The 122,216-nt window shown below is 30.9% G+C and overlaps 14 protein-coding genes and 5 non-coding genes across 25 annotated transcripts; 5 read left to right on the top strand and 14 right to left on the bottom strand.

Moving 5' to 3' along the window:
- Positions 1–4,292: 4,292 nt before the first annotated feature.
- Positions 4,293–6,713, bottom strand: LOC108329878 (probable receptor-like protein kinase At5g61350). Its single transcript, XM_017564246.1, has one exon. The coding sequence runs from the start codon at positions 6,711–6,713 to the stop codon at positions 4,293–4,295; it is 2,421 nt and encodes an 806-aa protein (XP_017419735.1).
- A 2,928-nt stretch (positions 6,714–9,641) lies between these two features.
- Positions 9,642–11,462, top strand: LOC108336331 (uncharacterized). Of its 2 annotated transcripts, none has more exons than XM_017572765.2 (3): positions 9,642–10,136; positions 10,841–10,940; positions 11,146–11,462. In XM_017572765.2, exons 1-2 carry the CDS (start codon positions 9,753–9,755, stop codon positions 10,925–10,927), a joined length of 471 nt encoding a protein of 156 aa, XP_017428254.1. In that variant the 5' UTR covers positions 9,642–9,752; the 3' UTR covers positions 10,928–10,940; positions 11,146–11,462. The 2 variants fall into 2 exon arrangements, with proteins under 2 accessions (XP_017428254.1, XP_017428246.1); XM_017572757.2 differs by having other exon boundaries at positions 9,643–10,136; positions 10,841–10,952.
- Positions 11,463–13,334: 1,872 nt separating this feature from the next.
- LOC108323801 (probable xyloglucan 6-xylosyltransferase 5) lies at positions 13,335–15,164 on the bottom strand. The gene has a single exon (XM_017556552.2). It carries the CDS (start codon positions 14,955–14,957, stop codon positions 13,620–13,622), a length of 1,338 nt encoding a protein of 445 aa, XP_017412041.1. The 5' UTR covers positions 14,958–15,164; the 3' UTR covers positions 13,335–13,619.
- Positions 15,165–20,309: 5,145 nt separating this feature from the next.
- On the bottom strand, positions 20,310–24,973 carry LOC108323791 (pentatricopeptide repeat-containing protein At5g61370, mitochondrial). Of its 2 annotated transcripts, none has more exons than XR_008245766.1 (2): positions 24,636–24,973; positions 20,310–21,841 (listed from the first exon to the last, which is right to left on the bottom strand). XR_008245766.1 is itself a non-coding variant. In XM_052869782.1 (2 exons), exon 2 carries the CDS (start codon positions 23,793–23,795, stop codon positions 22,305–22,307), a length of 1,491 nt encoding a protein of 496 aa, XP_052725742.1. In that variant the 5' UTR covers positions 23,796–24,011; positions 24,636–24,881; the 3' UTR covers positions 22,284–22,304. The 2 variants fall into 2 exon arrangements, 1 of the variants encoding a protein (XP_052725742.1); XM_052869782.1 differs by lacking the exon at positions 20,310–21,841 and adding an exon at positions 22,284–24,011 and having other exon boundaries at positions 24,636–24,881.
- A 401-nt stretch (positions 24,974–25,374) lies between these two features.
- LOC108319708 (two-component response regulator-like APRR1) lies at positions 25,375–30,841 on the bottom strand. Of its 4 annotated transcripts, XM_017550936.2 has the most exons (8): positions 30,239–30,841; positions 29,682–29,843; positions 29,432–29,565; positions 28,481–28,648; positions 27,525–27,572; positions 27,259–27,358; positions 26,956–26,997; positions 25,375–26,798 (listed from the first exon to the last, which is right to left on the bottom strand). In XM_017550936.2, the coding sequence occupies exons 1-8, from the start codon at positions 30,423–30,425 to the stop codon at positions 25,879–25,881; spliced, it is 1,761 nt and encodes a 586-aa protein (XP_017406425.1). In that variant the 5' UTR covers positions 30,426–30,841; the 3' UTR covers positions 25,375–25,878. The 4 variants fall into 4 exon arrangements, with proteins under 4 accessions (XP_017406425.1, XP_017406434.1, XP_017406442.1 ...); XM_017550945.2 differs by lacking the exon at positions 26,956–26,997 and having other exon boundaries at positions 30,239–30,840; XM_017550953.2 differs by lacking the exon at positions 27,525–27,572 and having other exon boundaries at positions 30,239–30,839.
- Positions 30,842–36,449: 5,608 nt separating this feature from the next.
- Positions 36,450–40,515, bottom strand: LOC108331505 (protein NEN1). Its single transcript, XM_017566223.2, has 6 exons — positions 39,933–40,515; positions 39,674–39,831; positions 39,469–39,515; positions 39,318–39,381; positions 37,404–38,131; positions 36,450–36,844 (listed from the first exon to the last, which is right to left on the bottom strand). Exons 1-6 carry the CDS (start codon positions 40,213–40,215, stop codon positions 36,610–36,612), a joined length of 1,515 nt encoding a protein of 504 aa, XP_017421712.1. The 5' UTR covers positions 40,216–40,515; the 3' UTR covers positions 36,450–36,609.
- Positions 40,516–48,463: 7,948 nt separating this feature from the next.
- LOC108337817 (pentatricopeptide repeat-containing protein At4g21065) lies at positions 48,464–49,594 on the bottom strand. Its single transcript, XM_017574419.2, has one exon. The coding sequence runs from the start codon at positions 49,592–49,594 to the stop codon at positions 48,464–48,466; it is 1,131 nt and encodes a 376-aa protein (XP_017429908.2).
- A 6,275-nt stretch (positions 49,595–55,869) lies between these two features.
- On the top strand, positions 55,870–59,457 carry LOC108344934 (NEP1-interacting protein-like 2). 2 transcript variants are annotated; one of them, XM_017583482.2, is made up of 5 exons: positions 55,870–56,226; positions 56,836–57,014; positions 57,217–57,300; positions 58,797–58,949; positions 59,164–59,457. In XM_017583482.2, exons 1-5 carry the CDS (start codon positions 56,127–56,129, stop codon positions 59,284–59,286), a joined length of 639 nt encoding a protein of 212 aa, XP_017438971.1. In that variant the 5' UTR covers positions 55,870–56,126; the 3' UTR covers positions 59,287–59,457. The 2 variants fall into 2 exon arrangements, with proteins under 2 accessions (XP_017438971.1, XP_017438963.1); XM_017583474.2 differs by having other exon boundaries at positions 55,871–56,226; positions 58,788–58,949.
- A 580-nt stretch (positions 59,458–60,037) lies between these two features.
- On the bottom strand, positions 60,038–65,167 carry LOC108344923 (ribulose-phosphate 3-epimerase, chloroplastic). Its single transcript, XM_017583466.2, has 10 exons — positions 64,888–65,167; positions 64,086–64,200; positions 63,735–63,875; positions 63,534–63,647; positions 62,424–62,502; positions 61,460–61,569; positions 61,304–61,360; positions 60,831–60,900; positions 60,658–60,733; positions 60,038–60,339 (listed from the first exon to the last, which is right to left on the bottom strand). Exons 1-9 carry the CDS (start codon positions 64,992–64,994, stop codon positions 60,684–60,686), a joined length of 843 nt encoding a protein of 280 aa, XP_017438955.1. The 5' UTR covers positions 64,995–65,167; the 3' UTR covers positions 60,038–60,339; positions 60,658–60,683.
- A 5,806-nt stretch (positions 65,168–70,973) lies between these two features.
- Positions 70,974–73,111, top strand: LOC108332025 (galactoside 2-alpha-L-fucosyltransferase). Its single transcript, XM_017567118.2, has 2 exons — positions 70,974–71,370; positions 71,478–73,111. Exons 1-2 carry the CDS (start codon positions 71,166–71,168, stop codon positions 72,932–72,934), a joined length of 1,662 nt encoding a protein of 553 aa, XP_017422607.1. The 5' UTR covers positions 70,974–71,165; the 3' UTR covers positions 72,935–73,111.
- Positions 73,112–79,637: 6,526 nt separating this feature from the next.
- Positions 79,638–81,361, bottom strand: LOC108331584 (NAC domain-containing protein 100). Its single transcript, XM_052869762.1, has 4 exons — positions 81,244–81,361; positions 80,966–81,152; positions 80,619–80,896; positions 79,638–80,523 (listed from the first exon to the last, which is right to left on the bottom strand). Exons 2-4 carry the CDS (start codon positions 81,150–81,152, stop codon positions 79,930–79,932), a joined length of 1,059 nt encoding a protein of 352 aa, XP_052725722.1. The 5' UTR covers positions 81,244–81,361; the 3' UTR covers positions 79,638–79,929.
- Positions 81,362–98,214: 16,853 nt separating this feature from the next.
- TRNAI-AAU (transfer RNA isoleucine (anticodon AAU)) lies at positions 98,215–98,288 on the bottom strand. Its single transcript has one exon. It is a non-coding gene; the product is annotated as a tRNA-Ile (tRNA).
- A 2,455-nt stretch (positions 98,289–100,743) lies between these two features.
- LOC128195085 (small nucleolar RNA R44/J54/Z268 family) lies at positions 100,744–100,828 on the bottom strand. The gene has a single exon (XR_008246658.1). It is a non-coding gene; the product is annotated as a small nucleolar RNA R44/J54/Z268 family (small nucleolar RNA).
- Positions 100,829–100,894: 66 nt separating this feature from the next.
- On the bottom strand, positions 100,895–100,981 carry LOC128195084 (small nucleolar RNA R44/J54/Z268 family). The gene has a single exon (XR_008246657.1). It is a non-coding gene; the product is annotated as a small nucleolar RNA R44/J54/Z268 family (small nucleolar RNA).
- Positions 100,982–101,237: 256 nt separating this feature from the next.
- LOC128195081 (small nucleolar RNA Z267) lies at positions 101,238–101,306 on the bottom strand. The gene has a single exon (XR_008246654.1). It is a non-coding gene; the product is annotated as a small nucleolar RNA Z267 (small nucleolar RNA).
- A 2,388-nt stretch (positions 101,307–103,694) lies between these two features.
- Positions 103,695–105,299, bottom strand: LOC108329871 (uncharacterized). Its single transcript, XM_052871569.1, has 3 exons — positions 105,036–105,299; positions 104,046–104,975; positions 103,695–103,928 (listed from the first exon to the last, which is right to left on the bottom strand). The coding sequence occupies exons 1-3, from the start codon at positions 105,297–105,299 to the stop codon at positions 103,695–103,697; spliced, it is 1,428 nt and encodes a 475-aa protein (XP_052727529.1).
- A 4,775-nt stretch (positions 105,300–110,074) lies between these two features.
- TRNAA-AGC (transfer RNA alanine (anticodon AGC)) lies at positions 110,075–110,147 on the top strand. Its single transcript has one exon. It is a non-coding gene; the product is annotated as a tRNA-Ala (tRNA).
- A 1,854-nt stretch (positions 110,148–112,001) lies between these two features.
- LOC108341774 (agamous-like MADS-box protein AGL65) lies at positions 112,002–116,465 on the bottom strand. The gene is made up of 11 exons (XM_017579426.2): positions 116,202–116,465; positions 115,697–115,882; positions 114,414–114,473; positions 114,302–114,320; positions 114,112–114,176; positions 114,011–114,026; positions 113,855–113,916; positions 112,895–112,991; positions 112,713–112,760; positions 112,502–112,629; positions 112,002–112,408 (listed from the first exon to the last, which is right to left on the bottom strand). The coding sequence occupies exons 2-11, from the start codon at positions 115,879–115,881 to the stop codon at positions 112,009–112,011; spliced, it is 1,080 nt and encodes a 359-aa protein (XP_017434915.2). The 5' UTR covers position 115,882; positions 116,202–116,465; the 3' UTR covers positions 112,002–112,008.
- Positions 116,466–117,371: 906 nt separating this feature from the next.
- On the top strand, positions 117,372–119,429 carry LOC108334268 (uncharacterized). Its single transcript, XM_017570025.2, has 4 exons — positions 117,372–117,790; positions 118,308–118,346; positions 119,038–119,122; positions 119,199–119,429. Exons 1-4 carry the CDS (start codon positions 117,410–117,412, stop codon positions 119,279–119,281), a joined length of 588 nt encoding a protein of 195 aa, XP_017425514.1. The 5' UTR covers positions 117,372–117,409; the 3' UTR covers positions 119,282–119,429.
- The last annotated feature ends 2,787 nt before the right edge of the window (positions 119,430–122,216 follow it).

Raw genomic sequence — 122,216 nt, 5'->3', positions numbered from 1 at the left:
GACCAATACGTAGCTTGAAAGCCATACCATAATATTAATTAACAAAAAAGAAAAATATGAATATCAATTATACTAGTAAGATATATAGAAATGGTTCCATTTCCCTCAACAATTATTAGAGGAAAGGGACCCCTTAGCAATATGATACGTCTATAAATCTATAAATCTATAAATCTAAACGAACAATTTAACGTCAAATCACATGCATTATCACAGATAACCAATGATTCATGAGAAATTAAAATGCCACAGAAATTGGATGTGAGAGGAAGGCTATAGAATTAGGATATGATCGATGTGGGGTAGGGTTGGGTTAAACTTTTGTATCATCGTTGAGGCCATTGATGACAAATGAAAAGAATGAATAGTGAAAATGGAGTGAGTAAGAACAATTTAGTTGGTGACCCAAACTAGTTTGACCTTAATTTTGGGTACAAGTTGTTCAATGGAGTAATATATGTTATTGGGCCAAAGGAATATTATCTCATTAAACCGGATTAAGTATTTTAGTTATACTTTCTTTCCTTGTTAAGATGTCAACATATTTGTTGACATTTCAACTGAAATTTAATTGCAATTAGGTGGTTGAATATAAAATAATTGACATTTGGCTAGGGACCTCTCTCTCTTATTATGTAGAGGAAAAAGAAAAGGGAAACGTTAAGAAGACAAAAAATATTTTAGACTAAATTAGCATCATAATAATACCACTATATTTACACTAAACAAAGTGTCGGTTCCTTTTATTTATAGTTCAAAATTAATTTAATCAGTCTATTTTATATATCATGTTTGTCTAAAAACCAATCTAAAAAATAATGACAAACATAAAGGGTCGAAGTTGACATAATTCGCCAACCTTTTCCGATGCTATTTTTTTTAAAGAATTTATGTTCTATTATGTAGTAATATAGTAATGTATTCCTTGGTTGGTTCCTGTGGCTTTTCTATGCTCATCTTTTCAATTTTAGACCTACTGATCACACTGAACAATGCTTGAAATGTAAAATCTAGCAAGTTTTCGTGATGGTGAAGAAAAATATATAATTAGCATTTTGAGATGGAGATATTTGAATGTGTTTGGGACATTTTAACATATATTTAAGTGGTGTTAATATATGTATGGTGGAAAAAGAAGTGATGCGTAACGGCACTGGAATGTACCATTTATTGCAGATACTCAACTAGTTGCATAAAGAGTGTCATATTCAACTCTTGCCAATTTTTTAATTGAGGCTCATTGACAAATTCATTCATTAACCTATTGTTGATTCAGCACAAACATTAAGCTAGAATATATGGTTAATTTCTGTTTCATATTTTAATTATTTATTATTTATTATTTATTATTATTAATCGTTATAGAAATTTATTTAAGAATCATATAACATTCGTAGGATAAAAAAATTAATATTAAAAGTTCATATTCTAGTAATGATGACCAAAGTGATTTAAATTTAACACTTTGCACTGTAAAAGCAATTTGTGAAGTGAGGAGTATTTTATTTAAATACTGTGTTTTAACACTATCAATAGCTTTGACTACTGTATTTGTTTCTGGGAGGGCACTGTTACTGTGAACACGAAGGTCAGTGATTCTCCAGTTAGTATGATCGAATATGCAAAGATTTGATCATCTTAAATGGAAGATAATATTATAATCTTTTACATGAGTTTTGATTATTGATATTAAATCTTTTTAGTATATCTCCCTAGAAAATGTTCCTTTGTAGCAATTACTTCTCCAGAAAAGTGTATTTTGCAAGATGTAAAGCTCATTTCTCAATTATTTTTTAATAGATTTTTTGTGAATGTAAATTGTTTATTAAAAGTAACCACAAAATATGTTGGATGCAAAATGAAATAAGTCTTAACATCAAGATATGTTAAACAGTTTTAAGTGCAAATATTTTTGGCTATTGCTTCCTATATCCCATCAAGGAGAAAATTGTTTTCCAAAAAAAAAAATAATAATCCAGTGTTTATTGTATTTATGAAAATAATTTTCAGAAATGATAGGGTGGCGAAAGCAATCTGATGAGGTGCAGGAAGTAATAGCAATATTCTTACCACGTGCAAAATGAAAGACTGTTCTGTCCTACGGCCTCATGGGTCTACAAGACTTTGGATGGTTATTTTTTCAATGAAATATTAATTCGGACTAGAATATTTTTAGAGTTCCTTAACTCAAGTGAAAATATGGGATACAAGTGGTAATGTTAAGAGGTCAAATTCATTTGTAAGAATAGTTTGAAGTATTATACAATAAATTATGTTGTGGGTAAGGAATTTAAGAAATAATTAGAATTCAAAAAGTTATTAAATTAATTAGATTAATTAAAAATAGGGAATTTCAAATTTTACTTAAAAATAGAAATTGAGAACGTTCATATCAAGTATTAATTATTGTCTAATTAGAACGTTAATATATTGGTGCATATTGCAATATTTTGTGTTGTTTATCTTTATTTTACTTTTTTAATTTTTAGTTTATTAGTTTCTAATATGTCTATTTAAAACGTTGTATCATTATGAATGAATGAAAAAAAGATAAAGAAATATAGAAAAAGAGAGAAAATATTTTAGTCCTGGTATAAAAACAAGATTTTGTAATAGGGACAAGTAAAACATTCTTTGTGTGACCAAAATTCTTTGTTTTGATGGTTAGTATGATCATTCTGTATGTTGATGAAAGATTTACTAAGGTCCAAGGTACTAAGGTACTAGCAAGTAATTAAACATAATGTACCAAAAAAGATGAAGTGTTCAAACAAAATGAATTAGATGCAATAATGTTTGAAAAAAAATTATTTGTTTCAAGTCAATCTATTATGAAAATAATTATAAATAAAGAAACATATAAGGATATTTGAGATTTAAAAAAGAAGTATCATGGATTTGAAAGAGTAGAGGTAGCAATTTCAAGTTTTTTTGGTGAGTATAATTTTTTTTTCTAGAGAATCAATTATCAACAACTTTGAAAGTGTGAAGATATTTGTTAACAAGATGTGCACACATTGTAACATAAGCGAACAAATGAATGTTCTTGAAAAAAATGCTCTAATGTATCTTATGCAATTAGGCTAGGCTTAATGTGTTTTGTGAGTGTGATTAGTAGGTACATGAAAAATGCTACTAACAATCAAATTGTCAAAAAAATCTAGTCTTACATCATGAAAGAAGAAAACATGTTGATGTAAAATTTTATTTGTTAAGAAGTCTTTGCAAACAAAAAATTATTGATTAAATTGTTTGCAAGAGTGAAGATTATAAGTCGCTAATCTATTTATCAAAAAGTTTAAAAATACTTGAACTTTAAATTAAAATAACTATATATCAATTTTAGGGAGGGATTATCCCTATAATAATTTGTTAGATTTTATATAATTGAATCGGTTACTAGTAGTACAATGAAAAAGATTATTATAATGCACATTGCAGTTTTTTTTTTGTGTGTAACTTATCTTTATTTTTCAGTAGATATATATGTGTATTCAAAAGGCTAAAAGCCATATCATCATAGAAAAGCAGAGAAAATTTTATATAATCCCTAGGTTATTTTGATTTGGTAGTCGTCAACGTAAGACTCAAACATGATAAGGGTGGCTATTATTATTCTAATTATTTTTTATTTATTTTGTAAAGCACTATATTAACTAGGATTTTATCTGACAATACGGATGCTATTTTTTTAAGAATGGAAACTAGATTTATTTTATTGACTTTTAATATCTTAGGTGATTATTTTTATTATTATTGATACTAATATTATTATCGTCATTAGTTTGTTTAAAGTTTTTTTCTTTTTTTAAATATTGCCTTCAATTAACATTAACTATGATTATTTGATATTTAAATAATTTTATACATTAATAATTGAATATTCTATCCAAATTAAAAAATTAAAATTCAATAAGTTTAAATTAATTTATTGAAACAAAATATTTAGAATGAAACAATATGAAATGATATGGATTCAAATTAAATATATTTGATGTGTTCAAAGTTAAAAAATTCTTTATCTAAATATAAGATACTTTTTTAATATAAAGTGAAAGTGATAAGGGTATATACTTTTGTTAACGTTTTGCTATATTATGCGCCTAGCAAAAATCACAATGGAGATACAAAATTTTTCATATTGTTGATTTTTTTTGCACCACGATCAATTAAGAAAGTAGGGAGAAAATAAAAGAGTAGGCTATCTCAGAATGACTCCAAATGACTTTGAACCTCTTTCTAATTCCTATGTATTTAACTCTATCTCAGAAAATACAGATCCTGGTTTGTGCCTATATTGCCCTTTTATCTTCAGCTTCATCAATCCGTGAGGCAGGTTCTTGTAGGCGCAACGCGTATTCCAAATGCCACAACACATCCCCCATGCTAGGCCTATCAACACCACAGTCTGCTAAACATCTCTCAGCAATTTCAACAAAAACACTGAGTGATTGAGGATTCATAGTAACACCAATACGTGGATCAATTATTTCATTCACCAATCCTCTTCTATTCTGTTTCTTTGCCCATTCAGCCAAGTTAATCTCTTCTGTTGGACGTGTTGGGCAAATAACTGGCCTAGCACATAATACCTCAAATAGGACTACCCCAAAAGAGTATATATCAGATTTCTGAGTTAGTTGTTGACTCCTATAGTACTCAGGGTCAAGGTACCCAAAACTACCCTTCACTGCTGTGCTAACTTGAGCTTCATCTGGGACAACCTTTGACAAACCAAAGTCAGAAACCTTGGCCACGTAATTCTCATCTAGGAGTATGTTTGTTGTCTTCACATCACGGTGTGTGATGCTTTGAGCTGCGCCAGTGTGGAGATAGTACAACCCACGAGCTGCACCAATGCATATTTCAAGCCTCTTTTGCCATGACAAACAAGGCAGGTCGAACCCGTAGATGTGAGAACGAAAAGGGCCATTAGCCATGTACTCATACACAAGAACCATCTCTGAGTTTTCATCACAGAAACCTATCAATGAGACAAGGTGGCGATGGCGTAGCTTTGACAGCATTTCCAGTTCTGTTCTGAATTCATTGATGCCTTGCTCTGAATTACCACTTCCTCGTTTTATGGCAACCTTTGTCCCATCTTTCAACGTTCCAAGATACACTTTCCCGAAGCCTCCAACACCAATTACTCTTTTCTCTTCGAAATTATTGGTGGCTTGTCGCATTTCACTAAAGGGGAAGAACCTTTTGGGCCCTTGTGGGGTGACACGATGATCGTGTTTATTGCTCTTGCGGGAACTGGATGCTGTTGACCCTCGACAACTGCTTTTGCTTGAACACGATATAGGGGAATGGACAGGAAGGGGGCTTGATGAGAACCTGTTATGATTTTCCCTACCTTGAGGCCTCTTTTTCCACCTTATGCAAGTTATTACTAGCAACAGAATTGTTGTCACAGCCAATGCAATTCCAACATAAGCCAAAATTTTCATTTCCATGGTTGTTGAACATGGCCCTTTGTATTTCCCATCAACAGAGTATAAACCGTCCAAGCTGTCTGCGATGTTGCTAATCTTCATCACCTCAAATCCATTCAGAATTGCATCGGTCGGTCCCACCTGAACCAAAATGGAACCGTTTGTGACATCCCGTGAATTTAACACAAAGTCCTGGTAAAAAGCAGTGGCTAGAGCTTTGGTTTGCGATGATAGATTCAAAGCTGATACACCCTCAATCCCGTTGATGTACACATTAAAGTATAACTGATTAAGACTCCTGCTCAAAATGTCACAGAAATGCATTCTTATCAAATAAGAGTAGCTCCTATCCACGTTCACCATCCAACTGAGATTGAAATTCGGTAGCATGAATGTAGCGTTCTTCACGTGTATAGCACTTGCATAAACCAAGTTGGGAGCAATCGTAGGTGTAACCCCAGTATCAGGATACTTTATGCCTTTTTTGGAGACAGAAATAGTCTCAGAACCCTGTGGGAAGATGTTGTATGAACCATCAGTTTCCCATGTTCTTGCCAAAGTGTCGTCGTCAGGAGTTATGGTGGGACCACCAACGTTTATTCTGTAGGATACTTCAAGAGCAGAATTGAACAAGCCTTTGAATTCACCAAGTGGGGAAAGTGCAGTTGCTGAATCCGAAATAAGAGCGTCAGGGACTGAGACAACCTCAATTGCATTGATGAACGCAAAGGAGCTTTTCTTGGGCTTGAATTTGAGGGAAAATCTACTATCAGAAACGTTAACAAGGTATTCCTTGAAAACAGGTGAGTCATTGTTCCTGGCGGAGAACTCGTGCAGGAGCACGTGGTGATTAGTTTGGACAGAGAAAACAGCAGTTGTTAGGTTATAGGAAGGGTTAGAGAGAGGGAAGAAGTAAAGGCGAATCCAAAGTCTACCAGTTTTGGATATGTAAAAGGAGTAGGTGGATTCCTCTTGAAAAACCCTTGCAGTTTGATACAAAGGAAGCAATGAAGAAGGAACAGAAGGGGAGAGATTTGAGTAAAGTGATATTTGCACATATTCAGCTGTGGCTAGGAGAGAAGTGGTTTCACGATCAGATTTGAAGGTTCTTCCATCTGTGAGCTGAGTGGGGTGGGAGGAGCCACAATCAAGGAGATAGTTAACATGAGGTGTGAAAGAAGATTTGGCTAGGGTGGAAAAGAAAAGGTGAAGAATGACAAGGAATAATAGAAACGTAGGTTTGAGTCTGGTTCCTTTGTTCTCTACGTCCATTGCTGAGGTTGGACAATGAGGGTGGTGGAAGGGTGAAGATAAAGCATGAAAAAGAGGAAGAAATAGAAGATGGTTTTATGTATGGAGAGGGTGCATGCAGCAGTTGGAGGAACAGAAGAGAGGTGTTTTGTTTGTAGTGAGAGAGAGAGAGAGAGGGAGAAGAAGAAAGTATGGTTGCATGTTAGAAAGGTTGTTAGAATCGGTAGAACGTTGGACCTAACCATGGTCGTTTCTCCTAAAATACTTTCAGATTTCATCAATCAGCAAGTACAAACCGAGTAACATCCAAACTAGAATCTGTTTACAAACAAAAAATAATGTTTTCGCATGATGTTATATATGCATCCAGACATATATGATCATTGCTCTTAAGATATACTATTATTTAGATTATACATTCCACAACATGGATATTAAAATTTATAGTAAAATCATATTTTTAAATATATAATATTATGATTCGAATTTATGATAAATAAGTATTTTTAATATACAAATTATATTTTATATTCAATAATAAAAATTTGATCTATGGCCTAGTTTGTTTTGTCATCCTGGTCACAAGCTTATTTACCTTCTCACGTGTTAAGAATGCTTCAATGTTGAAGGGTTCTAAATTTTCTAAAGACTTGTTTACCCTGCATTTTTTATCATTTCATCCTCCAGCTCCAAAATTTTTTAAAATTTAAAAATTATTCTCTGCAATTCAAAATATCATACATCCCACCTTTTTACTTTATAGGATTTTGAAATTTGATGTAAGATTTTTCATTTTCTTCATCAAATATTGAGATCCTATCAATTTTTTAAAAAGAATTTTATCGGATTTTGAAATTCGATGAAAAAAATGTAACCCTAAACTATTTTTGAAAATTAGAAGTGTATATTGAAATGTTTGAAGGTGAAGAATAAAAGAGTCTTTCAAACTTTTTGGGACCTTGGTTTTTGATGGTCTATTTAGGTAAATTACTCCAGAGCGTTTTATCCTGCACCTTCAAAATTTTCTAAAATATGTGTAATATCTTTCATTAAAACAGTGATTAATTTTTAATAAAAGTAAAAAAATCTTTTAACCAGATTCTTTCACCTAGAATTCTCAATCTTCATTAAAATATCTTGTTTTTATAATTTTAAGATATATAATTATTTTAATGAAATATTTAGATTTTATAAATATATAAATATTTGAATTAATTATGAATTAAATAATTTTGTTTGTAAATATTAATATTTATTTTAAATTATTTTAATAAATTAATAATACTTAACACTACCTAAAAGATATTTTAAATTTTTCATATCATTTTTAAATAAATTTATCAATTTTAAATAAATTTATTTTTTATAAATTAAATTAATTCATACAAATTACCTAATTAAACATTTAAAAATAATATAATAAAACGTTTTAAATTAATCTAATAAATATTTATAAATAATATAATTAAAAATAACTGTATCAGAAAAACATTGAATCTCGAAATCTGATTTAAGAAAAATCGGATTTCGAGATCGGATACTTATTCTTGTTTCTCATAATAATAACTTTTATATATAAGCACACGTTTTATTAATTTCATTTGTCATTAAATTTTTTAACTTTTCAGCATAAATTAAAATTAAAAGCACAATACAAATGTTATTTTTTTTAATATATGATAATAAGATTATAAATAAATAATAATAATTAATAATACCGTTATCATTATAATATTCATGAAACATCATTAATTAGAGGAGAAATTGGAATTTGAAAATGCAGGTGAAATCCTTGAAGCTGTAGGGTGAAACACCCATTATTGGATAATAGTCCGTTCTCTGGAGTTTCTTCGTGTACCGATTGTTTTGTTTTGCTTTCTGCACCCAAAAGTTTTCTATAGCTCCTACTTTACCCCTATAAAATATATATTAAATAAATAAATTATTATTATGTGTGATATGAGGTATATGAAATCCGGGTCATACACCATATTCTGAAATCTAGTTGAGGACTCCATCTCATTATGAAATTCGATTAAAAAATATATAAATTCACATAATTAGGTTTCAAAATGGAAATAATTTACATAATTCGATCAGATTATATAATATGACTCAGTTTTGTTTGTTTTCATTACATTTGGGTTGTAATAAACAACACAGGTTTCAAAAAGGAAATAATTTTAATTTGATACAAACTTGAATGTAACCAAATATTATTTAAAATTTGAATGCACCAATTTAAATAAATTTGTATTATTATGATTGAATAATCAAATACCACCAATTTATTATAAATAAATTTTGTGGCATTAAAGATACGAAGAAGAAAAATGAGATGAGTTAAACATGTTTTTTTTCTTAATTTATTAAAATTAATTCATTTTTAAAATTTTAACTAACTCACTTTTCTATTTTTAGAAATAAGTATATTTAATCATCTTAAATAAATGTTATTAAATTTATTTAACGTTTTATTATAATATTTTAATTACGACATATTTTCATTTAAATATTATATGTATTAAATTGAATAAATAATTCAAATATTATTATAAATTGTGTTTAAAATATTAATTAAATTTAGTAAAAACTATTTAAAAGATTAAATCTATATACTTCTAAATATAAAAAAATTAATTGAATCAAATTTAAAAAATGTATTAATTTCAATTTTTAGGAATCCATACAACTATTTAATCCAATAAAATTTACGTGGAAATTAAAGAATCATTGTCTGTTTTGTTTGAAAAGTAAAATATTTTTTTTAAGAAAAAAAGTATAATGTTGAAATCATCGATAATCCGTAAAAGTACTTATAATTATCTGAATCTGAATTATATATGGAATAATATAATATTTAGGGTAACTTACGTTTATCTATAATTTAATTAGCATAAATTGTGCATCTTCAATTGAGTGAGAAATTATTTATAGGTATGTTGACATTTAAAATTTTGCAAAGAACCTTACAATGGAGTGCAGCGAGAACTCATGAAATGAATTAAAGAAAATGAGAAAGTAAGAAATTGTGATTGCTTCGTTGAATGAAGAAGAAGCATGATGGGGAATGTGGATCCTCAACTTCCACCACTTCCAAATCCAAATGATTGGTCAATCCACGATAACAAGGACGATTTGGTATTTCCCCCAATTCACCACGAAAACCTCCAAATTCTCTCACCACATTCAGACAACCACACCCCCCAATCACCTCCTTCTTCCTCACCCTTCCATTCTCGGATTCGCGGCTGGACCAGTATCGCCCTCCAGATCATTCGTTCCAAGCTTTCCTCTTTCAGGAACAAAGGGCTAATTTGGTCAATTGGGGTTCCCGCTGCGGCGCTGTTAATGTTCTGCTGGATCATCATCGCCACGAAGAAGCAGAGAACCCTCACACCCAATGAAGCTCGTCTCATCTCCATCGTCAAGCAAAAGGAACAGGTTCGTTAATTTTATTTTTTTCTTTCATAAAATTTCCCCATTTTATGGGTTTTAGCTCATGTTAGCTCTTTTGGGTGTATTAGTTAACCATAGGACAGTTAAGCCTATAAAAAACGGAAGGAGACAACAATCGCCTATTGTTGTGTGGCATGGGATTTATATTGCATTAATCATGTGATTGCTTTGTTTCATTCCACTAAAAAGCCTCAAATTGGTTAAGAATCAAGGTTAAAATATAAATTTGTGAACACCTTTATCTTCCTTCTAATGAATAAAACAATGAAAATCCATGGGAGTTAAAACTAACAATATTTGGATTGAAGTGAACCTAACATTGTTAAGAAATTTAAGGTCAGAACAATTTTTTACAGTGGCAAGGTAAGAAAGGTTCAGGAGTCATATAGCAAATGGAATGGAGAAAATTTACAATAAAGAATGACCTGACCTAGTTTGCCCAAACGAGGAGAGGGGGTTAAACCAATTTTGATTTTGTGATCAAGGTCTTTCCTTCGGCTTGACTGCATTCAAAAATTGGATGTGTATGTAGGCATGAATGATTGATTTTCTATGCAAATGTATTTATGTTTTCTTTCTCTCATTTCTTTTGATTCATGCTCTTGAATATGTACACTTTTTAATACTCGGTTAGCTAGTCCTCCTTTGTTTTGGCTTCGTTTGTAACTGCTGGTTACCTCTGTTTACAGAAAATTGCCCAACTATTGAACCAGATTGCACAAATGAACGAAATACTAATCGATCGTCATAAAGCTGTGGCTGCTAAAGTGGAGTAGTGATTGCCTACAGGTTGTGAATATGGTTGGTAGCTCACATTCAGAAGGAACAGTGAACAAGAGCGTCACCCTACAGTGATGCCGCTTTAATCTTTCTATTTTGAAATATCACTGCTTACGTGTGCATGTCTTCAATTTGCTTGTATTCTGCATGTGAGAGTTAGGTTGTAATTGACAGATGAACTAATCATGATTCTTCGCACATGTTCCTGCTACAGCTGAGTGACTGAACATCTGCAAAGCAAATGGCTGATGAATTGAAGTCCCAACTTTGAAGAAGGAAGTTCTCCACTTCTCATGATTCGTCAATGACTAGATCAGCATGGAAATGGCTGAATTCTCTTAACTGTACTAATGGTTACTCAACCAAGTTCTTTGTTCAGCGCATGTTTAATTTGTTCAGGTCCTTGATGTCAACTAAATGACACCATATTTGGTGAGCTTTTTGGAAAATCCCATTTTTTTATTTAATTTATTTGAGATGCAAGCCATAGAACTTGTCATTCTACATAGTTTAATATATTTTCAGGCTGAATTACGGTTTTTCATTTGACTTCCTATACTTTTATTCAAAATAAAAGCCATGCAATAAAAAAATTGAACTGTTAATCACATGTAGAAAATTTTGCAGCGCATCCTCCTAGTTAACAATGATGAAATATACAGAACATAAGGAAAAAGCTGAGGTCACTTGGGTGTGTTTCATTCGGAGAAAATAATGAAGAAATAAGTTGAAAAAAAGAGTAAGAAATAAAATTAAATGTGTAGTTGTTTGTTGGAGTATAAATAACTGAGATAAATAGGAAATGGTTAGAAAGATAAGTAATTTAATTGAAAATATATAGTGATATATGAAGATGTGAAATAGTAGATTTGCATGTAACATCTTTCTCATCCCTTCACCCCAACATCAAACAACCTTCTTTCCTCTCCTGATAAGTAAATCCAAATCCATTGGTATCGAGTATTAATGGAAATATCCAATGTTGACTAAAATATTCGGATGGAACATGTGTATGAATAATACTTGAATTTTTATAGTTGTCATCATTTTTAATTATTAAAATATTTTTAGTTAATTTGATACTTTGTTTTAAAATGTACCTAATTATAACTTTTAAATTTTTATTTATTATTTAAGACAAAAAAGTTTATATCTTTTTTAAAATTAAAATGTTCTTAATATTCTATTTTATTTGTTTCAGTTTTCATTTATTTTAAAATTATTTAATAAAAATTAAGACAGATACACGTCAGAATAAATACATGATTTGATTAAAAATAATAATAAGTATAATTTTTTATTTAAAAAATGGGACAAATATAATAAAAAAACCTACGCGTCTCATTGCAATCTCTACTCTACCAAAGAAGGAGTTGAATTTTAATCAAACCACAACTGTGCAATTATTTGTTAGGACAATGAAGGCGACACCAATAATGAATTGACTCAATTTGCAATTATAACTTGCAAGAGAAAACGATAGGGATACAGAGATAAGTCATGTGGTGTTAGGAATCTCTTAAAAAAATCCAACTAAATTCAGATTGTTGAGTTACCATCACCGTCAGACCAGCAAGAGTACTTTCATACTCTTTTTGATGCTGTATTGTTAAGTGAAAATTTATGTAAATCTCATTAACCCTCTATATTATTGGAGTAAGCATATAATTTTCACAAATGACAATGAGGTTGTAAAAAAAAATAGTACCAAAGAATGAGGCAATAGCCTAATACTAGAACTTCTGTATCATATTATAAGTAATAGTATGTTCCTATTCTTTGCTCATCAGCCATAAATGATAACCTGTCCAAAGTATTTGTTTTCTTCAGGTCTGTGTTACTCGCAAATGGGAAGAGAAAAAATTTATCGGAAGGTGAAAACAACTCGTCAAGAAAATACAATGTTTTATCTCTGTACCTACAGCAGCAGAGTGCGCAGAATGTATAATCGGAACGAAAGCTGTAGCATCTGACAAAGAAATACGATAACATTAACGTGCAAGAAAGCAGCGCCTCGTGAGATACGATAATCACCTATCAAGCCGCTCTATTGGTCACTATGAATGATACCTTTTTGGCTCCAAGACAAAACATTTTTGCAGTTAAAAGATGTTGGTGCGTCGGGGATATGATATTTATCCTGTTGTTACATGTCACTCCTCACATTCTGGATTCTCTGTTACCATTAAGGTTACGAATCCAAAACATTGTCCAAATATATCATAAAAATTTACTTCGAATCATAATTCAGACAAATTATCACAAACTTCCATTGTTGAAGATCATACCCTTATTTCCTTTGCTTTCTCTTCGAATTTGGAAACACACATTTGAGATCTGCAGATCAAATATATCAGAAACAGAAAGTGGTGGTTACCTCATGTTATACAAATCACAACGATATCAAGAGGACATGGAAGTATATTAAGTTCGTGAATTGATTTAATGTCACATAAGCCCAAATACAAAGGTAGCTCAGTATACAGCAGATGAGTAAATAAAATTTGTTTGCTGATTGCTCAAACTGATAAGAAAGAAGATAAATTACGAAAGAATTCTATCCTAACATTCTCAAAAGAAGTACCAAGACAACAGAAAAAGCAGAAGTTACATGTGAACTGTCCCCAAATGAAATTTCACTTCTAAATAATTTCTGTCTATAATACCACCATTGAACAGCATTTCTTACTAGCTCTTCAATCCCTTGCTTTCCGTAGAATGCCTTCGAATATCAAACTGGTCTACAAACTCCAAAGGAGTAACAGTCTCATTTCTGATCCTCTTGATCTTGGTGCTCAACAGACCACGATGCCTGAAACCATAGAGCTTAAGCACCTGATTATCAGCAAAATTGTAAGCCCTCTCCATGCTACTGAGGCACCTCTCCACAGGATAATCTCCATAGCTCCCACAGGGCTTACAGCCGACAAAATGTGTCACAAACGGCCATCTCTCATCACCCAAACCGGGGTGATACTTCTCAATCATCTCCTCATACCGATCAACCAACCCTGCCCAGTAACCGTGCAAATAGAACGAATTCTCAAGAAACACCTTATCCATCCACTTCTCCTTCTGGGACAGCAGCAAGTATATCAATGCAGACTGATCGTCGGCCTCAAATGCCGGCCTCCCCTTGAGATTGGCCGTCAAGATCTTGCCGGCCTCCTCGCGAACCGGCCCCTTGGGACCCATGGGAGCCCATTCATCAAGCAAATCCAAAGACCACTGGCAGTTCCTAAACAGAAAACTCCCAGTATTCACCGCAATCCAAGACTTCTGGTCAAACAACAAATCAGGGTATCCATGAAGAACCAAATTATAAGCATCGTACTTAGACATGGGAAGCTCAAACACCATATCAGTAAAAAAAGCATCACTATCCATCCACCAAATCCACTCAACCTCGGGATGTGACAACATCAACCTCCGAATCATAGGCAACTTTGCCCAGTAGCCAGCAAGTTCCACATCCAAATGAGCCAAATTGTACACAATTTCAATCCCGTGTAATCTACAGTAATCAATCTTGTTCTTAATGGACTTCAAGAGGTAATGATCTCCAATAGGGTTATCACAGGGTTTGGGAGGGGAACCAGTGAGGAGCAAGATGCGAGGTTTACCTCTGATGGAATTAGGGTATTCAGGGTTTTGAGTGAGCCAATTTTGGCGCTCTTGGTCCCAATTATTGATTTTGGGGCCGAGGGTGAAGGTAGCGTTGGGGTTGAAGGGTTGCTGGTCGTCGGGATCGGAGGGGTCGGCGTCGGATCGGATCTCGGCGAGGATGCGGTTGGTCTCCTCGATAAGGTTCTGGTTGACGGCGTCGGAATCGGAGGAGCCGAGATTGACGCCGATGGTGCCGCGGAGGACGAGGATGGTGACAAAGCCGCATAGCATAGTGATCTTGATGTTGTTGAAGGTCTTCTGGATCTGGCGGCCGCGGGGGATCCCGGTGGCGCGGCCTCGGGCGTTGGAGGTGGGTAAACCGGCGCTAGTGCTGCGCTTGTGGTGATTGTCTTGCCCCATGTTGGCACGAGATTTGGGGAATTCACCTGAAACGAATCAGCGAAAGGTGTTGTTTGCAAAATGCCGCATAAACAGAGGATGGATGCTAGAGAGTGGAGGCTGTTTGTCTCCTCGGATCGAGGTTTACAAACAAAATCATTACTTTGTTTTTAAGAAGATGAAAGCAAAGGAACCCAGAAAGTAAGAAAGACGTGTTTTAGATACATCTTTCACACTTATAAATAATGATAATAATAAAATAATATTATTTTCTCTTCTTTGTGCTATTTATTTTATATTTAATACTTTTTCTTTTCTTTTCTTTTCTAACATAATCGCTGTTTACAGCAGTTGAGTTGAGTTCCTGCCTCCGACACGCTCAGAGATAAATTGGACAAAACTAAAAACGCTTGAAAAATAAACTACGCTGTTAAATATGATACGAAAAACATTAACTTATAAATTGGATAATATCAACTTCCAATTCGGAAAAACATATTTTTTATCGTTTATGGAAATAATGTAATATACCAACAATTCAAATTTTCATTCAATAAAGAATAAAAATTGTTATTACCCTTTTAACAATGAAATAAAATATACACTACTATTATTGTAAATTTTTTATATTGTTATTTAATTATATATTATCTTGTATGTTAAATTATTATTTCTGTAATAAATATTTTAAAAGGTGCCACTTTTGCCATGACTTTATATGGAAAGTGTATATATGAAGTAAAAAACAGGAGCAAAATCCATATGAGGAAATACTTAAAGTTAAATATAGAAAAATAAAATTAATAAATATTTTATTGTTAGAAATAATTTTTGAATGATATAAAATATTCCACATGATTGATTTAATATATATATATATAAGGGATTTTTTTCATTTATTTTTTATATGTTTATCCAAAAGACGGATGTTTTATATAAGGTAACGATCATGTTGTGCATCAAATCTATCTTGTTCTTTTCTTTTACATCTATCAAAACGTTAGTATTTCGTTTTATTTATAAGAAAAATAATAATATTTTATTACAAACGCTTTTATCTTCTTTTATTTCCTTTAAAAATATTTTAATTTTAATTAATGTCTGGTATTATGTTAAATTATTACAAATATATTTTCATTTTACCAAAAATATCAAGAGATTAGTAAATTTTAGCATAGTTAAATGATTTTCTAGTAAGTGTGAAGTTAATTTTTTTTCTTATAGACGACTAATATCAAGTAAATTCTTTTTAATATAGAATATAATAACATTAATGTTGTGTTCCTTTTTGTATTGAAACGGATGGAATGACGACTGATAAGTTTGTTCTTGATTTGGAAAGATAAGGAAAGATGGATTTGCGGATGTTGGGATTGAGTTATCCTCGCTCAAGTGAGGGGTTTTGAAGGTATGTATGTGCCTTTTACAATACTATCATTCCTTCCTTGAAAGCCATTGAACAATGGTTTTTTAACGGATTTTGGCCTCTATATTTTGCAGATGTTGCGTTCCCTGAGCTGTGCGTGAGGTGGTGGTGGTTGTGGCGGGTCCTTGGTGGTGCAGGTGGTGGCTTGCGATGGTGCCCGTTGGCATGTGCGATTGCATAATCGTTGTTTGGCTCAGTGGATGTGCTCCTTCACTTGGACACGTTGAAAATTTCAGCAACCCCATTTGCTGAAAGGGTGGCGAGTCCATTGAGAAACCAGGAAAAGTTTGTTTGGTCCGAGAAGGAGTCCATGAATGGCTTTGGGATGGGTTGGAACCCATTTCATGACTTGGGGAACCGATTCCCATGATGAGTTCGAACCGATTTGATGACTTGGGGAATTGATTATCATGTGCATATAATTGTTTTTTTAAAGCTATGAGGTATGTGTTGTGCTTTCATAAACATTTTTTTAATTTAATTTAAAGTAATCAAATCTATATTTTATAATAATATATATAATAATAAAAAATGATATTATATTAACTTTTACTATAAAGGTAAAATAATAATATTATTTTTTAATCAATTACAACTTTTTTTTATCTATTATATCAATCAAATTTCAGTCACAAATTTTCACCATTTTGACTCCCAAATTAATTCACTTTCATCTTCAAATAAACAACACAAACTTTATCACAAAATTCGTTCAAATTCATCCATTTATTCTTCTCAAATCCATCTTATCAAATAAACACACGAAATTAATTTTCATTTTACCAACTCATATGATAGTCAATGTTGCAAATTAATAAGTTATATTTATAAATTTATATATAGTTTAAATTATAAATCAGTAGATTATTATAAATAGAATATTAAATTTTATTTAATAATTCATACGTTTGCAGTGGTGTATTAATAATATATATCGTAAGTAAACTATTATTTCATTAGAGTGATACTCGTGATTTAACATGAAGTGAATGAGGCCAAAGTTTGAATCAAGGTGCAGTACTATTTTTTTTTTTAATTTATATCTATCAACAAGTCTGCACTCCAAACAAGATTAAAATCACATAATTATCAAATTTAAAGAACTAAAAACATATATGTTGAGTTAAGGACTATGAAACATGTGAAAGTAGACATGTCAACAAAACTAAATTTTATTTTAGTATTAAGTAAATCACATATCATCAATGAATGTCTCTTTGTTTAATTCATTAAGTATGCAATACAATCTATGAAAATATTAAATTGATTTTATATAGTCACAATACTTACTTAGAGAGGGTACTTTTATTAATGCTTCTAGCTTCATTGACTCGAATTGGTTTTCCACTAGTAATTTATAAAAATTATCCAAAGATTTCATTTTAAGATGATAATTTTAGACAATGCTGCATATATTTGCAATGTAAATAATTTATTTCATTGTCATTTACATACAATTTATGCAGGAAGAATACATAAGCTTTATAATAATCATTCTAAAAGATATTAAATATATTTTTACTGAATGTAAAATGAATTTGTTTTTATTTTGGTCCTATTGAAAAATCTTTGTTTTGGTCCTCTTAAAATTAAATATTACCACTTTTAGTCCATACTATTACATTGTCCTAGTTAACTACTTATGAGTTAAACAACCATTTCAACTGACACATACTAATAATATATCATGACGTGGGTGTGTATTATCTATAAAATGTTATTTATATATCTTAAAATGAATATTAGAGACTAAAAAGAACTATTTAAATTGTCAGAGGGATAAAAATCAAATAAAAATATTACAAAGAGTAAAACCAAAAACTCAACATTTTATAAGAATCGAAAAAGATAATTATAGAAAACAAAATCAAAAGTTGGTAACTTTAGACAGAATAACAAAATTGCTAATTCATTTAAAAACTACGCCAATCATAAGTGATGAATTGATCTTGTAAAACTATTTCATTAATGTCCCAAGAAACCAAGAATTTATTTTTCAGTGCTTGGACACAAAAGAGAAGTCAACAAATTCCCCAATCCGACAAGTTAAAAAGAGACAAAAGGTCAAAAGGGAGGAATGTGGTTAAAGAGTTAACCCCAGTCAAAAGAGCAGATAATCTTAACTTACTAGAGAATGAAAAAATAAATTTAAGAAAAATGACTTATGTGCCAAACCAGACCATATAAAGGAACTTGTGATAATTAAGGATATTTATAGAAGAAAGGGGGAAACCAATTAACTCACCGCACGTAACTATGCATCTAGATGGAGCCGAATCCAGCTTAGGACCTTCTGGCATTGGACCCATCTTGTCCCTTCACTGTTGTTACGCACTTCTTTGCAACATCATCTTTATACTGTCAACGCGTCCTTCGCTTATTCGCATCTTCTGGGAACAACCACGTAGGTGAATGGGAAGCGCGTGGATTCCACTTCCATTGTGATGGAATGTTGGATTGAAGAGTGGAAACTGGAAACGTGGGTGAGAGCAAAATGGGCCCCACAACATCCCTATATTGACGCCTTCTTCTTGTCTCATTCCTCTGCTTAACTTACATGTGCCATGGACCCATGTGAGGGGTTCCCAGATCTTGATCTTCTGCTTGCTACCTCCATTTTGTAATACTGTGTTATGAGCCTCTGCCACTGTCTTACCTGGACGATGATGTAGTTTCAAAAATAGCACATTCACCTCCTAAAGGGAAAAAGGAGCATTATACTTCTACCAAGCAAACCTCAAAAAGACAGACAAAATAGAAACATGAGATTGTGCGATGGGGTGTGCAAGTGTCATTAATTCCTACAAGAACTGATTTCTGAATCTAGATGCCTTTGAAACGGAAGCTTCTACAAGCTTTTCCAAGCATGTGCTCCTCTTTCTCTGCATACATCGTGTGGTATCGTGCAAACACAACGTTCGAAAACTATTACAAGGAGATTCAAAAATGATTTCCGATGCTAGGTCTGAACCATGGAATTCAATAATAAAGAAGATAAGTAATTTGAAAATATGTGCAAGCGATCGAAAAAGCTCCTGGAAAATCAATGCGGTCGAGACAAAATTCTGCAGGAAAACAATGTCTCTGTTTTGGGTTTCAGTTTATGGGAAGTTGACTGATAAGAACCTCTTGCTTAGAAGAACCACGCTACAGAAAACAATAATCAAGTCGTTGTCATTGACAAGGGTGAAGTATAGGAGAGATGCACTTTATGTTAGTTATTCTCTTCAAGTTCCTGTGAAAGGTATGAACGGTGAGGGAAGTACACAAACCAGAAAAATGAAGACATGCCCATATCTAACCAATGATATTGTTGTTCACACTCCAACATGTCCATAAAGTATTCTTATAAAGTATGTTTAATATCAATTTTGATCTCAATTTTTGTCAGTTTTATTCTTTATTCTATATGGTCATAAATTTTTTTTCTATTCAATGTTGTCGTAAAGAATGTAATTTATGTTCAATTTAGTCCTTTTTGCAAACGGTGTTTAAATCGTTCACGGTGCACTATCCAACTGTGCAATAAATGACACATCACCCTTGACACGTCATCATCATCTCCTACCTCCAGAAGCCCTAATTTTCCCTACACAGAAACCCTAGCCACCATCTAATTCTAACCGTCGCCATCACAGTCACGACCAACCACCATCTTCGCACCTCCATCATCTTCTCCACCACCTAAGCCCTAATTTTTGAAAATGTATTTCTGATTAGGGTCCTAGCTCGCCATACTATCATCTTCGCACATCATCTTCCTCGTGCTTCCAAAACCTTAGGCCGCCACCACAACTGCGCAGCAAAGCCCATTTCAGGTCGTCGCCGCCGTAAGAATCGTGCCACTCAACGCGAGAACTTGCAACCACCACATCTACATCCACGACGCCATCAAACCTGCAGCAAATCACGAGTCTTCCTCCTCTAGCACCAACCTAAACCAGTAAAATCAACTAATGGAATAGTGCAACATGAACTAGCGCTAAAAACTATGAAGAACATAAAACTCACTATGCATTATGAAGTTGACTATGCAGAATTTAATTAGAATGATCTAAGCTGAATAGAAATACTATGAACGAATTTAAAATGGAAGATTACAAGTAATAACAACTATAGAACTGAATCAAACACATGAAAACGAGAAAATCAAATGTAACTCAAAAATTAAACTGTTAAAGAACGCTCTCACGAATTAAGCTAAGTACAATGATCAAACTCAGAATTATGCAATATGAGATGAAACTAAACAGAATTAGAGATGCAAAATGATATAGAAACAAGTTTATTGCAATTTGGAACGCAGGATTGAAAGTAAAAGCAAGTGTAGAAATGAAATTCTTAATTGGGGAAAAACTATAAAATACTTAAACCTAACTTCTATTTTTGGAACAGAACTGGAAATTGAATGCTAAACTTGAATTAAACCAAGAGACTATGTTTCAGACAACTAAACTAAAACTAAATATTGCATAAAAATATATTAAAGAATTAGAAACAGAAATTTGAATTAAGAAACCAGTGTTGAACATGAATAACAGGAGCAAACAACCTAACAAAACTGAATTAACTATCACTTTAATTGCAAGAAATCTGGAATGTGATTTGGTTTGGAAGTTTGGAATCATTAACGTAATAGGAGAATAGCTAGAGAACAGTTAATTGAATAAAAAATCAGAATCAAACATAGAAATAGAAAAGAATGAAGCGAGAACTTGAAATTTCTGAAAAGTTACTTCATAAACTCAGTTTTGACCATTGCGTTTTCAAGCTTAACTGCTAAGTAGTTCAAATCTTAACTCTTAGATTATGAAGACCCTTTAGACCAATTAACACCCAATTGCAGTCAGAAATTGAGGTTACAGAAGATGCAATATTGAAAAGAAAAAAACATGACCAAACCTAATGTCTATGTTTCTCAATTGAGGAAATTCCAAGCAAAACAGAAAATGAAGATTGAGATAGAGAGAACAAATCTGAATGCATTAGGAACTGAATGAAGAATTACAAATGCTGGAGTTGGAAACTGGAAAGCACCGAGAGATACTGTCCCCTCTCCCAACTTCAGAGAAAAATGAAGAAGATCTAAACTAAAGTGAACTCTCCTCTCTCACATACTGCAATATGTCCGGCCACAGGCCTTATATAGGCTCTCTATGTTTCTAAAACTGAAAAACCAGTAAAACTGTCTAGAACAAGTCTTTGAAACTGCTAGCAAAAGGTAAAAAGTATGTACAATCTCTCTAAACTATTTAAAATACAATAACAGGACTACTAGGTAACAAGTAGAACAATTCCAACTTAAATGTTCATACAGGCTAGAGCAAGTCACCTAAGCTTGATACATCTGTCCTTCTAAGTTTCTCACTGGCTAATACAGGTCACCGCAACTGCTCCAGCCATTCTTCAGTCAACTCTCGGTCAAGCTTGCTTCTAACTGGACTGGATAAGTGCTACAGCAGAAACCACTGCACAACAACTAGAGATCCAAATAACATGTCCACATACATTGCAAAATCTTGAAATAAAATCTGAATCGAAAATCCAAGCTGAAAATTTACTTTCCAAATTAAAACTGACTCAAGCTGGACTTTATTTTCCCAAAATCACTAGAAATCTACCAAACTAAAATTCTATGAAAAAAATAAATAAATAAAAATATCTAAAAACTACAAATTAACATGTTTTTATAAAATTCGCAAATTATTCAAGAAAAACCAAATATTGGCTAAAACTAAAAAGTAAATGCAATCTAAAACCCAAGGACACAATGTTAGGCTCTAAAAATACAACAAAACCGGGACTTATCAGTACTTCATAACCCCAAAACTGTAGTAGTACTAATTCGATATTAATCTATAATAAGCAAGCAGCAATAATAAGATGTTCTTTGGAGAAAAAGGGCAGAAGAAAGCGGGAACTGGAACTGTAAAACTATCAAATTAATTTGAAGTAAACTTTTTAACTTTTTTCCTCTTCGTTGCATCATATTTTTTTCTCATCTTTATTTTTCCAACAAATTTTTTAACTTTGTGTGTAGACTTGGCTTTAGAGCTGTCTACAAGACTGTTTTTTTCTGGCTTCTTAGGTTTGTAAACTTGCGTTATTGAAGGATCCAAAACATCTTCGGTACACTGAAGAATGATGCCCATTGATGTAGCTTCATCCCAGAGCTCTCTCCCCTTCTCAAAATTTCCGCCTCTACAAAGCTTTGGAATGAGCACGTCATAAACAGGTCCATAACCTCCCATTGAACTTTTCTTCATTTTCTCAAACAGTTCAACGGCATGATTTACCCTTTCAACTCCACAGAGAATACCAATTAAACTATAGTAAAACTTATGATTTGACATCAAACCTTTTCCAATCATTTGATCCACTATCTCTTTCCCCTTACCAAACCTGCCGCTCAGAAATAACACCTTTGCCACAAGATAATAGCTGACCCAATCAGGATCACAACCAGAATTTTTCATTGTTTCGAGTATTTGAACAGATTCCTTGACTCTTCGGGTCTTCCCTAGACAAGAAAGGAGTATGTTGTAACTGATAGAGGTTGGGAAAACCCTATAAGACCTCATCTCGATCATGACATTTAAAGCTTCAGGAACAAGTCCCGAAGGATTATGTCTAAGATTCTGTTCACAGAGGCACCTGAGTAATGTGTTGTAGCATAGCAAATCTGGAATAAACCCATTCGTTTTCAACTCTTTAATAATTCTCCTAGATTCTTTCACATTCCTCTGCACAGACCACCCGTAAAGAAGACTTCTATATATGCAAGGTAGTGCGCCTGTAATCTTGTCTCTATGATGCCAAACTACCCCTTCAGCCCTCTTGGCATGCCCTTTGGAGCAAAGGGCATTAATGATAGCAGTGACAGTAAATTCATCTATAGAACAATTATACTTGTCTAAGTTCTTGAAAACACCCAATGCCTCATCTTCTTTTCCCAGATTAACCAAAGTATCCGCTACAACACCAAAAGTCTCTGCATCCATGACTCGACCCTCCTTCTTGAGATCTCCCATCAAAATATCCATTGCTGTGTAGTCTTTCTTTTCAGCAAAAACTCGAAGAGCATGATTGTAATCCTTGTCTTCCAAACTATGATTCAGATTCTTACTAGACCATAAAAAGAACCTGAGCAATCTTCTAGTGTGTGCCTCGTGCTTACTAGAATCAATAGTCTGACTCACAAGAGACGAAGTTAAAGAATCTTTAAACTTATTTAGGCTCAACTCCAGATCATCTAGCCCACCAACAGTGCTCATGACAACGCTGCAGAGCTCTTGGAACTGGGGAGAGACAGATACTGGCGGCAATGTGGAGTACTGGGAAAATGAAAGTATTTGCAAATTCTGGGTACACATAGCTTTAGACCAAGAACGTTTCCATGCAGGTTTGAACAAGACGTGCGCCATGAATCTCATCCTTGAAATTCATCAAACATGTTATGTGCAGTACTGTAACTCTAACTCTTCAGTCACATGGGCAGTGCGAAGTGATGATCACCCACAACTGTACGTTAACGCAGGAAGATCCGATGCTCCCATCCACAAAATCCAAACTTTAGAGAGCAGATAAACCCCTTGTGTCTTAAACTTTGGGTTCGGAACTGAACTTCTATTTAAATTACCAGGGTTCTCCTGTCAGACAGGTTGAAAAATGTTACTACACGAGTTTAGAAGAATATTAAAATATTTTCAGTAAAATTTAATTATTTTAATTATAATACATCTTAAAATTTCTATTTAATTCTATTTATAAATATGAATTTAAGTTTCTCGTGCTCAGGAAGTACCATAACAAAAAAAAATTATATTTTTAATAATTTCAAAATACGAAAAGATTAATGTGTCATGGAATTACTCCTTTCCGAAATTAATATGTTTGAACTTCTTTTGTCTTTAATTAATATAATTTGAAGTGAAAGTAAAACACATTTTGGAAAATAAAAACTCATTAAAGTCGTTAAAGTGATAGTAATAGGCGTCAATGTTGTAACAGCTAAGGACATCATGTTGTATGTAGGAAGGTCCCTTTGCAGTGAAATCATGGTTATAAAACTCGAGAGTAGACTGGTTAACTAGGACGAGTTGACGTTTCTACGCAGAGCTCCCGAGTTAACTCGGAAGCAAACTTGATTTTCATGTAAACTCGCAAGAATCGGCGAACTCGGCCAAACTCGCAATTTTCGAATAGAATATTTTCTAAAACTCAAAATGACATTGGTTTGGTATGCGAAAGTGAAAAAAAAAAAAAAAACTCACTGATTAGGGGATTGGGGTTTCACTCTTTTTCTTCTGCTGCTCCGCACTGGTTCGTTTCTTCTTCTGAACCGCTCGCCGTCGAGTCACATACCGTCGCACCGGTCGCCGTCGCGCGCCTCACCGTCGTCGTCCGCGGCAGATTGGGAGGAGAAGCTGCGGCGAGGTTGGGTGGAGAAAAGGACACCACTGATCCCCTTCACTATTTCGTACAAGTGGTGGATGGTTGGATGGGATTTTGTTGATTTTAATGGGTCACCATTGCACTAATTTTTTACCGAAAAAAATTATATTATATTACTTATAATATAATTTTTTTTATTAACTTTTATAGTTAGGAATTAGGAATTATATTTATTTATTTAATAGTTATATAATTTGATTTTTAATTTTGTAATTGAAAATTGAAATAGAGATTAATTTAAAGTATATGGAATGGATCGAATTCAATTGCTCGTGTATTAAAAGTAGAAATATAAATGCTTCAAAAAAATTGATAAAATAATGAATGGAAACAAGATATTTAAATCGTGTGGACTTCAATTAATTTGTGTAATTATTCTATTGAAATATTTGAATTCTAAATTTTATATGTAATTCTGAATCTTACGAGACGAATCTTCGAAGTTACCATAAACTTGAATGAAATAGTCTAAAATAGTAACATTACCCAGAGGTTTTGTTATACCTCCAACTCTCCACTTGAGTGGGTAAATAGCTACAAACTATACAGGTATTTAGATTACTACAACAAACCACCATCATAGAAAATCATCACCAGCTACATTCACACTTGGATTTTTCCTCCATAAACTAGCTTAATAACACAACACTTTTACATAGTAATATTACGAGAGCTGGTTGCAAAATTTGTTTGACAGTAAATTTAAGAAAATGGTTCCAAAAGTTTTGATTAAACAAAAGTGTAATACTTTCAACCACTTGAGTAAGACCTGCACAGGTACACCTTGAGGAGGATATATGGAACTTTTATTTGACAGAGTGAAATTTGAGACCCCACCAAGATTTTGTTTGAACTAGTTTTGATAAGAATGGTGCAGAGTTGAATAGGAACAGCATACCAGACCCTTCACATTGACAGAACGTGCACATCCACTAATATTGTTACATGAATTTTCCATCAAGATCAGGAGCACTAACAAGTCCTCCACAGGACAATTTCACTGCAGAAAGAAATTCATTGGTGGTCCTTCAGCCTTTTGGTCAAACTTACAATTTGAAATTCTCAAGCATCCTCAGGAGAGAAATCTCTTGCTACATGGTTGTCTTCCTCCTCTTCATCATAATCAGTGGAAGTAGGTTGTCCATTAAGATCCACATCAACACCATTCAACTTTCTCACAAACTGTCCCCTCACACGAGGCCGCCTTTCTGCAAGCCGTTTTCTGTTGACATACCTAATTTTCTTATCAAAACAGCGTTCTTTCCTTTTCTGTCTAAACTTCATCAGTGCTGCTTCTCTCCTATCAACCTTGCTTGATTTCACTTCACATGAACTTGAACTTCCTAACGATGGCCAAGAATGAGTTGTAGAAATCTGACCAGGTTGTAAGCAAATGCTCATTGGATAATATGGGAAGGATGTCATCCCACTTGCTTGAGGAGGACATTGGGGAAGATGATTGTACTGTGCAATCACGGAAGAACCGGAATGACTTTGCAGGTCCTGGATATTCTTTTGATACATTTGTGCTGATGATGGCATCATAACATGATTAACAACTCCTGAAATGCAATATGGATAAGCATGTTGAGCAGGATCGGAACCGTGACTTCCATTTATTGGATGCATTACTCCCCGAGAACGTTCTTCCCTGTAATGCTTTTGCTGAGAAACTTCCACAGATGCAGGTGGAGTACAAGATCTCTCAATAGAAAAAGAATCATGGATACTGTTGCTGCTGGGTAAGTCATCTTGTGAATGATTTTCAAACATTTCTCCATTTTCATGTGTATTAAGGTCACTACCATCCTGTTCACCACATGCTTGATTCACATGTTTCACCCTAACTTCTGTAGTAGTATTGTCAACATGAGCAGTCTCTTCAATGTTGCTCTTCAGTGCTGTTGCTTTGACATAGGTGAAAAAGGCTGATGACTCTCCAATCTTCAGTTCACTCTTCTTTGGACCAGATGAAAAATGTCCTACAAAATTATGGAAAATTAGAGCGAAACCAGTAAAAATAACAAGGGGTTACTCACTTCAGCCAAATTTTATTCAACTTTAGGACCTATTTTCAACTGTGGCCATTTTTTAAATCATGAATGTAGGAGGCAAATAAGATGTACAAGTGAAAACTACCAATATTAGTTCTGCTGCATGATGGATGCTGTATTGGAGTACCTATGTGAGTAATCATAAATCACAATTAGGCAAGAACCAATGTATTTATTTGATTTTCTTGAGAAATCGAACAGTAGATATATGGACCAAAATTGGCTATAAGGGCATAGAGATAGGAAAAACCGAAGCTTTACAAGAATGTGTTATTTTATGGCATCCAAAATATTGTCCAATACATTGTATTCAATAAACATAATGCACAAAAGTATGATATAATTTTGTATTTTGAAAATAGTGGTTAAAGGAAAAGGAGAAGCATACCTGTTCTGCGATCACTTATTCCAGGCACATCAGGCTGATATTCTGAGACAAGAGCACTGGGAAGCTCCACCACAACATTGGTGGCGGTGGCAATATTAACCTGAAAAGACAAATTTTATACATGTATTATAATGTATCACGTAACCACTCTGTTCTACAGTTATTACCAGTAAACCACACAGATCATACTTAAACGGAAGTAGCTGGCCCAAAAGACATTTGAGCAATGCTATATATACACTCATTTACAAATGCAAAACTCTCACCTCCTTTTCTGCATTGCTGGGTCTATGCAAGGCTCGTATCAACACTTTCTACATGCATAAATAAATAATCAAATGGCTCTATACATAGTTGAGTTGTCTAGTCTTTAGTAAATAAAAAAAAAAATTGTTTTCCAAATTGTTATTAGTAACTTCCTTATAGTTATATTTTTTGCTTTCAGCAATGCTGCTTATTTAGGATACTAATTAAGACTTACATCAGAAATGGTGTTTAAGATTTTATTTAAAAATGCACTATGACTCATTTACATTAATCAATTTTCACCCTACCAAAGACTTTGACGGATTTATATTACAATTTAACTTTTATACTACCATCAGAATTAATATCCATTTTCAGGTGGAAAGCAGTGACAAACATAGTGTACTGGACCAGCAACTAGGATTACCATAACTTTTTATTTAGATCTTGACTTATTTCGGTTTAGCTTGTTTCTTTAATTTTTCCTATGATCTTAATAAGATCTTGATGTTAGGATCATTGCTTTATTAATTAGGATAATTTTTATATAAGATCCTATCAATTATTGATATCCTTTATATTATCCAATAGGATAATTGTTAGTTATGCTTCTATTGAGTAGGAAACTATTTATTTTAAGTGTATCAATTAGGAGAATTCTTAGGGATATCTTAGTAGTATTTAAAGGGTAGACTTGATTGAAATTTCATCACTGAGAAATAGTTTTCAGAAAAAACTTGTGTTAGTTTAGGAGGGTTTCTCACTGCAATAACAGATACAAGCACAGCAATACGAAAAAAAAAACTTAGAAAAGTTGAATAATTTGCAAAGTAATCAAAGTTGATTAGAGAAAAACACCATTTCTAAATATAATATATTTAATTTCAAGGTGACACACAAAGTCATCAATTTCCAATTCTGTAAAACCCACTACATTCTTTCTTTTATTGTTTAAATATTGTTCTCTAGCATTTACCTCTTCTTCTTGTTGGATTGATACTACGGTCTCTGGATTAGTGCTTCTTTTGGACTTGTCATCTGTGTCATCAGAGAACAAGGTGGTACTGTTTGTATTGGCATCACTTGGATCTGATGCTACCAGTTCAAACTCATAATTCAAGATGTTGTTCTCCACAAGTCCAAGCTGCCAGAATAAAAATATCCATTTCAATTTCAAGTTGAGAAGATCTAAGTTGAAAATTGAAAATTTAGTAAAACAAATGTCATGCAATGGGGATAAGAAAATCCACATAAACAATGAGGAAGCAAGCAAGAGAAAGGGGTGAGGCTGCACCAACATTCCATATTCCATTATGATTATTCCATGAAAAGTTGTTCTCATTCATGACTACTAAATCAATGTTTTCCACATTCATATAATGAAGCCATGTGACATATTTTCACCAGAAATTAAACTATAAACAAGTTAGATGCACTGATCACAAACTCATACTTTGCTGAACGCTTTGATTCAATTTCAACTTACCTTTAAAAGCTGATCACAAATTCATACTCTCCAAGCTTTCCAAAAATCCTTAGGAAATACTAGACATATACTTTACACATTCACATATACTATAACATTATGTAAAATATCTGAATCTTAAACACTAATGCTGTTCGAAAGCAAACAGAAGCTAAAAGCATGTTCATGTGAATTGCCATTATGCTCAGTTGAATTTCAATCCTTAGTGAGTGTATCATTCAGTTAAACATGTATTTGAAAGTAGGACTACAGCAAACAAAGACCCCAATTAAATATTATAACAAGAAAGTTGACATCATGGAATAGAGATTCTTCAAGTCACAAGAAAGACAGTCATCAATATTCATTTCGTATCAGCATGGAATGGAGATGTTTAAGGATAGGTAGAAAATCAATAATAGTATGAATAAACACAATATGAATAAGTTGGGAAATAGATACCATGCGTCTCCTTCTCCACATGTGTGTCCACAAATTTAATAGTTCATTTGTGCGTAAAGGCTTTACTAGGTAATCTGCTGCCCCAAGCCTCAAGCACTTTACAACAATGGATACCTCATCTTGTGCAGACATCACTTAACCCCCCCACCCAAAAAATTAAAATAGAAACATTGATGAGAAACAGGATACAATTTGCCAAACAAAAAGAGTGCTAAAAATTTCCTTATGAAAATAAAGACTCGAGACTTACTTATAACAGGGATTCGGCATAATTCTTTATCCCTTGCTATGTACTTCAACAACTTCATGCCTTTCTTCACCGGAAGGTCAACTTCAACTAGTATCATGTCTATATATTGCCCCTCCGCATTCAGTGCATCAATTACTTGCCTAGCCGATTTTACTGAAGTAACTGTTAAGCAAAAAATATCCACGCTAGTCATATTTTCAAAAGTTGCAGCAAGCAACTCTCTTGAACAGGCTTAATTAAGACACAAGGGAAGCTAAAAATTCCTCTAAGAATCATCTTTCATGTACACCTTGAACAAATGGATAAGGTTCACAAAGTTGAAAAGCAAAATAGTTTGGATCAGCCAGCGAATACAATAGTTGGACTAATTACACAAATTGATTTTCAAAATGAAAGCATGTAACTCAATGATACATATAATATAACAATTCAAAATCACCCCCTTCATATTTCTGACATCACTTACCATCCTAGAAAGAAAATTTCCAATTCAACTTTTTCTATCAGAACAATAACTGACACCAAAAGAAGAAAGTAAAAGGGGGCTTAATTCATACCCTGATAAGAACACCGCAAAAGAAGTGTAAAAACCTCTTCAGAACTCTTGGAATCGTTGTCACACAACAAAATCCTCACTTTGCTTCTGTCAATAAAGCCATCTCCACTCTTACTATTATTCCCACCACAGTTACTTGCTTTATTGTTCAAATTAATAAGTTCCTCAGTCTCAGTATCGGCATCCATCGTAACCCTTCTTCCCTGTACTAGAAAAAACAACAACTCAACACTAAACCCTCGCTCAAAATCAAATCTTGCAACCACAACCCCAATCAAGACACATGATATTCAAAGCCCATTTGTTCATATCTGCTGATCGTTGCGGCACCGGCAAAATTCAAAGCCTAGGAGAAGCGGCGCAAGTTAGCAGTTCACACAAAAAAAAAACTGAATTTTTTTCTGGCCCTGTAGTGAGAAAAGATCAACCATGAGAGTATTTTGTACTTGGGAATGGGATTTTCAATCCGAGGAAGAAAAAAACTAGATGGTGGTAGGAGCTAACGTGCGCCTGATGAAGTGGGAGAGAAAGGGGCGTAGCGTAGCAAAAAGGGTAGGGGATGACGTGGAAAGCAGGGAGAGAAGAGAGTTGAAAAAGTGAAAAAGAAATAGATATGAGTGGGTTAGGGAGTGGATAGTTAGTTTGAGATAGAGAGAAAGCCACGTCACTCCAAATCTCCATCATTTCATGCAGCCACAATCTCACCAAAATATCCCAAATCTTCTCTACCTCTATTTTTCTTCTCTTTTTTGATACACAACCAGTTTTCAGATTCACTCATTCCAGTAATCAAAATACCTCGTTCTCTTCATTGTTCTTTTTTTCCAACCCACCTATGATGTTCTTGTTAAATCAGCCACAAGTGTACTTCCTTTATTATGAATAAATAAATGTGATTTATGTTTCATCGTATGGAACTTATCTAGGATTTATGTCGAGCTGCACTAAAATTAACGAGAATTTTATTTTAAATGCCAAGTCCTTTTTAATTCAATAAATGATATTTAATGAGAAAAAAAATTTAGGTATCAAAAAGTGATATGATTGATGTAAAAAGAAAAGGAAAGGAAAGAAATTATGTTACTCAAATGTTTGAAAATAAAACATGTTCATATCATTGTTCTTGGTGAAACTATTTTTAACTTTTAAGTTGCTTAAAAATAGAATTATGCTTTTGTATTGTTTACACTTATCTTTGTTTGTAGTTCAATTTATCTAAGATTCAGCTTATCATTATATACTTTTGCATGCTAGATTCATTTTTTACATCTTAATTTACAAGATCCGGAACTCTTGTTACTTTTTTCTTCTTTTTCAAAACGTTATATATTACGATGGCCTTTGTTTCTTCATCGCCCATACGATTATCATTACCAGGTAAAACCAACAACGTGGAATGAAGAAAGGGGAAGAAAGTGACAAATCAAATATTCGGAGATAATAGAGTGTTGTCACAAATATATTTTGACATTTTGGTGTTAAGTGTTTATTATTGTTATTTTTTTCATCAACCGTGTTTGAAAAATGCGAATACTTTGTTAAATAATTTGTTATAATAATTTGTTAAATACGAACTAGCCAATGTTAAAATAATTAATTTATTTTTAGAATTTCTTTTAAGAAATTGTGAAATTTGAGATAAAAGTCTGGCTTATAAATAAGACCAATTTTACATTCTATATTTTATAAGTTAATTTTATAAAATTAAATTAAGTTTAAAATTTGTTTCTTAATATAATATTATAATTATAATTTGATTTCTTATCTTTTGAAAATCCTAAATTGAGTGAATTTATAATATAAAAATTAATAGAAATTTGACGTTATTGGCGTAACATGCACTTAAAACACATGAAAAGTTTATATTTATTTAAAAGATTTTTCATTTGATTTTATAATATTTAAGAAACTTCTTACCCAATTTTATAGTTGTTTTAATTTTAAAATATTTAAGAAACTTTTATCCAGTTTTATAGCTATTCTTACAAAGTAGATATATATTTGAGATGTGGTTTTCTTTTATTAGTGGTGGTTGAATTCTTAACTTCACTTTAGTAATTGAGTTTTGTTTTATAAGTAGTTAGGGGTTTAGAATGATTTTCAATTATGCACCAGTCTTGCTTAATTATTTACTTGATTTATCTTTAGTTATGTTTAATTATTTTAATCAATTTATATAATTTATATCATGTTACGCACAAATCCTATTTATTTTATTTTATTTTACCTTGAGTAGTTAAGTATTAGTTTTATTTATTTTTTTAATTTAATTTATCTACCATTAAACATTGATTGATCTTGTTTATTTATTATATTTTATTTTCAGTAGTAGTCTTGCTCAATTATTTCTTTTAATTTAATATCGGATAGTATTTATTTATTTCATTTAATTTTTCGCCTGCTTAATTATTTCTTTTAATTTAATTTAACTTAGTCCCACACTAGTTCTATTTATTTATTTAATTCAATTTATCTCCTGTTATATATGTACTAATTAATTATTCTTTTTCAATTTAATTATAATTACACACTAGTCCTATTTATTTACTTCATTCTATTTATCTTATATATGCATTCGTCCTATTTATTTATTTATTTCATTTATCTCTCATTATCCCCTTACTTTTCTATTAACTTATATTTTCATTACTATATTTATTTATAACATTCTAAATCATATATAATTATTTATTTATTTACAGTTCTCGCTTTTGTTCTTATTTTATTTTATTTTGTATTATTTTAAAACATCATATTTTATAACTTTATATATATATAAATATATATATAAATATATATATATATATATATATATTAATTAGTGTTGTCAAAATGGGTTAAAATCCATGAGTCAATTCGATTCACTACGAGTTCAGACCGGGTTGGATTTAAAAAAAATTAAAATTTTGATACAAACAAATTTTTAGTCTAACTCAAAAATTTGGTGTTACAGGTCTTTTTTGTCCGAATTTGTTTTCAGTATTTTTCAATTTATAGGTTTTGAGAGTTTTCTTTTTGCATATATTTTGATGAGGAACTCAAATTTTTGTTTAGATTGAATTACAAATGGATAAGGAAGATGAAATCTTAATGAAATAAGTGGTTGAGATTGAAAAACGTTTAAAAGTTAAATGAAATTAATTGCAACGATTTAACAGATAATTTTAGATAAAAGAAACTTAAAAAATTAATTTTAAACAAAAGGTTTATCGTGTATATTTGTTTTAGATGTCTTAAACCTTTAAGTCGCCTAAAGTGAACTAATCCAACTCACTTGGTTGGGCTCATCGTGGATTGGACTAAAAAAAGGATTAGTTCAACCAGATTTACTTTTGGGTGTTGCTCCCTCCACCACCCCAAGTACTTCTGCACTTCTCCACTATTTTTTTTTATTCCAAATACTTTACACTTTCCCACTATTTTCTTTTATTCCAAAAATACCCTACACGTCCATACTATCCTCAACAATCTTTCTCTTTCTCTCCCTGCATTAATGGAGTATTCATATGGCTTAGATTTAACCTTGATATATTGCAAAATATAAAATTCAGGAAACTTCAATATTAGTGCTTCTACCACTTTCATTTTATAAACTTAAAAGTTAGATGCAAATACAAAATAATAAACATAATAATATTAATAGTAAATAATATATTATTATTATTATATACTAACTTTATAATGACGAAAGAACTAAATAAATTTCAAATCTTTAACAAATAATTTTTCTTTTATATTTTAAGTATTTAATAATATTTTTATATTATTTATCTAATAAATTAAATACTTTATTCAAGTTATTTGAGTCAAACATGTTGGTAAGTTAAAACATAATATAATGTTAAAAATTATAGATATTAAATGTAAAAACAACACACATATATATATATAAACATTTTTCTAGAAATTTAGAACAAAATTTTACCATTTATTAAGTAATTTGAAGAAAAAAAAATATTGAACAGTGAAAATAAGATTGAATCAAGCTTATTTAAGGAAAAGTATAAATAAAATTTTGCAATGTATCACAAGTTTAAATCTGAGCCATGTGAATGTTTCATTAATGTGGAGAGAGAAAGAGAAAGATTGTTGAATATAGTCGGGAGGTGTAGGGTATTTTTGGAATAAAAGAAAATAGTGAGGAGGTGTAGAGTATTTTTGGAATAAAAAAAAATAGTGAGTAGGTGCAGGAGCACTTGGGATGGTGGAAGAAGCAACACCCTTCACTTTTTGGTAAGTAAAAAATTTTGTAATTTGGTTCTACTCACCATGAGTTGGTGATGTGGGTTAGCTTACCTACGAATACTATATTTTTTGCAATTTATATAATAAAAATGAATTAACTCGATTCATTTTTTATAGTAGTAGAATGAAACGTTCACATAATTATCTGAATATTATATAAAGACAGTAATTAAAAATTAGAACACTTTGACAAACAAATAAACGAGTTAAATATGTTTTAATAACTAATCTTTGATGTAAAATTATAACTTTTTTTTTATCTCAAATTTGAATACATTTTAATTCTTAAAATTTAAAAATAAATAAATATAGTTATTTTAACTAAATTGCATTAACATATCAAACACGTTACAAGCTAAAATTTAAATTTATTTTACAACACTTGACATGTTTTTGCTTTTAGTGTAAACCAAAAACATCATTTAACAAACCTAACAAAATTAATATCATTAAATTAAAAAAATATATTAATTCACTTTGAAATTTAGAAACTAAAATATATTAAAATTTAAGAAAATTCCAATTTATGTCCAAATTTAACAACTAAAACCATATTTAATCTTAAATAAATTAAGTATTAAACATTGAAACTATTAAAATATTATTAAATAACACATACCAATATTTAAAAAAGATCTTGTAAATCTATAAAATTAAAATTAATAAATAATTATAATAAAAAATCTTACAAAAGAATAATAATAAAATTAATAGAATGTTATTGTTAATGAGATACGAATCAACTTATTTTTAATTAATCAAATGGTAAACCTATATAATTAAAATTATAAATAATTATAATAAAAAACTTATATAAAAAAATTAATAAAATGTTATTGTTAATGAGCCACCGATGAACTTATTTTAATTTGATTTGAACTCATTTGATATGATCAATTTACTTGAACTCATTTAAACTCATTTAATAAGTTAAGTAAATCAAGATTAATTTAATTCATATTTAAAAAAATTAAAAATTTTCAATCTAACTCAATTTCAATCCTGATGAGTTAGGTTAACTCACATGTTAAAACTCATTTTTAACTCTATTAAATAGTTTTAATAGATTACCCTCGTTGACCTGAGCATGGGTAACATAAGTAGAAGTATAACAAAATGACATTTTTGGAAAATCATAATATATTATGTGATATAACATGTTGATTATGCTGTTTGGTGGAGCTGCTGTAATTGAACAATGTTGTAACTGTGTAATATAATTATATAATATAAAATATTAATAATACAAAAGCTTAATTAGCTTTTAATAAAACTTATTTGATATGGATATTCCGAAAGATGTCAATAATATATATATATATTAAATATCTTTTATGTTTTTAGTGTTATAGTATGATGAAAAAAACAATCTTGTATTTAATATTTGAGGTAACTTAAGAATATTTTGGGTCCATATGCAAACTCAATAATAAATTTTGGATCTACATTGGAAAGATGTAAAAGCTATACCATAGAGTTTTGTTTATTTTGTATATAAACCCGCTTTTTCATATATTTTATAATAAGCTAGACCATTGAAGCTTTGAACTGTTGGTTAGACTCTTACGAGTTTCATCCTTTTTCTCTAATTTTGAGACATTATAAAATCTAACCACAAAAAAAGAATAAAAAATAATTTGTTTTGTCTTCTCACCAGCCATACTTTGTATCTTAAAATTCAAAGGTCCCTGACAGCATGAAAGAGGTAAGGATAAAGATGTAATTTTAAATTTATCTCAGACTTATTTAATAATAAATCAAAGGCCTACGCCTATAAACCACTACCATTTTGAAAAGTAAATTATATTTATTAATAATAAATGTTTTTTTTTAAATTGAAATAATATTAATCATTATTATTGTTTAAAAGAATAGTCATTTACTTTACAAAAGGTTCATTTTTTGAAACAATAATCCCTTATTCTTTTTAGTTATTTCTATTTTTTTGCCACGGGAGAGGATATTCATCCAGTAATTGTAGATGGAATTAAGTAACCAGAAAATTCAAAGGTGTGAATATCAGTTGAACTACAAGCTTGAAATGGAACCACTTTACAGCATAACCAATATTTAATCTATCAACCTTGGCGTGTAATAATTAACCTATACTTAAGTTTAAACTTCCTTCTATTTGCAATGAATGATCAATTTTTTAGCAACTAATTTAATCCCTGCATTCTGCTGATAGTCATAGGGATCTAAAGAGAAGAAGGCATCAACAAATGTCCCAGGCATGAACAAGGAACCAAGTTCTGCAGCATCAAACTTACTGAAGAGAAGTCTTTGCACTGCTCCAGAAGACTCTTTCTGATATATTTCTGTGGCATAAATGGCAATGTCTGCGACTACAGCTGTAGGTATGCTGTAAAATAAATGTTACAGAAATCAGATAAATTCTAATTGAGAGTAATACTAATTGTTTGGCAATTAGGATCATCAAAGCAAAAGATTTGGATAAAAAAATTCTCTGTTCACAGTTGATGGTATTCTCGAAGTTACCCCTATTTCATGATTTTAACAACTTAATGTCATCCCTTCATTATCAGTATATAAACCATAAAAACAAATGGGCTCCCCAGTACATAAGGTTCCCACCAAGTGGAATCTAGGGAAAGCAGATGTACACAGGCTTACCCTGGCAAACAGGGAAGTTGCTTCCAAGGTTTGAACCCATGACCCCAGTCGCCAGGTTACATCGCTGTAACCTTCCAGTTGCGCCAGGGTTCACTCTCAGCACAAAAATAATAAAAGCATAATCTAATGATTTTAAAAAACCAGGAAAATGGACACAGACCCCATCTGACACGGTGGTCATGTTAAACTGAATGCCCGGTTTTGAGATTAGAGTTTTCCACCATTTTACATGTGAAGTGAGGCAGTCATTAATGTTGATAAAATAAAATAACAAGTCAAGAACTTACTGCAATCTGACAGTAGGATAGTTGAAGAAACCTTCTTTCCTGATGACAACAGGCCTCCAATCAGAGCTGCTGCCAGAATCTACCGTTAACTTCTTAGCAACGTCGTCACATGCATCAAGAACATTACATAGACTTGGAGATGAATCAACCACAAAACTCAATCGTGGCCGGCCAGCATTATCAAAAAACTTCGTGCTTATTCCAAACCGCACTTTCAAATCAGTACAATAAAGTTGGAATGGGAAACCTTCATGCAGCAATTCTATCCTTTGACTGCCTTGAAAAGATGGAACAAGAGATGCATCAATAGAAGGGACACATATTCTATCAGGTTCAAAAACAAGAATAGAGCTGCTGCTAGGCTGAAACACAGAAGACGAGGAAGCCAAATCAGGTGACTCTTGCATGGGTTTTTCCACCGTGGAAACATCTGACTTAATGGGTTCTCTATTTATTTCTTCCTCCGGAGTACTCAAATTAAAAGGATCCGATTGAACTATATTAGGATCTGCATTATTAAGGGCATCCCCTTTTGGGCCGCTCATTGCTAAAGAAATTATAGGATGACTTTTGTCTTTGGATTCAACAGCAGGAGATGATAATACAGAAACCCCATTAATGTTTAATAAGCCCCCCTGTGATGGAGATTTCCCATTACTGCGGCTTCTTGTCGTAGTCTTTGGTGAAACCCAACTGTTTGCAGTGAATATATCCGGGAGACTTGACTCCTGTAAGGACAGAGAGTATCATTAGTTTTATGAGCATAGTTGTCAATCACTGCTGCAAAATACATCACATATAATACAAAAGATTATATAGAATAAGAAAAAAATATTTCCTAAAACGCCTTCTTGATTCAGAGGCATTGCTAGTATTAAGGTTCCTCAATCAAACATTTTCTAAGGATATATCCATTGCAAGAGTCATACTCAGGACTATACGTTTAAGACTTGTATCTCATAAGAACTTCCTATTGGAGTATGCTGTCATGGTATAAAATTTACGATCCTTTGTTTTAAATTAAACCCCGGATCATAAAAATATAAAAACATTTAAACTTGCTGAAAATATAACAAAAATATTAATCAAAATGTGAGTCTTACTTGTATTGGAATAAAAGTTGCAAGTTCATAAGAGTGATGTAGCACAGTGAAGCCCGCAAAAAGTAAATTAAAAGCTCATGTAATGCCTCTTACAATGGAAATGACCAAGTAATCTACTGAAGCTACACGGTAAAACCTGATTCCACCCACATGTAGGGCACGTGTAGGATAATCTTGCCTATGTAAATTGTAGACTAATGATAGATTATATATACCCCCGTTTCCAAACAGAGACAGCATGAATATTTTACTGAATGTGACTAAGTGATGTGTATGATTTTTTTGTGGAGAACGTACAGTGATTCAACCTTAAAAAACACAAACAGGAGAATGTTCTATTGATGTCAAGTAGCAAGTTAGAGATAAATTATTCAAAGCCAGAAAATGCATCCAGGTTTTTAAAGAATTATAATTTAAGAATTAGACAAGAAAAAACCAAGGCAAAGAATCATCACGGGTAAACTAAGGAAAAAAAATAACATGGTCAAAATGTGCAAACCCATGCTAGCCAAGTTCTATTAGCATCACCAACTCCAAAAAAATGTCACAAGACCAAAATGATAAAAAATGCTACTATATTATTCTAACAACGTGCTTTAAGCCAAGAGACTCAAGTATCCAAAAGTATTTTCTCGATGACATCAATCAGAGAGCTGATGAACTGAACTGATGTCAAGTTAAGAAATAATTCAGTTCTTCCTTCTTTATGTAGATATGAAAAACCTTAACCATAATAAAAGTTGTTGTTACATCAACAACTGAGCTGTGTTGCCAAACGAAAGAAAAAAAAAGACTTTGAATTGCAAATTACCAAGAATAGAACGGTTGCACAGTATTTAAGGACTTCAAGATTCATCCGAACATCATCTAAGCTCCTGCACTCCAGAAACAGCAGATATCAGAAAAGATAAACTGAATACATTGTGAAGGTGGCATACGACAAAATTGCATTAGCATGTTACCTATGTGTCTGGCGTCCAAGTCCAAAATAAGTAGCAAGAGTAGCCATCTGCGTGTGACGTAAAAGGTAAAAACATTATTATGACATGGTAGAGCGCAAAGAAGCCAACTGAAATAGCAAATTTAAGTAGTAGAGCGCAAAGAAAGAAATGCATGGAAAGAACAATGACATGCTATCATTATTATGATTTACAAATTATATAATACCTTCATGTCACCAGCTCTTCTTCCAAACTTCTGAGTCAACAAAACTAGAGAGTCAATGGTTCCCTTAGGTTCAGGTGGCGGCTGATTAATCTCAGCAAAAGCATCTCTAATCCGAACACAGTCAAACCTTATGATATTATGACCCGCCCAAATCCTCCCTACACAAAATTCACCACTCACAAACATCAAAACGTAACCATACACCTTTTTTTCCTAAAAGGAAACTATTTTAGGAGAGAGGCGAACAAACAGAACATACCGTGAAGAAGGTCGTAGACGAGGTGAGCAATGTCGGCAAAAGTCGGCGCGGCGGCGACGGCGTCGGCGGTGATGCCATTGCAGCGCTGGGACAAGGGGGAGATGACGGAGAGAACAGGGGGTCGGATGAGGGTGGAGTAGTTGCGGAGCTCCGTGAGCGTCTTGGGGCAAACCAAAATGGCTCCGAATTCGAGAATGGCAAAACCCTGACCTGTTCGAGTGGGGACGCTGGTCTCCACATCGAAGAACACAATCTCTGATCGGTCTTCAGCGGTAGAACCCATTAACAGAATTCAACCGAACAGTGTTGTGTTGTAATTTGTAAGGAGAATTCAGAATTTTTGTTTGATTGAAGTGAAGATGAGGGTATATAGTGATTGGGCTGGCAAAGGCCCGTGATTTGAAGTTATTACTAACCCAACCATGAGGTTGAATGGCGGTGCAGTCTTGGAATATCTTTTCCTGCACAGTAAACCAAAACACCAAGGAATTAACAGTTAGTGGATATGCTTTGCTTCTTCCAATAATTTTCTGGAACCAATCATCTTTTCGCTCATATCACATTGCCTTGGAACATGATATGGACTTCTGGGAAGAATCGCATCCTAAAATTATGTAACAAACCATAATGTTTTATTTTTAACGAGTTGTTTTATTTTGGGCAAAATATGTTTTTTTTTATTTTATTTTTCGCTAAATTGGAAATAATTTTTTTTTAAATTTTGATTTAATTTAGTCTAATTTTAGAAATATGTTTAAATCATTTTTGTTAAGTTCATTAACGTTTCAATCAGAGTACAAAAGTATTAAACTATGTATATATGTGTTTACATTTTTATAACATATATAATTCAAAGTTTTTCATGTCTTTTTATGAGAAAAATTAATGTGTTGACAATTTATAGTTAATTTGATTTTTATTCATAAAGAACAATATAAATGGTTTACTGTTTTACTTTTTTATTTTTGTTTATATTTTTTATAATGGATATAATTTGATTATGTTTATTGAAGTGTAATTTTTTATCATAAGTTTGGTATAGTCTTCATGTTTTGTATTATTTTATTTCATTCTATCTTTTATGACAAATGATCGATGGACTTAGAATTATCATGTTAAAATGTCTTATCATCAATAACATCGAGATAGAGGTTTACATTGTTACACCTATAATGGATCTCATCTAAAGAGATATCTACATCAACCTAAGGGACTTGTGAGGTGTTTCAACTATAAAGGAGATGAACATATTTTTAAAGATTATCCAAATAACAAAGGAGTGACTAGAGGTACAAGGCCACAACCTCAACAATCATTACAACAGAAGAGAAATAAAAGATATTTTCCATAGGCAGTTGGAAGAGTTTACACTATGTCAGGAGAGGAAGACGTCATATCAAATAACCTTGGTTTTAGTATGGATGCTACATTTGGAAAAGATCTAAAAGTTCTTTTTTTATTTTGAGCGACACATTCTTTTGTGTCAAGTGTCTGTGTGGAGTTAAGTCTACTAGCTAAAGAGACACAGTTTGGTCTAGTGGTAACAACTCAGCCTCTAGTTAGGTGTCAACCTCAAGAGTATGTGTTAGGTATCCAATGATTATACAGGGACGCAAGTATAAGGTAAATCTTATTTGTTTGTCTTTATAATAATTACATGTAATTGTAGGAGTGGATTAGTTATCTACCAATTACATTCTAATTGATTTCAATCTAAAGAAGGTGGTGTTTCTTGAGTAATCACCAACAGTCCAATAGTTATGAAAGGAAATTAAGGAAGAAGCTTCATGTTTTTATGATATTAACGCATGTGAAAACAAAGGAGAAAGAGTTTAAAATAGATATATTAATGGTGAGAGAGTTCATAGATGTGTTTTCTGATGAGATATCAGGATTACCCCCTAAGAGATAAGTTGAGTTTTTTTATTGATCTGATGCTTGGGACAAGGCCAATATCAATAACTTATAGAATGACTCCAACAAAATTAGTTGAGCTAAAGAAGCAGATAAAAGAATTATTGGAAAAATAGTTCATAAGGCTAAGGGTGTCATCATGGGGAGCGTCGATGTTGCTTGTAAAGAAGAAAGATAAAAGTTCTAGGTTATGTATGGATTACAAGCAACTCAATAAGCTAAATGTTAATAATAAATACTCGCTTCCAATAATATATGATTTGTTAGACCAACTATATAGGGTTATGGTTTTTTCTAAGATTGATTCGAAGTATCGTCAAATATTAATAAAGGTAGAAGATGTGTATAAGACAACTTTCAAGTTTAAATATGGTCATTATGAATATGTAATTATGTCATTTAGAACAAATGCTCCTACTTGTTTATATGAATAGGATTTCCAGACCCTTTTTTTATATAAGTTTGTCATTGTCTTTATAAATGATATATTTATTCAAAAACTCAAGTGAACATGAGGAACATATAAGAACAATGCTTGGAATATTGAGAGAAAAACGATTGTATGCTAAGTTATAAAAAATGTGAATTTTGGAAAAAGAAATTGTAATTCCTTGGACATCTCATATCAACTAAAGGCGTCTCAGTGGATCCTACCAAGATTGAGGCGATGCTTGAATGGGAATGTGTGAAGTTTTATGAGTTTGATAAGTTACTACCAAAGATTTATAAAGGGGTTATCTAAGATAGTTTATAAATACATGAGTGGAAGTGACACATCGTAACCATATATTCAAATTTTCTTCTTCTTAATGCTCAAAAGAATAAAATGTCTGGAAAATGGATCTTCAATTATGATGAAGATTCTAACTTCTTGTCATTAAAGGATAATTTGTCTTTTAACTCTAGGGGTCTTTTATCTGGGTTCTTTGAATGTTAATGTTGACTCTAGTGGACAAGAAAATGTTTCTCTTGAGCTATTAGAGAAATTCAATCGTTTGCCTATCTTTTGTAGTAAAATTGCTGACAGAATCACGAACAGAATTTCCTGAGGCGTGTAGAGTCACTGTCCTTAAGGACTTATCCGCGGTGTATTGCGCAAGTCCCCCAGGATACAACAGGAACTTCCCAGAATATATCTGAGGATCTCATAACTAGCAAGAAACTCTATAAGTATATACCCAGGATAGGTTTAGGAAAGAAAAATGAGATTAAGAAGAGAAGATTGATTTTTTTGATGATCTTGAAATGGGAAAATTGATCTCTATTTATAGAGCTAAAATATTTTAACGTTGGAATTGGAAAAGGAACGTTGCATATCGTTGCCAAAAGGAACGTTGCTCTCAACGTTGCAAAACTTTCTTTTGCAATAAAGTAATATTATTACAATAATCCCCCACATATTGCAAAAGAAAGTTAAAAGAAAATGTCTTTGATCCAAACAGTTATGTCTCAAAAGTGATTTCTCATTTGCAGGTAATCCTTTTTCAAAAGAAAGATATGTCATCTTTGTGTAGACTTGGAAAATGATTGTATATAAAGCAATAGCGCAAATCTTTGTTCTGATGGATAATCAAAGATTGAAAGTAAGATAAAAGTATTTATATCCTGGGTCTTATAAGATGTAATGCATCAGAGCTGGTATAGCAAGCTATATGAACCAGTCTTAGATCGAGAAACTTAACACACAATGTAATTGGTATAGCAAGCTATATGAACCAAAGACACTTGACGTGTGTTAGAGGTTTATCAATCACAGTACACCCCCACAATTCTTGTTGTTATCGCTGTGTTGCGCTAGTTAGGCCATGCGCGTGCCCGGTATTCATGAGTGCTCTAGAGATCATGCCAAGATCTCATACAAGCGGCCTCACTTGACACTCATATAGGTGATTTCATCAAGTGTATGCTGCAAGTCATACACTACCCGTAAGGGATATGAAGATCATTAAAAACTTTGATTAATTACAAAGTTTAACCTCTCAATAATGCAGTCTCTAGCACTTTACACACACACACCATAGGAAGGGACATAATTGATTGAAATCAATTTAGTGCTATCAGAACTAACAAGTGACTTGTTTTTACCCATGTGAACCTTATTCATGGGATCTCCAATCACAAAGGTTGGGTTACCATCACTTGTTTGTTTGTCAGTGGATTAAGTCCCATTCCCCTCGATGTTTCTAAGATCATATTTCTTCCCAAGGGTTTTGTCAGAGGGTCTGCTAGATTCCTTTCTGACTTCACATAGTCAATGGAAATAGTTCCACTCTTTAGCAGCTGCTTTACCAAATTGTGTCTCAATTGGATATGTCTATTCTTTCCATTGTAATTCTTGTTTTTAGCTATAGCTATTGCCGATTGGCAATCACAGTGTATAGATACCGATGGGGTTGGTTTCATTCCTAATGGAATGTTCGCTAAGAAGTTTTTCAACCACTCAGCCTCACTACCAGCCATCTCAAGGGCGACAAACTCAGATTCCATTGTTGATCTTGCAATAATAGTTTGTCTGGCTGATCTCCATGTAATCACACCACCCCCAAGTGTGAATACATAACCACTAGTGGATTTTGTCTCATCTGAATCAGAGATCCAATTAGCATCACTATATCCTTCTAGTACAACGGGAAATCCACTATATTCAATGGCATAATCCATTGAACCTCTTAAGTATCTCATAAGCCTAGAAAGTGCATCCCAATGTTCTTGATTTGGACATTGAGTGTACCTACTCAGTCTACCTACTGCATAAGCAATATCAGGTCTAGAAAAGCTCATCAAGTGTAGTAAGCTCCCAATTATCTGGGCATACTGAGTCTGAGATAATGATTCTCCTCTATTTTTCATTAATTTAAAGTTAGCATCATAAGGGGTACTTACGGGTTTGAAATCATAATACCCAAACTTCTTAAGAAGTTTTTCAATGTATTGTTCCTGGGATAGTAATATACTATCTCCCTTCCTTATGATTTTAACACCTAAAATTACATTGGCTTCACCCATGTCTTTCATTTCAAAGTTCGATCCTAGAAATAATTTAGTTCTACTAACAATGTCATTGCATGTACCAAAAATTAACATGTCATCCACATACAAACATATAATGACGCAATCACCATTTTCAAATTTAGAGTACACACATTTATCAACATTATTAGGTGAAAAACCATCACATAGCAATACATTATCTAGTTTTTCATGCCACTGTTTTGGTGCTTGTTTCAACCCATACAAAGATTTTAAAAGTTTACATACCTTATTCTCTTGACCAGGTACAACACACCCTTCAGGTTGAGTCATATAAATTTCCTCCTCTAAATCACCATTCAAAAAGGTAGTTTTAACATCCATCTGATGTATCACTAGCTTATGGATAGCTGCTAGGGCTAACAAAACTCGAATAGAGGAAATCCTAGTCACTGAAGCAAAAGTATCAAAGTAATCTATGTTGGGTTTTTGAGTAAAACCTTTTGCTACTAATCTTGCCTTATACTTCTCTATGGATCCATCAGGATGATACTTTTTCTTAAAGATCCACTTACAACCAATGGGTTTTGCTCCTTTAGGCAAATCTACTAAGGTCCAAGTATTATTTTTCTGAATTGATTCAATTTCAATCCTAATGGCCTTATCCCACTGTTTTGCATCAGGAGCACTAATGGCTTCTACAAAGTTACATGGATCATTGTCAACAAGATAAGTAGAAGAAGATGATTCATTAATATTTTCAGAAACATTTAGAATGAAGAGTCCTTGATCACAATATCCCTTCCCCACAAAAACATTATTTTTTGTCATAATGATCTTGTCAGACTCAAAAGTCACTTTAACCCCCACTTTTCCCAGTAGTGATACAGAGATTAAATTAACTCTGATTGATGGCACATGTAGCACATCACTCAAGGCCAGAGTCTTTCTAGATGTGAGTTTGAGAAGAACTTTTCCTTTTCCCAGAACAGGAGTGGTCCTGGAATCACCGAGGTAGACGTGTTCTTCTCCGTCCCCTACACTAGTGTAAGAGGTAAAATCACTTCTGTTTGCACAGATATGCCTGGTAGCACCTGAGTCTACCACCCACTTGCTCACATTGGTCATCAGATTTACTTGAGAAATGACCGCAGCAATAATGTCATCTCCTTCGACTATATTAGCCTTAGGAGGATTGTCGTTTCTTACTCTGCGCCTGCACTGCGGTGCATGATGGCCTGACTTCCCACATACGAAGCAATTTCCTTTCTTTTTAAAGTTGGGTTTAGATTCATGGGGACGAGATTTAAGAAAATTATTTTTCCTTTTGTGATCAGGTTTGTATTCGTACCTTTTTGGAGCAGGTTTTCCTTCTACCATATTTGCTTTCGCAGATAAAGCTTTGGCCCTTGTAGTAGCAGACTCCTTCCTGTTGGTATCTTCAATTATTATGTGCGTAATAAGTTCTGGTAGAGACATTTGCTTGTGCCTGTGTTTCAACTGTTGTTTGTAATCTGTCCAGGATGGCGGCAATTTCTCGATCAGTAGTTCTGAAACGAATTCATCCGGTAGTAGAATGTTTTATGCTTTGATGTCTTCGAGCAACTTGTGGTATTCGTTGATTTGAGTTTTTATGTCCTTGTCTTCAATCATTTCCCAACGATAATAATTTCCTATGACGAATCTTTGTCTGACGACATCTTTGGCAGTGTATTTGAGAATCAACGAGTCCCAAATGTCCTTTGCTTCCTTGTAGGAACAGTACACATCGAACAAATCATTAGAAAGTGCACTAAGCAGAGTGTGTCGACATACCTTATTCGCGTAAGTCCACTCTTCAACTAGTTTTGAGTTTGAAGGAATAGTGGAGTCGGGCTTCGGAGATGAAAGAGCAGCAACAACTCCATACATGTCTAAAAGGGTGGAAACGCGTTCTTGCCAGCGTCGGAAGTTCTGTCCAGAGAAAATCTCGATTTTTGATACGTTCGGAAGAGATTTTGCGAAGAGCGTCTGGGTTCCGGAAGCAATGGTTTGGCTCTCTGAAGGCATGATGTTGATGTCAGCCATAAGTCCTTAAGATTATAGTAAAATTGCTGACAGAATCACGAACAGAATTTCCTGAGGCGTGTAGAGTCATTGTCCTTAAGGACTTATCCGCGGTGTATTGCGCAAGTCCCCCAGGATACAACAGGAACTTCCCAGGATATATCTGAGGATCTCATAACTAGCAAGAAACTCTATAAGTATATACCCAGGATAGGTTTAGGAAAGAAAAATGAGATTAAGAAGAGAAGATTGATTTTTTTGATGATCTTGAAATGGGAAAATTGATCTCTATTTATAGAGCTAAAATATTTTAACGTTGGAATTGGAAAAGGAACGTTGCATACCGTTGCCAAAAGGAACGTTGCTCTCAACGTTGCAAAACTTTCTTTTGCAATAAAGTAATATTATTACAACATCTTTAGCCCTTCATATTTTCATAAACAATTTTATGATGGATTCTGCAAGCAACATTTGTGGCCTCTATTCATTATATGTTGCCCTTGAATTTAGACTATGGCAACCACTTTGACAAGTCATTGTGGCAATTTTATCTTTTTGCTAATAAAATATTTACGGATAAATTCATGAAGATGATAAGTGTCTATTTTACTCATATTTCACATACATTTTGGCACTTATCTTGTTTGATTTCTTGCATAAATTTGATATTTCACTTCCCTTCACTTAGAATTTGCTAAAAGTATTTAGAAATAAACAAGTGTGATGATGCAATGCAATTTGTGTGAATTGATGCAGTTTAGAAGAAAACAGAGTCAAGCAGCTTGAGCCCCAAAAGTGTATAACCTAAGCATTGAAAGATGGTTACAATATATTTCATATTTTTCCTTCACAGCTTGAGCTAAATAGATGGTGTCTAAGCCACGCAAGGACAACTTTACCATGGAGTAATTTAAAGCACCAACTTTTAGAGCTCAACCATAAAGAAAACCTACCATTGAAAGTAACCTTTTGGATTAAATATCATAAAGATTGTTTGAGCTATATGAGGAAACTCTCCATGGAAAGAAAACTCACAAGTTGACCACCATGTTTGGAGCTACAACCAAGACCAGAAATTTTATAAATTCATAGCACTCCATGCTTTCATTTCTCTTTAGGACTTTTCTTTTACTTTCACTTGTAATATTTTATAGACTAAAGAGATATGGGAAAAGACAGATGTTAAAATCAATATGAGTTGTTGTTGAATTTTTTGTACTATTTTATTGTTTTATTCAATGTGTTCTTTTGATGTTAATAAGTTGCTTGTTTCATATGATGAATAAATCACTCATCTACTACCTCTAACTTGAATTAGGCAAAAGCTAGTTTAAGTTATAGATATTTTTTAATTGTATTTCTTATGGAAAGCTCCGGAATAAACAAACCGATTAGCGTATCTTCAATTTTTTTGAATTTGTTTATAAAACTAAATCTGCATGTTTTTAAGACAAACCAATAAGCCACGTAATTTTAGGAAAACGGTATCTTCATTAGCAAAGCCACTCCAAAAGCAAGAAAATAAGCACCAGCCTTCTGAAAAGATGCAAACAGATATAATTGTAGAGCTAGAAGGCACAAAGCAAGAAACTATGTCCTTCTTACAATTCAACATCCAAGAAAATATTTATCTTTGATTCATAGCCTTCCAAATTGGCTTGCTTTGAGACATCATACAGAATTTCATAGATAAAATATGAATGCTTATGAGTCATGTCACCCGCAACAAAATTGTGGACAGCTCCATTAATTTGGATCCAACTTCTGCCGGGAGGCTTTTTCACACCCATCTCGATCATCTTCTGTCTCACTGTAATGACATCCTGCCACCTTTGACCAAAGGCATATATGTTTGACAAAAGCACAAGATAGCCTGCAGCTTGATCAATGCTGAGCTCGGGTACTAACTTGTTTTCCACTTGTGATGCTAGATCTGAATTCTTGTGAATATGACAACCACCAAGAAGGGCACCCCAAAGGGCATCATTAGGCTTTAAGGGCATAGTTTCAATTAGTCCACGTGCTTCATCTAAGAATCCAGCACGGCTCAACAGATCAACCATGCATCCATAGTGTTCAATCCTCGGGTTGATTCCCCAAGTATGCTTCATGGATGCAAAAATTTGGCGCCCTTCATCCACAAACCCTGCATGGCTACAAGCACAAAGAACTCCGATGAAGGTTATTTCATCAGGACTTACTCCATTTACTCCCACACCGTCTCTAAGCATAGTTTTAAATGTATCAAGGGCTTCCTTCCCCAGTCCCTGTTTCGCAAAAGCCATGATCATGCTAGTCCAAGACACAGTGTTTTTCCAAGGCATCTTGACAAACACTTGATAAGCTTCATGAATGATTCCACAACTAGCATACATGTGTATGAGTGCATTGTTCAAGCGCACTGACGGTTGTTCGTTCCTGGCAACAAACCACTGTTGAACATACCAATGGATCCATCTTCCCAACTTCAGATCCCCTAATTCAGCACAAGCAGACAAAGCTGCCACCAATGCCACCTGATCCAATGGCACACGAGCCCTCCTCATCTCACCAAACAACAACAAAGCCTGTCTGCACTTCCCATTCCGAGCACACCCAGAAACCATGGTGGTCCAAGACACAACATTCCTACATGGCATCATGTCAAAAACCCTCAAAGCCCCATCAAAATCGCCACACCTGACATACCCAGCAAGTATAGAATTCCAGCTAACAACACTTCTCTCCGCCATATCGTCAAACACATGGCGCGCTCGCTGGACGCCATCACGCCTCGCATAGAAATTAATCAAACTTGTGTCCACAAAGACATTGGAGCAATACCCTTTTACCAAAACCGTGGCATGCAGCTGTTCCCCTTCTTTTTCCAACCCACCTCGCGCACATGCACTCAGGAGAGACGAGTACGTGATCCCATCCGGCTGAGCCTCAGAAGACAGCATGTGGCTGTAACATTGGACCGATTTCCAAGGCATGTGGCCGCGGGCGTAACCTCTGATGACGTGGTTCCAAACGGTGGTTGTTGGGTTGTTCATTTTGGCCAAAAGGTGATGGGCATGTCGGAGATGGCCAGAGGCAATGTAGAAGGAAAGAAGCTTGGCGATGATAATGTTCTTGTGAGAGAGACCGTTGAGAAGTACTTGTGTGTGAATTTGAATGAGGGAGTTTACGCTGTTGCAATTCTCTAATAGAAACAACAAGTGCTCTTGAACAACTCTTCTGCTGCCTTTGATCAACATCGAACCTCAACAAATAATCAACACATTCTAAACCACGTCTTTCATCTTCTTCTTCTTATTCAGAGGAACACGCTCAAACAAATTGCGTTTCCGTTTCTACCTTCTCTCGTCGGATGAAAAACTGAAGATTGGAAGTTAAATTCAGGTCACATTTTTAATTACGGAGATCAACTTATAAATTTCCGAAATTGTTATAAAGTAGTTTTCCTACTATTATTGAACTATAAAACTTCATAATCCACACACATCTATTTTACAACAAACAAAATATCATATAAATCATTCAAACTCGATTTAAAATTCAACGCAATCAGAAAAACATGCACATCCATAACCTTTCACATTTTATTTAACTTTCCCCATCTTCACCATTCCTCACGTGAACATATAAAAATTGCATAATAACACAACAAATTTAAAGCATTTATTATTCTATTTGGACACCTTTTAGCTTATTTTTACCTTAATTTTATAATTCTCAAAAATTTATTCTAACCAGGAAAAAATTTAACTTACTCTCAGAAAGTTTGATTAATGAATAGAATACATCGTACAAATCTAAATTAACAAAAATATATCTATTATGCTTAAATTTCATATATATATATATATATATATATATATATATATAATATTTATATTTTTAATATATATTAAGAATATTAATTATTTTTCTTTGTCTTTATATATATATATATATAAAAAATATAAATATTTTATAAATTAATTGGTAATTTTTTAATTAATATCTTTGCATATTAAATTATTTTATTTTATTTTAATTAATGATTAAAATTTAATTTATAAGGATGAATAATTCAAATTATCTACTAATATATATCTATATTATTATTTTTTATTTTATTTTTAAACTTACATATATTAACAAGACAATTACTATCTGTATTATACAAAATATACCTATCGGAGTTAATGATTATCTATGGACAATTAGTAAGTATGAATGGTCAGATTGTCTTACCATTTACAATTATACGTTATTAATAATTGATATATGATTGATGTCCAAGTAAAACACCTCTATTCTAATAAAATAGAGATCTCTTTATGAAACATATCAGATTTAAGCGTACGTCGGGGTGTCTTTTGCAAGTCAACAACCCATCATAGTAGATTGCGTTCTCGAAGAGGATTGGACGATCGAAAGAGAGTAGAGCAAGGAAGGACGACCAGAGCAAGAAAGGATGACCGACCCTCAGACACCTTTTCAACCAAAACACTAACATATTTTCTTCTTAGAGTTATATCTTTTCATGATCCATTGTTACCTTGTTTACTCAACGAAAAACTTAAAATACCACATAAAAGAAAATAAAGTAGAATAGAAAAAAATAATCAATATCATAAAAATATTAAATGATAAAAAAGTTGATAATTAAATCACTAATCATCAAAATAAATATGGATAAGAAAGTATTTTTCATAATATCATCTTGAAATATACTTTAAGTTTAACTCAATCCTCTAAAACAGCTTGTAAAGTTTGCACCCATTTATATATCTCTAAATTAGTTTTATTTTTAGTCGATGTGAGACTTTTAACACCTGTCACACAATGAGGTATATATATCTGATGTGTGGAACTAGACATTAATGAATGGTCTAAAAGCGACTTGATAGCGGGCAGAACAATATATCAAACAAACAACAAATATTGTTGTAATAGATCCAAAAATGAATCTGATACCATGTTAAGAAATAGATTTAAGCCTAACTGAACCTATAAAACCAACTTTGAAACTTTAAAACAAACTTTGAAAAGTTGTGTTGGACTAAAAATTTACTTCTTAACAATTATATTATTATATATAATAGATATTAGTTTAATTTTTACATAATTAAATATAAATAAAAATTTAGTTTAAAAATAAAATAAATAAATAACAATAAAATAAATTATATGCACTTTTGACAATAAAATAAATAAAATTAAATAAATAAAATAAATAGATAAAAAGTAAAATAACTTTCCTATACATGTGACAAAAATAAATATAAATAAAAAATTAGTTTAAAATAAAATAAATTGATAAAAAGGTAAAATAAATTCTACACATATGACAATAAAATAAATATAAATAAAAGAATTAAAAAATAAAATAAATAGATAAAAAAAGTTAAATAACTTACATACACATGTGTCAATAAAATAAATAAATGAAAAAAGTTAAAAATAAAATAAATAGATAAAAAAAAGTAAAATAACGTTTGTACATAAGTGATAGTAAAAGAAATATAAATAAAAAATTAAAATTGTCAAATGTATAAAAAACTAATTTTTGGAAAAATTGTCAACAAAATAAAATAGGTATTAAAATAATTTTTTTAGTATCTTCTTTCCTTATCTTATAATTATAATATATTCTTTCATCAATTAATTGTAATAATAATAATCATAATAATTGTGAAATAAAAATATTGAAATTTTTTAACAATAATAACAATGATAATAATCGTAATAATAATATTAATACTAATAATAATTATTACAGTAATAATTACATCTTATTTTATATTAATTTTAATCATAAGAGTAAAATTATAATATAATAATTTTATCTGTTAAAATATATATTTTATCTATCATATAAATTTTCCTTTCAAATTTATTTCCTTTTACCTCTTCATCTCTTATATTTGTTTGGGTTAAGAGAAAGATAATGAAAAAATAAAGATAAATAAGAATAAAGTTTATGAAAGATTTAATTGATGTATATATTATTATTATTTAAATATAAATATATTTATAATACTAGTATTATTATTATAAATTATAATAGTTAATACTATTTATGTTATTATTATTATTATTATTATTATTATTATTATTATTATTACGTATGTGCCCTGCATTTCCATTTCTTTGTATATGCGGAAAGAAAGTTTAAAAAATATATATAAAAGTCCATTTTATCTCATTTCTTCACTTTCATCTCAAATTTGTTTTCTCCTATTTTCTATCACTCGAAACAAACAAAGACTTACACTTTCTTTTTTTTCTATACTCTCTAATTTTTTATCTCTTTTTTTCTCCCAAATTTATATTTAAAAACAAACATATTCTTAATATGTTCGAAATCGTGAGAAAATAAGATACTTATGATACAGACAACTAATAGAATGAATGATAGAAGAGTTTGGAAATATTCCTTCTGAAATATTTTTTTTATCTCCAATTAATTGTCATTTAAAAATATATTAACTATTATTTCTAAATAATTTATTCTTATTCCAACATTCAACGCTTCAAGACATTAATTAGCCGTTTTTATTATATAGCTAAAAACATCTTATTTGACTGAAATTTTGAATTCAGAATAGTAGAACGAGCTACCCTGTAACGTCAACATTAATATTAGGAAAATGAATTTTTGCATCTCCATTACACTTATTTTGCATGACTCTGACATCTCTGAAATTAATTTCCTCTCTATTTCTATTAAAAACAGTTTCTAATGTATCGATATAAGATAATATTCGTACTATGGTGGGGAAAATTAAAATTTGACTTCATAACCTTTCACATCTATAAATTAAAATAATTACTCTTAATGAGGAGTGATTTTATTTATTCTGTGTCGAATTTTTCAAAACATATTTTTCAAGTACTTTTATTTGCTTTTTATCTATTTTAATCTATCATTTCTATATATGTTTTCTTCTAACTTGAATTTCGTTTTTATAAAAGAAATTATCAATAAATAAAAATAACATTATAAAAATACGTTTACAGTAAGATTTAGATAATAAGTAAAATTAGAAGTAGATTTTATAAATGAAATTTGATTATTTTATTATTAAAAAATTAAATTATAAATAAAAAATAATTATTCCTTCCATTTCTTTACATTTTCTTTAATTATGACTTTTCTTGCGTTCTCTTTAAAGATTATATATAAACTGTATTATGAATTCTATTTTTGAAGATAACAATTCTGTCTCATCACAATGGTTATAAAAGTAAATTTATGTCTGTAAGAGTCAATTTATGTTTTATTATTTTCTTAAGTCAGTTTAAAATTTTGATTGTGATTACTAAGATTAAGATGTGTTCATATTGACTATATAAGTTTTCTTTATATTAGTAGAACAGAGTTATAAGTTTTTGAGTATAATTGGATGAGAAGCTCTGTCCAACTAAGGGGATGTAGTATATTTTAATACTTCCCTGGTACATGAATGTTGTGAAGTGGTTGAATGTTATAGTTTTTATACTTTAATTATTTGTTTGGTGTATAATAAAGTGTGATGACTTTGTTTAAGTTTTTGGTGTGAAATGTTTTTTTTTTTTAAATATTCTACGTGATTGAAGAGATTTTGAAAATAGGTATATTAGTTTTGTTAAATTAACTATTAATATTATATTTTAAAATTGAATTGGATTCGCTATATTTGATTAAAAATTAAAAATATCACTTGGAATTGGGGAACCAATTTATATCTATCAGGTTTATTAAATTATGTAAATTCATTCTATAAGCTATTATCCACTAAAAAAAATCCAAAATTTTTAAATCATTATCTAAAACTCATTATTAAGCGGAAAATGTATTCATAAACACTTTTTATTTTTCATTTCATATTTTAAATATATCATTTACCTCTCATATTAAGTAATTATCAAGGATACACGGAATAATAGAAGGCATATATACTCTTAATATAAGAAACTTCTAACATAATCATATAGTGTAATAAAATAATGAATTTAATTAAACTTTAAAAATATCACCTGTATACTTAGGCCTTTATTATTAGTGGCTTTTTAAGTATTTTATTATTCGTTAATACAAAACACATATATTCATAATATTTAATGGACATACGTGAGAAAAATAATAATAAAATTATAAAAACAGCTATCAATTTCTTTAAATATATGCATTACAATCAATTTCAGAGAAATTGAACATATTAAATAAAAATTTCTTAAAACGGTTCTTACAGATAAATAAAAATATTATTTCAGTGTGTGTACATAAATTATTTACTTAAATGTAAAGAAAACGTTTCCAATAAAATAATTATTGTTTATATGAATTACCTAAAATTAAAACTTTTACTTTGATGTGAATCTCGTGTACATAAATTGTTTAAAATTAAAGTAAATTATCTATATATATAGATAAGTTTTCTTTAAATTTAATTAACTAATATCTAAAATGTATATTGAAAACTATTTTTATTTATAGATAATTAGAATAAAAAAGTTAGTTGTAACAATTATGTTTAATGAAGGTCAAAGAAAGCATGTAAGGGAAATAATTATTAACGAAGTGTGCGTACAATTTTGTCAGTTGGTGCAGAGAATGATACAGTGATACATTTTTTTTTGTTACTCTGGAAAAGAACAAGTACGATAAATTTTGTTAATTTAAAATAAATATTTATAAATTTATTTACTTGTTTTTATATTTATATCATAATATATATAAGTTAAATAAATATTAAATAAAAAAGTAGAAAGGTTATGATTAATTAATTAGGGTTGGGCGATGGAGAAGCTTATGTGATAGGCGAACATAAGGGGATTATCATTAATTGTAGCATTAATTACCAAATAAATACGATCTTGGGTTGTCACCAACTACTCTTTCTCTCTCCATGCAAGTCTAATGACCTTCTAACTCCTCCATTATTCTATAATCAAAATAATATAACAATAATAATAATAATAATAATGATCATAATAATAATATAAGAAAGTAATAGTTGTAATATATTTTCTTTTCTTAGTAATACTATTTTCCTTGACCTTACCAAGCCCTATCATACCATCAAATTCCATCATCTTCATCACTTTTCTTTCAATTGACCTTACCTTACCTCACCTTTCAATTCATTTTTTTCGTTTCCCATCCCTTCAAATCCCATCATCATCATCGTCGTCATCATCGCATCATCTTATCACCAATAAACAACAAGAAGAACAACAGCCATGGCCTTGAAGTCTGCAACTCTCTGACATATAATTAGATTCCCAGTTTGGGTTGGGTTGGGCACTATGGAAACTGAAATAATCCAGGGACCTTGGGGATTTCGCTCTCTACCCAAATTCATATTGTGCACCATTTCTGGGGCCCTCACCGTGTGTTTTGCCATTGGTAATTTATTCCTTTTCGTTTGTTTTCCTTCATGGATATATCAATGCTTTGTTTTGATTAGTGGGGCGTCATTAAAATGAATCTTGTCGTCCTAAAGTTGGAGTCTTTTTTATAATTGCTTTTGACTATTAAGGTGTAATTCTCGAGGCTTCTTGCTAACTAGAAAATAGAAATACAAGATTAAATTGTACCATGCATAAATCAAATTTATGTTGCATTTTTTATGTCGCAAAACTTGGATGGTGTTACTTGGGTGGTTTTAGTGCTGTTTTCCTGTTGCAATTGGAGTTTTATTCAATAATCAATATGATATCTGCTTGCATCAAAGGTTAACATAGTTTTTACAGGTGAAACTCTAATCTGATTAAAAAAAATTACTGAAAGCACGTACGTATTTGTATTTAAGTTTTTTTCCCCCTTCCTATGATCTGAATTGGTGATAATGAAATTAATGGTTGTTGTGAAGTTGTTGGTGAAGGTGCTTTTGTTTACAAGGGTGGAAACAATTCAGAGTGGAGAATGTTTTCCTGGCCAGTAATCACTATTTTTTGGTGTTGCTAACTGTGATGTTTGATTATATTAGTCTCATGTTCTGTTTTATGGTTGCAGCTGGTGCCATGACAGGAGCTATAGCCGGTGCTTTAGCAGCTAAGGCTACAAGGAGCGGTCTTCTCCGGGGAGTTTCTTTGGGTGCCATTGCCGGGTCTATACTCTCAGTGGAGGTGTTGGAAGCTTCCCGTGCATACTGGTGTATGGAACAAACTGGCTCACGGGGAGCATCATCTATGGTTGGTAGTCATTTTATTGTTGATTTTCCTTGGTCTAAGTAAAATGATCTGTAACTTTCAAATTTTAGAGGCATAAAATGGCTACCTTTTTAAGTTTTATGCCTTGCCTGCTCATTAAGTAGCATTTTAAGAGCGATTTAGACCTTATGCATGGCATTCTTAATTCGTAGTTTTAAGCCAATGTTTTAACTTTTAAATCCAGGCAGATTTCATAGAGGAACTTGTTCGGGGGAGGCTTGTTGAGGAATCCCTTACACCAGCCATTTTAACTGCCTACAACTTGCAGGTAATTTTCCTTTCCCTCACGCACCACATTTACCTTTTTGCAAGCAATAGTTGTATATTTCCGCGGATTGATATAATAACCTTGGTGCATCACCCAATGTTTGAATTGGTAATACTGAGAGCTTATGGGTATGGCCAATTTTTTATAACCTTAATCCTGTAAGGCTTTTGAGTAACGGCACTTGTTTTAGATTTTTTTTCTTTGCAATATGGAAGCAGGCAAAATGACAGTTTCTTTTTCCTCCTCCTCTTGGCTAGTATTATGAAGATATTCACTATTCTTGAATTAGAGACGAACCTCTTTTTCTTTCAATTCAACTAAAATTGGTTTCTCAGTTTGATCAGCTTCTTCCAAATTCATGTAACCTATTTAGCTATTGAAATCTGACTGTTGAGGTTGAAAAAGAAGCACAATCAAACTAATCACTTCGTAAAAAAAGCCTCTAAACTTTTAGAATGCAAATCATGGTAGAGTGATCTGCTGATATATTTGATAGTTTAGTAAACAAATATTCGACGTAGTAAAGCAAAAACAAAGATTTCGCCGCCGAGAATTTGTTTTCGTAAAGGAAATCAAGCATGAATGGTACATTAATCAAATCAAGATATGGTACCATGGTTAATCCTAAATCTTTTGAAGGATTTTGTATTTTATTTATCTGAAAATTTAAGCTAAGTTGGACAAGGAATTCCTCAATCAACAATTGTCTCTAGATTGAGGAATATCTAGGATCTCCTTCCTAAATTTGCAATCAAAAGTTATAACTCGTGACCTTGTTAGATTGTCAGTCCGTAGTTAGATGTCCACAACTTCCTGCTCAATACAGAGTGCAAATCATGCCCAGTAATCAAAATCTTTAGACACACGGACAAGATTTGAATCGTGAATCCAAATATTCTGATAACTCATGACTATGAACACAGATGCCGTTTTAATGCATTGCTTTTTAAGGTTGCACTAGTGCACTCGAGGTGTGTCGGTGCACTGTGAACTTTGCCAACTATGTATGACGTCCAGTTGTTACGATACCAGAGGAGAGAAAAGTGAAATTACTGAATTGTAAAAGTTGTTTGCATGGTAATTATGTGCGCTTATATAGTAGAGAGATTATTCGTCTCGCAACTAATGACAGTTGCATCTATAGTAATATCACTTTCATCGGAACTGTAGCTGTATATGCACATGATTATCTTTAAATTTTAATGTCTTTTAACGACACAACTTCATTTTTATACCTGCTTTCAACTGCTTGTTGATTTTTGTGACCCCTTTGTAGACCACTTTGGTTTTAACAAGCACAGTTAAAGCTTATTTACATATAACTGATATGAACATGTGTAAATGTGTGAACATCTGTAAATGTTTGCTGATTTGATTGCTTAGTACATTATCGTTAAGAAGTTCATTATCAATTCTGTACTTAGACTATCTTATGTCGTGATCTGTTGGATAGTGACCACCTTTTGACGTATGATCATTCGTTTTAGTTTGAGCAGGTTGGCATTGCTAATGCAGGCTATGATGAGATTCATGATGTTCATGGCTTGGTGGCACCGAGAGGATTGTCAGGAGATTCGCTCAAGAGGTTACCACACCATATGATCTCAAAGGATATGAAGGCAGAAAATACTTGTACAATATGTTTGCAGGTGATCATTGTTTTTTAAGATATGTGAATGCCCTAATCCCTTTTCATTACCTGTGTTAAAAACAATATAGAAGAACAAAGAATATTGGTAAGATGGTTCCGAAAATACTAATATTAAACCACCTGTAGGTAGGTATTAAATTGATTCCATATTTGATTTCTTTTTATGAAACTGTTAATGTAATGGTCTAAATATCTAGAAGTGAAATTCACAGGATATTGAAGTAGGCGAAATTGCAAGAAGCTTACCTCGCTGTCACCATACATTTCACTTGATATGTGTGGACAAATGGCTTGTCAAGAATGATTCCTGTCCTGTCTGTAGGCAGAATGTGTAATTGTTGCTTGTGCATTCTGAGATTATCTTTATGGGAAGATGTATAAGTTGTATAATTTGTTTTTATAAACTGCATTAAGTTTTGTACAGTTGACTTTGGCATTTTGTAGTATTATCTGATGTAATTATTAATAAGACTATTTGCCCAATAACAAATGTTTTGGGAGAAAAAGAATTTAGAAAATAGCATGCTTTAATATTTGAACGAATGACTCTTACTTTCATAAGCACGTTACATTTTTATAATTATATTAATTCATTTTACAATGTTCCGTATACTTTTAAAATACGAGAATCCAAGACTAACTTACAAATGCAGAAATTTCAGCCCGTGAGAATTTAATAAATTTGATTGATTTTGCTGGCCTATGAATTTGTCGTGCTACTTTCTTGATATGTTCTTTATGAAGTGGTTGGTTTCAAAGTCGCCATCAGGCCAATTAAATCACCATTAAGCAACATGCCTATCGGTCAAGAATTGTAGGCACCTATGTGTAAATTGTCTCCAGCAATTAGGTTAGTTGATATTTGAGCACGTGAAGCCAGTTTTTTGGTTGCCAAAAAGACTATAAAGTAGTGTATGTAAATATAACATACGATTAACTTGCATGTAGGCAAATTATTCCTTTTTCAAGAGGTCCTTTCCCCTATCTATGATTGTATAGACATAGACACATTTTGTATCTTGACTAATAGAACAGCAACTGACAAGGAATGTCCTGTTGACATTGTTAGAACAAAACAAAATGGAATGCAGAAATAAACATAATTTATTTGGGCTTTTTTCTCAATACTTATATTCAAAGAACGCACAACTGCTTTACAATATGGGGAATATAACTGACAGGTTACAAGCTGATATAGACTACATTGAATAGGGCTTTATCTTGGATTAAACTTGTCGCTATAAGATTATACACAAACTATGCATCCCACCAGCAGCCTTACTTGACTGATTTCTTATAGTTAATTCCAGAGAAAAGCAATTGGCAGTGGTGACAGCAAGCCAGGCAACATAATGGTGCCCTATAGGCCGCCAACTCATTAATATTGTCTGCCAGGTTCAAACAGAGCAAAACCAGCAGTGAGAATGACAATTAAAATGAGATCATTTTGTGTTTCCATATGAGCATTTGAAGCAGTATTGCATAATTATCAGTCAGATACATGTGATAATTGAGTCAAAAGTATAACATTATTATACAATATTTTTCACATGGAAGTTGGCTCATAGTCGTAAGCAGTGTCTGCAATTATTTTACTTGATTATTTCTCATATTGGCAGCCAATTATGTTTGTATTCAACCATCCAATCAGAAAATTGATGTCAAACTTTAATGGAGAACCTCTATGTTGCGAAAATGCAGCTTACATTGGAGGGTAGAATATTGCACACATTCACACAGCAACTGCTTCAGGTCTTTTGCTGGTTTTGATTCCTCTTATAGCTACAAGGGAGTTGAAGCCAGGAAAATAATCAAAATCATAATGAATTTACACTCGTTGCAGTATATCTCCATTCAAATAAAATATTATTTTGGGTACCTTCAGCATAATCTTTAGCTCCAAATACAGCAGAACCAGCAACCAGTGCATTGGCTCCAGCCTCAATCACCTGCCAAAAGAGATTATACTTAAAATTGGATCTTACAACGCAAATGGATCACTCTTATTACTATGCCTTGTTGAAAGCATTCTAATCCTATGAACAAACAAGAATGAATTTGCTCGTCATTATTTCTTTCCAAATCTTTGTGCCGTCAACAGATGGAGCACTTAGCCAAAATACAGAGGTTATAAAGTTGAAGTGCATTTACCAAAAAAAGTACACATAAACTTGACCTGCCTGAACAGATTGATTAGATACACATGACACATCATCTGTTTCCCAATATATTTTATGATGAGTTAGTTCATTGAGCACAATCAAATTGTGTTCACCACGTAGAAGAAGACTTGTCACAAGATAATTCTAAATTATAAACGGATGGAAGACAATATGATTATGTGTACGGCACCTTGTAAGCATTTGCTGGTCCAACTCCACCATCTACTTCAATCCATGGATTCACTCCCTGAAAAGAAAGAGAGAGAACACAGATATAATTATGTATGACATAGAACTAGGGGGGAAACAAAAAGTAATACACAGTAAAACAGATACAACACCATACCTTCTCTGCGCAAAGTCTTCTCAAATCAGAAATTTTCTTTACTTGACTCTCAATAAAACTCTGGCCACCAAAGCCAGGGTTTACAGACATGATTAAGACTAAATCAACCACTGCCAACACCAAAACAAGATTAAGAGCTTTTGATTTTTAACTACTAAAACATTTTTTATGCATGTAATTCAATAGATCTCAATATGTTGTGAAAGGAGTTGTTTCACTCCCTTTTACGGAGGTAAAATATGCCCATACGTTTCTCGTGAGTAGTTAAGGTAAATCAAGAAAAAAAAAATTTACTCCTCTAATTTTGTTGATTTATTTGAACTAAAGCTTTAAAACAAGAAACTAATTACAAAAATGTGTAGAACATGATATAGAACTATAATAGCAGAATGAAAGTTTAAACTAGTTAATAATTGAGCAAAAAAACTATTCTTGATCTTTCAAATTTGTTGACTTTCATTATGAACCCAAAAATGAAAAAAAAAAAAACAAACACATGCTCTAAATAACAACAAAAAAGTCAAGTGTAATTCACCAAAAAACTAGAATAGTATGTGTGAATTAAGATTTGAGAGTAAACTGTAAAACCTTAAGCATAGGACTAATATGTCTAACACTGCTATTAAACCTGCTAACTAAATCTTTGTCTTCTGTTTATAAATTAAAATTTTCTGGTACAAGTATTGTGAAAACACAAACAGTTTCACAAAGCTCAGATTACACCCTTCTACTACTAAAAGAAATAAAGCACCAAAGAAACAGAACTCCCAGTTAACTGACAGCTTTGCTAACATTTCTATTCTAAACTCAATGCAGAGTAGGCTGGTATTGGTCCATGGTTAAAGCTCAGAAAGCCACATTAAGAATACTGGGAACCTGAGTCAGAAATATTAAATAGAACGACTACTGGTATCATTGTATAATGAAAAGAAAGGAGACAATAAAGGGAGAAAAAATGGCTCACCATCAAGGACATATTCTATTGTGCTTAAGGGAGTTGCAGGGTTTAAGACAACTCCAGCTTTAGCGCCCAGACTTTTCACCTAAATCAGGACAATGAAGTCAGCTATATTAAGCAGAAAAAATTAAAGCAGGAGAGGGAAAATTCCCATGTATCCAAGGATTAATTTCAACTGTCCAGTTCCCCAGATGGCTTTTAACACTACTCCATATAACAATTTATGGTTCTGAAAGAAAGAAACGAACTCTGAAATGGATATACTCAAAAGTAAGGTCTCATATTTCACAAAGATTCAGACAAAGGAAAACTTCTGATATGGTACAAGGCTTCCAAAATCTATTTATTTATTTAGACACTCACTTGGAATGAAGAGGCCAGCCACTCCTCATTAGGAATAAGAAGTACGCAACTTCATATAGCACTGGCCAATTATATAAAGAGACCAATGCCTTCTACTGCATTTTACCATAACCTAAATAATAGGTGATTATGAACCCAAACCAACCAAGAAAAGGATAAAAGAGATATGGGAACCTAAGCAAACCAACCAGTTAGCATCACTGGCACAAGAAAATATTGAAAGAACGTGTAACAGCAAAAAGAATTTCACCTTTTTTGAAATTTTTTTAAAAATACTAAATTCATTCTAAGGTCAATCCCGGTTTAAGAATTTCCTTGATATAAGATTTGGCTTTCTGCTTCTTCAAAGGGATAAACACTCAGTTCTCAAATCCTTAACGAAAAAGTACACCAGTTTCAATATAACAATTTGTTCAGGCAAATTGATGCCTTAAATACCACGAGAATTTGCTGTGGCCATTTCTTTATCCTGTCCTCAGACTGCCTTGCTAATGTAAATCCACATAGTGAAGTATATTCTATAGATATCCTTAATAATATAAGTAACCAAGACATCCCTTTACTGTCACTTAAATCTCAAACATTTATCCCAGCATCATGTCACTAGTACCGTGTCCTTGACAACAAAAATCTCAAATTGATCAAAATAATATTTTTATTTTATTTACAATTGATCAAAGTTATCTCCTTGGTATCAGTTTTAAGTTGGAACAACGTTGTTCAAGAATCAGAAAGTTCAGGAGGAAATCATACTTGATTAACTGTACGGTGCAAATGGATGGTGGAAGATTGTTCACAATGAACACTGACAATATCAGCTCCTGCCTTGATAAAATCTGGCACCCTTTGTTCAGGCTCCACAATCATCTAAAGTGTTTAAAAAAAAGTAAGAAATGTACTTAGATTCAGTATCAGTTTAAATTTGCATGCGTGTATACATGAATAGATGAATACCAGGTGCACATCCAAAGGAAGATCCGTCACAGGGCGCAATGCATCAACCACAAGAGGTCCAATTGTAATATTTGGGACAAAGCGTCCATCCATTACATCAACATGAATCCAATCACAACCAGCCAACTCCACTGCTTTCACCTAGACAAGATAACACACGACTCCAACATTCATTATTAGTTCCTAGAAAACAAAAGGACGGGTTCACTAGCAATTAGAAAACTTGATAAAATGATAATCAAATATAGTACATAGTAAATACTTTAAAGACCTTTCTAAGTTTGAGTAGTTGCAAAACAAAACATTGGAAACTGAAATACCGATAACAGAATGTAAAGTATGTTACCGAACCTGCTCTCCCAATTTTGAAAAGTTGGCAGAAAGAATGGATGGAGAAACAATGATATCGCTTTTTGAAAACTTGTCAACACGAGATGAAGCCTTCACGATGGTTGAAAGTTTCCTCCTGAGTTCACAAAAGTAGAGAAGTTAAAAAAGGACATTAAAGAAGGCTATATTATTCTTTCAAATACCCCAAAGCACAAACCATATCTAACAAAGTATACGTGCACTGCAATCTGCATAAATATGTACCGATCACAAGAAAGTTGTTTAGAACTTCATATGAACACAAGGTCACAGATAAATACATCGAAATGCTGGCTACTAAAATGAACCTCTGAAGCTACCAAGTTTTAGCCTATTGACGAGATTCCCAAACCTCAAAAAAATTAACAAATCTGATAGCAAAGGGTATAAATAAACAGAACCATCCAGGTTCAAAAACAACACAACAAGTTGTCAAGATCCTCCCTGATGAAAATAGCATGAATTCAAACCAGGAAGGAGACAATGCGTGATGATGACATTACGTAAATCATTTAACTTCTGAATTATCTGACTGCAAGCTACCCAAAGGTCGTTCTTTTCTTTTAATTTGAACAAACAGTATTGACCGGTTATCTCCACAAACACCCACAATCACATAAAGGGGTCCCAGAGAGTGGATTTGATTTGATTGTCAATCCAAAACATAGGAGTGAAATTCGTGAGAAATCCATCCTCTGGGTGTCTCCTTTAGGAATAAGATGTGCGCTTCCCAATCTACCAAAGTAGGAAGTATGAAACCCAGTGGATGTAAGAATAGGAATACCTGGAGAAAGTGAGGGAAGGAGGATGAAAAAGAGTGGCTTTGTGAAGGTGGAGACCATTAATTTGGGATTGGAGGGTGGATGAACACAAGGAAGAAGTTGCAGCCATTTCCTTCTTCAACTAAATTCAAGTTTGCTTGTGGGTTGTGATGTGAATTGATTGAATTTGTAATATGAAAAATGGAAAATCACATGAATGACACGTGCCGTTTGGTTTGGTGGAGATGTGCTTATCTGAAACGGTTGGTTGGCGCTCCTCTTCTCTTCACCACCTCTCACAAAACCATACCACAAGCAATATTTGCCTTCAATTATTAAATACTTCTTACATCAACCATCTTATTTATGTAAGTTACTTATTTTCTCTTATTTTGTAAAAGTTCAATTTATAACTTGATGCATATAATCTAAACCTTTGAATACTCCTTTATTTTCGTCTCTTGCTTCATCTGGTATAATTTTTTATAACATATTTTTACACTTATATTTTTTTCACATGTATTAAATATATTTTTTTAGTTCTTTTACCACAATTATTTTTGTAATTATTACTTTATTTTATAAGCGATTATTTCCTAGTATTTTGCTAGATTTTTTTTAATGTTAATAGAGAAAACTTTCGGCAATCATTAACTAAATTTTCTTTTAGTCAAATTTTGTGAAAAATTTTCAATTTATATTAATTAAAATGTCATCCAAAAAGGACTTTTAATCAATGATATTGTAAACATGATTTAATGAATGTTAGTTTGTATATATAATTGTGGTTGATATTTATACTATATAGTTAAAGAATCTTAAGTTATAATTATAATTTTAAAATGATTAATTAACCAGATATCAATAAAATATCATTAGGTACATGTTACCGAGTGTCTGATGAGTAATAAAACTCATACAATGATTAAGAAATACTTTGTAAATGATGAGTTATCTACTAGATACGATGGTTATACTCTTCAAGGAGTAAGTGCAATGATTACATAACAGACTATATTTTCCAAACTGAAGGTTATCTACCATCCTCTAATAAGCACGCTCTTTACTGGAGTTGGGTGTTGTCTATCCATATCTATCCATATTTGTTGAAGACATTCACACATTAGGTAACTTAACCAAGAAATGGTTATAGGTCACCATATGCCATTGGGCTATGGGTCAATAGACCCATAATTGAGGCCCATTTAGGTTATGATCCGTGGTAAGTAGAATACCTTTATACATATTCTTTTAATCATATTTAACTTCACTTTTACATTAATCAAACTTTGACTAGAATATCTGATCTAAAGACTAAAAAAATCTTCTACATGTACCTTACCATTCGGTAGAAAACAAATGAGGTTTGGAGGATGAATATTGGATAATAGGAGTTCATGAAGTAAAAAAAGACTTTGTAGGATATATTTTGTAAGTACAATATTAAAGAAAATATCTTGACTCATATCAATAAACAAATAATTTTATAAATGTCATTTGACAAAAAAAAAAACAAAATCTAAACAAAAAAAATTGCCACGAATATAAATTGAATAATAGGATAGTTAATATTAATATTCTTGAATTAATAATAGATGTTGAATATTTAAATATTTTTTCTTTAATAATGATTGAAATATTTTATCTAAAAATAAATATAAATTCAATAAATTTGAATTGTCTTTAGAATTCAAACAGTTTGAAATGAGACAAATTCAAATTTAATGCACTTGAATGTCTTACAAATTGTGAAATTCTCTTTTAAAGCACAAGGTAAAACTAAACATCAAATTTTATTATTAGATAAATAAATTCATTTAAATTATATTTTTCTTATATAAACAACTATTTTAAAGAAGTGTTAGATACTACATCTATGTCTATAATTTTTTTTTTACTACTTGTAATCTCATCACTTACATTTAAGATTAGAGTTTATGTACTACTCTATTTTGTCTTGTCACTTATGCTTAAACTTGGAGATTATATATAGACTTTTTTTTTCAACCACATTAATAATTTCTATATTGAAACCATAACAAAAATTGAGAAGGTAAGACCTTATACAGGTGATGTGTAAATCCATTACCTAACAAAATATTTTATCAACAAGTCTTATCATTCTTAAAGACGAATTTGTACCATTATTAGGATAATTTAAGTGTGATTAATTTTAAGTATTATCAAATCGACATAATAATTAAGAAAATAATTAATTATAAAAGACTAATAATAAAAACCTAATCACAACCTTAAAATAAATAACCAATATAAAGAAGGGTTTCAATTCCAATAAGAAAACAACACTAACTATGAATGTTCTAACTTGAGGTTCTCTTAAACTATTTACTAAAACATTTAGCATTTATTGAGAAAGCTATAAAAAAATGTGTTGTTTTGGGACACATTTGTTGAACTTAGGATTTCATGAGATGAATTTGAGTCTTTTATTGATATGTTGGTATGATTTTCTAGAATAAGTAGCGGTGCAAAGTCATAGGAAGTTGAAAATGACCTTTGGAGAGGATGAACATGCCAAAACTCGTACAATATGGTATGTAGTTGTAAATACACCTTTCTCAATAATTTTCTATTAGGAAGATCATCATTTTAAGGAAAATAAATTTTGTCAAACATTCACTTAATAGTAAATTATCTAACAAATAACCTATATTTAAACCTAAGAAAGTTATGGAAGATAACAAACACTTATGTACAATAAAACACTTAAGATATAAATATTCTAGATTTAAACTCAAGAGTGGTGACAAAGAAAACTTACCTCAACCAACAAAAGAGTTAAAGGACATGATCCTAAAAAAGAAAACAATGTGTAGATAAGTTTGAACCTACAAGTAAGTAATGTTAGATAAACGATAATGATTCTGTCAAAAGAAAATATCAATGTGTTTTCATAGTCAACCAAAGATATGTTTGGGTATTAATCCAAACATAATGTGATACAAGGTAGTAGTAGATCCAAAAGTTAAACCAATAATTAAAGAGGCCAAAAGAATGAGAAAACTAACCATGTGTGAGAAGTCCAATATCTAAGGTGGTTCTATAATATAATGATCGTAAAAAAATCTAATAGGAAAGGGATGATATGTATTAATTTTGGAAATATAAATAATGTTTGTAATTGATACCCTTTGTCCAATATTGATATGGTGACTCGTGTATCATGTTATGAGCTATTAAGTTTTATGAATGTATATTCAAGATATAATTATATTTGGATGCATTCATGAACGACGATAAGACATTTTTTTTAAGAATGTGATATCGAATGTTTACTATCACATAATGAGTGAGATATTTTGGCTCTACTTATTATAGCTTGAAATTTGAGGTATTATTTTTAAAAGTTGATTTACCAATAAAGTAAGTGTTACAAAAAAATGATTTAGAAGAAAAACTGATTAAATCAACTATTAAGTTGTTGGAATATAGTCTTAGTTGATGTCAAAGATATAGTAAAAGGCCAAAGTTCTAATTAATTTTGTAGTAGAGCTAACACCTCCCTCATAGCTAATGAAAATAAGACTTACAAATTGAAGAGTAGTGGGTGAGGAGTGATTTGAAAAGCCTAAATGATGTTTTGTAAGAGCAATCATCGTGTTTTGCACTTATTGTAAATAATAATCAAGCAATATAAAAATGCACGAAGTTACATGAAAAATATATGTATAAATTAAATTATGGAATGATATTTGGTATGAGAAAAAAAAACAACAAACTTGGGAAGAAAAATCAAATTGTTACCTTGACAATATGAAGAAGAAATAATGTTTTATAAAAACATTAGTCTATACCTTCACACAACTAAACCAAGTCATGGTCGTTAAAGTAGACTAGATGACATCCAAATATATTGTTAGCATTAGTTTCAACACAATCATTATATTTTAAATGTTGAGAGTCCATAGCTTTGTTGAATTTCACAAGGATGAGTTCCTTTTCCTCTTTTGGTGGTGCAACACTTATTTTTTAGTCCTCATGAAATCTAGTGCAACACTTTATGACTAATAATATATCTTAAACTTATTGCATTTTAAGCTCCTGACAAATCATCTCCTTCCAAGTTAGGATCATTTAATTGTCTACAAAATATATAAAAACACAACAGTAATTATACTATGATAATGAAGCAATTAACCATACCAGAGAAAGGACAATATTAAGGTAAACTTTGAGGTCTATGACTAAAATTTCTAGTTTGGGAAGAGTTAGCATGTCAAATAAAATTGCCTCCACTATATCTTCTGTTTAATTTACCAACCTAAGAATAAGGGGTTTTGAGTCTGATATAAAAAAATCCTTCCTAAGAACTAGGCTTATAGTAATGAGCTTGGATTTTGTTGAATTTTTCCTCAAACAATTTATAAAATATTAAAGCAGAGTCAATAACTTATTATTAACAAATGTTCATCACCATCAAAGGCTTGAGAGAAAAAGTGCAATCTCAACCAAACAAACACAATGTTGGTGTAATCATCCATTATGGCAAACAAAATAAAATGATGACAAAGACAAAAAAAAAAACAAAAACAAATAAATAATATATAAAGATTCCTACCGATTAGGTAAATATAGGACTGATAAAACAGATTAGTTTGATTCGTTTTGACTCGAAGTAAAGTGTGTTAAGAAATTTGGCTGGTCAACATTTCTTTTAAAATATTATTATTTTAAATCTTATATGACAACAATAAAGTCATTAAAACCTGAAACTGAATCCAAAATTAATTTCATCCTGTGTTCTTCTAATCATCATCATCAACACTCACTAACTCCATAGAGATTTTATTATACCAACAAAAACATGAATAGTTTATTCATTTCACCGTTCAAAAATCACCAATCACCATTGTTAATGTCTATTGAGAGCTATCCGTTTTGTCGCTGTCATCTTGCACTCTGAATAAAATAAAACATGTTTCACAAAATTTATCAATTTCAAGGAATTCAAGAGTGTGTCTATTTAGAAAAAGATAATTGAGAGTTCCTAGAACAGAAAAAAGCAAAAAAACAAGACAAAGCCCAAAATAAAATAATTAAAAACGAAGAGAAGCGGACTAGAAAATGTTAAATTATTATTTTTTCTTTCTAAATTTAAAAAATATTTGAGTGTTTAAATTTTAAAGAAAACATTTTCAATCCTTAAACTAATAGAAGAAATTAAAAGTAAAACTCCACCCACCAATCTTTGATATTTTCTATTTCTAAATATCACAATAATATCATTTTTAACAAACATATGACACAAAAAAAGTAGACAAATACAAAAATTTAAATTCAGAAATCCGAATCAATTTGGTTCGTTAAATATGTCAATCCAACATACCAGTCTTATTAGTTGATCAGACTAGTCGGACAACTCGACTTCAATAAAAAAGATTAGCTCGTATCACGATATTTCATATTAACACAGTCTGACAATTCGATCCAAGTATGATACGATTTAACCAAAGTTTTATACAGTTCGACAAAGATCTGAAACAATATGGACAATAACTTGTTTCTGACCTTTTCATAATAACAGTCCAACATCAATCTATTCTTATGTAAAAGATAAATAAAAAATTCTATCTATTCCATGTGATATTAGATTTTCAATAATGAAAAAGATAACAAGCAAGCCCGCCAGTTCGATTACTTCACAATGAATTGGATAAAGTTTTAAAGTTTAACCTATTTTCGATTTGTAGATTAATTCGACCTAACCCATTTTTAATACCGTTTTTTACAAGCTAATATTATACTAAACTTAAAACGGGTCAAATTTTGCCACCCCTAACAACACCATTCAATTATAAAAACTAAAAATATACTTTTCTTAAATTTAAAACTCAGAATAAACACTTTATAATCTTAATATTCAAAGTCAAATTTATCTTAAATTGCATAGTTTATTTTATTTGAACAACGAAGATCTAGATGTCAAAAAGACGTGCGCATGATATATGTACGACCGAAAAAAATTAAAACATGTGACATCATATTTATGTTTTTGTTTGAATTTTAAAATGAAAATTGCCATGAATAGAGTCGGTAACGATAACGGAAAGGGGGCATAAAAGGGTGTCACCGACAGTTCATTTACATAATTTCATCACAGTAAGATTATTATCCTAATTTGGAGAGAAGTACAACGTTATTAAACTATTCTTCTAACCAAACAAATTAATGTCGATCGCATCATGCTCTGCGGCGTCTAAACCAAATCACACTATCTGCTCCGACACCCACTCACTCGCACTCACTGCATTCATTCACTCTTCTACAATCAATTTTTGTGATGAAGAAGTTCTCACTCTCACACTCCGATTTGGACTCTAAATGTGCCATCACTTTCTCACTCATGCGTTTGATGGCTTTTTTCGTCGCTGCTTTCGTCCTCTGCTCTGTTATTTTCTCTGTCTCCATTGTTCTTCGAGATCCTCCCTCAGATGCCGTCCTTCGCGAACCCTCGTCACTCACCCCTCTCTTTCAAATCACTCAAGGTAACTTTTTCATTTCCTTGCTAAAGGGTTAACTGCTTTCACCTTTTTATCCCATCGCATTGCTAAAGCTGTAACATTTCATTTATTCTTCCTCTCATGACTTGTAGATTTGGACAATGATACCTCTGATTCTGTTGAGTTGCTTCGAGATAAACTTCTCGGTGGCCTTCTAGTTGATGGATTTGATGAAAATTCCTGTCTCAGCAGATACCAATCAGCCGAATATCATATCAAAGGGCTGTCAGGAAAGCCTTCTTCTTACTTCATTTCTAGGTTAAGAAAATATGAAGCTCAACACAAACAGTGTGGACCTTACACTGAATACTATAACAATACAGTGGAACAACTTAGGTCTGGTAAATTTACAGAGTCCTCACCTTGTAAATATGTTGTGTGGATTGCATTTAGTGGGTTAGGGAATAGGATATTGACCCTAGCTTCTGCATTTCTCTATGCTCTTCTCACAAACCGTGTTCTGCTGGTTGACCCTGGAGTGGATATGGTTGATCTTTTTTGTGAGCCATTTCCAGATGCTTCCTGGTTTCTCCCTGCTGATTTTCCTCTTACCGCTCAGTTTAATAATTTTAGTCAGAATTCTGATCAATGTCATGGGAAAATGTTGAAAAATAAATCGGTTCTAAATTCCAATGTTCCTTCTTTTGTCTACCTTCACATAGTCCATGATTATGATGATCATGATAAGCTTTTCTTTTGTGATGAAGAGCAACATTTTCTCCAGGAAGTGCCTTGGTTAATGATGAAAACGGATAATTACTTTGTCCCGTCTCTATTCTTGATGCCATCATTTGAGCAGGAGCTGAATGATCTCTTCCCAAATAAGGAAACAGTTTTCCATTTCTTGGGTAGGTATCTGTTCCACCCCACTGACAGTGTGTGGGGACTTGTTACCAGATACTATCAAGCTTATTTAGCAAAAGTTGATGAAAGAGTGGGGATACAAATTAGAGTGTTTGACACAGAACCTGGCCCATTTGAATATGTATTGGATCAGATCTTAGCTTGTACTTTGAAGCATAAACTTTTGCCTGATGTTAACCATCAGCAGGATGCTACCAATTCATCAGGAAGTTCCAAGTCAAAAGCGGTGTTGATGACATCCTTAAGCCCTGGTTATTTTGAAAAGGTAAGAGACATGTATTGGGAATATCCTACAGTGACAGGAGAAGTGGTTGGTGTTTACCAGCCGAGCCATGAAGGATATCAACAAACAGAGAAGCAGATGCACAACCAAAAAGCTTGGGCAGAAATGTATCTCTTAAGCTTAACTGATGTTTTGGTTACTAGCTCTTGGTCTACTTTTGGCTATGTGGCTCAGGGGCTTGGAGGTTTAAAACCATGGATTCTGTACAAACCTGAGAATCGAACAGCCCCAGATCCTCCCTGTCGGCGTGCCATGTCAATGGAGCCATGTTTCCATGCTCCTCCCTTCTATGATTGCCAGGCCAAGAGAGGAACTGACACAGGTGAACTTGTTCCATATGTGAGGCACTGTGAGGATATGAGCTGGGGCCTTAAGCTTGTAGACAGTGATACTTATCGCTAGTTATGGCCATATACAATGTATGCTATTATGAAACCCAGCTATGATGTGTTCCAAATTTTGTTGTAAAATAGAATGAGTTATTTCTTTCAGATGTGTATCCACTGTTCTCTCCTAGAATCATGGTATTAGCTTTACTATTTCAGGGCTATTGAATGCGTAGAAATGACCTTTCCCTAATTTTGTTTACATTGAAAAATATTAGTTATTAGTTCTCGTTCCATCTACTTTTATTATTAAGTTAAACTTATATCCATTTATTTGTGACTTCAAATTATATTATTCTTTTATAAGGCACGAGAGCTTCAAATTTTCAGTCACTGATATTTCCGGTAGTAGTGACCTCAGTTACAGGAAAAAAGAAAAGGAATATTCCCTTACGACATAAAGTCACTGTGGAGTTCTTTTCATCAATCATTCTTGGCCGAACTATGACATTAGCCATTTTCATTATGTTCTAATAACTGCTGAACTTGTCAATTTGTTGAATATATTCTTTCAGAAAGTTAAGTGTATCAACTGGTGGACCTGATATGTATAGTTTATGACAAACAAACTACGAATATAAGTCTGTCCATTTTCCTATTCCAAAATGCAACAAAACCATTCATAACTTTCAATCTCATAAATGTCAGAGAAGCAACAACAACAATAAGCATCTGGTAGACATTACCTGTAAATTATAAACCACATTCTCGATTAAGGAGTTGCATTAAATCAATAACAAAGAATCAAGAACAAACAGCACTAGGTGACCTACAAAAGAAAATCACCTTATGGGTGCGATCTTCACTGATGATCCAGCAGCTTCTTGTAAAAATAAGAGTCACAAATTTTCAGTCCATGCGAAAAATATAACTGGATTGCTTAATGTTGTTGGATTGTATTGATTTCTTGGGCTTGATTTTAAGCCCAATGTTATGTTTGATCTCACAAGGATATCCCTTCCAAAAGGGCCATTTAGAAAGTGTGGATTGTAATGTTGATGGCAGAAGGTAGTGGAAGCATACATAGCATAATGGGAGAGTAATGGAGAATAAAATTGAACAGAAAAGGTCGCTATCAGAGAAGAATATATCTTAATCTCAAGAGTTTACAAAAAGGTTGAGAAAACACAAAAGTTAGGAGGCACATCTCCATCCTATCAAATTCGAATAATTTCCAATCCAAGTCAAAGAGATCAAAAGTTAAGCTTTTGGAAATTGCCAATACAGTAAGCAACTCTATATATTTTCACGCGTGTTTTCTTATTGCGTTCCAATTAATCAACGTTTTTTTAATTTTTGGTAAAAGAGGAGATTATCAACGTATTTTCACACGGAAATTAAATATCATATTATCCACATATTGGATAATGCTTTGGTACTTCTTCACAAAAATCTAATCACTCACCAAAACTACTTTCTTATTTGTTTACAAATCTGTCACTAATGAAAACAACGTCTATGGTTGTACGCTCTTTTGATATTTGCTAAATTAAAAGTCAATTACTATTATTGCTTCCATTTTTAATTTTTCCATCAAAGTTTTAATCAAAAGAAACACCAGTGTAAATGTGATTCTAATTTTATCCCCCATAATTACAATTTCACATTTACTATATTTTGTAAAAGTAAAAGAATTGTACATTTTTAAAATATAAAAAATTATATAATTTTTTTTTTTGCAAACTTTGAAAACACCCACTAAGAGCACGTCCCAAATTAGCCTTGGCACATGGAGAGTTTGAGGAGGAGATAGTAATGATATCTATAAGATGTGGATGGAAGCAATTTCCCAAGAGTTGACCCTATTAGTTTTGTGGCCTAGTGTAATGAAGTGAAATATTTGGCGTTATGTTAGAGGACTAAGAAGAAATGCAAGGATATGAAAGTTTACCAAAAGAAATTTGTGACATATGCGTTTAGAAGTTTTGTAATGAATAATGACACCAAAAGAATCCACTTATGAGGCACCATTCCCTTCCCAAACAAAACTCCAACTTCCCTTTGAATTGAAGTCCCAATTGGATTTCCCCAAGGTGTGGTTGTGACTTATATCATCTTTTTTTCCATCAAAACACCATTTTCCAATTCACCCCTTTCACATTCACTTTTCCTCAAACCCAATTACATGCTTCCATATTTCCATTGACATGATGAGGTGCATGGGCTAAGATCAATGCCTATAACTTTGTTCAATGACATCCCTTTTACTATTACTTTCATTTATGCATAAAGGGAATGTACTAACTAACCATATAATTTCTTATTCTAGGAAAATGCCCATTTCTTTGAAATGTCTCACTCCCACACCACACTGCAATCATTTTCTGTGGTCACTAGGCCAACCAAACAAGGCTAACATTGACCTTTCACTCTTTTAGTTTCTATTAACCTTCATTATGCTTTTTACACACAAAAAATCTCCATGGATATCTCTTTTTCTGTTCACTGTTTGCATCTTTTATTTTTATAATATTTCCACTTACTTCATTTGGATACCATGCTGCAAGTATACCAATAATAAAACCCCATTAAGTGGCCTTGAAATAATTGACATTATCTAATCATAGTAAGAATCCACATTGTGGTTAACAAACATGATAGCAACATGTGACCACATGATCCCATACACGTAGTTCCCCCATCACCCTTCATTCTTGGACTTCATTCATTTCTTTTCTTCTTTCAATTACTAATCTTTTTCATTCACTTTTTTATGCATATATACAAGGTCGTGTGCAAAAATATTTATATTAAATATTATGTGATCTCTGTTTGGTAAGCCAGTTTCTTCATTTTTCAACTCAAAATGTTTAGATATTAATGATGGTGGTTTGTGAATATTTGTTGATAGACAAAAAGATAAAAGAGTTTTTGTGGAGAGAACAATGATTGGAGTCTGAGTGGGTCATGAAGACCAGAATCACAATAATGGAAATCAATTTTTGCCTTTTGGACTTTTGGATGGCACAGCCACAAGGAAGGAAGCTTTCTCAACTCCATGTATCACAATAATGTTCAATATGTTAAACTATGATAAGTGAATGATATAATTATATATTTCGCCTAATTGAATTTAAATTATGATAAAATCTGAAACATAAAAAAAAAATATTACTTAAAGTGTTCATAAAAAATTCAAAACACATTGCTTTTTTGTACTATATGGTGAACATGGTGGACATACTGACATTGGGCAAGAAAGAGACAACTGCCACATTCTGGTTGGTTTTATAATTCCACTCGAGAAATACTTAAATATTAAATTATTTAATAGATTCTTTTTATCAAAATTGTACTGATTGTTAAAAATCTAATTGAAGTGTTCAACAACGTGTCCTTGATCTCTTTTTATTTTTCTTTCCTACCTGATAACATTAAAATTTAATTTAATTTAATTAACTTTTTAAAAAATCTATTTGTAAAATAATTTTGTGTAAGAAAATATTTTTTATTTATATATTATATATAATTTACTACCTGTCATAATAATAAAAAAATATAAAATACAACAAATAATACTGGGAAATTATTTATATAAACTACATAAATAATATATAATCTATCAGAAAAAAATTAACTACTAAAAAGATTATCATGACTAGATATTATGGACTGGTATGTAATATAATCATAATAAAAACAAAATTTTATTTCATAAATAGTTTACGAGAAAAAAAATTTTAAATTTAAATTTGTTTATATACATCAAGATGATAAATTTTTTTTAAAGTGATGATAAAAAGAATCTTCAAACAAAAATTTTCAATTTTTTAAAGAATTTTACTGTATATAAAATATTATAGATAATAAAGAAATATAAGAAAGAAGAAAAAATGTGATGGGTAGGAGAAATGACAACACTTAGGTGTGGACAGTTAAAAAGGCCTAACTTTCTCCTTCGACTGACATCAGGCGGTGTGGGACACACTGCCACTCCCAATTCTCCTTAGACACTCACTGCATTCCTTACACAACCTCCGAAGCTACAACAATCTCAACTCATTCTTTTTCACTTATTTTCTGTCACCATGCAATAATAAACAAGATTATGTGAACTTGAACATGAATTTACTGGCAGATAACAAAATTTTAATAGTGATTTTTAAAATTTTTGTTGGATAGAATGAAATTTCTTGCTAGTGAAATAGACAAAATTTATTTATAAAAAATACTCAAATATTTATATTGGTAAAAGATTTTAATTTTTTTATAAATATAATGAATATGAATAATTATAAAATAAATATTTATTTAAAAATACTAATTATATTTATATATAATATAAATCGTGAATTTATATTTTTATTAAAATAATATTTATCTTAAGTTTATAATTATTATGTAATTAATAATAACAAAATAATATATCACTATAAATAATAGTATAATATTAAATTGTTAAAATTAATTAGGACATGTAAATATTATTATAATAAACATTTGGAATGATGCACAATAAAAAAACTTAAAAGATTATTTAGACCGTGCTTTCAATTAATCTTAATTAAGTATATTTAACGGGATAGAAACAAAGATGAATATAACACTTCAGCAATCACATCTGTTTAATTAATCCTTCAAGAATATTTCTTCCAAAGAAAATAAAACATCATGGTTTGAATAGAAACAGTATGAAGAAAATTTTTACTGAGGTTGAAAGCGAAAGTTTTACTTTTAACAACCTCATCCTGATTTAATCTACTGATTTTGAGAGCCAGAATGCCCTAGGGCATAGCTGACTAATACGACGATGATGATGATAAGGTAGTTGGTGTTTCTAAACTTATACCAGAATTGCAGCAATCAGAGAATAGAGCCATAAGAGTAATAACACCTCATCGAAAGTAAATTTTTTATTTCAATCTCATTCCTACAGTGAAATATACTAAGAAAAATTAAACAAGTGATAGGGCAATGCAGAAGGGGAGCTAAAAAATTTCAGAAAAGATAAGGGCGTTGGATTGGTCATGAAGAAAATGAAATATTAACAGTTAATCTTTTCTTCAATGTATTTATTTGGTATGAGAGTGAGAGAGAGAAAAACTATATAAAAAAAAAGACAAATTGCAGTATTTTCATGGAGATAAGGATGAAGACGTGCAGGACTCAAAGTGGTGGACTTTTGAGGGGATTTATCATGTGACATAAATGTAAACACCACATGGTACAAATGAGATCGTATATTGTATTTTTGGACAAAATAAGAAAAAGAAGATCAGTGCTCTCATGTCATGCCATTACACCTTAACAACTCAATTCAGATCATACAATCAGAAATGGATGAATTCATAAATTCAAATGAATCAAACAATAAATTATCACATATACAGACAACCCTTCATGTTTCACTAAGGATAAGAAAATTTAACTAATATCAACTAACAAATAATTCTAACCTGTATCAACATAAATAATTATAACAATATCAATTTAAAGGTATTTTTTATCAATATCAACTAAAAAAAATTAATTTACATCACTTGAAAAATTATTTTCACTAATGTTGATTAAAACACCTTGTTGCCATTGATTAGAAAATAATTTTGTCAATAATGTTAACTGACAAATAACCACAACTTGTATATATGAAAAAAATACTAATCAATATCATGTAAAAAAAATTGCAATGACTGCAAGCAAACCTAATTAATTCCAACAAAAAAAAATATTATAATTAACGGTAAAAACACAATTAATATTAACTAAGAAAAATTTAATTAACTTTGGTTGCAAAAATAAAATTAACATTCATTAGAAAAAAGGAAAATGATTACGACAATGTTGAAAATAAAAAATCCTTATCAACTTTAGCGTAAAAGAATCTTAATTAATATAAAAAGTCAAAACAATGATAAGGTCTCGATTATCTGAAGTTAAGATGATGAAAGAAATCACACCCCAAAGAAGTTTATTTTTCTTTTTTTTCATAGCATACAAAAATATGTGTCCAGGAATCAATGTTATAAAATATAGCTGAGTGGAATGCAATTTAATATAAAATAAGAACAATAACCAAAATATATCAGATTAAAAGTGGTAGTATATTAGCTCATATGACATTTTCTATACTTAACCTTACACTTTGATTTTATTTATTTATTTTTTATTGCAGTCGCCATGCCAGTGGTCATGCATGGATTTTGTTACGTGTTGGAGGTTGCACTGGCACAAATAATCTGTTATTGTACCCTCTGACTTTTACCTTGAGTACAAATTAAACCCATCATATTTTCTATTCTGAAAAGCTTTCTTATTAACAACATACAAAACACGGAAAGATTGGTGTGAATTCTGAACACCGCCACTGACGAGATGTGCTAAGATGTTTAGGTAAAACGTTTGAATTTTTGCATTTGATAATGAATCATGGTGTCTTGTCATTAACACACACGCACGTAAACGGAAAGAGAAAGGGGAGAGAAGTTCGGAGTTCAGAGTCATGATTTGCATAGTGAGGTTTGGAGTAGGTAAATGCAGATAAGTTTGTTAACATTTGTCTATGTCAAAGTAAGCTCGTGCACGTGTGTCCAAATAGAGAGAGAGAATTCAGGATTTTCTTTCGTGACCGTACAGCCCCACATTTTAAAACTAAAATTTATGTTATTCAATTCAAACATTAACCGAATCAAGCTCCTTGGTCTTGGTCCTGGTCTCGGTATTAGCTGGACTATACTGATCCAAACCAGAAAGGCAAGATCAACAAGATACGCCACACAATCATTATTTTTAGATCTTAATCCAACAGTCTCATTCCATCATGATTTTCAATCCAACCTCATACAAAATAATCATGTTCTTGCTAATGCAAATGCTAATACCAGCCACAAGCCTAAACCAAGCTAAATAATTTCACAATATTTCTTACACTTATCATATATGGTTCAATACATGTTTTTCGATAAAATCTATACAGAGAAACAACAGTATCAACCCCATCCCACGCTCTTCTTGTTCCCATTCCTTTTTAGATCAAAAGTGGGGCTACTTTCACTTTTCATTGTAGAAGGTCCTTCAGTAATTCCACAAACCATCAAGATCCACCGGAGCAACAGAAACAGAAGGATGATTGTGATTGTCAAAGTGCCTCCTACCCATATCAAAATTTGAAGAGGTTTCAGGATTGATATCGGTAGTAAGACCCGTTTCCTGTGAGACACTGATCATGTCCCTCTCTGACTTGTAACCATTACCATTGTTTTCACACATGGCTCTCAGATTGGTGTGGTCCTGCAGAGAGTAAACAGAACCGGGAAATGTCAAATTAGGCACAGCTTGAACACCTTGAGCAGAGTAGAACGAGGTAGAAGGTGGCATTCTGGGAAGAAAGTCCATAGGATTTGGAGAAACCCCATAAATAGAGTTATTGAGGGAATCAAAGACCCCGTCTTGGTTTCTTTGAACATTAATTGGATTGGAGAAGCAGGGCACGTAAGCCGATTCGTTGAGTGGTTTAGTGTTGCCAATAGAAGGTGAAGAATCCGAAAGGGGTGGAAGAGCAGAAGAACCCAATTCATTGGCCAAAGAGTCCAACCTCATTATCCCAGAAATATGAGTTTTCTTCCCGGCTGAACTTTTCTGAAACACCCTGCAGATCACCCACTCGTTCTGCCACAAAAACAACAACCTCAATCACAGAGAAACCAAAACAAATCCAACCAGAAAAGAAAGAAAGCACGGAGAGAAAGAGGAGAATACCATACCTTTGCAGTTTTGGGGAGGTTGTGAACAGAAAATTTCCCCTCAAGTCTGTACTCGTGCATGACCCAGTTGCTTTTCTCTCCTTTGGGCGCTCGACCTCGGTAGAAAACAAGAGTCTTTTTCATTCCGACCAAAGATTTGCCTCTGAAAATCTCTTTGTCTTTCCCGGTGGCTTTCCAGTAACCGGCTTCAGTGGCCCTGTTGGTTCTCAAGCCAGTAGGGTATTTTCTGTCTCTAACACAGAAAAAGTACCACTCCTTCTCTCCCATTTTGGCTTTCCCTGCAAAAAGGAGAAAGTTATAATTTTATAGAAAAGTGAAGAAGAAGAGATAGGATTGTTTAGACTGACATGGCAATTCCCAAGGCTCAGACTTGTTGAGGTCGACTTCTCCGATGGCCCGAGCGGAGAAGTTGGTGTCAATGACCTTCTTGTAGAGGTAATGGGTTATAAGCTCTTCATCAGTGGGGTGGAAGCGAAAGCCCGGAGGCAAATCCATGTGATGGTCGTCCTTAGAAAGAAGCGAAAGCTTTTCCATCTGAAGAAAAAGAAAGGAAGTGAATGGGATTTAGAAGAGAAAGGGAAGGTGTGAGGGGAAAGGAAAGATAGTAAAAGAGGGTCATAAATACTTGTGTCTTGGAAGGGAGGAAGAAACGTGGAATGTAAGGTAACCTCCTTTGGTTGTTTATAGCCTAAGCCCACTTCTCTCTTCCAACTTTTCTCACATAACAATTTCTTCTCTCTCATCACCCCCTCCTTCCTTAAATTCCATACATCATCATGCTAACCTAAGTAACTAGTTACTACTTACCTACTTTTTCTTATCTTTACTCTCTCTACTTTATCTACATCTCCACTGCATATTCACCAAACACTCAAATCTCACTGCCATTAACCTTCTTCTCATATTCACCAAACTAAACTATACTCTTTTTTTTTAACTCTCATTTTAATCACACACCCACTCAAATCTCCTTCTAACATCACTATACTTCTTTTTCAGATAAATGGTTCAATTTAAGTGGTAAAGGGGCCAAAAACAAATGTTTTATACAATTGGTGAATATTATATTCAGTTTTTCCTTTCACAATCACAAGAGGAAAGAACGATTAGAATGAAGCGAGTAGATAATGTATGTTTTTCCACCAAGAACTTTGCGACTTTCACATAGTTCTTTTTAAAAAAAGATTCTGTACTTTCTTTTGAAAAAAGAAAAAAAAACTCGTTTTATTTTATATACATATATATATGACATATAATCAAAAGAAGAGTATTTGCGAAGCTACAATATTCCCAGCTGTATTAATGCAATCAATAATAGATCATACCAGCTCGTTCTGCATCTTCCTTTTGAAAATCAGTTATCACTTTTTTTGTAATGAAATTACAAATATGGTCTTCAAGATTTATCGTGGACAAACAAGAAACAATAAGATAAATAGTTTCCGAGGTAGATATGGTTTTTGAGAATTAAAAAAAGAAATCCATAATTTCTAAACCACCTTTTTGTCAAAGTTGAATCTTATGTTATGCGTTCGATGTTGAATTTGAAAATTAGTATACACAACCGTGAATTAAGAGACATACAAACTGTGGGAAAGACAAACGAAAAAGCTGTACTTGAATCTTGGATCATCAACTAACTAGTGTCGTTATAACGCCGTCTTTGGCATATGGAACTCAACTCCACCAAACATTATTCTTTTCGAATGGATTTTATGATGTTTATGATAATAATGCATCTTGAGATTGTTAACTTTATTGTAAATTTCAATTTTAACAATTTATAATACATGATTATCCACAATTCTGTCTTCAAAAAAGTATCAATGTAACGTATTATCAACATGATAGAAAAAGTTCGAACGTGTCTTATCGACATTATATTATGCCATAGCAAACATAAAGTAATATACGTAAAAATTAAAAATTTAATTACAATGTCTTGAAGTGCATGTGTAATTAGAATGTCGTGTACGATAATAATGTTTTTTTTACAATAACTGTTTAGATTAAGATTTATTTAAAGCAATATTTATGTAATTTTTACATTAACGGTGCATGAAAACCAAACTTTATATATGAAAAGAAAATGTTAGTGAAAGCGTCTATTTGCATTAGGGTTGGAATTTGGTGCAGTTGCAAGTAAAATGAGAATAGAATATATAAAACATTTCCTAATTACGAGTGTGCTTGTTTTACAGACTAAAAATATATTTTTGTAAATGTAAATTTAGAAATGTAATATTCTAATTTTTCTATGTTGTTATAAGCTTTGGAAAATTATTTTAATATTGTTTTTCAATTTTAGGAAAGCGGGCATAACATGATTTTTATACTTAATATTGCCTAAATAATGGGTGAGAGAAATACATTCCAAAAATTCTTTTCTAACTCACATTTTTTTACTATAATTCTTATTGATTATCTTTTACTAATTAACTTTAATAGTTAAAACTTACTTTTTGGTGAATGTCAGTTTAGAGTTTTTAGACCTCACATGAAGAACAAACCAAATTGTTTATCATTTGAGAAGGTGTTTTTTCCGCCACTAATAATGTGCAAATGTTTTAAGAAAAAAAAAATGGGAGAGGAAGAGATGAAAGTAACAGATAATATAATAAAAGAAAGAAAAAAGATATAAAACGACAATCCCCATTATAATCACAAAAGGACGCGAAATAATTAGTAGTTTAGGTTATATTATACAGGACAAATATTTATTTATATATAATTATAATATAATTTATAATAAGTGAATATTTTCAAACATAAATAGTATATTTTAAATATATAATAAACAATTAAATTATATTATATCATTTTAAAATTAAATAGATATTTAGATTTTTTTTGTAAAACATGGTCACGTGATAATGAAAAAAAGAATGTTACGTATCCTTAGCTGCAAATATTAAAAAATTATATTAATTCTCTAAATTGGGGAATTTTTTTAATAGCATAAAAGTAAATAATAATAATAATAATAATAATAATGATAAAAAGAAAACAAATTAGATTTTAATAGTGTATAATATGAGCATAATCAGTTATATATCAACTAGTCGAGAGAGTTATCACATTAATCTGATAAAATATTGACGAGACAAATAAAGTTGTAAGGTAATTGTAATTATTAGTTATTATATTTAATATCAGAATAATCGAACATTTTCTGATTTAAGCATCGAAATACTTAAAAGATATCATTTCAAAGTTGTAGATCGAGCAATCATTAATTCAAATTGAATAAAACAGAGAATATAACAAAATGAAGAGAGAAAAAAAATTTGGAAATCAAGTCACCTTAAATTAATAGTAATCAATCAATCAAGCAGAAACAAATAATTTATTCATCACCATACCAACTATAATAAAAAAATATTAATTTGAATATGATTCTCACCATAGTGTCATTAATAGAAAATCAAACGTAATTTAACTAGAAATATGTTTTTAATTTCAATTAGAAAGTACATTTTAATTACTAAAATATTTTGATTATATCTTTATATAAATTCAATATGTATTTGAAAAGAGTCAAAGTAACGTATTGATGCTATATAGAATCAATCTGTGAGATATTATTGACTTGGGTGGTTGCAAAATGATAGGTGAATTCCTTTGTCTTTCATAAGCAAATTTGTCTAATATGTAAGATCATGCATAACCACTTCGACCAACTTTTCATATTACAAAATTACTATTTCATTTTTTTTCATTATATTTTAATAATGTCAAAATTAGATACTGTAATTGAGATAGGTTATGAGAGTCATAATGTTAATTCCTTAAAAAAATACCTGAATGTCTCGAAAATTTTAGTTTATTTATATGTTTTAAGTTTATTTTCTATATTTTGTAATATATTACCTCTAACAAGACTAATAGATCATGAAGCTTGAGTTTTGCTATTAGTAAACACTTTGTAAATTACTCTAAGTTTTTATTGCAATCTTGTTTTCTATTTGTTGCACCTAACCAAAATTTCTGGCCTCATGAGAGTTTTTTTTTTCATGATCATATATATGACATCTATCACATGTCAAATTTGGCATTGATTGAGAATAGGATCTAACAACATGTAACCCACTACACTTAAAACATTTAACACCAAATTGTGACTTATAATTAGGTTTTTCCACTCTTACATTATTGAAATTTAGAAAAATGTTTCATTTTTATCTCCACATTTACATCTATTTCTAAAAGGTTTTCCTACTTAGAGGTTTAGCAACTCAATTACTACTTTTTAGATTATCCACCATCTTTGTCTTCTTCATAAAACAATAAATTATTTAATGAACATAGAAATTACTACCTTTTTAAGCTCTTGTTTCAACCAATACTCAAACTTTTTGTATCTTTAAGTCTTCATCATGTTTTTGGTATAAAATCTAGCTATATATTTGAACTTAGTAGCATACTGAATAAATAAAAAAAATTCTTGTTTTAGTTGTATGAGCTAAAACTTTTTTGCATGATTATTAAAAGTATACATTATAACAAAATTTTAGTATGTACTTAACCAAGTTGAGATTATCACTTTTTTCAACTAATTTCGTTAAAATTGATGATAATTTCATAAAAAAAATTCTTTAAAATAAAGAATAACTTACTCAATTTGAAAATTTGATTAGATAGAAATTATATTTGCTTTATCAACTATTGTGAGGTGTAATTAAATTCTGAAAATGATGTGGTATGAAATGATGAAATTATATAGAAATTAGAAAGAGAAAAGAAATAAATAAAAAAAGTGAAAAAAGAGAGGGATCAGTGCACACTTTTATATTTATGAATATTCAGTTATAAATTATGTAATCTTTATTCTATGAATTTTAAAATTATACAATTTTTATGTTTTCATTAACTGATAACCAAATTGGTAATTTTTTACCCATTGTAACGATTTTGAGGTGACTTTCACCAAATAGCGATAATTTTTTATATATATATAACTAGTATATTGTTGGAAATAGTTAAATAAGGGATGTAAATAGAGGAAAGTTATAGAGATACAAAAGAGGAAGTAAGAAAGAGAAGGAAAAAGAAAAAAGAAGAAGAGTAAATAAGAGATAGAGATAATTATATTATGCAAATCTTAGTATTCAATTTTAAATTTTGTAATCTTAATTCTAAGAATTTTAAAATTATACGATTATGTATTTTTTTCATTAAGTGACTGTCAAATTGGTAATTACGTACTGATTGTAACTGGTTTGAGATGACTTTCACTTCTTAGTGAGACAATAATTTTAGATAACTAGTATATTGTTGCAAATAGTTAAATAAACAGATTTAGGATAAAAAAATGGTTTGAAAATTATAAATAAATTATGTTAATCGAAAGCATGTTCACTTAAATATAAAAACACACAAAAAATAGTGATCGTTTTTATTTTGTAAAAAGTGATTTATTATTTGGTAACCATTAGCTAATGGTATTAAAGTAATCTACTCATTTTGATATTAAAGTCACAGTAACGAGAGTTTAATTTCTAATGAAGTATCATCAAGTGTTAATGAAGTAATTTCCAAAAAAGATATTGTTGCATGTTACATCAATTTCATCAACTCTCAAAACTCTTTAACCTAGAAATTAAGGAGTGAATTGGATTCGAAAAAATGACTGGTGAAATTGTAATGTTTTAGATATTTGAATAAATTATTTATTTAAATATTTTTATTAAATATTAGAAAATGAACTTTAAATAAAATATAAGAATAAAGTTTATATTAGAATTTAGTTATTTTTCTAATAATATAAAATCTTTATCATATGAATTTCATATATTTTTTATTTTTTTTACATTAAGTTAAAATTATACATACATGCGCGCGCGCGTTATGAATTAAATGTAAGCTAAATTATTGTTGTTATTACTATTTATGACATTGTATATATTATTATATTATTAGTCTTTAATTTAATTGGTGAAGTTGTTACTCGTATACTTTTTATATTTTAAAATTTTTGACAAGTCAAAGACAACTTAATCTGCAGAGATTTATTGTATTATTACAAAAACTATCACAAAAGTCTAAAAAGACAATAGAAATTTATGACTCACAATTACTACTAAATGTCAACATTTTATTTATAAAATATCATGTCTAATTTAATGAGGCTTACCACTTTGTGATTGAGTAACCATAAGAATAAACATTAAATTGAAAAAATAGTGACAAAACTTTTATTTTGAAAGTGAATAATATTTTGGAAATGCAATATTTAATTATAATAATATTATTCAATAGACTTAGAATTGAAATAACAGTATCCATTATAAAAGGAATTATGGATGAGTAAGTTTTTTAATAGAATGAAAAATAATTTATCTTAAATGTTGATTAAATGTCACTTAGAAGAGTTGAAAAGAGTGAAGATTATTTAATCACTAAGCTTAATTAAAAAGGAAGAAGGCGTATGAGTGAAAAAGATAATATAGTTTTGAAAAATGAAAAATGAATGTAAGATAAGAAATGAAAGACATGAGGTGGTGAAGTGGGTCATGTTTCTCCTGTTCCGACATGAGGAAATGAAAGAGATGAGGATGTGAAAGATGAGATTGCTCCAAAATATGAATCAGAAATCATGATTATATACATTCTAAAGTTTGGCAAATGTCAATCAGATTTGATCGATGACTGTGTTATGTGGAAACCCTTCCTTAGCTCCTTCTTCTTCTTCTTCTTCTTCTTTCAAACCATTCAACTAATTATTTGACTCTTTCATTGCCCGCCTAACTTTTTCATCCCAATCACCCATTTCATTATATTAATCTTAATACATAACCACACCTATCTTACTACTTTATTACAAAAAATAAAATATCAATTTTTAGTGCTGACTTTTTACAAGGCTGCTGGATATTTATTTAAGCACAACATGATGTTTCTGACGTCTATTTTTATTTTAAGAGTTATATTTTTAAACTTTAAACTTGGACGTAAAGCTATTTTTTTTAAAAAATTTAAAATTAAATAAATATAATTTTTTTAATTTAATTGTGTTAAATTTTCTTTATATGTGTCAAACCTATTTTAAGTTAATATTTAAATTATTTACAATTTAGACACGTTTTAATTTAAAAATTAACTTGAAATATTGTTTAACACAAATTTTAAAAACTTAATATTATTGAATTAAAAAACTATATACATAATTTAAAAATTTAAATATATCAAAATTTAGAATATTTACGAATTCTGATTTTATTTTTAAATTTATAAATTAAAACATATTTAATCTAAATTTTAAATATATATTTTAGAGGAAACTCGTTATTTATGCTTATCTGTGGTTAAATATTATTTTAGTAATCTCATTCAGGTATGCTAATAATGTTTTAATGGGATTATAATAATTTATTTCTTAAGTCTAAAAATATTTAGACAGAAGGCTGTCGTAGCTTACTGACTGGTTTCTATTTCATAAAAGAAAGCCAACAAGAGGGCATGTCCACCTAATTTGTCATGAGATGTGTCAAGACCTATGTGCTATAATATCTGAATCAATATAGCAATACTTAGAAAATGTAAATTGGGATGCCCAAAATCCTTTCAAAAATAAGGAATTATGTACTAAGGTTTATTTTGAGAAAAATAAAATTAAAAATAGATTTCGGTATTCAAAAGTCAAATTACGAGTAAACAAGGTATTTGTTTCAAGACGTTAATGTATGAAATTGTGGTATTTTAAAATTATTTATTTATTCCTCTAAGAAATAATTGAATTTAAATGAATTGATAAAATAGTTTTTGGAAGAGAAAAAAAAAACTGTGAAAAGTGAAATAATTAAGTATATCCTTATGTTAACTGAAATAAAAATGGAGTTATAGTAATAAGAATTTGAATAATAAGAAAAAGGTAATGTTATAGATATTATCGGTGATTGGCAGGGAAAAATCTATTGAAGAAGTGATAGTTTTTGTCTTTTGGTTGATCTTAGAAGTGGAAAAAATGTAAAGAAAAAGGGGTTGGCCCATGAAAAAAGTTATATGAGAAAATCGAACACTTCCTCTGTCAATAAAAAAAGAGGAAAGCAAAAGGCTAACAACTTCTACATTATTGTTTTGTTTTTTTCGTAATTTTACTTTATAGGAGTCAAATGGAAATTGCCACAATTTACATTATACGTGTGAGTTTAGTTTCATTAAAAAGAAGTATTTAGAGCGACTAGGTTTCGATAAATTATTGGTAAATGATTATGGATTACACTCACGTCACACTCATAAATAAATTATAAAAATACAAAATAATTCTAAATATTATCAAAGATAATTTTAACTTTTCAAAAATGATCATAACAAGTATTTCACTTCTATCAAAAAGTTATTATTATTATTATTATTATTATTATTATTATTATTATTATTATTATTATTATTATATATACATATATATAATTTTACTCTTTTTTACCTTTTTTTATTAATATTATTTTTATCATATCTATATCACATCTAATAATTTCACATGATTTGAAAATTATGACCAAAAACTGTTTAAATGTTTTTTTACTCCTTCTATTCTTTAAATGTTTTTTAATAATAAAACCGTAATAAGATACAGATTCTAATGACAATTAATCTTAATTATGTTACTCGATAATGATGAAAACATTAACCCATCATAAAACTGATAATATTTCTTTCACAACTTGAAATCGAATAAATTCGAATAACATTATTTTCTACTCTCTTTTTTTTCTTTGTTTAGCCTCCTTAATCGTATCTAAACATAAGCTAAAAGACGAGAAAAATGAAAAACTGTGAATGATTGTACAAGCTTCAATATCATGACTTGATTTTTATTTATTTTTTAATTAAACATCATTTGAATCAAGCCCGGAAATATGAGATGCAACCCATTTATTTTATATTATTATAAAATTTATTTCGATTCATTTTTTTATCAATGTAAATTTATTAAACATTATGTAATGAAAATTTTCAAAATAAAGAGATATGTTACTAAACATTTATACGTTTGTTGTCATATTCATATTAATTAATCATTTTCGTATTCGAAAATAAATTACGTAAACTTATAGTTAGAAACTAAAATGCAAACTTTTTATTAAATATAATTTTAGTAAGTAGCACAATTATAAAGTAAAGAATTTTTCAACAATCATCATTATCCATATTTATTATTTTTTTAATTAAATAAAACATAAAATATTACATATAAATAGAATTATTTGATTGGTTTCGTCTTTTATTTTTAAATTAAACGCTAAACCGCAATCAGTTGAAAAACAAAATCTATAACAATTTTATTTTAAGTTTTTTAGTTACTTTACTTTTGAATTGGTTCCGTAAGACCCATGAAAAATATTTACCTTAATAGTAACAATTTTATTATTAGATTTTTTTGTAAATGGAAAATATAATAAGTTTATGTAAAAAATAAAATGTGGAGAGCTAAATAAGAAATTTTGGTAGCTTAATTGGTAGAAAATTGTGATGATTCCAAGAACATAGGTTCAAACTCTCTTCTACCTTTTTGTTAAAAAAAAAATTAAAATATTGATAGTGGATATATTGAAGGATCCAATATGTCAAGTGGTGATTAAAATATTAATATAATAAATAATATTAAAATAATAAATAATATTAAAAAATTGTTGAATGGTAAAAATTTTGGACTATAAATAGCCATGAGGGGGGAGACTATTCTACACAAAAAGAGGAAGAATCAAGTATTTAGTATTATTTTATTACTATTCATGTCTTGAAATTCTGTGTGAATATTGTTAATGAAAAACATAGGTGCTTGTTATATATCTATCTATATTGAATTTCTGTGTTAATATTATATGTTGTTGTTTTGAATCTGTAAATAAGAAATTTGTTAAAACTAGTTGAGGAACACTTTGGCTAAGGAAAGACTTGGTACTTAAGTTGTCCATTGTGACGCACCTCTCTTTCCTGGAAGTCTACTCGACAAGTTTTTAACTTAAATCTTGTTGAACAGATTATGTACTGTTAAATTATTGTGCAATATATCTTGTTGGAATGAAAATTTCTGATGAATTCATGTTATTGTGGTAGATATGGAATTATGAATTATAATTGTGATGGTAGGATAGAGGAATCTTAAAAACCGGAGTTGGTACATCCCTGATCATAGAGCAGTCCTGGTCAAATCCAATAAGTTGTGACTAGTCATATGTACTGGCGTTTATGGTGAGTTTGATTCGTCAAACATTTGATTCTTCTCCGGTGACCATTTATGGTGATATTTTAGTATTGTTAATTTATTTTGTGATATATTCATTTTATATGATTTCTGTGATGATTGTATTTTATTATATTGGATTTGAATTTATGCATCTGAACATGATATGAGTATTATGGGGAGATTTTGTAATGGTATAATATGAGTTGAGGAATATGAGCATGATATGAGTCTCGTGGAGAGATTCTGTAATGATATGGTATTTGTGTATATGTTGATGTTGAGGGTCCTGTTGTTGGAGGTTATCCTGATACTCTAATAATCATCCAGTCTCAAGTAGAGAAGGATGAATTATGTGGTGAGAGAGGCAAGAGGTCCTGGTCTATGTGCCGGTTTTGGACATAGTGTTGAGGACTAACCTTGTGGATGGTGTGGAGTATTTTGCAAGTGTATCTGTAAGAAGAAGTAGAAGTCATCACAAGTGCATAACCTCCCGTGACCGCTTATCAACATATCATCGGAATAAGTGTCTATTGGGTATTAAGGAATGAGTGTCTATTGGGTATTGTGGAATGAGTGTCTATTGAGTATCGTGGAACGAGTGTCTATTAAGTATTGCGGGATGAATGTCTATTAGTAATTGTGGTATTGTGGGATGAGTATCTATGATGCGATTGTTGTATGATGGTATGAGTATTTATGATGCGATTGTTGTATGATGGTATGAGGGTGTCTGACATAATTATTATATGAGGCTTGTTGAGTGTATCAAAGTAATTATGCATGTTTTATAAATGATTGGTTGCATGTTAGCTCACCCTACTTGTTTGTGTTTGTGTATGTGTGATGATCGTATAATTCGTTATACGAGAGCAGATGGAGGAATGTCGTCTGATTCAGTGCCAATGAAGAAAGAGATAGAAGCATAAATTAGAAGAATTCGAGTTATATTTATGAGTTTATAGTTGAAATCTGAGTTTAAAACATATATATATCAACTATGAATTATCAAGTGTGAGATTAAGGGATGTTAACACCCGGGCACGAGGGCGGGGAGTGATCGCCGGTACAAAAAACACGAAGTGCAAGGGGCACAAACAAGGAGCGACTCCTAGCAGCCTTCCAGTGGAAGGGACACATAGATGAATCGAACATACACCGGAATAAGAGGGATCTAGAGACTGTATAGGTGTGGGACTATACAGTTGAAGAATAGCTTAAAGAGATTGATTTGGCTACTCATATCACCAAAATGCGTTTGTTTTTCGGTAACCTAACCCGAGGACAAAGCACATTATATAGTCTCTTCAGTTTTAAACCCTTAAGCGTGAATCTTAACTATTTTTTCTATTCTAAATAATATTTTTGCATCTTTTTTCCTAAAATAATATTCTTTACAAGTTTTTTTATCAACAATACCCTTAATGAAAAATTGAAATTATTATATCCTTCCTAAGACAATTAAAATCATTTGTTAATAGGTTTTTAAGTCTCGAAACATGATGCAGAATTCGTTGTTTTCTTTTTTATATAATTTGTAGATTTTTATAATGCAATTTTTATATTTTATATTTTATTAATATTTCTTGCAACAATGAATTATTTATTAAAATTTTAAATATATGATTTAATATATTTATATATTTAGTTAATATTAAAGCTTAATTAGTTATTTAATTCTCTAATTTATTGGTTTAATGTAATTTTCTTATTATTTTTTAATTTAATTTAGTTTTTCAATTTTTTAAAAATGTTCAATTTGGTTTTAAAACGTTAATATCATCTTTGTATATGATACGTGTCAATTCATGAAAATTTATAAACTTTTTTATTTTTTTAAATTTAAAAAAAAAATGATCTGTCTAACATAGCATGATCATGACTTAATACTTGTGTTTATTTTTTATTTTTTTTTAATTTAAAGAAATTTTGAAAAAATTAAAAAAAAAGTTAAAAATTTTACGAATTAACATATAACATACAGAACTTAACGGAAAAAAACTAAATTAAATATTTTTAAAAGATTGAAGGACTTAATTAAAATTAATAAAGAGACTAAAATGAACCGAACTAATAAATTAAAAAATTACATAATTAATTAAGCCTAATTTTAACTAGATTCTACAATACGTCAATAAACTAAACATAATTAGGTGAGAAACAATATTTTTTTTCTAGGAATAAAAAATTGAAAGTTATAAATTCAAATTTTATTTTAGTATATAAAATATAAATTTAGCTATTTAATTTTTTTTATAGAAGTTACATTTTTTTAAACACTTGTATTTTTTTTTCTAACCTTTTGAAATTGATTCTTTTTCTTTTCTTAATCAAATAATCTATTGAAATGATGATAGATGGATGATCACTTTTGGCTTATCATAATTTATTGATTAGAGTAACCTCGTCTATATTCTATAAATTATACATTTTTCTTTAGTTTTTCAAAAGCTTTTGAGTTGAGAAAATGATGTTTCATCAAAATCAACTTTTGATTTCATGTTTTGAATTTTGTTTAGGTCATTAAAATTCTTAGGGTAGTTCTCGAAGTAAAAGAAACTTATTAATTAAGGACAATCCAACAACATTTTTAAGTTGAATGATTTGAAATTATGTGTTATATTGATGTCAAAAATTGACTTTCTATTGAATTGAGTTACAGTGGATTAGTAGTATATCATTAAATTGTTTGGAATAATGGCTTTTAACTAGATTTTGTATTTAATCAAAATGTATATTTTTATTAGTTCAACTTTATAATATTTTAAAATTGTTAGAGTACGCACTTTCATTGCATAATATAACTATGATTTTGATTTGATTGTAATTTTTTGATGAGGTTCTGATACTATTATTATCATTTTTTTTCAATTAGAGATCATGATTAACATAAAACATTTAGGCCCTATCTATGAGTTTTTTTTTATCCTATATCTTATCCATTTTTTTCATTTTGATTTAACGTGTGATTGAGTTTGAATTTCTAAAATAGATGTAGTTTATAAGCTAATGGATTTGTTAAGATATTTAAATTTTAATGTTAGTCAAAGTCAAATAGACAGAAATATTGGAGAGGAGTCTATAAAAATCTCGTAAACTAAAAATTTAAGGTGAGAGTAAGTAATTATCAACTTAAAATGTAAGATTCAAATTACTGTGAGAAGTTATTACATAAAATATTTATATACTTCAATGGTTAGATTATCAATGGTGTATTAGTGATTTACATATTTTTTAAATTGTTCCTCATTTTGTAAAGAATTGTATTTAGTCTTTTAGGTTGTTTAAGTAATTCAAAATAGCAATGGTAAAATTAAACTTAATTTAGTTAATATTTAAAATCAATCTCATGTTTCACTTTCATTTCTCTCTCTCTTTCTATATATATATATATATATATATATATATGATCTAAATGTTGTATGTTATTTATATTGTGAACGATGAATGGTTAAAAAATATTATTATTATATGTTTTGGTGTGATGAGTTGAGTGTATGGAATAAGTATGAGAAAATAAAATGTGATTTGATTTAGAGAAAGGAATTTTATGCAGAAGTTCCATTTGTTAAAAAGTGTATGCATTGATATAGGAGTTTAGGGTTGAAAGTTATCCTATACTTGACTAATCATTCAACTCATATAAAGAAGAATGATCAAGGAATTGAGAATGACAGAAAGTCCTAGTCAATGAACAAACGAGGAAGAAAAAGTTGACCTAGTAAAGAAAGATATGTTATTGTTGCAATCTTATTGTAGATTATCTTTTCTTATTCATATAATCTTAGAAAAAACTTTAAGTTTTCTTTAAATTATATATCTCTATCTTTTATTGATATAGTTATAACTTGAAACAATTTTAATAACAACTTTAGATGATAGATTATTTATTTTAAATATTATTATAAAATATCTTATTTTATTAATTTTATACTATTAAAAAGATACGTTACATTTAACCCATAAAAAACTTATCTTAGTCTACTTCAAAAATATAAATAATGGATCAAATTATTTAAAATTTAATAAATGAAACTAAAACGTAAAAAAAAAATTTTTAAAAATGCTAGAAAAGAAAGGTAATGTATTTGAGAAAAAAGTGTCGAACTGAGAAAGAAGAGGGAATATTCGTATTTGATCCAATTGGCTGTGTTGTCTCCTTGACTATAGGGCATGTGGAATATTTTTTTTTAATGAGAATTGTGGCGTATCTTTGCTTCGCAACCATTAAATATATTTATATCACCAATAATATGATTCATTATATGACTTTTAAGATTTATATACAGCTACTTTGGGCTCATCCAAAGGAAGCTGGACAAAAAAATTAGTCACTAACACCAAAACAACACTACAAAATCGGAATATTATGCGGTTTAATCACGGAACTATCATATCTTGTAATACAAATATATATAATTTATAATTATATTACGAGTGTCTGGTCATTTTTAAAAAAATAAAGTAAGTATATTTGCTTAAGTTTATTTTAAATTTTATATTTTTGAGAAATAATTTCTATTTTGTTAGTAAATTGGTGATGATTTTTGAAATTGCTTTTTTCATAAACACTTGTTAAATTTATTTAATTTGATCCATTATTTCTGTCTCATTCAATAGAGCTTATATTTCAGCATTTGAAAATGGAATCAAACTACAACTTTTCACAAAACTTGAAACTACTGAAAAGTTAATATGTAGAGAATCGTATATATAGTTTATTGGAACAAGTATTTCCATAAATAATTTTAGAAGAAGAATAAAATAAAATTTTAGATAAACTTTATAAAAGAACTTACACACTAAAAGAACTTATGCTGAAGTTAATTTAGTTTAAGGATAAAAAAAATCGTATTTATATTTTCAGAACAATTTTATATAAAAAAATAATTGTCTAAACAAATTCAAAATTAATATTTAAACAACGAAAATTTGTAATATATTACAACTAAGAGGCCAAATATGCAATTAAATCTGAATATTACTTTACACAAAAGCAACTGACACCAACAACACTGGATAAAGTTAAACATTCATCCTCTAATTAATGCAAAATTCCTTGATCATATATGTCGAATTTCAAATTTGAGATTTTCGTGATTTGTCATAACCTTCCCAGATAATGGGGATTTATAAGGCAATGTTATTTCTATGTCTTTATTATGTATTGTGGTTTTCTGCAGTGTTCTAAAGCCATTTTTTAAGAGATCATCAAATAATTTGAACATGTTCATTGCATTTTGGCCTAAATCATAAAAGAAAAAACATATCTTTGGTATATTATTATTTTTTTCTAAAGAAAAAGTAGGATGCTAATTTGTTGGTTTTGATGAGGCAGCTTACATAAATATCTAATTAACCAATGGTGTGACGAAATGAAGAGGGTTAGGTGTTGAAAATAAGAATAAGTCCAAAGTGAATCATGGCACAAAATAACAAGTTCCCCTCATAAAACAAAGATAAATCAGACTTTATTTGAACAGCGAAGCAGATCATTGAAATACAAAATGCATTTTCCTTTTCCTTTGTCATTTTCACCACAAAGTAGGATCTGCCAATTAAATTGATTACCTTTTATAGGCTTGGTGGGTTAGGCAAACTTATGAACATGCTAGTTGTATAATTTTTGTTGCGTACCTATAACAGTTTGCATGCACTAAAGTAAAATGTATGCAGAAGCTGTCACAACTTATGTCTAAATCAATTTTTTTGTTTTTTCTCGAAATTTTGGATGATTCATGTAAAGGTGATTAAGCAGGTTCATTCGATTCGTTTAAACATGGTTTGATTTTGTTTCTTTAAAAACCAATAAAAATAAATTGATATGTCACTTAACAATGGATTGAATTTTACAATTCAATCTATCGAGTTATAGGCATGTAAGACTAGTCGTACTGAAGCAGGTTCATGTCTGATAGTTTAGTTGTTGGACGGACTGTCAGATAAATTGTTGGATTGATGTCGGACAATTGAGCTATATTTGAATAATTTATCATTTATTTGAATATAACATTTCTATCTTCATTTAATGATGTTGGACTGAATGAAAAAGAATTACTTACATTTAGTTTTGTTAATGATGTCAGACTGATTGGACATGTCTATCAGACTAGACAAGACGAGTTGTGTTAGACGGTTGAGTTGAAAAAGTAATTTTAATTCATTTTTTTGGATCGAGTTGGTGGATTGGTTCACGGACTCAACACTTTTAATCATCTATGTACTCATGTACACTTGAGTATTAAAAAAAACCTAAATTGTGTATCTGGAAATGATTTTAAATTTGTGGTAGTTTTTTAAACACTTGGTTTAGATAACTTGTAGAATAATGGAACATTCCCTGATAATTGGTGAGGGTAGGGAAGTTGTGAGACTTGCAAACAAGAAAGGGACTAACACCTAATGGAGTTGCATAGAAACCACTAAGGTTGGGATTTTAATATACAGATTGGTGGCAATTACTTGGCTAAGTTTTTATGGTTTTGCCATTTCTCGAAATTTTGGGTGGAAAGAGTACATGGTCCAACATTGAATAGCACAGTTTGTATAATTGAAGGAGGAGTCTATGAATAGTGTCGCATAATGTTTGAAAAGTAGAAACTAAATGCATGACTGTTAACCTACTACAAACCTGAAAAACTGTTGTCACAAATAAGTTTCCTAAATCCAAATAAATTATAATAACAATAATTCTTTAAAAGTTAAATTAAAACATTTAATATTATGTATGTTAAGAAATGAAATTTAATTTTATCTCAATTTTATGAAATTCACTTCTAAAACAAGACTCGTAAATTATATATTTTAAGTCCTTATTTGTTTATTACTATCACGTGTTGTTTTGTAAGTCAAACATTCATAAAGTGGGAAAATGGAAACACCACTACACAGTGAGTGAGATCAATTATTACTAGAAAGAAAAGTTGATATTGGTTTGTACTTTTTTACCTAATGTCATGTACGATACATTTTCTATTTGGATTTTATTTTTTTTATTTTGTTTTTGGATGTCATTAGTTGGATTGAAATTTAACTTTTTTGACACTGGAATGTGTGTTTAGCAATAGACACAATATTGTACTAATATTTTATCTATAAATGCATATAGTATCATAATATAAAACATACGCACATGTAAATCAGGTCGTACTAAAGAAAATATTCATGAATAACTTTTTCTGAACTTCCTTATAAATAAATACGATAATCATTAATTTTCTGAATAAATACGATAGATGCGAATTTTAAACATAAATTAATTTGATAAGTTTTACTAAGCAAAATTATATGTTTATCAATGCTCTATTTTTATATATTTAAGTGATATATTTTGGGATAAACAAAGTGTCAGGGCTTTTGTGAAAAAAATAACAAAATCAGATTTTAAATCTTCTAATAGTGTTAAAAAAATGGCCCATGCAGGTCTCGAACCTGCGACCTTCGCGTTATTAGCACGACGCTCTAACCAGCTGAGCTAATAGGCCATTTGTTATTAATAATATTACATTTCTTAATCCATATTAAAACATTTTGTCAAATTTTAGTGCCTAAGTATTTAAGTTCAGTATGACGAGAAATAGGTTCAGATATTTTTGGTATTGGGCTTAACTGCTCCGTGAATTCATTGACGATTGGTGCCTTTGGGCGTACGTTTATTCGATCAACGAAATGTGAATTTATTTTTACAATTCTATAAAATGAATTTCACTTTGTTGCAATTTTTTAGAGTGGCAATGGCTGATGAATTATCATAATTTATTATTATTGATATTATTCAATCGTTGATTGATTCAATAGTTCTCATGCTGCACTATTTCTTTTATGTTTTAAAATACAAAAAGTATAACTCATGGTAGTAGAGGTCAAAGTTCTCTCATTTAATTAAAATACTGCCTCTATTGCAGTTATTAATATGTGTTACCACTGCTAAAGCTAAAAAAAACTATTCCCATTTTTTCATCAACACAGTTTTCAATTTTAACTCAATGAGTTGTAAAAGATAAAAGATTAACGGAACAATAGCGGATAAACACATAAATAATGTTTTTGTTAGTATTTTAACTCTTGACAAAAAAAAGTTCATCTAAATGCTAAGCATTTTCACTAATATATGTTTACAAACAGAGAGATAGAGTAAAGTAGTGATCAATTAAATTAAATTTGTGATTTACTGTGCTTATTTGTAAAATCAATAAAATTTATGACCAGATCAAATTTGAGTTTAGGCTAATTTTGTTAAAATAATAGCATTTAATAAGCTACTTACACATAATCCCAAGGATTATAATCATCAAGAATAACGCAATATTAAACTAAAGAACATAAACTCGAATCAGATGATGAAACTCCTTTCATTTCTTTTTGTTTAGTAACACTGTAACCTATTTTCTCCTTTGTTTCTTTACAAGCTTATAAATTATTTCACCAGATAACACCACGTTTGTAGAACAAAATCCAATAGAATTCAAGGATACACTTCTTAGATTCAAAGATGGTACTACTATTAGTTAATTCGCACGCAGAGTATAAAACTGCTTATGTCAATAAATGTAGTGTTTTATGAACATTTGCTTGTTACAAGCATTCCCGATTATCATACCCATTCTCTAATTTTTACCTTCAACCACGGACTGACCCATAGACACATCATACCACTGATAAACTGATATAGCATTGCAAATGTGGCTTAGAACCAGCTATTCAGAGAGTTTTCGCCATGTTTATGGTTTGCATTTAGGGGAAAAAACAAATTTAAATTATTTCATACAACACCTTAAATGGACGTGGAAATCGAAAGTTAGAAATCATCATGAAAATAGACAATCGAAAAACTATGACAATTCCCTGCATTATGTTAGTTTATTTAAAAGCATGTTATAAAGCATATAACTAAACATTAATATGTCAACCAAAAAATGGTCTAGTTTTCACAAATTAGGCCAAGCTAGGTAATGAAACCAAAAAGCTTTGAGTAAAAAAAGCTTACAATTAACCAACATACCAAAAGTCAGAAAGATTAAAAAAATACAAACTATTACAAAATATGAACTATTAAATTTTCATTATCATATTCCAAAAGCATATTCGCCAACGTGTGCCAGAAACTTCCATCCAAATCACAACCACTTCCATTGCATAATCAAAACTTTGGCAGAGATAACAAGCCTTCATTAACACCAATATAAACATTTTATTTCTTAAGATGCTCTTGGAGCCCGAGTTTGATCAAACTTCGACAAAAGCATCTTCAAATCTCCGTTCTCATAGGCAATCACCAGGCTTGTAAAATACAGACAATAGATTCAAATCTAGAGTCTAACAAATAATCTCACTACATGAGAAAAATGTGTATTTGACATGGATAGCCGAGTTAGAGATCATTCAACAGCCACAGCCAAAAAATCCAATGAAACAATTCCATGGCAGTTGGTAAAAGTCAAAGAAAATTGTATACAGCTTTATTCATCAGAATGATTTAACTTTTACGCGAAAATCACTACATAGGAAATAAGAAAACAAAAACCCAAATCATCACGGAAAAACCAACCACATAAACCCACTAAGAGAAAGAATCAATAGTTAAAACATGACTAATTCGTATCAAAACACTGGGTGATAGACAAAACGACTTAAAAACAAAACAACATGGCCTCAGAGGTAGTGACAATTAAGATATCATCATAAACACATCTGAAAATACAAGCAAAATGATACATCATTGGCCAAATCAATACTACAAGTATCAAATATCAATATCACACATACACTTACCAACACAGCATTTTGAGCACGATACCCCAAGATGGGGTTATATCAAATTAAATAATTGTATAAAATTCCTCATCAGTTAATAAAAGTGATAAATATTGCTCTTAGACACATTGGACCATCAGAAGTTAACTCGTTAATAATCTCAGTCTGTATCTCATGAAAATTGGTTATGCATCAGAGAGATTCCCAAAGACAAATCACCATCCTTAGCATAAGTACTGATGTCCCTGTCTAAGTTATCGTCACTTGCAAATCGTATAATGGAACTTGAAACAACCAGTGCAAATACTTCCTTAAAAAAAGTTACAAAATAAACACAAACGCATCAGAGAGATTCCCATTAGACGAAGTCAACATTCTCCTTTGGAGTGCTGATGTCCCTGTCTATTTTTTCGTCATCTGCGTATGACTAAAACATTTAGAGTCTCTAATTGTGATCTTTTAATATTCACACTAGACAGCAGAAGCTAGATCACAAGCCATGCAATCGCACGCAGTAACTTAGACCAACAACATCACAATTGCAATTCAATCATGCGAAGAAATACTAAAAAAACAATAAAAAAAAAACAAAACAAAACAACAGAAGTTTTAGCAGCACAAGTAGTGTAGCAAAACCATTAAAACACTTTACTTTACGAATCATCGAAGAAGATAAAGCTAATGCCTCAGATCGAAGTTTATATCATAGAAATGAATCTCGGAGTATATTTAACACCATCATAGGCAAACAGCAATTAAAAGCAGGTGAATTGAAATGGGGAAAAATAGATAATGAGACAAAACGAATAAGAGATGGATAGAGAAGAAATCCTGACGGAAATAGCTGCCGCTGCGAAAGTTAGGGTTTTAGAACAATGGCTTCGTATATATAGAGAGTGAGAGAGGCGGTGGTATAAATTAGGGTATAGGTGACGGAGCCAGTATATTTATTTCACTCTTTTTAAATCCTGACAGCTGGATGAACGCGTTTTACCAACTTACAAATTCACTATTAACTTTTTTTAAAATGTGTAATTGTAATTTTTATCATTCATCCCTTTTTTAATTTCAAATTTTTAAAAGATAGTGAGGTTTAGTTTTAATATATAAAAAGCTATGCTTATACTTTTTACTCAAAACTCTTACATTATTAATTTTATTTAAATATTTATAATGAATTGTAAATTTTTTAATACATATAATTTAAAATTTGGCATCTTAATCAAAATGGAAAAAGGTTATAAAATTGTATTCTTAGAATGAGAAATTTAGATAACTTTTTACTTTAGTTCAAATTTAACATTTTAATAGATTATCCTTGTTAAAAAATGTTTAGGAAAGATGCTACCACATTATATTGTGGTAGGTAGTGATGGAAGTAATTATTTTTTACGAAGAGTTCTATGTATTTAAAATAGTAAAGCTGTGTCCAATATAAAGAAAATGGAGGAGTTATTACCACAAAAATAGTTTTTGATATATGTTACCACATGGTATCCACATACGTCAAATTAACGTTAAAGAGTCTGATATCTTTTAATGATGGTTACCACAATATATCGATGTTTAATTAATGTCATTTAAAATTAAAATTTTGTAACATTTGATAATATATTAACAAACATCAAATACTATTTATTTTTTTAAATATTTTATTTATATTTATAATTTACCTAAACTGAAAATATTAGAAAAAAATTCAACACAACTAAAAGGGTTAAATATGTTTTTATTCTCTGAACTATCGAGCGATTTTGGTTTTAGTCCCTACTCAGAACTTTGATGGTTTTTAGTCCTTATTGTTTTGAAACTCTGAGTAATAGTCCTTAAAATTGGACGGTGTTAAGTTTCAGTGGATGTGGCAAACGGCGTTGCCATGTGATCACTGATCTGCTCTATTCTCTCTCTGCCACGTTGGATGTTTAAGTGTTTGAACTGAGATTAAGTTAGTTAAGCACTTCGTCGCTGCAGCTGAGGGTTATAAATCAGATTTGAAGAAGTTGGGTTCTTCTTCGTGGCTGCAACTGAGGGCAAAGAACTTGGGTACATGTGAAGGTTGGAGTTGGTGTTCTTGAGGAGGTAAGTTCATATGTTTTGGTTTTGGTTTTCTTATGTTCTTCGTGTCAATATGAGGATTTGGGATATAGGGTTTTTGTGGGCAGGAAAGCTGATGAAGGGATTGCTTTCTTGTAGTGAAATGAAAGGTGAGAGTGGAGGAAATGGTTGGACGCGAAGGTCAATTGGTTCGTCTAAGTCGCAAAGCTGTGGATCATCTTCACGGTTACCTTCTAAATTGTGTGGTTGTGGTGAAACATTGTTGGTTTTGAAGGCCACTACTGTGAAGAACAAAGGAAGATTGTTTTATAGATGTAGAAATTGGGCAGTAAGTGATTAAATCTTTCATTTCATTTGCTGAAATTTGAATTAATCTTGTGTTGTTTTGATTGTAGAGTAATTCAAGTTGTAATTACTTTGAATGACATGATGAAGGAGTTTCTGAAGCTAAAGGAAGCTATGAAAGAAAACGTGAAGAACTTCAAATGTGTTTGGAAAATGAAAAACTTGTATTGGATCTAAGGAAGAAGAACGAGAAGTTGAAAGGAAATTAGAAGAAGAGAAGAAAGTTGTGAAAATGAGGTTGTTGTTGTTTGTCTTGTCATGGGCGTTAACAATTTTCTTTTGTATTATGTATTTGTTAAAGATGAATTGTAATTAAGAATTATGGTTTAATAGAATGAGGTTTGTCTGGAAATTGTGGTTGTTGTTTGTTTTCCCTTTAACATTCCAGTGTTACTGGTATATTGATATATGTTAATAAAGAAAAGAGTACACAACATAAGAAAGTAGAAGCAAAGTATCTGTAAATGTGGAGTTGGAATAAATAAAGTTAACTTGGCACATTATGCAAAGATGGAATACAACACGAAGCACGATATAATATGAAGTGGTCCCAGAGTATTAAATAAGATAAGTTTAGTGGTCCCTTTCCACTACAAAAAATATTAAAAGCAGCCACTGTACCCACTACTACTATTGTTCCCTGGGTCACTGTGACTTACAAAATTCTCATTAAAATAAAGGGTTGGCTACAATAAATCTTCAATTGGTACTAGCTTGGGACCCTAGATGTTGTGCAGCTAGTCGTGAGGATGTTCTTCTTCCACCTGGGTGCCTTGATACAAGTCCTGCTCCACTGCCACTTCTTCTTCCCCGTTGAGATGTTCCTCCTCCTTGGTGACTTGATGCAGCTCCTGCTCCACTGCCACTTGTTCTTGCCCTTGTTGACGTTGCTCCTCCTTGTGACGTTGATGGAGCTGGTTCTGGTTGAGAACCTCCTGCACTGGAAGTGGCCCTTGTGCTGCCAGATCCTCCTACAATTGAAGTGGCCCTTGTGTTCTGTAAATGGAAGTAAGCAACATTGCAATTGTCATAGTGTAAATAAGTTTGAATGTATAAATAAGTGAAGTTGTAAAACATTGATTTTGTACCTTTTTCTTTCCCCTTTTACATGTTCTTACATTATGACCAAATTCATTGCAGCTGCTACACTTCATAACAAGATTCTTCTTTGACAATTTTGTATGAGTCACATATTCATCAGCCTCCCTTCTTCTTAGTTTTTTAGGCCTCCCAGGGGGTGTTTTATAAATTGGAGGCAGTAGGGAACCAGATTCAGAAGTTGACCACAATTGTTGTCCATTGATTGGAACAATTTCAGGGCCATAACAAGTCTCATAAGCCTCTCTCTTGTAATAAGGATGAACATAGTCTTCAGGGTTTTCTAGTTTGTAATAGATGGCAGCCACAGCGTGCCTGCAAGGAATTCCTACCAAATCCCAAAAGTAACAACTACATGAATGGTTACTTAGGTCAACTACAAATTTATCCATAGTAAACCCGTGAGTGACTTCAAATTTTGCAGCCCCTGCCCAAGTTGGAATCCAATTTCCACTCTTCTCAACTTCCCCATCAAGCCTATTTCGTGGTTTAGGCATCACAACTCCTGTATATGTCTTTGTTTTTTCTCTAAGTGATGCAAACCTCCTCATAATGTAAGTTCTAATCCATTCCATCATAGTTATGATAGGTTTGTCTCTAGCTAGTAAAATTGTACTATTAAATGACTCAGACAAATTATTTAACAAGACATCGCATCTAGGATAACTACTAAATGCATGTTTACACCAACGATTAGTTGGAATAGCTAGCAACCAATTGTAAGCATCAATGTTAACTTTGGACAACTCACCCATTTTCTTTTCCCAATCCTGTTTAAATGTGGCCTTCGCAGCCCCCATCATAAGATCTCTAATAAGCACTCCTCCACCAAACTTCTTCTTGTAATTGTTATACAAGTTCCTTAAGCACAATCTATGTTCCACTCCTTCCAATATCTCATCAAAAACTGTCATTAGTCCCTGGAAATCAGAAAAGGTCCTACACAATAGTAAAATAGGGAAATATTTAAATTCAGATACCTTTTGTTGATCAGAGATGAAAACCCAACGTTGACAATCAATGCCTCCAATATCATCCAGTAGTAGTGTCAAAAACCATCTCCAACTCTCTTTGCATTCATTTTCAACCACAGCAAAAGCTAGTGGGAAATATTGGTCATTCGGGTCTCTGCCCACTGCCACCAACAACTGACCCCCATATGTTGTCTTCAGATGACAACCATCTACCCCTATGAAGGGCCTGCAACTTCCTAAGAAGCCTTGCTTACAGCCCTCTAAACACATATAGAATGAGCCAAATCTTGGAGGCAAACTTGGTTGGGGTTGATTGACTTTAATTTTAAATGTTCCAGCCTTCACTCTTACCAATTCACCCACTTAATCATATAGACGACCGTATTGTCGCTCTCCATCACCAACCAAAGAATCCAAGGCAATTTGCTTGGCCTTTCCAGCTTTCCAAGCAGTTATTCCAACACTGAATGACTTCTTAATGTCATCAATTATTTGGTTGACTGTCATGTTAGCCACATTTACAAACCTATCTACTAATACTTGTGCAATCCAGTTCACATTTGCACTTTTGTTTCCAAAGACCCTTCCACAACTGTGTCGTCCAACCAAGGTTTTCACCCTAAATGTTTGCTTGCCTCCTACCTTGCTAGCCATAATCAGAAAACCACATTTGTTTTTACAAACTGCCCTTACACTGTTGAGGTCATTCTTCACAAACTTAACCTCTTTTCCATTTAATACACTATGCTCCAATAGTGCATTTTTAAATTCCTTTAAAGAACAGAACTCCATCCCCAATTCAAATCTGAAGTTCTTGTTCATATCATCTTTTCTATACTTTTTAAACTTCCCCTTTGACTTGCTCACATCCTCATCACTCTCTACATTTGAATCCAATTCATCACTATTGTATTGTTCATTCATGTCATGATCTCCAACTTCTTCATTCACTATAAATGAACCTTCCCCAACTTTGCCTCTTCTAGTCACACATTTCTTCTTCTTTTTCAGTCTATTCCACCTATCCAAAACTGGATTAATGTTTCTCCGAAATTGGTCCACCCTATCATTCTCAACATCAAACCCATCATCTTCATTAGCCATTCTGTCCTCTTCACTGTCATCCATACATTCTTCAGCCGAAGCTTCTACTTCCCCCTCAACAACATTCCCCCCTTCCTCTTCTTCCCCGAGATAATCATATTCATCACGACCAACAACCTGTTCTTCTTCCTCACCCATTTGAACCTCTTCATGTTCATCATCACCATCACACTCTTCTTCTTCCTCACCCATTTGAACCTCTTCATGTTCATCATCACCATCACACTCTTCTTCTTCCTCACTCATTTGAACCTCTTGTTGTTCATGACCACCACCAAACTCTTCTTGTTCCTCACCCATTTGAACCTCTTGCTGTTCATGACCACCACCAAACTCTTCTTGTTCCTCACCCATTTGAACCTCTTGTTGTTCATGACCACCATCACAATCTTCCTCACCCTCTTCTAGACCCATTCCACCCTCTTGTACAATCTCATCCACTTTGGAAACCACTTCTTTCGTGTCTATGTTTCCTTTTTCAACATCACCCTCTTCCACTTCCTCACCCACTTCACCACAACTAAGAAAGTGAACTTCCACTGCCTCACTAGGAACATGTTGAACATAGATTTCTACCTCTTCCTTATTCTCCTCTGCATAATTAGCCAAGTACAGTGCTTCACTGTCATCACTCAATAATCTCACATTATTCATTAGCCTTTGTTTGGACCCCTTCCACCAAAGTTTGAAGTCTGCATCATACTTAAATTCTTTAACTATTCCAATTACTTCAAAATACGACCAACGATCCGGATCAAGTCCTTTGATCACGTGTATCTCTCCTCCAACATACTGTAGCCCCTTATTACTAACAAACTTCCCCATGTGATGCAAACAAATGTCGAAAACCATTTCTAGACCTACATTCAGACATCAACGCTTTACGCACAAATTGGAAAAACCATAACCGAAACAGAAAAACAAAAGCTTAACTTACCTTTACGCTTGTCTTAACGCTTGACTTTCACAACCACCGCAACCACCACCGCAAGGACCACCAAGATACAATGCTTCCTCTGAAAGGTTTCCACTACAATGCTTCGAGTAAAACTAATTTTTCCCCAATTCAAAAATTTAATTTGACAAATTGTGAACCCTAATTTCAATGAACAACGTAATTAACTAACTTAATCTCAGTTCAAACACTTAAACATCCAACGTGGCAGAGAGAGAATAGAGCATATCAGTGATCACGTGGCAACGCCGTTTGCCACATCCACTGAAACTTAACACCGTCCAATTTTAAGGACTATTACTCAGAGTTTCAAAACAATAAGGACTAAAAACCATCAAAGTTCTGAGTAGGGACTAAAACCAAAATCGCTTGATAGTTCAGGGACTAAAAACATATTTAACCCCAACTAAAAAAATCAACACGTATTATATATCACAACTCAAATTTTTATAATAAAAAATATATTTGTAGATAATTTTCAAGCAAAGTAACTAGTGTTATAGTGAGTCCTTATTGATAGGATTAGTCATTCAATTCAAGCAACTCAAAATGATCAAGATGTTCTTAACTTGATTTGAAGATAAGTCTCTAGTTGTTTTTTATAATGTTGAATAATGTTTCTAACCATGTTAAATTGTTTTTAATAAGTGCATAAATGGATCATTTGATGATATACAATTAGGGGTACAAACTATCAAAAATATGTATAGCTTTTTGCTTTAATCGAGGAAGTTTAACTCTTTATTTTAATCAATTAAGAAAATAACTTAATCGATTAAAATTGTCAAAAATGTGTTTTTTGCTATATACACACACACACACACACACATATATATATATATATATATATATATATATATATATATATGTGTGTGTGTGTGTGTGTGTGTGTGTGTGTGTGTGTGTGTGTGTGTGTGTGTGTGTGTGTGTGTGTGTGTGTGTGTGTGTGTGTGTGTGTGTGTAATTCCTTTTGTAGGAACAATAAACATTCTTTGACCTCTAGTTTGTGAAACAATAACACTTTGTACGAATTTTTGGAATATTCTTGGAGATAGCTAACATAAATTGTGGAGATTCAAATGTTCAAGCTTTTAAGAGCGAAATGGGAGATTAAGGAATTGTCTAGATCCTAGATTCTTTGTAAGTTCTACACTAGGAGTGTATAAAGTTCTATATTTTATAATTCTTTGAGTTGTGTTTATCTTTGTTGTGTTGGCAAGGTTCCTAGTCTTAGTGTGTGTAGTCTCATCCTTAGGATTTTGTTCTTGATTCCTATTGTTAGTGTGTAGCCTCACCCTTAGGATTTTGTATTTTATAATCTTGATACTTGTTATTAGTGAATTTTATTCCAACTCAAATTGTTGGAAGAAGACTAGAGGTAAATGCTTAAAGAGTTGAATGAGTATAAATCTTTGTGTGGTTTATTTTATTGTTCTTACTTATTAATCTGCCAATACTTTAAAAGGTTGAAAAGTTCATCTTTAACATATTTTATACACCTAATTTATCTAAAACCAGTTTTAAACCAATTCACCAATTTCTTGATTGAAATATATTGATCCTTCAATTTTAAATCGTCCTGAATTTATTGTTCTAACAAATAAGTTGTCAAATCGTGTCTTATCTTCTCTATTGTAGGTGATTATTTTTGAACAATTAATAAAATAACACAACTTCATTATTTATGAATATTAATGTTTAAAGTTAAAAAAAACATATAAACAATTAAAAAAATAGTGAGAAAAGCGTATCCAAACAAAGTTCTTCGTATTTTTAACAAAATTTAGCCAAGATAAATAAAATAATTGGAAACATAACCAAAATCACATGCAAATTAGGTCATATCCAAACTTAAATAAAGACCAATCAAACTTTAAGGTTTATTCAATATTTTGTGTACATATTCCAATCTTGATAAAAGTTAGAGGATGAACTAAAAACCTTAAGTCTCGTTGATGCTGTGGAGGAATTGTCATTGGTGATGAAAAAAAAAGGACTTGTGTTTATATTTGAAGAGGTTCAAAACACACTCAATATGAAAACAATAAGTACAAAAAAAAAACATTGCAAGCAACTAAACAACGCTTTAAATGAACCACAACTTACCTTAGGTAGTGGTTGCACAAGTAGTTGTAATTGTTGGAAAGGTTTGAAAAGAGAAAACACGAAAAAAAAATGTTCTTATGGTAGTTTCTTTTTGTTTTTTTTTTTAATTTTTTAAAGGTTTTAAACATAAACGTGAATGTTTCCTTTTAAATTAAAATAACTGTTTTAATAGTTTTATTTTTTAAATAACTATTTATTTAATTTTTTTCATTTGATATATTTTTAAAATTTAACGATTTTTAATTATAAAGCCACCTATAAAATAAATAAAAATTATAAAAAATATTTTTATTTTATAATTATAATAATAACAACAATAATAGTTTTATTATTTAAACATGAATATGTATTTTCAATAATAATAATAATAAGTAATGTTGGTGAAATTTTTGATGAAAATTATGGTAACATTAAACATACGGGAGATGAATTATCATTTTAAAGTATTTTCTAATTCAATATTTCTCTGGAACATTAATAGGATAAAAAAATAATTTACCACAAATAAAAAATAATTAATTAATTAATGAGAGTAAAATAAATATACCTATCTTATTTTATTCTATCATATCTTGATAAAATAATAGTTGTTTTCTATTAAGTAAACTGTTTAGTCGTGTATCGAATTTTTTTATTCATATCTATAAAATTTCAGCAACCTAAACAAATTATCAATAGCTAAAAAAAACTTTATATTAAAATTAAACTTTTCTATTGTATATATAGAGCACAATTTACACATTTAAACATAATGAATATAAAATCTAAGTATATAAAAATAGCACCTATTTAAATTTAAGCACAGTTTACAATTGGGTTGACTTTTAATATATCGTTAAGTTGTGTATCAAAATTATAAACCCTGAAAAGATAATATACCGGGGATGTAGCTCAGATGGTAGAGCGCTCGCTTAGCATGCGAGAGGTACGGGGATCGATACCCCGCATCTCCATTATGCTTTTATAAATATATCTTTTGTGTATGTTTTTATAAATATATCTTTTGTGTATAATCTTAAACCTGGCGAATTTAACTTTTGGCTTAATTAAATTAAGCTTTTTATTAATATAGACATTTTTAATTATTTTTTTTTTTACACTTTTCAATTGAATATTGTCCTTAGTTTTTTCTTTAATTAGGTGATGTGTTTATTATATTATTTCTTTATTTTATTTTATTTTATCTACGTGTTAAAACACGTAAGGTTTCATAATTGACAGAAATATAGTATTGAAAATGTAAAACGACATGTGTGACTTGTAGAATGATAAGTATTTTTTGTTATTTTAATATTATATGATAATTATAATATTTCTTACATTTCTTTAAATTATAGAAATAAGAAAACAAAATGAAGATATAATCCGGTTAAAGAAAAATTAAACAACAACAACATGAAGTACTTGCAACTTAATTAAATTATTATTTTTATAAACAATTAAAAATGTTTATTAAAAACATGTTGTTTTAATATATTTTTTTTTTCGGAATTTTATAATTTTATGAAAGTGTTTGAATTATTTATCATTACAAATTTTCAAATTTTAGTTGAAAGTAAGAATTTTAAAATTTTTACATTTTCAAATTAGGATTTTTTTTTCATTTGATTCCTATTGAAACATGGTTAGTTTGACTAAAACTTAAATATTTTGGTATCTTTACTTGTTAATCAATGTTGACTAGATTTTTTTTATTAATATTGATAGAAGTTATTATTATTATTGTTATATACCACTATAGTTTTTCATTTAATATAAGTTAGAGTTTTCTGTCTGAATGCTATTTTTAGTGAATATAAATTGGATTTTATCAATTGGCAATGACGTGGTTATATATATATATATATATATATATATATATATATATATATATATATATATTGTAAATTACCTCTACTGATTTATTTTCCATCATAGTCACTAATGTTATAATTTATCAATCATGAATCAGAATACTTTTTTTGTTTGCATCTCCTCCTAAACCTAGGTTAGTAATAAATTAAAATTCCAAATGTAGTGCAAAAAATTAGAAGTTGCCTGGTTTAAAACTTTTCTTTTATCTCAAAAGTGCAAAAAAAAGACAATTAGTCTTGATTGAGAAATTTAACCCACTATGTCTAATATTTTGTTCGTTTGTAATATATTTTACTCGGACTCAAATATGAAATCTAAATAAAAATATTAGAGCACAGTTCTTCATATAACATTACAATATTAAATATTAATGACTAATTTGAAACTTTGATTTCTGAATAATATGTTCTTAGATAAAAGATTGTATGTGTGCCAAGGGACACCGGAACAAATAAACTTTGACTTTGTGAAACTATTTATAAGACCATTAAAATAACTTTTGTACAAAATTCAAATTTACAGCTTGGATTAATCAGTTCCAAAAATCTACTAGTAAAACAGTTAGTGAATTTAATACTGGTATGTGAGAAAACTGCATCCTACAAGTCTTACAATATATACAACTAATATTGTCCACTCTCACCAACCACGTTGACCTCATAGGTGGAGAGACAATCTAATATGGTTTTTGTAGACATAATTTGCAACCATTTTGTCATCATTTTATCCGCTAATAACTTGTCACTCCAAAAAGGCTAGTGTGCATAGTTGACTCGGTGATTTACTGCAAAATATATAGGACATCAGAAACAACTTAAACTCAAATTGTCTACAAGAAAAGTAGGAGTAAAGTCCAACATGAAGAATTGAAACACACTAAATATTATGTCTTGTTCGAGTTGTCTTAATGCCCATTTGAGCGACATTAGCAAATTCAAAATCTATCCCCAAAAGTATGAATCATTGAAACATAAAAGGATTGCTTACCCTGTGATAGCCATTCTCATTATACATGGCAATACCACAAGACCCCGAAGCAGAATTCCAAAATTGATGTTCATTTTCAAATAGTGAACCGGAAAGATCAAAGTTGTTAACTTGGTAATCCACGGTGTTTGATTTATTGTTCAATGTAGGTAAATGTTTTGCTTCCTCAATATCTTGTGGAGGGAACGTAAATTGGTCACAACGTTGTACATTTAAATATGTAGTTCCATTTAGCTCGTTCATTGCACCACCTCCTTGACCCAAAGTCACTTGGGGAGAGCTACCAACTTCAAGTTTGTTGCTCCCAATATAATTTGAATAGCTTGGAAGTGAAATGTCAGTGGAACACTCAACTTCTCTATTAGTATTATCACTGTATGTTACACAATTAAACCAGTAACTACATTGAAAGATGAATCACAGGAAGAAAATCTAATAAACCATTAATAGACATGATTTAACCCACCTGAATGGTAGAAATTTTGGTTCATTTGGTAACAACAATTGATGATTATCATTATTCAAAAGCCAAGACAGTGGTTGAGATTCTTGTAGACTTGCCATCATCAACGGTAAAGCCATCCCTTCCTGTAACTATGATGCAATAATATACCAAATAAAAATATTGAAAAGTGGAACAAGAAATATTAACAAAGAGAAAATACAGCATTTACTACCTGGTTAGCACATTCAAGTGAAATGAGTTGGTGCTTCCCTAAATTTTCCTGTTAATTTCAGAAAGCATGTTGGCATGTTAACATACAAACCTAAATTTCATTAGTTATTTATGGATTGGTGTAGTGGTCATTTGAAGATGACATGGCAATATGGCTAGTCTACACATGAAACAAAGTCTTACCTTCTGAAGGCCGACTCGATTGATTGATTCTCGTATTGACTCTTCCATTTGCCTCAGATGCTCTAAATTATTGATCTTCTCTACATTATTCCAATAGCTAAAATGTTGAAAATTTAAACACAATATTAATTAATGATTATTACTTAAACTTTCATGACCCATAACTCATGTATGACAACATCAATTTCATATAGCATCATGTTCGTATTATGAGTGTTAATGTTAGCAGAGGAAAAATCAAGTAGAAGTTCGATGAGTGTTAACGGATAAGAATTGCTCAAATCCAACTACTAAAATTTCTGCAACTATGAAAATCTAGATATTTTAGAAAGGTGAACGAGTATAATGGTTTCACTTCTCTGACCTAAACAAAGTACAGGTTATGAACAAAGATAAGGTGTTGTGTTTCATACTCACAACTGGTAGAATATGTCATACAAAATGTGAAATTTGATTGGATTTTCTTACGCATTGCCAAAATATAAATAATGCAATATATAAACTAGTATCAATTACTACTTCCTTTTGTAATACTATAAACCAACTTATAACATTCTAGTAACAAATCAAATATTATCAGAACTCAACATCATAACTATGCTAGTGTTTTGTTTAAGGGAAGAGGATAGAATAGTATTTTCAATTATAATTTGTTATATTTGATCTCTTGACGTTATAATAAATCATTTTATATACAGAAAACCCAAATCTCAAATAGATTAAAAAACATCAAAAGTTACATCATCTGCAATAATTTTGACATGTGAACGTGGGTATGAGCATAAAGAAACATGTCAAAGTTCAAATGCACAAGAAAATAATATATAAGGGATTGAAGTAACCAATTGATTGCAAAACACTAAACCTGAAGAGGTCAAATGAATAATATTTCAACAGGAGAGCTTATAAAACCAAAAAGAAAAAGAAATACTTTAACAACCAAAAGCTCCAAAGTTGCACCTCAGTCTCTGATGTACTTCTGTGAGCTGAGCTTGTAAAACCCTCACTTGATGAGATAATTCCTACACACAGATCATAACATTTTGGTTGCTCAACTTCTAACTAAAGATTCTGACATTATTATTAAACATTGCGTTGTCTATGAAGAAATTGTACCTCCACTGTTTGGCTGCTGCAAGGTAGAAAAGATAAAAGTGAGAAACTATAGACAGCTTTATGTAAAAGACATTGACAAATTGATGATCGTAGAAACTTACCTTGAACCTAAGAAATCCTGTATTTTTACGTCATGATCCAATTTCTTGAAGGTTTTCTTTAAAGCCTACATTTAAAACCAAAAAAGAATTCTAAACATTACCAAATGTAGAGACAACACGAAAGATGAATTTGACAAAACAAAAACAATGTATGTAGAAAACGTAATTGAGAAAAACAGAGTATTCTTACTTCAAGACTTTCCATTTTCCTGCTCAATAAAACAAGGAAATATATTAGCTTCCTTATGACTAACAAATGAAAACTAAGAAACGATTAAAGTTCACAAAAACGGTTGACAAACCTTTTGGCCCTTTCTTGTGGGCTAAGTTGAGCAAATTTTGCAACAACCTCCTCAATATTACTGAAAATAATAATCAATATTCAATATTATTAAAGATCATAATGAATTTACTATTTTACATTTTAAGTCCTGAAACGTGCATTTTTTTTTATTAGTGATATTGCATGAATCTAGTCTCTTTCGCGTTGTGAAAAAAAAAATTAACATAACTATTTGGACTTGGTTCTAGCTTGAAAGAAAACAAATCATAAACTTGAACAGTAAATATGAAAATATGGGCGTTAACAAGGACTAGCTAGTTAACAATACTATCGTTCTGTCTTTTTATACCATTTAGAATATTAAACTGTATTACATACAAAAATATATCTCATATATAATACTTGAGTAGCTGGATGAAGTCTGGTTAGAGGAAAAGGGTTCTAGGACACTTGAAAACCAACATAATACTCATCAAATATGTTGAACACAAATCATAGTATAATTAGACTTTTGTTGTTATTATTATAGTGTTGGAGTTGTTGAATTGCTATTTTTCTTTTCAACTGTTCAATTATTGCATATACATTTTAATGTACTGTTTTAAGTTAAGGATTGACTAGGAACTAGTTATACTTGAAACACTTGCAAATAGATTAGAATCATTTCTTTCTATGTTACCACGAAACCAACCAATTTAATAGTTTGAAGTATATAATGTTATGCTTATAAATAAATGTTACAAAACTATAAAAAAAAAAACTTATAAATTTACACACTCATGTTTTGATTTACAGCTTTCAATTTAACAAGACCTCCGGAGCAAATGGAAAGAATTATAGTCACACCGAGAAAATTTGGAATCCAGTTCTTTTATCCAATAAACAATTACAGTCCAAAGAATATATACTTAATGATTTCAAATTTCAAGTGCGAGAGTAATCTCTTATTAAAGATCCACCCAATAAAATAATATACAGTATTAAATTGCATTCTCTATAAAACTAACAATATCTCATTATCCTCCTAGAAGATTATTTGCACCTACAACAGATAGTGTGTTTTTATGAAACAATAAAAGTTTACCATACAAATACTTTCAAAATACAAAAAAACCATTGGGTGTCATATGTCATACAATGTTTGTTATAGCAACCAGGGTTGTTTCCTCATAGAAAGGCATAAATATCATAACAAGGTTCTTGGTTAGTTGTTCTATTCAGACATACGTGTTCAACTCACTCACAAAACAGTATCATTCAGTCATTCCCAACACAACTTAAATATTTTTTCATTAGTATTACCTGCGCTCTCCTTGTAGTAATGTAGGCTTTCCTGTAGGAGAAAACATGAGAAGGAGAATGTCTATGTCGCACAGTATTGATAATTCCTTTGCTTTCTTTAAAATTCCACTTTTACGCTTTGAATAAGTCACATGCCGATTGCTTATGCTCTCTAATTTCTTTATCTTCAATTTAACCCTTCCCATCCTGCAAATTTAGGATTAAGAGTGAACACATTTAGCCTTATATACCCTCGCCCCCAATATTGCCACAAACAACCGAAAACAAATAATTAATTTAACCAAATTTTGACAATAAATGATTCGATGTAACATAGTAATTGATCTTAAATTCCCCATCTGGTAAAAAAAGTTTCCAAGCCATTAAAAAAGCGATGAGGTTGAAGGATGCAACAAACAAACAAAAACTTAAGCCAAATATGAAGAGAAAGAATTAAAGTTGAAGAGAAAGGGGCAATGCTATATTTGACGGAAATCCAAATTGTGATAGAGTTAAAAAAAAGAACCTTATTGAGAAGTGAAGAGAGCGTGTAGGAAAAGAATCGAGAGAAGTGAATGGAAATGTTAAAAAAAAGTGGTGAAGGTGTGAGGTAACTAAAGAATCAGAGCAGCATTTGTTTATGGGAGATGGCGAGTAGAGAGAAAGAAGGAAAGCTGGATATGAAATCTAGGAGCTAACAAATTGTTGAAAGATGAAAGGTATAGCTGTGATTTCGGTGGGTAGAGTTTGGGGAACCAACCAAGCTCGTAACATGAATATGAAGGGTGGGATTTGGGAGACCCCAATCGTTGGCACCATGCAACAAACACCTCCTCTACCAACAAAACCAACACATTTTCCTCTCTCTTCCTCCTCATGCACATATACCACGTTTTAAAACAAATTCACATGTTTCTTTCTGTTTATCTTTTTTTTTACCCATTTCCTTAGTTTTTATGTCTCTTTTATGTTTTTGAAAAGGTCTACTCGGACATATACTCATTATTGTAACACATTTCTTATTTTTATCAAATAAAAAAAATATTTTTTTTTCTTTTTTTCTCTATGAATAAAATCATACAAATAATTTCTAATTTATAACTTTATGTATTCATTAATTTTTTTTAAATAAAAGTAAAAGTATAATTTATGAAATTTGTTATCTGAATTTTGAAAATAATAATAAACAGATATATTTTTTTTCTTAAAAAAATGTAAAAAAAAAATGTATGAATCACAATCGGTCTAATGCCTATCTGTTACTCGTCGTTTATATGTAAAAAAAAAACTGTGTTCTTTTTATACTTACTCACTAGTATCCATAAACACCTGTAACTACTTTTATATTTATTTTTTTAAAAAAACAAATTTATTTAAAAATAATCTTTAAAATATAAATTATATATATATATATATATATATATATATATACAATTTTTAATTACAACTCAAATAAAATTAGGCAATAAAATGTTAATGCAAAAAAAGTGTCATAGTTTTTTTTTAAGTAGTATGTAAGGTTTTTTGTTTGTATAAACTTATTTTCTACAAAAGACAAATGATTTATTTTTAAAAAAGTAAAAAAAATACTTAATTGCTTATTTTTTTAGTGATAAAAGTATATTTATTAAGTTATGTAAATGTGCTCCTAAAAAGAGTTATGTATATGATTTTTAAGAGAATCCTAAATTATAAAATGTGAAATTGGATAAGGAAGAAAAAGGGGCCAAGAGAATGAAGGGTAGTATTGCTACTGAGTCGAGTAGCAGAGAAGAAAGAAGAAGGAGGGCGAGGTCTTCGTCACCACTGAAGGACAGATCCAAAACCTCTTCGTCTAAGTTATCTTCTCCATCCAAACGAAGCACATCACCCTCTGCCACTGTCCTCGACGTTGACCATGACGTATTCTCTCTCTCTCACGATTATCCTAACCCTAACCCTCGGAGCTTCCCTCACAGCGTTAAGCAGAAATGCTGGGAAAAGGCAGACAAGGTCAAAGGACGAGACCCCGACCGCTGGCGCAGGGACGCCCTCGGCAATACTGTCTTTCGCAAGCTCGTAGGTTGCCCCGGTTGTCTCTGTCATGACTACGACCACATTGTCCCTTACTCTAAGGTCTTACCCTTTATTTTCATTTCTTAACTCAATTTCTATTGTTTTTCTTTTGTCTCAATAATTAGATTTCTTTGAGTTGCCGTATGCCTACGTGGTATTGTACCAATTTGTCTTAGGAGAAGACCCTACTCTGCACTTCTATATGCTCTGCATAATTTGTGTATTGCATATTCCCACGTAGATTAAGGAAAAGCAACTTCAATGGAAATTACCGTTACGGGTTGTCCTTTTTCGAGTCTTTGCTGTGTTTCTTCAATGGAAATTTCTGAACTTGATTTTTCTGAAAATGTCACTGGATTTAATTAGCGTCATGGTGGGGAAATAAAGAACTATAATAAAGTGAAAAGGAAAATTTGAGTTAAACCATATGCTTTATTAGTGAAGTAAGGAGAAGACAATGATGGATTTTTATGCGACCCTCCAAATATCAGTACCATCATTAAGTTGCTTGCCAATACATTTTGGTTTTAATTTTCGTTTTGCTCATTCCTCATTTGGGTGTTTTGTGAAACTACAGGGGGGAGAAAGCACTCTGGAAAACTGTCAAGTATTACAGGTAAGATTTTTCTTTTTTTTTCCCATTTCTTTGTTTCCTTTTGAAGGGAGAATATGGCCAGAGGTTTTGAAGGAATCTTGTAATATTTACTTTGAAAAAAAATGTGTTAATGTGATTTTTTTTTTTAATTTAAACATATTTGTTCTGATCCTTACCAGTTACATTACAGTGATACTGGTAAACTTGATTTAACTATAGGCATTTCTTTTTACACTAGTGCGTAAAAATCATCCATATTTCTTTGTGAAATGGATTTTCCTTTTAGTGTAGCGTCAAAAATACTCTGTCAAGATATTTATGGAAATTCTACTAATCAGGGACATTACTAGAGCCAATGTAAATCAGGGACATTACTAGAGCCAATGACCTGTTTCTCAAAAACGTGACTCCTTCGCTCCAATTTTACATTTCTTTCTGTTTCTTCCATTACCCGATATCTGTATGATTTTCAACATTTCCAGTTTCTATTCACTAGTCCTAAAAGGGTTGCCATTAATTTTGTTAGATGTTTATATAATTTCCCTCTTTTATTTGGTTTGTTCATGGAGTTTTAGTTTTACTAGTACAAGTTACTCCCCCGTCCCAATTTTATTTGTTTGCAAGTGAAAAAAAAACTACCCAACATGCTGTAGTTTAGGGATTTAATCTGTTTCCCTTAATTCACTTAAAAGTTTCTATCCATGGCTTTCAGGCAACAGTTAATCGTTCAAAGGGTAACCGAACAGATATCTCCAAAGCTGAACTTATTCAAAAGAGTTCTTATTGCAGGGTTTCAGGTACAACTATAATGATTGCGTTAACTTTAGTAGTAATTCGAAATTTATTAACTAGAGTACTGGATGCATTGCACAGATCGTGATATGGATCTTCTTGAACTGTCTGCCTATGGTAATGTCCGGCGTGGACCCGATACTGGGGGATGTAGAATCCAATGAACATTTTTCTCCATATTAATTTACTCAGTGATTGATTTCTAGATGAGTTTAAATGAAGACCTTGTAGCTATTCATCCTGACAAAATCTTTGGGGCTTCATTTGTGTACAGACAAGTTAAAACTGCAAAGAAAGTGATGGCATTTTTCATTTCTTTTTCCACAAAACTTAATGGTTTTCTCTTGAGAAGCATGATTTATGAGGCAAGTGGCACTCACATCTACACGTTTATTCGTTCTTTTCCATATCCTTTATTGTTGTTCACCCTACAATATCACATCAACGGGAATTTCAAACTTTTAATATGATAAGGTCTTGTTCAAATCTTGCATCGACCTTTATTACCTTGGACAGTAGCATAGCTACCATCCTTTATTACATTTCTGTTGTTTGAAAGTATACTTTGATTGCAATGAATATCGTATAGTAGAAAAATGTCATTAACATACTTTTTATTGTATCTTTTGAATACACTTTCTTCTTTTGACTTAAATTAAATAAAAATTACAAATTCTTAGATATTTTTTTTGTATTGAGTAGTATGATTTGTGTATTTTAGCTGTACTTATAATCTGTGTAGCCATTATTACTTTTTCCTTGTAATACCATTTGATGAAAAACGAAGAAAAATCTTTATGGGTTCTGTTATTTTAAAATTATTATGTGTAAAAGGTTAAAAAAACTCAAATATATTATTCTCTTTGTTGTAAAATGATTGGTGTTTTAGTTTTCTTTTATTTTCTAAAGTTTCTGGTTATATTTTCACGAATATATTTATCTAAAATAAATTTATTTTTACAAGAACAATGTACTTACAGTTTGTCTAAAATTATTTTAAAATGAAGAATTAATTCTATCTGTATTTTATTATGTTATACATATTATCATTTTTATAGTTATTAAATGTGTACATTAATTTTAATCATCTAAGGCTTAAAAAGAGATACAATGATTCACTCTTACAGATTGTGGTCTACAATATACCATTATTTTAACTTTTGAAAATATTAAATTAAAGGAGATCCTCAACTGATATTAAAAATGTAAAATAATATTATTTTATGTATGTTTGTTTTTGGATTGTGAAAACAGGAGGGATTAAGCTATTTCTAAAGTAACTTTTTTAAGAATTACTAATAGTTCTCACCATTATTTGTTTTTATAATTATTATGTTTCAAAGAAAATGAATTATTAGAATAAGAAGTAACTTCTTGAGAATAATTTTTTTATGTATATTCGAAATCGATTTCCAATATTTGACCTAACTTTTGGTGATTGATATTGAAAACATTAGAAGATACACTGAATACAAATCATCAATTTCATGAATTGAGAATACTCAACTATAAAAGAATGTAAGAAAAAAAAATAGAAGTTTTAATGCTTGGGAATGTAATTATTATGTTTCTATCGTCTCAACTATTGTTTTCTTCACTATATAGACTTAATAAATGAAGTTTATGTAATTATGTTACAAAATTATATTCCTTAGCTTGACTTGTTTATAGTTGTTAGTTTTAAAAAATGTATATGTTATTATTGATATTGTGTTTAGTACTTTTTAATACTTTTCTTAATATGTAAAGTGTTTTGGTATTAAGTTTGAAAATGTCTAATCCTTGATAGATTTATTTAATTGATGACTATTGGTTATATATTTGTATGATCAAATTGTGTGGTTTTTGTTTCTTACGGAAAAAAAGTTATTTATATACTTTAAACAAGTAGTAAATAACAAAAATCAATTTTTATACATATGTTACGTTACCTTAGTCATATTTTAAACAATGTATTTCTGTTTTAAGTTTGTATTCCGAGTATAATATATTGAGTGAAAGACAAAGTAAAATATAGTAAATATTACAATATTAAGATAGAAGAACTTGGTTATTTAACATCTTTGATTATAGTTTTGATAACTTTCATTTTTAAAAGTTGACATTATTCTTTTAAAAAAAAAGTTGATAATGTATAATAAGTTGGTTGTTATGACAAATATCATTGTAACCAAAACAATGATAATTATAATTGGAATATATAGTTATGTTGTGTGAAGATATAATAACATTTTTGAAATGTTAGTAAAAAACTTTTATTTTAATGAAATTGATATGATATTGAGGAGATCAATATAATTTTTATTTTCTTTATATATTTTTAATTAAAATATTGAATAGTTACATGATAATATAAAAGGTTACGAGAAGAAAAATCATTTCATGTTGTCATGATGAAAAATAATTATGCCTTTAATAGGAATTAAGATAGTATAAATGGACATTAAAAACTAGTTAGTAAGAATTTATGTGAAATTTAAAGATATTAACATAATTTTACCTATAAAAATGATGCACTTAAATGAAGACATGCCAATTTTGACTTTTTTTTATCTTTGAGAGTTTTATGAATTTATAAGTTATAAAAAATAATTTTGATTTTGTCAAATAATCTATAGCAATCAATATCATAACTGGTCCTTTTTTATATTTTTTTGAATGTGACGTTAATAAGCTTTAATCAAACTAAATATAAAAATGGTCCTATGTAGTTTCTCATGAATTAATATAATTGATGACTATCAGTGTCATTTTTCTGAGTTAGGCAAGAAAAACTTGCAATGAATCTTCTTGTTATTGTTTGATGTTAAAAATGTGAGTTGTTATTGAGTGATTTTGTTTGTTTATATTAAATTGAGCTATAAGCATAGAAGTTAGGTGAGAGATGTTGAAAAACATTTTATAATATCCCATGTGAAATTCTAAAATATGAGCATAGGAAATAACTCAAGACAAAAACATTTAAGACGAATGTTTTAGTGATAAAGAAAGAAATCTATCTAATCTTCTAGTTAGGTATTTTAATTTTTTCTATCTTTGTATATGTTATTGGTTTAAATATATCACATCAAATTAATAATAATATAACAACTTATAAGA

The sequence above is a fragment of the Vigna angularis genome, chromosome 1 (genome assembly GCF_016808095.1).
Source record: "Vigna angularis cultivar LongXiaoDou No.4 chromosome 1, ASM1680809v1, whole genome shotgun sequence".
Lineage (NCBI taxonomy): Eukaryota > Viridiplantae > Streptophyta > Magnoliopsida > Fabales > Fabaceae > Vigna > Vigna angularis.
Note: the sequence above shows the minus strand (reverse complement) of the source record. Positions and strands in the feature narration are given on the sequence as shown.

Coding starts and splice junctions, on each gene's coding strand:
- LOC108336331 (XM_017572765.2), top strand. CDS start 9,753: ATGATGGGGAATGTGGATCCTCAACTTCCACCACTTCCAAATCCAAAT. Junction 10,137..10,840: donor TCGTCAAGCAAAAGGAACAG/GTTCGTTAATTT, acceptor CTCTGTTTACAG/AAAATTGCCCAACTATTGAA.
- LOC108341774 (XM_017579426.2), bottom strand. CDS start 115,881: ATGGGAAGGGTTAAATTGAAGATAAAGAAATTAGAGAGCATAAGCAAT. Junction 114,474..115,696: donor TTACTACAAGGAGAGCGCAG/GTAATACTAATG, acceptor TATTATTTTCAG/TAATATTGAGGAGGTTGTTG. Junction 112,992..113,854: donor GAAGTACATCAGAGACTGAG/GTGCAACTTTGG, acceptor TCAACATTTTAG/CTATTGGAATAATGTAGAGA.
- LOC108332025 (XM_017567118.2), top strand. CDS start 71,166: ATGAAGAAGTTCTCACTCTCACACTCCGATTTGGACTCTAAATGTGCC. Junction 71,371..71,477: donor TCTCTTTCAAATCACTCAAG/GTAACTTTTTCA, acceptor CATGACTTGTAG/ATTTGGACAATGATACCTCT.
- LOC108329878 (XM_017564246.1), bottom strand. CDS start 6,713: ATGGACGTAGAGAACAAAGGAACCAGACTCAAACCTACGTTTCTATTA.
- LOC108323801 (XM_017556552.2), bottom strand. CDS start 14,957: ATGGGGCAAGACAATCACCACAAGCGCAGCACTAGCGCCGGTTTACCC.
- LOC108329871 (XM_052871569.1), bottom strand. CDS start 105,299: ATGTGTTTAGAGGGCTGTAAGCAAGGCTTCTTAGGAAGTTGCAGGCCC. Junction 104,976..105,035: donor TCATCTCTGATCAACAAAAG/GTATCTGAATTT, acceptor TCTGATTTCCAG/GGACTAATGACAGTTTTTGA. Junction 103,929..104,045: donor GTAAAAGGGGAAAGAAAAAG/GTACAAAATCAA, acceptor CTTCAATTGTAG/GAGGATCTGGCAGCACAAGG.
- LOC108337817 (XM_017574419.2), bottom strand. CDS start 49,594: ATGGCGGAGAGAAGTGTTGTTAGCTGGAATTCTATACTTGCTGGGTAT.
- LOC108331584 (XM_052869762.1), bottom strand. CDS start 81,152: ATGGAAAAGCTTTCGCTTCTTTCTAAGGACGACCATCACATGGATTTG. Junction 80,897..80,965: donor TGAGCCTTGGGAATTGCCAT/GTCAGTCTAAAC, acceptor TCCTTTTTGCAG/GGAAAGCCAAAATGGGAGAG. Junction 80,524..80,618: donor ACCTCCCCAAAACTGCAAAG/GTATGGTATTCT, acceptor TTTTTGTGGCAG/AACGAGTGGGTGATCTGCAG.
- LOC108344923 (XM_017583466.2), bottom strand. CDS start 64,994: ATGGCTGCAACTTCTTCCTTGTGTTCATCCACCCTCCAATCCCAAATT. Junction 62,503..63,533: donor TGCACCGTACAGTTAATCAA/GTATGATTTCCT, acceptor GTCCTGATTTAG/GTGAAAAGTCTGGGCGCTAA. Junction 61,570..62,423: donor AATAGAATATGTCCTTGATG/GTGAGCCATTTT, acceptor TGGTGTTGGCAG/TGGTTGATTTAGTCTTAATC.
- LOC108331505 (XM_017566223.2), bottom strand. CDS start 40,215: ATGGGTTCTACCGCTGAAGACCGATCAGAGATTGTGTTCTTCGATGTG. Junction 39,516..39,673: donor GAAGAGCTGGTGACATGAAG/GTATTATATAAT, acceptor CGTCACACGCAG/ATGGCTACTCTTGCTACTTA. Junction 39,382..39,468: donor CTTGGACGCCAGACACATAG/GTAACATGCTAA, acceptor TCTGGAGTGCAG/GAGCTTAGATGATGTTCGGA.
- LOC108334268 (XM_017570025.2), top strand. CDS start 117,410: ATGAAGGGTAGTATTGCTACTGAGTCGAGTAGCAGAGAAGAAAGAAGA. Junction 118,347..119,037: donor AAAACTGTCAAGTATTACAG/GTAAGATTTTTC, acceptor CATGGCTTTCAG/GCAACAGTTAATCGTTCAAA. Junction 119,123..119,198: donor TTCTTATTGCAGGGTTTCAG/GTACAACTATAA, acceptor TGCATTGCACAG/ATCGTGATATGGATCTTCTT.
- LOC108323791 (XM_052869782.1), bottom strand. CDS start 23,795: ATGAGATTCATGGCGCACGTCTTGTTCAAACCTGCATGGAAACGTTCT.
- LOC108344934 (XM_017583474.2), top strand. CDS start 56,127: ATGGAAACTGAAATAATCCAGGGACCTTGGGGATTTCGCTCTCTACCC. Junction 56,227..56,835: donor CACCGTGTGTTTTGCCATTG/GTAATTTATTCC, acceptor TTATGGTTGCAG/CTGGTGCCATGACAGGAGCT. Junction 57,015..57,216: donor CACGGGGAGCATCATCTATG/GTTGGTAGTCAT, acceptor TTTTAAATCCAG/GCAGATTTCATAGAGGAACT.
- LOC108319708 (XM_017550936.2), bottom strand. CDS start 30,425: ATGGATGCCGATACTGAGACTGAGGAACTTATTAATTTGAACAATAAA. Junction 29,566..29,681: donor ATGCCGAATCCCTGTTATAA/GTAAGTCTCGAG, acceptor GGGGGGGTTAAG/TGATGTCTGCACAAGATGAG. Junction 27,359..27,524: donor CCAGCAATGCAGAAAAGGAG/GTGAGAGTTTTG, acceptor TTGTCTTTTCAG/GTTAATATTGCCACCGCCAC.